The 108,464-nt window shown below is 40.7% G+C and overlaps 2 protein-coding genes across 5 annotated transcripts; one reads left to right on the top strand and one right to left on the bottom strand.

The window, feature by feature from the left end:
* Positions 1 to 726: 726 nt before the first annotated feature.
* On the top strand, positions 727 to 14,016 carry c1qtnf9 (C1q and TNF related 9). 2 transcript variants are annotated; one of them, XM_073043738.1, is made up of 5 exons: positions 732 to 769; positions 3,353 to 3,491; positions 4,417 to 4,605; positions 5,527 to 5,589; positions 7,938 to 14,016. In XM_073043738.1, the coding sequence occupies exons 3-5, from the start codon at positions 4,440 to 4,442 to the stop codon at positions 8,705 to 8,707; spliced, it is 999 nt and encodes a 332-aa protein (XP_072899839.1). In that variant the 5' UTR covers positions 732 to 769; positions 3,353 to 3,491; positions 4,417 to 4,439; the 3' UTR covers positions 8,708 to 14,016. The 2 variants fall into 2 exon arrangements, with proteins under 2 accessions (XP_072899838.1, XP_072899839.1); XM_073043737.1 differs by lacking the exon at positions 3,353 to 3,491 and having other exon boundaries at positions 727 to 769.
* A 2-nt stretch (positions 14,017 to 14,018) lies between these two features.
* LOC140726842 (anoctamin-5-like) lies at positions 14,019 to 74,617 on the bottom strand. Of its 3 annotated transcripts, none has more exons than XM_073043735.1 (21): positions 73,731 to 74,617; positions 60,830 to 61,021; positions 58,918 to 58,972; positions 58,744 to 58,803; positions 55,724 to 55,873; positions 52,383 to 52,575; positions 49,809 to 49,931; positions 48,778 to 48,873; positions 46,585 to 46,673; positions 45,649 to 45,764; positions 41,390 to 41,479; positions 39,454 to 39,606; positions 35,292 to 35,328; positions 29,229 to 29,338; positions 28,989 to 29,140; positions 27,492 to 27,660; positions 26,229 to 26,358; positions 21,585 to 21,718; positions 20,866 to 20,946; positions 16,950 to 16,999; positions 14,019 to 14,694 (listed from the first exon to the last, which is right to left on the bottom strand). In XM_073043735.1, exons 1-20 carry the CDS (start codon positions 74,034 to 74,036, stop codon positions 16,955 to 16,957), a joined length of 2,481 nt encoding a protein of 826 aa, XP_072899836.1. In that variant the 5' UTR covers positions 74,037 to 74,617; the 3' UTR covers positions 14,019 to 14,694; positions 16,950 to 16,954. The 3 variants fall into 3 exon arrangements, 2 of the variants coding, with proteins under 2 accessions (XP_072899836.1, XP_072899837.1); XM_073043736.1 differs by having other exon boundaries at positions 60,845 to 61,021; XR_012098738.1 differs by lacking the exons at positions 14,019 to 14,694; positions 16,950 to 16,999; positions 26,229 to 26,358.
* Positions 74,618 to 108,464: the final 33,847 nt, after the last annotated feature.

Below are 108,464 nucleotides of genomic sequence, written 5' to 3'. Positions count from 1 at the left end.
TCTCTGCCTTTATAATCTAAATGAGCTCTAGAATTTCATTGTCCTGATATAACCTTGGAGAAAGGTTGAGGTTTGCCTGTTGATTCTGAATTTTACCTGTGAACCAAGCTGGAAAATGAGGACATGTTGGGTGGGCTGTCGTACTTTCCTTGCAACTTTGTTCTTACTGATGTTCACCAGAGAGACATACAACTAGAAAAGGTCCAGGTAATTCCTGGAAGTGGATTTGTAGGAAAATCATCTAAATTAGAAGACCAAGCTGAAAGAAAAACTATAAGAAAGTATTGGTTGTTTCTACTAAAGCTAAAAATAAAACGTATTTCAGATCTATTAATATCAGAAGAGTTGGAAAATAGAGGAGACTACAACAGTTGATGTGAGTTGTGATCTCTCTTGGTCAGAAAAGACCCTTTGAACAAAATGACCTTTCTCAATCCACAACTTTTTACAGCCTGCTCTGGGCCCAGTAAGTATAGAACTTTGATAACTTTTTCACAGTTACACCAGAGAAACAGCATCTGGTGAACCAAGAAATAATTTGTTTTCCTAAAACTAGGAATTTGCCAATGTAATTATTAATCATTAATTAAAATTGAAGCTGTTTAACTCAAGTGGAGGGATACTGTTGGAACTCTTTTTTCTAGTTTGTCTTTGATAGATTGCATTTATTAATAATTAATATGGTTTACTAATTATACTTGGAAATTTTGATTTTTATTCGGAATGGTGCATTTGGAAGTGTGTCCACACAGAGGTGGCAGCTGATACAGTAAGTTGGTAGTGCTTTATTTAATTAAGTATACTTCGTGAATTACAATTTATTTTCACTTTTTCAATTATTCTCATTTAAAGCCTATCTATACAAATTGAAATTATATTCAACATAACTTTAAATGATACTTAAGTACTATAGTACTTGGATTAAGGTCTGTGTTTAGGTGAGATGCAGTGTGCTGAAGAACCTCAGTGATCCACCTGCAATGTTGACTTCAGGGGCTGCCTATATTGAGTTTGCAGATTTTCCTTGAGTGTGCTGGTTTCCTCCAACATCCTGAAGACATACAGGTAGATTAATTGGAAAATATAAGTTGTCCTTAGTGTAGATAGTGACAAGAGAATCACAGGGAAGTTGATGGGTATAATAGGTTGCAGTGAAATGATTGAAGGACTCTTTGAACCAGCATAGACTCAATACACAGAATGTCCTTTTCTAAGTCTTAAAACACGAAACATAGTTTGGTGATCAAATTGCTCAGACATTAATACAGCAACAAGATTATTAAGGAAGTAATGTAGTTGTAGTGTTTTGTGCATGGAGACATCTGTAAATTGTGATCATGTTGCATGTTGTGCAAAGGTCTCAGCCTTAACTATAGTGCTCTCTCGTCCACAAATGCAGTGCAGAACTTTGAGTGCAAGTCGTGTGCGAAGTTACAAGCTTTTTTGATTATTGTTAATACAATTCAAGTAAAGGATTTGTGTCTTCTGCGGGTTTAAGATATTCCAAATTTCTTTAGAGCTAATGTTATATTTCTAGAGGTTGAGCTATTCTGATTTTGTACTATTCGCTAGTGTCTAATTTAGAGCACTTGTTTGAGGGATAAATGGGCACTAGCACCAAGGTATCTTTTGCATCCACCTGTGAAGATGAATGGGTCAGTCAATAGTCCGAATTTTCAGTAGTGGTACACTCTTTGTGCTGCACTGAAGCATCTGCATGATATACTGATGTCTAGACTCTGGAGTGGGTCTTGTTATGCAACCTCCACCTTGTAGGAGAGCTCCATCAGGGACCTAAAGTTACAACTTGTAAAGTTGTTTTGCTGCTGGTTTTGTAAAACTCTGCGATAAGTATTCCCTTAAAACTTGAGATAATTAGACTCATATTTAACCTACTTTACTTGAATTTGTAAATAACTCATACAACAAAATACATATCAATGTTCAAATATAATTCACCACTGTGTTTTTGTATTAGATGCAGCACAGAACTAGACCTTTTGACCCAGCTGGTCCACGACAACCAAGGTTTCCATCTAAGCTTGTCCCACTTGCCTACATTTGGCCCATATTCCTCTTAACTTTTCCTATCCATCTACCTTTCTGAGTGTCCTTTAATATCGTTATTGTACCTCCCTTAATCACTTCCTCCGGTGGCTTATTCCATATGTGGACCACCTCTGGCTGAAAATGTTGCCCTTCAGATTCTTAATAAATCGCTTCTCTTTCACCATAGACCTATGTCGTCTAGTTCTTGATTCTCCAACCTTGGGAAAAGAATGTGTGCATTCACCTATATGCAGTACTGTGCAAAAGTCTTTCATACACGCAGTATGTAAAGCTAGGGTGCAGTACTTTGGCACAGTACTGCATTTGCCAATGTGGAATGGAGAGCGACTTTGTAAATCTTGTGGGAGCAAAGGATGGTGAGCAATGAAAGAGGGGGGAGCACTGTGGGAGCATTACTGAATGTCTCTCTGGTGCTTCCTGCTCCCTCCCCTCTCCTTTCCCTTTTTCCAACCATGATTCCTCACTCCCTGTCCCCTTCCCACTCTCAGTCCACAATAGAGAACCAATCAGAAACAGGATTATCATCACTCAAATACGTCATTAATTTTTTTTTGGTGGCAGCAGTACAGCACAATACATAAAATTCACTTATTTATACATATAACTTGTCGTGAATTATGTAAATGAACAAAAATTATTAATCAAATATATATATTTATATATACAAAGATTACTCAAATATTATTGAAATATTAAATACACAACAGTCATCACCCCTTCATTATTACAGGGAACTTCGACAAGCCCTGAAACTTCAAATCTAACATCCTTGTGGGAGACTTTCATAGTCTGCAGCTGTTCAGGAAGGTGGCTCCCTATCCTTCTCGTGGACAATAAATGTTGGTTCTACCATTCATTGTATCATCTTCCAAACAAATGATAAAATGTATAGACTCTGATCCTGAAGATCCCCAGGGCCTGCTGCCAGACCCCATGTCATGCAGGGGAGTGGTGGGTTGGGAAGGTGCACACAGAAGGAGAAAGACCAAGAAGAGTTGAGGCCAAGGAAACATAAATGAGCTTAAAAGTCCTCCTCCAGAAAGTAGCAATCAGCTATTGTGCGAGTTACACATACAACATTATCAGTTGACATTCACTACACATGATATTGGTCTTTTGAAGGCAACTGAGAAGCAATGCTGGGAATTGGAATGTTGGAATTAAGCCTAACAGCTCACATTTCAGTGCTCGTGTAATTATGTAAGCATTGCCTCGAGAAGTCTGCAAGTTATTATTAGATTATAAAGGTGCTTTACATATATCACTTCTCTCTATTTTCCAGCAGAGGTCAGTAGACTTCTATCCATTGTCTCTATCAGAACAAGTTTATTAACGATCACGACGTGGTCTCCTCTACATCAGATGAACTAAACACTGATTGGATGATTACTTTGGAAGACTCCAGTATTTAATCCACAACTGTAAGCTTCCTATAGCCTTCCAGTTTAGTTCACCATCCCGCTCCTCCAGATCTTTTTGTCTGTAATCTCCTGCCTGCACTGTCACAGCAAAGCCCAACATGAACTTGAGGACCAGCTCCTCATTTGGACATATTGCATCCTACAAGACCCAATATTATATATTCCAATGATAGCTCTCTCACTTTCTCTGGTTTAGAACTGTCATTTCTGCTTCAGGTCATTTGCCTGTTTTCTCTCTCCAGCAGAGTAAATAACTCACTTGATGTGTCTCCCAGCTCTGGCATAAGCAATCTGTAACACCTTCAAAGAAATATCATCAAACTTGAACTGTCCTCATTGATCATTTAACCAGAAGACTCAAACCCTGCAATCCCACTCTTACCCCATCATGGATATCCCTTTTGTCCCATTCATCCTTCCTGACACTTTCCTTAAAAGTGTATCTATTTTTATCTGTCTGTCTCTGATCTAATGAAGTGTCTTCAACCTGAAATGCTAACTCAATTTGTTTGACATACTAAATGTTTTTAGCATCGTCTTTTTTTCTCAGCTGTAGTTATTTCTTCAATAAATCATTTACAAACGTACTTTCAGATTCCCATTTGTTTGGTCTTCAGCCAATAATCATTGCAATAGTTCTGAACCCATTCAACTGAGCACTCTGCATGCTTACCAAAGTCTTTAATTCCTTAGGTTTCACTTGATCTGCCTTTTTCATCTAATTTAGCTATCCATCTTCCACTTACTCTGTTAAATGTGTTTGCATATAGTATACAGTATTACCATACCACCCACAACAAATTTCCTTTCCATCATCCAAGAATTTCAAAATAATTTTGCAGTAATAACTTTCTTTAAACCAACATCATTGCTTGTTTTTCGGTTCCACAGCCTGCAGTGAAATTCTTTTGATTACTGTCTTTAGATTTGCGGTGTTGAAGCTCTGAGATGCAGATTTGGTTGTTTTTTGTACCAATTGCTCTGGTGAAAGTTGAGATGATCGGAACGGAGTTGTGTAGAGCTGGACATCCTGGAGTTCCTGGAAACCCTGGTCATAATGGCATTCCTGGGAGAGATGGGCGGGATGGCTCCAAGGGTGACAAAGGAGACTCAGGTAGAGTGATGTGACAATAGGGTTGTATTGCTTTTCATAGCTGGAGCCTTACATGGTCTACCATGTGAACACTTCTTTTATCAAGTTGTTAATTCTGGTCAGGACCTGTGCTCTTTTAATTTGCTGACATTAGGTTCCAAATGTCAGAATTTCCTTCAAAATCTTAAGCAACTTCATACAGTTGCAGTTTGAGTACAGCTCAAACTGTCATTGTAAATCAGCGAAGAAACATGAACTTAGAAAACCAAGACTCAGAATTTTTAAACCCTTGTCAATCATGAAGATATTTGAGATACAAGTTTGCTTTGCCAATAATTGCTGTAATGAAAGTGTTTATTTTCAAACTGTGGGGCTGAAGCAGGGGTAAATGTGACAGGGGTAAAAGTGCTCTATTCACAATAATCCACTGAATGTCAAATGTTAATCAATTAATGTTTCTACATCCAGTTTAGCTTGCTGTTAAAATGTTATTATGGTGCTTATCTGAAGAAATTTCAAGATTATAATGTGTGCTATAAGCCCTAATTAAAGGACACTAAACTATACAATAATCAATCTGCACACGATGTGTGTTAGATTTAAGTGACATGTTCTCTGGCCATTGTATGGTGTATCGAATCATTTATCTCTTAAATGGAGGCCTGCCTTATACTTTCTTGATTTCCACAGAAGATAATTTATTTATTATTGGCAAATGCCATACAGAATGTTCTACTCAACCATTGCCAAACTGTAGGTTAATTCTGAGTAAATTCTAAATGAGTTTTAATAAACTATTCTATTAATTTCTACATCAGTATGCTCCAGATCTAGATATTAACATTGCCTTTGAAGCTGTATTAGGCCACAAAGAATTCTACATATTTTGACTTGCATGAAGATATTGTGGTAAAATAATTCTCACATAACTTCTTTAAATAGGTGAAGTTGGGAAATCTGGACCCACAGGACCTCAGGGGCCTAAAGGTGAACCTGGAGAGTCAGGTAGGAACCATTATGCATGAAGTTCATGCTTCAAGTTTCATCTGGCCTGGAACCATTCTATAGTGTGGGCAGAGGTGGCCTTTTTACCCCATAAGACACAGAAGCAGAATTAGGCAATTCGGCCCATCAAGTCTGCTCCACCATTCCATCATGGCTGATTTATTATCCTATTCAACCCCATTCTCCTGCCTTCTCCCCACAACCCTTGACACCCTTACCAATCAAGAACTTACACCCTCTACTTTAAATATACCTAATGATTTGGCCTCCACACCCATCTGTAGCAATGTGTTCCACAAATTCACCATCCTCTGGCAAAAACAATTCCTCATCATCGCTGTTCTAATGGGACGTCCTTCCATTCTGAGGTTATGCCCTCTGGACCTGGACTCCCCCACTATTGGAAACATCCTCTCCATTTCCACTTTATCTAGACCTTTCAACATTTGATAGATTTCAGTGAGATTCCACCCCCCCCACCTTATTCTTCTAAACTCCAGTGAGTACAGGCCCAGAGCTGTCAAACGTTCCTCAACCATCAACCCTTTCATTGCTGGGATCTCGTGAACCTCCATTGGACCCTCTCCAGGGCCAGCACGTCCTTTCTTAGATGAAATCCCCCCTCAATCTTCTAAACTCCTGTGAGTACACGCCCATTGCCTCACATGTTAACACTTTCATTCCTGGAATCATTCTTGTGAACCTCCTCAGGACCCTCTCCAATGCCAGCACATCTTTTCTTAGATAAGGTGCCCAAAACTGTTCACAATACTCCAAGTGTGGTCTGTCCAATGCCTTATAAAGACTTAGCATTATATCCTGATGAAGGGTCTCGGCCCGAAACGTTGGCTACTCTTTTCTCACGGATGCTGCCTGACCTGCTGCGTTCTTCCAGCGTTGTGTACGTATCCTTTGATCCACAGCATCTGCAGTTGTATTTTTGTTGTTAGCATTATATCCTTGCTTTTATATTCTAGTCCTCTCAAAATTAATGCTGACATTGCATTTGCCTTCCTCACCACTGACTCAACTTGCAAGTTAACCTTTAGTGAATCTTGCACTAAGATTCCCAAGTCTCTTTGTACCTCTGATTTCTGAATTTTCTCCCCATTCAAAAAAATATTCATTTAGTTTCATAGGTCTTATTCATTAATGTATTATCTATATTCATTTAGAAAGCTTTTATTACTTCAACCAAAGTGCCTGACCATATTCTTCCATACACAATTCCGTCTGCCACTTATTTGCCTATTCTCCTAATCTATCTAAATCATAGGACCATTGGATGCAGGTGCCGAATTAGACCATTTGGCCCATCAAGTCTGGTCTGCCATTTCATCATGGCTGATCCATTTTCTTCTCAGTCCCAATCTCCTGCCTTCTCTCCATATCCATTCATGCCCTGACTAATCCAGAATCTATAATCCTATGCCTTAAATATATCCAAGACCTCATCTCCACAGCTGTCTGCAGCAATGAATTCCACAGATTCACCACACTCTGGCTAAAGAAATTCATCTTCATCTCCATTCTAAAAGTATGTCCCTCTATTCTGAGGCAATATTCCATGGTCTGAAGCTCCTCCGCCAAGGGAAACATACTCTCCACATCTACTCTATCAAGGCCTTTAGCATTTGATAGGTTACAACAAGGTTCCACCTCATTCTTCTGAATTGCAAGATGGTGTTACTGTAATCATATAACCATATAACAATTACAGCACGGAAACAGGCCATCTCGGCCCTTCTGGTCCATGCTGAATGCTTACTCTCACCTAGTCCCACCTACCTGCACTCAGCCCATAACCTTACATTCCTTTCCTGTCCATATACTTATCCAATTTTTATAAAAATGACAAAATTGAACCTGCCTCTATCACTTCTATTGGAAGCTCGTTCCACACAGCTACACTCAAGAAACAAGATGAACTGTGCCTTAGTAATCTTGCATTTACTGTGTTCAAAGGTTTTAAAGTAACCTTCTGAGTTGTGCATAAATAGCAATAAGCACTGACCAGCTATTTTCTACTAAGACTTAAAACAAATTGATTGGAGGCAACAGGAAAGTATAAGTTTGAAGCACACATATAATTCATGAACCAAAATAGAAAAACTTTCGCACTTCACACAAAATGCTGGAGGAACTCAGCAGACCAGGCAGCATCTATGGAAAAGTGTCCCTCCAGCATTTTGTGTGTGTTGCTTGGATTTCCAACATCTGCAGATTTTCTTGTTTGTGATTGGAAACTTTAGCGCTTATTTTTTAAATAAAGGATTGCTTCCAATCTGTGCCTCCAGATCAATGATCCTATAGGAATATAGAATTATTGTAATGTCTTATGATTCCAGGGCCCCCTGGCGGACCAGGTATAAAAGGAAGAAGAGGAGAACAAGGAACTAAAGGAATACCAGGAAAAATGGGACCAAAAGGAATTGCTGGGCCACTTGGACTTAAAGGACAAAAGGGGGAAATTGGGCTTCAAGGGAAGCAGGGCATCAAAGGGGATTTGGGACCTAGAGGTCCAAAAGGAGAAGAAGGACCTATTGGAGCTCAGGGAGACATTGGACCACCAGGTCCTGTAGGACCTAAAGGTTTGCCAGGTCCAAAAGGAGAGGTGGGCCCCAAAGGATCACATGGGAATCCTGGAATTCAAGGTGTAAAGGGAAGTAAAGGGGAAAGTGGTGAAAAGGGAAACACTGGTGAAAATGCACTGATAAGGAATAGTGCTTTCAGTGTTGGATTGACAGAATTTTCCAAGCTGCCACGTTCAGGTGCCCCAATTAAATTTGAAAAAATCTTTTACAACAACCAAAATCACTATGACCCTACCACAGGGAAATTTACATGTGAATTTTCTGGGGTTTATTACTTTGTCTATCACATCACCGTCTATGTTAAGCATGTAAGGGTTTCCCTGTACAAAAATGGTGTTCAGACCCTGAATACATTTGATAGTTATCAGAGCAGTGAGGATCAGGCTTCAGGGGGCACACTGCTGCAGTTACAACGCGGTGATCAAGTGTGGCTTCAAGTAATAGGCGGTGATTTTTTTAACGGGCTGTATGCAGATACCAATGATGACACGGTTTTTACAGGGTTTCTGCTATTTACTGAATGAAGAGGTTCAGTAAACCTTTCACTGGAAATGTAAATTCAACCGACAACCCAGAAGAAACAAAATGTCTGGACGTTTTAGCCAAAACCCCACAAATGCTGGAAATCTGAAATAAAAACAGAAAATGTCAGAAACACTCAACAGTCAGCATCAGTGAAGATCTCATCAAAGACCCTTCATCAGAACTCTGAGAATGAGAAGAGGTTGCAGAGCAAATCGCTAAGTGGGAGAGGGATGAGAGAATGCCTAATCAGTTGTTGGCGAAAAAGCAATAATGTTCACTAACTTCTGTAATGGACACATGAAAAAGGGGTTATTCACAGGGTTACTGTGAATTATTTCACTTCAAATATTAACTCTGCCTTGTCCCTGGAAGTTTTGTTAGATGATCTGCCACGTGGACCGATAGTCCCCTCTCCCTTCTCAAATATTTATGATGCACAAGTAGTTTTTTTAACATTGAAATTTAATGTTAAGATGATTTTTCACATGCAATTTTATGTGCAGGTAGCATGAGAACTGTGTTAATATGGACCACGTAACTAGAAAACTATTACCTCAGTGTGTGCACAATCTTAAGATGCCAGCAACTTGATAAAGGTCTGGTGCCACCCGATTGGCTATACTATTCACCTAATTATCACTTCCAGGACCTTTGAAGGAGTCAATTCTGAAGCAGAACAGCTGTGACTGGGATTTAAAGGTTAACAGTGGTGGGGGGGGGGGGCGGTGTGGGGGAAAGGGTAGGCTGAATTGGGTGACACTGGAAACTGTACCGTGGGACCTGGAAGGAAATGTGATTAATCCCCATGATTAACCTGACCTGGTGTAGACTGTCACACAAAACTTATGCCAACTTCCATTATCCCAATTTTAGCAATCAGTTATGGCTAACCACACCTCTCAGTCTTTGCTTCTTGCCAAGAGGGGAAGTGCTTCATAAACATCTTGCTGGCTACCTGCAGACACTCTTCCTCCACATTCTGGTCAAGTCAAAGAACACTGCAGCACAGAAAGAGCTCCTTCATCCCTTCTAGACCACGCTGAACTGTCAATTTGCCTAGTCCCATCGACCCGCTCTCCATTCCCCTCCCACCTGTGTACCTGTCCGAATTTCTCTTAAACGTTTAAATCGTACCCACTACTTCTGCTGGCAGCGTGTTCCACACTCTCACCGACTACTGAGTAAAGAAATTCTCCCGCACGTTCCCCTTGAATATTTCATCTTTCACCCTTAACTCATGACCTCTAGTTCTAGTTTCACCCAACCTCAGTGGGAAAAGCCTGTTTGCATTAGTCCAATCTATACCCCTCAAAATTTTATATACCTCTCTCAAATCTCCCCTCATTCAAAGTTTCAAAAGGTTTCAAAGGTACATTGAAAGTCAGAGAAATGTATACAATATACATCCTGAAATGTTTTTTCTTCGCAACCATCCACGAAAACAGAGGAGTGCCCCCAAAGAATGAAAGACAGTTTAAATGTTAGAACCCCACAGCCCCCCCAGCTTCCCCCCGCGCGTAAGCAGCAGCAAAGCAATGATCCCCCTCCCCCACCAGCAAAACAAAAGCATCAGCACCCACCACCGAGCTCTCAAGCGTGCAGCAAAGCAACAGCAAAGACACAGACTTGCAGTACCCCAAAGTCTACTTGTTCACCCGGTGTTCAACATACCACAGGCTCTCTCTCTCCCCCTAATAAGGGAGAAAGAGGTGTCTCCATTTCGCTTACACTACAAGGAATAATAACTAACGTATTCAACCTTTCCGTATAACTCAGGTCCTCAAGTCCTGGCAACATCTTTGTAAATTTTCTCTACATTCTTTCAACCTTATTTACATTCTTTCCTGTAGGTAAGCGACCAAAGCTACACACAATACTCCAAATTAGGCCTCACCAATGTCTTATACAACTTCAACATAACATTCTAACTCCTGTATTCAATACTTTGATTTATGAAGGTCAATGTGCCAAGAGTTCTCTTTAGGACTTCCAAAGAATTATGGATCTGTGTTTCTAGCTCCCTCTGTTATACCACACTCCTCTGTGCCCTACCACTCATCGTGTAAGCCCCACCCTGGTTTGTCCTCTCAAAATGCAACACCTCACACTTGTCTGTATTAAACTCAATGGTAGCTTGCTCTGTTCTACTGCAGCAGTGACGGTCTGCTAAAGCTTGAAATGTTTAAAAGAACTTCTTCTCCAGCTCAGATTTTAAAAACTATTGGCCTGACTCTAGTCCTTTCCTCACAAGTGTTGCCTGACCTGCTGGGTATTTCTAGCATTTTCTGTTGTTATCTATTCCCTAAGCTCAATGACCTTACTGGGGGGAGGGGGAAGAAACTTATCATTAATCCATTCTGTAAATATGAACTTAAATCTAATTTACATCAAACTATTTCATCGTATTTGGAAATTTGGAGAGATGGTGAGTGGACTGAGTATTACTCTGCTTTGTCTTTTTTTAATCATCATTTTGGGCTTTTATAATCTCCTTCCACTTCTATTTTACCATTAATTTATTAACTGAGTGGCCCTGTAGACTCTGATCCTTTTCAGTTTCTTTGTGCTTTGCAGAATTAATCTAAGTCATGTAATGAAATTTGCATTTTGCAAACGCATTCAACAAATAATGATACAGCTGGTGTCCACAGGACCAGAATCAGATTTGGACTTTGTAAGAGTGCAAATGATCGAAAGTGAAAGCGATCAAACCCAGAGGAGATCATTGTCTTACTGACAGTATTTTGCTAGCTGTTAAAATGAATACCTCTATATATAACATACAGTGTGCACAATAGTGACATCCCAGTCCCACTATTACACCAAGCATATGCAGGAATTCCATAATAAATATCAGTTTCCTGGAGTAACAATGGTGAACGCTGATATTCACAATTTTACATTGTAACTTCTGTGAAATTTGGCTTGATATTTCAGAAGACTAAATCTGTCAGTGCATGAGATTATGTATGCCATTAAGAAAGTGGAATACCAGACTAAATAACCGTTTCTTGCAGAAGCTTCTACTCCTCCCTGCATGGAATTCATTGTTATTCAGACCCTCTTCTCTGAACCTGGAGCCCCTTTCCTCACACAGCTTTAGTCCTTTCTTTAATCGACACAATTTTAAAATCATCTTCTCCTTTTTTGATCTGGTTCATTATTATTCTAACATTCCAATATGCAATGCAACTATTCTTTCTTTTAAAGGAGAGTTTGCCTTAAGCATGATAATAATAATCTTGAAGACATTTTTAGTAGATTATTGACCATTATTTCCAAATTGCACAATAAACATGAGCAATAATTACAATAGTTTTCCATTTCAGTGATAGCACAAGCAGCTACATCTGACCTCAGCATCCTTTTTTTTAATAATAAGTAATTCATTAAACTTTTACTTAATTCTATTAGAAAATTTAAACATTAAACTTTGGCTTTACTAGAAACACTGAGCCGAGAACAATTCTGCCAATCACTGACTGCTGCATTTCTCTACAACTAAAACAAAGAAAATAAATATTTTTTGGGGGCTGTGAATTTAGTTAATGCAAACAAATAGTAGTGGACTGGTGTTCCATAGGTTGAATGAAGTCATAATTTTAATTGGCCCAGGCCAACAGGCAATGGAAACAAATTTCATTTATAAATGTAATTCTAACTTCAGGTATTGGTTCTGTACTAGGATAATAAAAATATCAGAGATATTTGCATTATCAATTTAATTAATTTGTATTTTAACAACCTTTTCAGCTATTAGATGATATCTGGGATCCCTAAAGATACATTAGCTTCAGCTGAGTGTATGTGTAGCTGATATAGAATTTCTTTAATATTAAGTTCCATCCTAACACTTAACAATTAATCCTAATTGCTCCAATTTTGAATTTAGAAAACCTGCATTTGTCATTAACATTATGACATATGAACCTATACCAAGGATAATGAAATATTTCCTTCAAGGAAGCACAATAATCTGGTGGGTTATTCTATGTCCTTTTAGCTCAGATACTTTATTTTCAAATTCTACAGTGGAAGTTTTCTTACAGGATAAGATTGTGCAGAGTCTCCTATTTATTGCTCACTTTTTGTCTTCCCTATGGATCAACAGATATAGTATTGGCTGTGTACTGTTTCTTCTGATGTGTACTAACCAGTGTGCGCTAAAATCTTGTGCTGGGCAAGTTTTTGCTCAGTGACAACAATGTGTACGCACTGAATTTTATATTTCAAAGTATTTATCCTAACAGCTAGCAAAACACTGTTAGTAAGATAGTGATCTCCTCTAGGTTCGATCATTTTCACTTTCATTCTTCTGCACTCTCACAAAACATGCGTAGCATGTCTGCAGCGGGTAATGAAGGATTTTCACACATTTTATGTATGTGTGTTTTGCTTGTTAAATGATGCCAAATTTCCAGATGTCACTCCACTTCTTCCCACATACAAGTTCTCCAGCAACTTTTGCATCGCGACAATACACACAGGTAACACCAGTTTCTGTGCTGTACATAAACATTTCTTGTTCCTGACTTCATGAGCTTTTGGTGTAGCAGTTTCTACTGTTTCATTAAGCCATACCTCTTTAAATGAACCAGCAGTACTTTTGCACTTCCTGTCAGTTGCTTCTTTGGAATTCGACATGGTGAATCAATAATTGCTTCGATTGAAAAACACCATGAATAAGCCAACTCTAAAATCTGCAAAGAAATCATTGCAAACTCCACACTGTCAATGCCGTCCACATCAGAAACTGGAAAAGGAAATATAATTGTGTATGATGGCGAAATATACTTAACATGCCATTGAGGCAGAGGGTGACAACCTTTTGTGTGCAGTTTAAATTCCTTTGTGCACTAGTAGCAAAAGCTGTGTGCGAGCACGTACGCATACACCTTAGAGGGAACACAGCAGCTGCGGAGTGTCCGCACTTATTTCATTTCTCATTCTTGGGCATCCAAATTATTGATCTGTTTCACATGAGTCCCAGATAAATCATAACTCTATCTGTCGTAAAGCTTCAAATATCCTTTGAATGCTTCAATTAATGATGTATCCCAGCAGCTTCTGGAGGCTATTTCCTCCTCCCAGTCAGTAGAGAAAGGTTTTGACAGAATAACATGCTAAGACATTGCAGAGAAAGTTTTACATCACAGGTATTCATAAGAGCTTTGTAATAATCAGACTTGTACGGTACTTTACATATGTTGTTCTCTTTGGAATGAACCAATCACCAAATACGTATGTTAGATCTCTGCGAAAAGAATACTTTGTTCAACATGTAATAAATAAAGGCATTTTAAAGCTATATTTGATACAAAATCACAGATTTATTCTGAAGTAGTAGAACTACAAACATTAATTTAAGACATCCACAGTATCAAAATGATTTATCTTTTATATCCAAGGTCATTGGCACAGTTACAAATGTACAATAGTGCAACACTGGTCAAATACTACATGCAGAAAAGTGCTGTACTGATAGCAGTGTACAGAGAAAGAGCATCTCTTGCCCCAGCCTCAGAATCTTTATAACTGCAGTGTATGTCGTTAATCAATAATTTATTGTAGCAACTACAGAAATTTAACAAACATCTTCATTCACAAGGAAATCTGCAGATGCTGGAAATTCAAGCAACACACACAAAATGCTGGAGGAACACAGCAGGCCAGGCAGCATCTGTAGGTAGAAGCGCTGTCGACGTTTCGGGCCAAGACCCTTTGTCAGGACAAACACCTTCATTCTGTGGTTTTAACCATAAACATTTAATTCACATTGAAAGATTTGTGGAAGTACTCATTTAACAACAAAATGGTACCTTACCACTCAACAGGTCAGTGCTGTGGGTGAAAAAGCTGAGGGAGAGTTGGGGGAGAAGGGGTCAAGAGAGGTTGCAGGAGTGAGTTTGCAGACAGTCACATCAAGGTGTCACTCTCAAAGGAGGGAGTCTGTTCCTTTAGCTCCTACTCTGTTTATTATTGTTGTCTATGGATGAAACAAAAGGACAAAGTAAAATTTGAATGATCTGACAAGAGTAAGTGACACAAAGAACAGACTCAACAAAATGTAAACTTTTAAAAATACAAAAAATAGAATTACAGAGCCATTGCTTTGTAAAAGAAGTTCACGAGCAAACGTCACAATGTCAGGTTTACATCCAGAAGCAAACTATCAACGCCATAATTTTCTGTGACATTTACTGAAAATCTATTAGATGGAACTTTCTTAATCTCACGCACCCACAGAGCTAAAAGTAGCACAAATACTTAACCAATAATAACATCTGCTGCCTATAGTTTATATCCACGTCCCTCTGGATGGTGAACACCACTGTGGCATCTGTTTGAGACCTCATCATGTTCTCTAGGACAAGGTACAGACTATGACTTTAGTCCTAACTCAGTTGCCATGGTTACTCTCTTAGAATACAGGACTTTGGAATTGCCAATTAATGCTAGTTTTTGTCCCTCTTTTGCCCTCCTATTTACTTGTTTTTTTAAAAAGTTTTCCTACAACACCTCCCAGCTTTTAACACTCTGTATACCTTCTCCTGATTTCAATCATCTACACCCATCACCAACTACCCTTGTCAGGCTCTTCACATCAAGTGCACCTTACATTTCACCATTATGACAAAACCATTACTACATTTTTTAATGACTCCCTCGTCATGCATTTATCTGCAAGTAGCTATCTCAGTCCTTTTTTGCCAGGTCCTATCCTATCATATTGAAAATAGCCTTCCCCAAATGCAGCACCTAGATGTCTGCTCCATAGCCACCTTTACTTCTTCATATTTGAACTTCTTGTACTTCCCCATAACCACCTTTAAATTTAGAGTTATGGTCACCACTTACCACTCACAATCCCTCCCCACGCCCACCTAAATTAGGACTATCAAAAAGTAGGGCTGCTTCAGAAAGGTCTCCTAGTCACACAGTTAAAAATTCTGTCCCTTAAGCAAGAGATGACTAATTTGTTATGCGATAACTCGTTGCAGAGTAAGATCCCATACTGAAATGAGTGGCATGGTTGTGGTTAATAAAGATACCAGGGGAACTTGTTTGCTCTTAGAATACAGCCATGGGCAAGAGGCACAGGGTCTGAACACAATTCCTTATTTCAAATAAGACAGCTTAGCACTGGAGTTTCAGCCTGGTTTACAGATTCTTGTACCTGTGAGGCTCCAATCCAAGACACCAAATTGGAGGAAAGCCAGCATTAAGTAGCTGATGAATCTTAATATTCACTTTAATAACTATTTGCAATTTTTGTAGTAATCAATAATTGTAATAACACTATTAACATCAATGTCAATTTAGGGGATGCTGGGTTTAACCACTGAACAGCTGTTACAATTCTGCTTCCAGTAAGATGGCGACACACTTGGACTCAGTGGCCTCTATAGGTCCAACCAAAGGTCTCATGGACTTCTAAAAAAAAAGCATTTGTTGCGATCACAAGACCCTGCTGGACTTTCAGAACTTAAAGCACTGTAGTCTATCCCATCAGCAAGTTGCTCTTTGCTGGAGGAAGTGAAGGAGCTGGGGATAGTGCTGCTGCCTGCGTCAGTGCAGAAAGGCAGTATGCAGCCTCGTAGCGAGTCAGTGTCTGAGTCGCTTTTTCTCCTATTGCAAGACCCTGTTGACTATTGGTGACATGGGTAGCTGCAAGGCCAATCCACTGTTTCATTGGTGAATGGCAGGTGAACTGCGTGGCCTCAGTCATCGCAAGGACTAAGTCTAAACTTTCAGTATAGCTTGTTTGCAGGAGAGTGGTGTTGGACTCCACTGGAGTGATGGAGGTAGGGTAGCACGCCTTCCATGTTGGAATTGGTGCTGTACTCCAGTGCTTGCTTGGCTAAAGAAAAGATGTATTGCATTTGACTGCAGACTGCTGCAATATTCATGGACTCAGGAACTTGGACTATATTTTTGTGAGTGTGTGACTGTATTTTACTGTTGTCTGTGCCTGTGCTTTGTATGACTGTTGGTATTGTGTTTTGCACCTTGGCCCTGGAGTTATGCTGTTTCATTTGGCTGTGTTCATGGATATGCATGTATGGTTGAATGACATTTAAACTTGAATTTGAATAGTTTTCCATTGGTTACCATATATTGCTTCAATTTGCTCCTACTTTGTTCAACATTTTCATGCTTTATAAAGGGATGGTAAAATATTAAATTGTGTTCATTGCAATTTGAGACTCAGAATACAAGGCAATTAGATCAGCTACTTACAGGATTTATTGTGTTTTAGCTTCCATTATCTTTTGTGCTTCGAATTTTTCCTAGAGTAACAAATACAATTGAGTCCCATTACATACTGATCACTTGCATAAAAATCAGATATTTACAGCAACAGTAACAATTATAAATTTAGAAGTTTAAAAAAAACTCACCAGAGTTTTGCTCTAATCTGACAAGCGTGATTACTGATGTGACTGTATAACAATTACTAAGCTAATGCACTGTCCAGCATCTTCATTCCCAACCCCCACCTCTGCAGTAGTAATGTGCATAACACTGCACATTCAGAAGGCAAGAGGCAAGGGCACGTGACCAGCCCCGCCCTTAATGACATTAACTCCTTCATCTCACAGATGGCCCTCATTAACTTCCCCATCATTGCACTCCATCCCACCAGGCTCCAGGCTCAATGTATCCTTTGCAGTTTCTGTCCCCTTTAAGAAAATTCTACCACTAAACATACATTCTTTCCCCTTCATTCCTCATCTACTCTCCTGTTCTTGCCTACCACTCCCCACTCAAATGCCACCTCAGGAGGTGTTTTCACCACTTCCCTTTCCACCATCTCGGGACTAAACAGGTAAAGTTGTGGTTCACCTGCACTTCTTCCAGTCAAGTGAACTGCATTTGGTGTTCAGAACATGACCCCCTCTACACTGAAGAAACCAAATACTAATTGGGAGATTGCTTCTCAGTGTGGTGAACTACATATACCTGTCTGGACTGGCCCCCCCCCCCCCACTGACTGCTCCTGTGGCTCCTCCCACAGACCCCTGTGTCCACTTGCATTCCATCTACAGGACCTGCAGTTGCCTGCCACATTGATATATCCCACTTCCACTCTGATCTGTCTATCTGTAGCCTCTTGCACTGTTAGAACTTGACTCTACATCAAGCAACAAAACCATATCATCTGTCTGGGCACATAGCCGCCTTCCAGACAACATTAAGTCCTCTAACATGCATCCCTCTGGTCTATATCAAAAACATTTCCATCTGCCATCCTTCCTACTGTGTATAGACTAACCTGTCAAATATAATCCAGAATCCCAAATAATACATCAGTCATAAGTTACACAAACTTGGCATCTTATCCTCTCTATCAGGTGCTCAGTCCATCAGAGGCATTCTCGTAATTTCACTACAATTTGTGGGTACCCTGGCTAATGCAATTTTCTTTCTCAATTCTGATGAAGACTGAAACATTGGCTCTTTTCACAGATGCTGGCGAGTTTTTCCAGCATTTCTCATGGTCTGTTTCTCATCCCCTTTCTTGCATTGGTCTAGCCTGTTGGACAGCTCCCACTATTAACAACACATTAGACAGACCTAGTTGCTCATTAAGCCAACTCAACTCATCCCATCACCAAAGCATCCTGTGTTACACCACCAAAACTGGAAAAGGGTAGGAGGGAAGTGTCACAGACCTATAGTGACTCCCTGGCTTGCTGACCCATTTTCCCCAGCACTTCCTGCTTTAGTTTCAGTTTCCAGTATCTGCAGTTTTATTTTGAATTACATTGATTGATATCCCTTGGTGACATTCTTTGTCCATTCCTTTGTAGGTAGGGAGTGGACTCATACCCATCCCCATCCTCCAACAAAGACTGCACCTTAGAAATGTCACTGGGCAACGTCACACCACAATCAACTGTAAAATGGAAGCATCATCACTGCCAGTGTGGCTGGGTCACGATCTCCCACACACCAATGAACCCTGATTGATGGCTGGTGTCTGTGGCAATTAACTGCAAGGAAAGAGCATGAGATACAAATACTGTACTCTGCTTTGTATTCATTTAATGGTCTGCTCCTGACATCTAGTACTTTGAGAAAGTTTATCAGAAGCATGTTCACCGTTGTATCTCGGCTGGAGGCTACTCATGACAAAACCCCAGTACGGACAGACTGCTGACTGATGCAGACCTCACATTGACCTGCGGGAGATTCCAGCTCTCAGATACCTGGCAGGGCAGGGGACTGGTTTTATCAGCGAAAGGGCTAATGGTTCAGCCACCTTCTATCTGGAATCTAATGGTTTCCCAGTGGTTGGCTGTCAGTGGGTCATTATCCAACTCAACACCTAAAAGTTGATTCCTGTATGTCACACCATCCAATCCCAATGACAAAATACTAATGAAAAGGAACATAATGTGAATCACATAAAGCCCTCAACAATCTTCCCCGGTGCTCTCTACATCCAATGTACTAGTAAAGACTGTAGCCTGTGGCATTCAGTGGTGCACAGAGTAGAAATCACTTCTATAACTTCCACATTCCACACGTGGACCACTCGTGTCGAATTGCACTTTCACCAGGTTTGTGTTGTCTGCTTGTCTGTGCCACAAGGCTAGAGCTACCCAAGACCCTATCCCCTTACCTGGCTCTCCTTTGGGCAATGCTCAGAGAAATCACCTTCCCGTGCCCACTCCGCACAGCTCTCACAGGCCTTGTGCTTACCTGACCCACAAACCCAGCCCGTGCCTCCACATGATAGCTCTATTACTATAGATAACACTAGAAGGACTCTAGATCATAGTCTCCGGGATTGCTTTTGCTTGCATGGTGGGAGGGGAGCGGTTGATGCTTTTGGTGGAGCAAGTGGAGGGGAGAAGGAAGGGTTGATGCTGCTTCTGTGTGGGGGGGGAGGGGGGCTTTGTGATTCTAACATTTTTCTGTCATTCATTCTTTGCTTTTCTTTCCCCTCTCTGTTCCGTAGATGTTTGTCCAGAGTAAGAATTTCAGGTTGTACACTGTATACATTCTCTGAATGCACCCTGCACCCAATGATCATACCAAGCGAGACAGTCCCCACCCCTATGTAAGCAATTCAGCCCAATAACTAGCAAGTCTGATATCCCTCAATGATGAAAGTTTAAATTTGTTTTCTTCAGTATAGACACTGCTTAGCTGCTGAGCATTTCCAGCGCCCAACAAAATCTTCTATTCATCCTCTTACTAGTGAGATAAACTGCTGTCTACCAGGTCTGATCTCCATTTCCCTACCACCAGCTCAGGCAAGCTATCCTTCACCATTACCACCTCACCCTTCCCTCCCATTAACCAAGAAGCCTACCTCCCAACTACCTGATCCCCCATGATGCTTAGCAGCCACTCCTTGATCAATGCCAAAATGTCTCACATTTCCTGACCCTTTAACCCCAAGCCAGTTTCCCTGCAAAGCCCCGGAACTATCTACAGCATTGTCCAATTTGGTCTGGACTGTGAATGGGAAAAGCCACCAAATAAGCAAGGCTCTTTCAGTAGCATGTGATGCCACAGACCTTGCCCTCTGCTCATATGACACATGTGAACAACCAAAAAAACCCGTTGGCACATTTCAATCTTCAGAGGATTCACTAATTCCATTATTTTTGTAAACTTTATTGGTCCCAACAGCCATGTGCAATTTCACAGAGCTATAGACATTAACACCAAAAACTGCACATATCTTGAATGTTCAAGCAACACACACACACACACACACACACACACACACACACACACACACACACACACACACACACACACACACACACACACACAAAATGCTGGAGGATCTCAGCAGGTCAGGCAGCATCTATGGAAAAAGAGTACAGTGGGCATTTTGGACCAAGACCCTTCATCAGAACTGAAAAAAGAGATGAGGAGTCAGAGTTAGAAGGTGTGGGGAAGAGAGGAAGAAACACAAGGTGATAGGTAAAAATGGCAGGAGGGTTTGAGAAGTAAAGGAAAGAGCTGGGAAGTTGATTGGTGAAAGAGATACATGGCTGGAGAAGGGGGAATCTGATATCTTTAAAGTTGTCAATGACTAAATATTTCCTATGCACAATGAACATAGTTAAATATGGCATTATTATTGGTAATTGCACATTTTATGTTGATATTCTGCAATTTAAAAACTTACCCTTCTTATTGCTTCTTTTATTCTTTTGGAAACGCCTGGTAGGAATGTTGACAGCAGAAATTTCACTATAAACAAAGCATGCTAAAAAGATAGTTTTTAGGAATGTTATTAAATAGTTAGAACACAAATTGTTTCAATATATTGCATGAATGATAAATTTTAATACACAAGTTCTAATTCAATGTAACATTTAAGAGAAGCTTGGGTAGGAACGTAGATGAGATAGGTAAGGTGGACCAGGTGCAGGTAGGTGGAACTAGGCAGAAGACCAGGCTGGCATTGACAAGATGGGCTGAAGGGCCTGTTCCTGTACTGTAGTGCTGTATGAGATATACAGTAGATTGTTGAGCAATTTGTAACTGGTATTATAAACTGGAATTATCAGTTTATTCCACCTAATTAACTGATACAAATCAGGTTCATTTAAATTTAAAAAATAGTTGCAACAAAAGGAATCTTTTGCCTAAATGCTGTTAGAATTCAGCTGCTAAAGTTGGTGATTTACCTATTATACCACCTAGTGTCACAATACATTTCTCATTAAGGCACAAGAGCCTGTTTTCTCTCCATCACCGAATTTTAAAGATTAATTAAAATGCAGAAGTTGTGCATTATGAATTATAACACACAAGTACAGTAATAGGAGTTAGTTTGAATATCGTAGCAGCGTTTTACAGGAGACTATTAAGAACCAATAATTATCAATACTGATTGCATACCTCAAATACAATCAGACAGCGAAGTTTTTCATAAAAAGGCTTCTCCCTTCCAGATTCTGAAGTGAATACAATGAGGCAGCCATTGGTCACCACCGCCATACAATTAATTACATCCAAAATTGTGAACCAGTGACCTGACAAAACAGAATTCACAAGATGGTGAGGGAAAAAAACAGTGCAGTACCAAATATGAACAGTAGGGGGACCACAGCGCCTAGATACAAGAAACAGCGAAGTGAACTGGAAAGATTGGTAAACTGGACAGAGAGCAAGAAATTTATTTCTACCATTATTATTACTGTTTAAAATTTACAGTACTCTGTTATTACTTTCTCCTTTACAACCTCAAGTGTCGTGAAATGATCTACATAAAACTAAGTTTTTCTATTGTACCTCAGTACATGGAAAATGTCTTTCCACTCTTCAAGAAGGAAGGGAGGCAGAAAAAAGGAAATTATAGGCCGGGTAATCTGATGTTGCAGTCCATTATGAAGGGTGAGGCTTCGGGGTACTTGGATAAAGACAGCCAAAGTCAGCATGGTTCTCAAGGGGAAATTTTGCCTGACAAATCTGTTGGAATTCTTTGAGGAATTATCAGGCAGGATAGAATCAGAATCAGGTTTAATATCACTGGTATAAGTCATGAAATTTGTTAACTTTGTTGTAGCAATACATGATAAACAAAAAAAACAGAATTACAGTATTTATATGAAATAGATTGATAAGTAGTGCAAAAACATAAATATAAAAGGGAGAGTCAGTGGACACTGTTTACTTGGATTTTCAGAAGGACTTCAACAAGGTGCTGCACATGAGGCTGCCTAATACAATAACAGCCCACGGTATTACAAGAAAGATACTAACACGGGTGGAAGATTGGCTGACTAGCAAGAGGCAAAGTGGGAATAAAGGGAGCCTTTTCTGGTTGACTGCCAGTGACTAATGGTGTTCCACAGGAGTCTGTGTTGGGGCCACTTCTTTCATATTATACAGTATGTCAACAATTTTGTATAAAGAATTTGATGGCTTTGTGGCCAAGTTTGTAGATGATACAAGGATACGTAGAGGGGCAGGTGGTGTTGAGGAAGGGTGGTTACCGCAGAGGGACTTAAACAGATTGGGAGAATGGGCAAAGAAGAGGCTGATGGAATATAGTGTAGGGAAGTGTATGATCATGCACTTTGGTAGAAGGAATAAAGGCATAGACTATTTTCTAAACTGGGAGAAAATTCAATAATCAGAGGTGCAAGCAGGCTTGGGAGTCCTTGTGCAGAATTCCCTAAAGTTAACACCAGTGGTGAGGAAGGCAAATGAAATGTTAGCATTCATTTCAAGAGGACTAGAATATAAAAACAGGGATGTAATGCTGAGGCTTTATATATGACCATATAACAATTACAGCACGGAAACAGGCCATCTCGGCCCTTCTAGTCCGTGCCGAACGCTTACTCTCACCTAGTCCCACTGACCTGCACTCAGCCCATAACCCTCCATTCCTTTCCTGACCATATACCTATCCAATTTTTTTTTAATGACAATACCGAACCTGCCTCTATCACTTCTACTGGAAGCTCATTCCACACAGCTACCACTCTCTGAGTAAAGAAGTTCCCCCTCGTGTTACCCCTAAACTTTTGCCCCTTAACTCTCAACTCATGTCCTCTTGTCTGAATCTCCCCTACTCTCAATGGAAAAAGCCTATCCAGATCAACTCTATCTATCCCCCTCATAATTTTAAATACCTCTATCAAGTCCCCCCTCAACCTTCTACGCTCCAAAGAATAAAGACCTGACTTGTTCAACCTTTCTCTGTAACTTAGGTGCTGAAACCCAGGTAACATTCTAGTAAATCTCCTCTGAACTTTCTCTATGGCATTGGTCAGACCACACTTGGAGTGTTGTGAGCAGTTTTGGGCCCCATATTTAAGTGGTTCTGGGACTGGAGAGGGTCCAGAGGGAGGTACATGAGAATGATTCCAGGAATGCAAGGGTTACATGCGAGAAGCATTTGACAGCTCTGGGCCTGTACTCACTGGCGTTTAGAAGAATGTCGGGAATCTCATTGAAACCTATCGATTTTTAAAAGGCCCAGAGAGCGTGGATGTGAAGAGGATGTTTCCTATAGTGAGGAAGACTAGGTCCAGAGGGTACAGCATCAGAATAGAGGGACGTCCATTTAGAATAGAGATGGCGAGGAACTTCTTTAGCCAGAGGGTGGTGAGCCTGTGGAATCCATTGCCAAGGACAGCTGTGAGGTCCAAGTCATTGAGTATGGCTAAAGTGGAGGGGGGTAGGTTTTTGATTAGTCAGGGCCTCAAAGGTCATGGACAGAAGGCAGGAGAATGGGGTTGAGAGGGATAATAAATCAACCATTGGAATGGTGGAGCAGAATCAATGGGAAACATGGCTTAATTCTGCTCTTATGTCTTATGGTCTTACATATGACCTGATTCCCATACTCAAGATGCTTCCGTTATGCTGATGGGTAGCAAATTCCAGGATTTTGACCCAGGACAATGAAGGAATAGGGATTACACAGAGGATTCCAGTTAATCGGGACACATCAGGACCAATACGTTTCAGAATCAGAATCAATATCACCAGCATATGTCGTGAAATTTGTTGACTTTTCAGCAGCAGTACAATGCAATACTCGATAAATATAGAAAAAAAACTGGATTACAGCATGTAATATATATATATATATATTAAAATAGTTAAATTAAAATAAGTAGTGCAAAAACAGAAATAAAAAATGGTAGTATGCATGGGTTCAATGTCCATTTAGGAATCGAATGGTGGAGGGGAAGAAGCTGTTCCTGAATCACTGAGTGTGCACCTTCAGGCTTCTGTACCTCCTACCTGATGGTAACAATGAAAAGAGGGCATGTGTTGGGTCATGGGGATCCTTAATGATGGGCTCCGCCTTCGTAAGGCACTGGTCCTTGCAGATGTCTTGGATACTATGCAGGCTAGTACCCATGATGGAACAGACTGATTTTACAACTCTCTGCAGCCTACTTCGATCCTGTGCAGTAGCCCCCACCTACCCGCCATACCAGACAGTGATGCAGCCTGTCAGATTGCTCGCCACTGTATACTCACTCCTGTACGCCCTCTCATCACCATCTGAGATTCTGCCCAACAATGGTTGTATCATCAGCAAATTTATAGATGGCTTTTGAGCTATACCTAGCCACACAGTCATGGTACAGAGAGAGTAGAGCAGTGGGCTAAGCTCACATCCCTGAGGGGCGCCAGTGTTAATTGTGATTGAGGTGGAGATGTTAATATCAATCTGCACAGATTGTGGTCTTCCAGTTAGGAAGTCAAGGATCCAGTTACTGAGGGAGGTACGGAGTCTCAGATTCTGTAGCTTTTCAATCAGGACCATAAGAATGATGATGTTAATTGCTGAACTATAGTTAATGAACAGCATCCTGACTTAGGTATTTATATTGTCCAGGTGATCCAAGGCTGTATGGAGAGTCATTAAGATCACGTCCACTGTAGACCTATTGTGGTGATAGGTAAAGTGCAGTGGGTTCAGGTCCTTGCTGAGGCAGGAGTTCATTCCAGCCATGACCGACCTCTCAAAGCAGTTCATCACTGAATGCTTGAAACCACAATGACCAAAACAGTTCTGAATTGTCTTCCTGCCCATTGCTCACCAAAAATCAGTGGCAAAATCATTGTTTTTTGAATACAAGCACATACAACTGAAGTTATTTAAAAACTGTTTGCTTTAAGCACAACATAGTGTCTAACAGCCACACAAGTGCGCACGTCTGATGCTGATTAGAAACCGTTTGGCAATGGTCCTGTCCCAGTTAAATGCCATAGTGTCTCAAATAAATGAAGGGAATCCTGGCTAGTTTCTCGATTAGATTTTGTCCTTTAAGAATCATCCCAAATAAGAGACTTCCCTGATTTATCGATGGCCAAATTAACTGGAATCGTCTGTGTTGTCAGTTCGGGCTGGTGTATGATTTGGAGGGAAAAAGAGATATTTTTCTGACCTAATAAAGGCACAAGGACAGGAACCAGTGAAGTCTGGTAGTTTAAAATTCAATAATGGCACTTTGACATATTTAAGGATGATCCACAATTCTGCACCTGTGCAAATACCTGCATGTTTGGCTACAATCAAGACACAAGCGAAACTCGAGGGATATTTGAGAAGTGACTGAGGAGATAAATAAAAAGGTGTGGAGCTTGTCAGTTAGGTTGTAACCTGTTACACGATTCAGCTTGCGGCAGAACCATGCTCAGGGATCACAGCTGGAGCCCGGAGCTCTGAGAATGGGACTGGTGGTCGGGCCTGTGGTCAGAGTGAGCGAGCCACGAGCCGGTGTGCAGCCGTCGGGAGTGCCGAGCAAGTGTGCACACACCAGCAGCACCAACACATGAACATTAGCTCCCATGCAGCGGAGCCTGGGGTTAAGTCACGAAGCCCATGTTGTAGCTGGTGTGCAACTGCTATCCCTCATAAACCACAGAGAAGCAACTTCCACTCCACTGTATAAAGTCTGGGACCTGAACATCAGGACCTTAACTAACACACCCAACAGCAACAACTCTGCTTTCTTCTGCAACAACGATGTAGCACTTCCTTCTCTGAAGTATGAAAATCAATATCTTTACCAATGTCTTGAGCCATATGAGCAATGGGGCGTTTGTATATCCGCAGCAGTCGTTTGGCGTCCAAATGCATGTCTAACCAGATGGTTAGTAAGAAAACCAAAGGTCCCAGTGGGAAACAAGCAGCAAAAAGCTGTAAAACGAACAGTGCAAGAATCACATAAGCAAGTTCAGTTATTCCTTGTGGCCTTTTGTATCTAGGTGATCAATATTTTGAGTGCTGCGATTGAAAAGTTATTTCTTGTTTGTTTCAAATTACGGATCGGTATTATTTCAAAATATTAAATTAAGTCTTGTTAACATGGCTGCATTATGCAATTATTAATACAGGAAAGGTCTTTGGAACACAAATTTAACAATACACCTTGCAATCAAAATCAGAGACAAAAGAATCAAAATGATTAATTCTGGTTTCACAGGGAAGCATATACTGATTCCCTGTTCCTGCATCACTTGCGTGTTGATTTTAAAATTCTGATTGGTAGCTGTGACTGCAAATTAGGGTGGGTTTCTTGGGGAAGTGGTTGGAGGGGTCTGCAGCGATGCTGCAAGGTTGCACATCTTTCTGCAGAAGCTGCAGTTTTAAAGGGGGAGGGTGCAGAGAATCTCCCTCGCTCTCACTCTCCAGCTAACACTGATTTGTAAAAAGCACCCGGATGTTTTGGCAGAGTATCATTTAAGGATGCTTTTTTTTTTAAAAAGTGTGAATTATACTGTATTGCTGTGCAACATTAATTGCTTGCACTATTTCCTCCTCTTTCCATTAGCAGCTAATCTGGACACAAATCTACGTTTACCTACAAAAACAGTAGCTGCAGTTCATCTAATAATGGGGTTTCTTGAAGATATGAAAGCTGTTTAACAAATGCAATCTATTTTTCTTCTTTATCCAAATGTAAAGGCTGGAACAGCACAGCTGGAGATAATAAATCATTTTTTTTTTTACAATTTAAGTTCCACACATTGTTGAAGTAGGCATGCACGTCAGGAAAGTGCTCAAATGGAAGTTCTAATTTCTATTCATCTGAATTTCCCCACATGCAACTTTAATAGTTGTAACGGTTTTCTTCTGGGAATTTTGTTTGTTAGGTGTATTGACAAGGGTTTTGTGTACGAAAATCATCCAGCTGCTGGGTACATTGTTAGTTAAACTCGAGGAAGGAATCTACATACCAAGTGATCACATCAATAGCTAGCTCACCTACATATACACACGTACATACACATACAGATATAGGTCATGTAGTAACAGCTGTTCTATCTTACCATCATGTAGCCATACTGGATGACCTTTACAGTGTACTCCTCCAAAGTGAAATCTCCAAGGTCTGGTTTCCTGTCTTCCAGCAAAATATACTCATCTATATTGTTACAGTCTTTCACAGACAGTATTTCGCTTTTGCCACACCATCTGTTCATCATGCCTTTAAACAATCTTCAAAAAATGCTCAAATGTTAAAATAATAATTATAGAAGAATAAAAACAGAAATTATTCAAATATTTGACACACATTCCTTTGAATCTTACAACCTATGAAGTATTAATATTAAATGTTCTTAACATTTGCCCCAAATTCTCTGTCTGCTATTGATAGACATTTCCATTAAACTAGTAATTAGTAAAATTCATTGATACACAGATACAAGACTGATGTTCCTGCAATAGTGCAACCGCAGAATGAATTTAAGACCTTATGCATATATTATGAAAAGCAAGAAAATATGAAGTTTAACAAAATATGAAAAGTTTCAGACGTAATGAGTGAAGTGGAGCATTAACCTGTTTGATGCAATGTTCTTGGTGGAACTGACAAATGCGGAATATTGCCCAGGTACATACAGTCCACAGAGTGGCACAAATCCAACCTAGCTATTAGTTGTCCAACCTGCCCCATTAGTCATCAGCAGAGTGGTGAAGGAGATCATCAAGATGTAACTATTCCTGGGCCTTCGGACCACCCTTCCATTGTAAGAGCAGTATTTGGGAGATTCACAGTTGATTGCACTAAGTTGAATTTAATTGAGCAAACATGGTAGTTGATACCTGCACACAGCAAGACTAATTTAGGCAGTGATTATTGGCAAGTAACATTCATGGCACAAAAGCATCAGGCAATGATCATCACCAATAAGATAGTCTAATAATATGACCCTGCCAAATCGCCCAGCTTCAACCAGAACTGCAACTGGACCCACCACTTCCGCACTGCAGCTACAAGAGAAGGTCAGAAATTAGGGATCACATGGCAGCTGACTCATTTCCTGACAGCCCAAACCCTTTTGTTGTACACTGGGCAGTGAATTCTCTCAGCCTGTCTGCATGTGACTAACTCTAAAAGCTTCAAGGAGCCTGACTCCACATGGAACAAAGCAGTCCACACAGAACATAGATGAGTGCAGCTTAGGAACAGGGCCCTTTTACTCAAACTAACTAAACCAGTAATTAAATGCCTAAATAATCCCTTCTGCCTGCACAATTTCCACATCCCTCCTTTGTTTGCTCATTCACCAAACACAGCTCACTACCACTTTATCATGGGCAATTAATGTTGGCCATGCCACCAATGGCCAAAGGATAAAATAAATAAGTAACAAAATGTTTTTTTATGTGCTCACCTAAGGCATATTAATGCCAGCTGTAACCATACTGGACAGTCAAGAACACAGATCATTTTAAATGCACAATAATACTGCATTTCCCCCAGGGGCTGCATTATACCACAGTTTAAAATGTACAGTTTAGATTTACAAAAACAGACTTACGGTACAATATTATCGTTTACAAATTTTGGAAGTGTTTCTGTGATTATTAATGTAAGTACTTGAAAACTAAGTTCCACCATGCAATTGTTCAGCTGTCCACAGTTATCCTCCAATCCAGGCAAATTAATTGATGTGAATATCTGCTCGTTGTTCTAAAATTAAAATAGAATAATGGTTTGTGTTTTGCAATGCCTATCCATCAGACAGTATTTTGATAAACTGTTCGGTGCATTAACCTACCGGTCTCAGAAATGCAATGTAAAACAGAGGTGAGTAACTATTGGCAAACTGGAAGGCAAATAACTTTAATATCAGCGCATCATTATATTCAGTCTGAGTCCTGTGGTTTTCTGGGGAAAAAAGAAAGTATGAATGAAAAAATTGCATTAAATTTCAATTTTTTATGACTTATGTGTATCAATTACTGTAAATCCAGTATGCTGCTCAAGTTCTTTCCCATGGCTGTGGAGGAGGCTACACAGAGGTCGGGGCGAAACAATTAAAAAGTATTCACAGGTTTTTGGCTTTTTTTCTGGCAGCCAAATCGAATCTTGATCCACTACCATGGACAAATAAAAATAAGGTAGGGGTAAGTGGAGTGGCCATTGTGTGAGTGGACCAGTGTTAGAGTGGGGAGGCTTTGGCTCAACAGGCTTGGGCAAGGCAAGTTTCTTCTTCATTCTTCATCTGTTAGTTCATAATTAGAGCAGTGAGAATGGCTGCAGGGGTTGTGCTTCGTTCTTTGTGTGAGATGTGGGAATTCTGGGAGACCCCCAGCCTCCCAGGTAACTACATCTGCACCAGGTGCATCGACGACCTTCAGCTCATACAGGAAACTGAGGTGGTGATAAGTAGGAGCTACAGAGAGGTAGTCACCCATAAGCTGCAGGAGGCAGGTACCTGGGTGACTGTCAGGAGGTGGAAGGGAAATAGGCAGCAGGTGCAGAGTACCCTCGTGGCCATTCCCCTCAGTAGTAAGCATACCACTTTGGATTATGTTGAGGGGACAACCTACTACAGGAGAGCCACAGTGAACGGGTCTCTGTCACTGAGTTTGGTGCCGTAGCTCAGAAGGGAAGTGGGGAGAAGAGGACTGCAGTAGTGATAAGGAATTCCACAGTTAGAGACACAAAATTCTCTGGACATGAAAGCGACACCCTGTGCCTCCCAGGTGACAGGGTCAGGGGCATCTTGGATCAGGTCCATTTCGTTCTAAAGGACACGAGCAGCCAGAAGTCTTGCTACATGTTGGCACCAATGACATAGGTAGGAAAAGGGAAGAGGTCCTGTAGAGAATATTGAGGGTGTTAGGTAGAAAGCCGAGAAGCAGGACCTCCATGGTAGTCATCCCTGGATTGCTGCCTGTGCCACACACCAGTGAGGGTAAGAATAGGAAGATTTTTCAGATAAATGTGTGGCTGAGGAACTGGTGCAGGGGGTAGGGCTTCAGACTTCTGGATCATTGGGATCTCTTCTGGGGAAGGTATGGCGGGTACAAAAGGGACAAGCTATGCTTGAACCAGAGGGGGACCAATATCCTTGCAGGCAGGTTTGCTCAAGCTGTTGGGGAGGGTATAAACTAAATTTGGTTAATTGAGGAATGGGAATCAGAGTGATAGGGCTGAGGAAGGGACAGTTGGTATACAACAAAATGCAGTGTGCAGTGCGACCATCAGGAAGGACAGGCTGATGATAGGGCAGGACTGCAGTCAGTGGGATGATTTGCAAAGAAACTTGGGGCCAAAATCTAAAAGGGTGGTGAATACAGGACAAAATATGTTATATTTGAATGCACACAGAATACAGAATAAGGTAGATGATCTTGTAGCACAAGTAGAGATTGACAGACACCATGTTGTGAGTATCACTGAGTTGTGGCTGAAAGAAGATCATAACTGGGAGCTTAACATCCAAGGATACACCTTGTATTGAAAGGAAAGGCAGGTGTCCAGATGTGGTAGAATGGCTCTGTTGGTAAAAATGAATTCAAATCCTTAGAAAGAGGTGATTTATGACTGGAAGATGTAGAATTCTTGTGGGTAGTTAAGAAACTGCAAGCGTAAAAGGATCCTAATGGGAGATATATACAGGCCTTCGAACAGTAGCAAGGATGTGGGCTACCAATTACAACAGGAGGTAGAAAATGCATGTTAAAAGGGCAATGTTAAGATGGTCATGGGAGATTTCAAAATGTAGGCAGATTGGGAAAATCAGATCAGTGCATTATCCCAAAAGAGAGAATTTGTAGAATGCCTAAGAGATGGCTTTTTAAAGTAGTTTATGGTTGAGTCCACTAGGATTAAGGCTGTTCTGGATTGGGTGTAGTGTAATGAATTGGATTTGGTTAGGGAGCTTAAAGTAAAGGAACCATTAGGAGATAGTAATCATGATAGACTTCACCCTGGAATCTGAGAGGGATGAGCTAAAGTCACATGTATCAGTATTACAGTGGAGTAAAGAGAATTACAGACACAGGGAGAGGATTGACAGAGGACACCAGCAGGATGACAGCAGAACAACAATGTCTGGAGTTTTTTGGGGCAATTTGGAAAGCACAGGATAGATTAGGCCAATTAGTCTGACCTCAATGGTTGGGAAGATGTTGGATTCGATTGTTAAGGATGAGGTCTCAGGGTAGTTGGAGGCACTTGATAAAATAGGTCAAAAGCAGCATGGTTTCCTCAAGGGAAAATCTTGCCTGACAAACCTGTTGGAATTCCTTGATGAAATAACAAGCAGGGTTGACAACGAAAAAATTGGTGGATGTTGTATACTTGGATTTTCAGAAGGCCTTTGACAAGGTGCCACAGATGAGGCTGCTTAACAAGTTAAGAGCTCATGGTATTACAGGAAAGATACTAGCATGGATAGAGGATTGGCAGGAGGCAAAGAGTGGGAATAAATGGAGACTTTTCAGGTTGGCTACTGTGACTGGTGGTGTTCTGCAGGGATTGGCATTAGGACCACTTCATTTTACATTATTGCCAATGATTTGGATGACAGAATTGATGGCTTTGTGGCCAAGTTTATGGACGATACAGAGACAGGTGGAAGAGCAGGTAGTGTTAAGGAAATAGGAGGCTGCATAACGACTGACAGTGCATAGGAAAATGGGCAAAGAAGTATCGGGATGTGTATGGTCATGCACTTTAGTAGAAAACTATTTTCTAAAGGCAGAAAATTCAAAAATCTAAGATGCAAAGGGACTCGGGAGTTCTCATGCAGGATTTCCTAAAGGTTAACTTGCAGATTGGGTTGGTGGTGAAGAAAGCAAATGCAATGTTAGATTTCATTTTGAGAGGACTAACATATAAAAGCAAATTCTGTAGTATTGAGGCTGGATAGAGCACTGGTGAGGATTCACTTGGAGTACTGTGAGCAGTTTTGTTCCCTAAAAGCATATGCTGACACTGGAGAGGGTTCAGAGGAGGTTCATGAGAATGATTCCAGGAATGAAAGGCTTATCATATGTAACGTTCTGTAAGGTTTCACTGATAAGGTAATGGTTTATCAATGCTGATAAGGTAGCAGCAATGTTTGTGTTACGACTAGAGATAACGGGGTTTGGAATGCTGTTGTTTTTTCTTGTGAGTCTGGAAGAGAGATTTTCGCGGTCTTTGGTCGGCAAGAGGAGAAGGAAGGAAGGTGTGTGGAGAGAGCTGGTAGACCACTGGATGGAGTGGACCGGGAGTGAGGGTCTGAACGTCAGTGATGCTTGGAGGAGGTTGATGGTTGATGAATGGCCACATTTGCGAGCTCCAACGTGCACTTTTGACATTACTCTTAAAATGGGTCCTTTTTTACTTTCTTTACTTAACTCTACATTCAGATTAAGATTTATAAAGTTCAATCAGATAATCGCATCTGGTGTACTGTCTGATATTTTGCGGTGTGGATTTGTAACCGGTCAACACATCACACAGCATCCAGACAAATGAGATTTCTCACTTTGATGGGGCCAGAAGTTGTCTTCCCCGAGATGAACACGTGCTGGCCGAGCCTGAGGGTCACACGTATGAGGAGCGTTTGATTCTTCTGGGTCTGTACTCGCTGGAATTTAGAAGAATGCGGGTGGTGGGGGAGGGGAGGATCTCAATGAAACTTATCAAATGTTGAAAGGCCAAGATAGAGAGTATAGTGGGGGAGACCAGGATCAGAGGACACAACCTCAGAAAGGAGGGATGCCCTGCAAGAATGGGGATGAGCTGGAATTTCTTTAGCCAGAGGATGGTGAATCTGTGTAATTCATTGCCACAGACAGCTATGTGTATTTAAGGTGGAGGCTGATAGGTTCTTGATTAGTCAGAGCATGAAAGATTATGGGCAAAGTCAGAAGAGCACAGCTGAGAGGGAAAATGAATCAGCCATGATGAAATGGTGGAGCGGACTCGATAAATCAAATAGCCTAACTCTGCTCCTCTATTATATGGTTTATGAGTATGCCTCTGTAAAGTAACTGTCCAATTTGACTGAAGGGAAGAGCGTTATGTTGTGTATAATGGATTACAGTTACCACAGTGTGGTGAACTACATATACCTGTCTGGACACGCCCCCCCCCCCCCCCCCCCTCCGCTGACTGCTCCTGTGGCTCCTCCCACAGACCCCGGTATAAAGGCAATTGGATCCACAGACCCTTCCTCAGTCTTCAGGATGTCGTGTGATGGTCACTTGCTGCTTGTGCTTTCTTCCAGCCAATAAAAGCCTACCTTAACCCACGTCTCAGAGTTATTGATGGTGCATCACACAGACATTATTCACAGGCATTTCTAATATGCTATTTTTACATGAAATTTCTGGAAAAGCAGAAACCCATTTGCAGACTATATTTACAGTATAGGCATTAATTCACTGGGTAGGTTAATATCAGAAGGCTTTACCACTAGATCAGAGGTTAGATCGTTGTTCATTCTTTCTGCCTATTTCACTATCATGCAGTGAAATGGGTTCGGCACACATCATTTAAAGTTACAGGGCCAAAGTTTTGAGTTGGGAGATTTATTGATGAATTATTGGGTGCAAGTGTTGTTTGCAAGGCCAGCACTACTTGCCCAAGGAGGGAGTGGTGAGCCACATTCTTCAGCTCCTGTAATCCTTTCAGTGCAGATATTCCCGCTGTGGTAGATAGTTTGACGAATTAGACCCAACAACAATGAGGGACCAGCAATACATTTGCAAATGATAATGTGCAAACTGGAGGAAAAACTCAAGAGTTGTGGCACCTGCAGGATTGTAGGATTGGGAAGTGCTGTCAGAGTTGGCTGGGCAAGGAAATTTGGAGTATTTTCAAATTCTTCATGACGTAGCTATGTATGCCAGGATAGAGTAACATCAAAATTCTTGGGCATTTATTCCATCTATGGAGGGGGTAATTTGACTCATGTATAATACCTCTACGTAGCTTTGTCATTGTGAATATTTAAATCAGCAAAATTGGCCAGCACTGGCACCTGTTACACTGATAAAGTTTATGGAATGTCAGTGATAAAATAAGTCGTAGAATTTAGCTAGACATCTACGCTATTGGAATTAGTTTTAACAGCCCAGTTGAAAATATATTGGGGTAGACAGGAAAATGTAGTTTTAATGTTTTCCCTGGCTGGATTACCTAGAATCAGAAGTCAGAGTTTCAAAATATTCACCGGTCAGGTATTCAGGACTGGGATGATAATATTTTCAACCCAGGAGAAATAAATCTGTGGAATTCTCTATCCATGATGGTTGGAGGCTCAGTCACTAAGTACTGTAAATTTAAGGCAGAGGCTGATAGATTCTCTGTTGATCGAGGAATCACTGGACATAGGTTGAGCGGAAGAAAGTTGCACTGAGTTAAAGATGGCAAAGCAGACATGAGGGGACGAAATAGACGACTTCTGGTTCTTATACAGGTACACAGTACATCAGTGGCAGTGATTTATGTAAGGTGATCATTCAGGAAATTTCTAAGGAACTTGTTAGGTGTTGTAGAAGTGACAAATTCCTCTTTGTACATTAGTAATCCTCTATTGCTTTACTATTGTACCACTGATATCTTTAGAATAAAATTACATCATAAGACCTGGAATATCGATACTCCAAATTGCATCAGTTGTCTGTGAATTGGTTCTGATCGAATTGAGTTATTCTAATATTGTTTTAGCTTTCCTCATAAGATTTTCTTCTTTCTCATTGCATTTCTGTTGGTGTTTGTTGTTCCCTGTTATTTACAATATCCATTAATCTATCTTACACAATAAGGTTAAATTGACTGAAGGAATGACATCCCATAGACGCACATTGAAACACTTTAATATATAATTACTTACCCCATTTGGTCATTTTAACTGCGATCAACTGATATATCTAAAATAAATCAAATACCTTAATTCATTTTCCTGTATGAGAACACAAAAGTTTCATTCTTTTCAAATTTAAAGATAAAATATCAAAGAGAAGGAAGATTAATATTCACCCCAGCAACATCTTTGCTCTATAATCTATACAATATTGATAGTCTACTTTATTATACATGGGTTTGAAGCCCAGAATGTTGTTTATGATAAAATAATAGTGTGTACAATACAATATGTGCAGGCTGTGTCTGGTTCTTCTTCAGGAAAGCCATGGGTTAAGATTCACAAGTCCTCTTATCTCTAGGGATTTGCTTTACAGAATTAATGGGAAAGGTCCTGAAACAACACACACAAAATGCTGGAGGAACTCAGCAGGCCAGGCACAATTATGGAAAAGAGCAGTCGACGTTTCGGACCAAGACCCTTCTTCACGACTGGAAAAAAAATGAGGTCAGAGTAACAAGGTGGGGGAAGGGGTAGAAGATGTACAAGGTGGCAGGAGATAGGTAAAAAACTGGAGAGGGGGAGAGGATTAAATAAAGAGCTGGGAAGTTGACTGGTGAAAGGGATAAAGTGCTAGAGCGGGGGGAATCTGAGAGGAGAGGACAGAAGAACATGGAAGAAAGGGAAGGGGGAAGAGCACCAGAAGGATGTGATGGGCAGGTAAGGAGATAAGGTTAGAGGGGGAAATGGGAATAGGGAATGGAGAAGGGGGATGGCAGTTACCTGAAGTTGGAGAAATCAAAATTCCTGTCATCAGGTTGGAAGCTACCCTAACCGAATACAAGATCTTGCTCCTCCAACCTGAGTGTGACCTCATCATGGCAGTAGAGGAGGCCATGGATTGACATATTGGAATAGGAATGGGAAGTAGAATTGAAATGGGTGGCCACCAGGAGATCCCACTTTTTGTGACACAGACAGAGCAAAGGTGCTTGCCAGAGCAATCTCCCAATCTGCATCGGTTCTCACCGAAATTTAGGAGGCCACACCAGGAACACTGGTTACAGTAGATGACTCCAAAAGACTCGCAGCAGAAATGTCACCTCACCTAGAAGGACAGTTTGGGGCCCTGAACGGTAATGAGCGAGGAGGTATAGGGGGACTTGTTCCACTTGCAAGGATAAGTAACAGGAGGGAGACCAATGGGAAGGGACAAATGGACACGGGGGTCACATAGAGAGCGATCTCCGCAGAAAGCAGAAAGTGGGAAGGGAGGGAAAGATGTGCATGGTGGTGGGATCCCATGGAAGATGGTGGAAGTTACATGGAATTGTATGCTTGATGTGGAGGCTGGTAGGGTGATAGGTGAGGACAAGAGGAATCTTATCCCTGGTGAGGCAGTGGGATGATGGGGTGAGGGCAGATGTGTGCAAAATGGAAAAGATGCAGTTGAGGGCAGTGTTGATGGTGGAGGAAGAGGTATAGTCCAGGTAGCTGTGAGAATCAGTGGGCTTATAAAGGATTTCAGTAGATAGACTGTTCCCAGAGATGGAGCAAGGGGAGGGAGGTATTGGAAATGAACCAGGTAAATTTGAAGGCAGGGTGGGAGTTGGAGGCAAAGTTGATGAAGTCAACAAGTTCAGCGTGGGTGCAGGAAGTAGCACCAATGCAGTCATCGATGTAGTGTAGGAAGAGTTGGGGAGCGATGCCAGTGTAGGCTTGGAACATGGACTGTTCCACGTAGCTGACAAACAGGCAGGCACAGCTGGGAATCATGCAAATACCCACGGTTACACCTTTGGTTTGAAGGAAGAGGGATTAGCTGAAGGAGGATGAGGACCAGTTCTGCCAGATGGAGGAGTGAAGTGGTAGAGAGGGACTGGTTGGGTCTATTGTCCAGAAGGAAGCTCCCAGTGTGGCCTCCTGCTGGGGGATGGAGGTGTAGGGGGATGGACATCCAGTCCTGAAACTTCCCTCATGTTATTTTGTATAAGACCACATTGACATAGGAGCAGAAATAGGCTGTTTGGCCCATCAAATATACTCCACCATTCCAACATAGCTGATTTACATTCCCCCCTCCTGCCAATTCACTTCAACTGTTACTAATCAAGAAGCTACAACCTCCACTTTAAATACACCCAATGACTTGACCTCCAGAGCCATCCATTGTAAAGAATGTAATAGATTTACCATTCTATGGCTAAAGAAATTCCTTCTCATTGCTATTCTAAAGGGATGCCCTTCTACTCTGAGGCTATGCCCTCAGGTCCTAGACTCTATCGGAAACATCCTCTCCATGTCCACTATCTAGGCCTTTCAATATTTGATATTTTTAAATGAGATCCCCCCTCATTCTTCTAAATGTCAAGTGCAAGACAAAATTAATTTATTTTTCCAATCCTTACAAAATAACATTTGATTTAATATCAATAAATCACTTAAAGTAATGTTCTCTTTGCTACTTCCTTAGGCAATGTATGCAGTGACATACTGTAAATTTAATAGAAAATTGCTTATATTTTCTTTATTTCCAGTTTGTTAGAGTCATTTCCTAGATCAGTCCAGAATTTTAGTTAAGACCAACTAACAGCCTCTCTATAATCAGCCATTGGGAGAAGAATTTATCCTATTGATGACTTCTCTCCCACCTCATCTTAAACTACCCTTCTTGCCAATGAAATATTAGTATGAAAAACAAAAACAGCTCATGGTGTTCTACTAAATTTTACGCATTTTGTAGGACCTCTCCAGACGGTTGCTGCCATATTAGATTCACAAGCGCAGATAGATGGTACTGTAGGACAAAGGTGAAAGCGCATGGCATTGAGAGAACTGATGAAGGGTCTCGGCTCGAAACGTTGACTGTTTCCATGGCCCACTGACTTCCTCCAGGCTTTTCTGTGTGTTGTTTGGGTTTCCAGCATCTGCAGATTTTCTCTTGTTTGTCATTGGCCTCTCCCATCCATTCCACTATCAGAATCTGAATAAATCAGTTATTTTCAGTTTAGCAGTCAGCAACTAGTGGTGTGACACGGGGATCAACTGTGTATAATCTACATTAATGACTTGAATGGAGTAAATATGCTTATGAATCAAAGATACTTAGGCTGACAATTTATGAGATCGGCAAAGCCTATAAAGGGATTATAGATGGGTTAGGTGAGGGGCCAGAAGTTGGCAGAATAAAGTGGGAAGAGATTAGGTTATTTACTTGAAAGAATGAAGACAAAAAGTTATATAAACCGAGTGAGAGAACAATATAGGTTACAAAATGAATATAAGGTTCTGGTAAATGAAACGCAAATGGTACGCAAGTACAGCAAAAATCAGGAAAGCTAATGGAAGGTTGGTTTTTAGTGGAAAGGAGACAAGGAACTTCACAGGATGGTATTTGGACTACATCTGAAGTATTGTGTGTAGCTATACTTTCCATATTTAAAGAAAGATTACACTGGAAGCAGTTCATCTGTCCTTTAATATGGAATCTTTCCTTAAATATGCAATGTATAACTTTGCACTTGATTGTTTTCTGGATATAGGAATTGACACATACTGGACATTGCAGTATGGAAGAATGGGAGGTGGACTTGTTGAAATATACAAGATGCTAAGTGGATTGATAGGGTGCATGATTCCTCTAGTGTTCTTCTCTCAGTGAATCTTCGGATTTCTCTACCCCCAGAGGTTAGTGGAAGTAAGGTTAGTGAATGGAGTCAAGGCAGAGACTGACACGTGGGTGGAGAGAGAGCGAGAGAAAGCCCTTAGTTTCTGATCCTCTGCCACTGAAATCAGTTTATTTTTATTTGTTCTATTAAAACCCGTTATGATTAATGTTTGCAATTGAAATACAAAATTTCGACATTTACCAAACAAGCAGAAAAATGGCCAAAACAATTCCCATTGACATAGACAGATAAAAGCAAATATGGTTTTGTAGGTACCATATCAGATATTTTAATGCTTTGAATTGGCACAATAAGCCAAATACTATGTTTTGAAGGTTTTCAAATATGAGAGCAATAACAGAAAAAATGATTGAAATTTACTATAGTTATCGATCTTCCCTGGTTTACTCATCATACAAAGCTTTGTTATTTCATGTTTTTAATCTTAAATATCACAATCTAGTTCCTTCCAAAAAAAAATATTAGGACTGCATTGTGAACCTAAAATAATCAACTATACTTACTTTTCCCATTACTGAAATGGATAATGCATTAAGTAACGAACTAACAACAGTAGTTAAGAGAAAATATTCCAACGAGTTGGACTCTGTCACTCGAAATCTAGCCCAGGTTTTATAAATGACCACTGCCAAGACGCTGATGAATACCCAGCCCACCTACGCATAACACAAAAGAAAAAGAAAAGGTGATGTTTCTCACAAAAAAATTCTCATTCATTTTTAATACTAGTTTGGTTAAGAAATATCAGTTTACAAAGTGTTAGTGCAGTTGTAATAACTTAACAGAATCCAACCACATTGACATTGCAAAAGGAGTTTGAAGAATATGGTTTGTGTACAAAATAACTTAATACATTACAGGGGACTTCAAATAATGCATTTTCATAGTCAAGTCATGTACATATGAGTATCCCACAATGAAGGTCTGATTCGTCATTCAATATGGTTGAATGTTTCATTTCCGCTGGCAGTGCCACGTTGCCTACCTCTATCCCCACAGCTCTACTAGAGTAATACAGTTTGCTTCTTGCAGGCTGGTGACCTCACTTCACCACTCAGTGATCTAAACCTGCAGTTCCCTTTATTGATATGTATACGGTTTTGTCTTGTACCCCTCCTCCCCACCTTCCTTCTCAAATTTTGGAACAGACAGAGAGCCGATGTTTAATGCCTTCACTCAAACTACAGACATTGCAGTACTTGCAAAGCAATAGAGAGCGCGAGAGAGATCTACCATGTATGTTTATTCATTCATTGAGATGAAGCGCAGAACTAGGCCTTTCTGATCCTTTGAGCCACATTACCAGATAACCCTAATCTAACCCTAGCCTGATGACAGGACAAACTACAATGACCAACTAAACTACCGGCCAGCCTGTATTAGGACTGTGGGAGTAAGTATAGCTAAATGACTATTCAGAGTCCCAGGGGCCAATCTTACACTAATATTGCTGATAATCACGGTAAGACCATCCCCAAGAACTCTGCTTGTTTCTGCTTCAGTCTCAGATAATGTATGAAGGATTCCAGTGACTTTGGGAAGGACCTTGCTAGAGCCAGTGTTTCCCAATGTAGGGGAGAGAGATCCTTGGGTATCCACAAAGATGTTACATGGGATCCTGGGAATTTACCTGTGCTTCCCTGGCTCATTTCTATCTATCTATCTATATTATTATTATATTATATTATATTATATTATATTATATTATATTATATTATTATTATATTATTATTTATTATTATAAATAATTAAGATATTTAAAAGCTATTATTAATGCTTTTTGAGATTTAGATGCATATCATATTTTTTACTGAGTTAAGTATTGTATGTAATTAGTTTTGCTACAACAAGTGTATGGGACATTGGAAAAAAAAGTTGAATTTCCCCATGGGGATGAATAAAGTATCTATCTATCTATCATGATCTCTGGTTTGCAGATTATTTTGCATTTGAAAACATTAATGAGAAGCACATTTATCTTCCATTCTGCTTCATAACCTGGATGAGGAACTTGTCTCATTAGTGCAGTTTGAAAAGGGGTCTGTCAACAAAAAAAAAAGAGCTGTGTAACCTCTGTTACACGTTCCTTTGTGCCTGGAAGATTACCGAATGAGCTGCCATATTACCACACTAACAACATTCCTGATCACAAAAGTTGACTTCACAAAAAAAAACGTAGCAGATCACCCAGTGAGCAAGTGTCAAGGCTGACTGGTTACACTAATTATCCATGTTCTTCTGCGTGTTGTATCTGGGGACTTGGTCATTTGCCCTTAAGTCACCATTCTGAGAGTCACGTGCAGCGTTAGTCCCACCCTAATAATGTTCTCATTCAGGTGTGCCACGTGCCAAGGAAATGGCACATTTTGAAGGGTTAAGTTAAGAGGGAATTAAAAACAAACAGAAAGATATGAAAGGGAATTCATTGAAAGTCCTTACCATTAGAATTCCCACTGAAAATGAAAGCACATATTTTAGGTGTTGTCTGTAAGGTGAGTAGAAGGCTTCAGGTTCACCTGTGATTGGGTCCTGAAAGATTTGAGAATATTAGGACAATTTAGAAATGATGCTTTTAAACAATGACAGTCAAGATTGACTTCCCTCAGATAAAAGAAAACAATGTCTTCAATTACTGTGTTAGGAAATGGCAGGATGAACAAGAGATAGGAAAAAAATTAATACTATTACCGTAGATTCCGGATTTTAAGCCGCTACTTTTTTCCCACATTTTGAACAGCTTTGAACTCTGCGGCCTTTAATACAGAGCGGCTAATACATGGTTTTTTTTCATGCCGCCAAAAACATTTTGCCTCGTAACAGTAGACCAATAAAATTGATGAGTAGTTCACAGAGGTCCAATGAAATTGTACGATAAATCAAGCGCACTTTCACAATTAAATTATTGTACATCAGTCATTTGTACTCACCCTCATCAACATGGAAAACACTCGAAGAAAAGCATTGTGCTGCCTTTATGGCAGTTATTTAGTTTATAATATTTTCGCATAGTAATTCATTTTCTAGTTAAAGTTAGAAGAGTTTTAACTATATTTGTTTTCTGTACTACATCGCGGGATGCTATGACGTCACACCCGGTTTCGCCGCGTCTTGTGGGATACCAGTTTGCGATAAACGGGACGGCGGGGGGGAGCGGCGGAGCGAAAACGCTGCTTTTAAGTTAAAGGCGATCAATAACTTTTCCTGGTAGGCTGCAGTATATATATTTTTTACCAGTCGTTAGGAGATATTGGAATGTTGTTCAGTAAAGAAGTATACGCAACGTATATTTAAAAGTAGCTGCGTTACAGGCACGGTTCGAAAAAAAGCATTTGCAATATGTATTTGTTTTTGTTACCATATGGATTTAATTAAAAGTTAAAAAATCCTCACGTGTAATATCTTTCTGTGTAAATATCTCATATTACAACGTGGGACACCTGCGGCCGAAAATCCGGTGCGGCCTAAAATCCGGTGCGGCCTTTACAAGTAAAAAATTGATTTTATTTCTAAAATTAGAGCCAGCGGCTTTTAATCAGGTGCGCTCTGTAGTCCGGAATCTACGGTAATTGACTCCAGGTAAAAAAAAACAACACAAAACCTTCAGCATGCCAGGTATCAGCTGCAGAGAGACCAGACAACGCCTGCACTCCAAACGTAAAGTCCATACTCCTCCCAGAACCTGTCTGACCTGCTAAATACCTCATGAATTTTTGGTATTGGGGATTAAAAATTGAACTGTTGCACTGCACACTTTGTTCCTCTTAAATATTAAATATTAATATTTGATATTTGTACAACAGAGCTTATCATCATGCGAGTGATCTGGTTGATGTGGAAAGACCATCCCCTCAACAGTTCCCAATTTGATATTCCGATTTGGGAAGGGAGCTTCTGCACTGCCTGCTCACCCATCCTGACGATCCCATGTACAACTGACACAACCCTCCCTGAGGTCCTGTTGCTGACACTTCTAGCCTTTTGTATGCTGCTCAGCGAGTCTATCAACTGCTCCAAATGATCCATGTGGTTTGAGGGGAGGTGCAGCCGGTCATCAGGGACCCTTGAACTCTCCAGGATCACACGCAACTCGCCGTAGCCAGAAGATTGCCCAAGCTCACAAACTGACGATGGCAGCAGTAGTTCAACCCTTCTCAGAACAGCTGCTCCAAAATGGGTACCCTAGGGATTGTGCCTTCCACCATTTTTGATGCCAGACTCCACTGTAAGCAATTGAACAGCCCCTCACCCGACAGAAGCATTTCCTTTCTTTTCAAATCCTTTTATTATTATCCAAAATACAAGAGTACATCAAAGTAAGTAACACTTACAATGTCTCAAAAGAGAAAAAGAAAATATTAAGGATTGAAAAATATGGCGACACAGAAAAAAAGGAAAAAACCCTACTAAAACAAGAAAAAAGTGAGGGAAAAAAGGACCCATTAGTTGTTCAACCCTGGAGCCGTGCATCATACAAAAAGCTTCTAAAGATAAACATCAAACCGCCAGCAAAAAAAATTATACCAAAATTTACAATTAGATCATGGAGACAATCTATCAATTAACTCAAATGGTAATAACGAGCGAATGAACCCCGTCTTTTCTCAAAATCAAACATAGGTTCGAAGGTTCGACCTAATTTTCTCCAAACTAAGACATAACATCACTTGAGAGAACCACTGTGACAGAGTGGGAGCCGACGGACAGAAGCATTTCCAATGGTCACTGAAGCACCTCCCCCTTTCTAAGCCTCTGATTAAGCAATCCTAAATCTCGCATGCCTCAATCTGCTTTATAAGCCTCAAATCCCTCTTTTGTTTACTATTCCTAAAGCCCAGGTGTATGCATCATATCTTTCTACACCCGGTTTCCATCCTCCAGCACGTCCCCTTTCTCTGTGTCTCCCAGTGAAGCTTTCCTCAGCCAGCCTTTCAGCTTCCCATCATTCGGTGAGTGAAAATGGGGAAGACCCGCAGATACTGAAGGTATAAAACAATAAGTACTGGAAATAGGCGGCAGGTCAGAGCACATTTGTTGGAAGTGGAATAAAATAAATGTTCCATATGGAACATTTGTGGATAGTCTGGAAGGTTGTCAGAGGTTACAGCGGGACATTGATAGGTACAGAACTTGGCTGAGAAGTGGCAGGTGGAGTTCAACCCAGATAAGCGTGAAGTGGTTCATTTTGGCAGATCAAATTTGAAGACAAAATATAGTATTAATGGTAAGACTCTTGGCAGTGTGAAGGATCAGAGATATCTTGGGGTCTGTGTCCTTAGGACACTCAAAGCTGCTGCACAGGTTGACAGTGTTGTTAAGAAGGCATATGGTGTGTTGGCCTTCATCAACCGTGGGATTGAATTTAAGAGCCATCAGGTAATGTTACAACTATATAAGACCTTAGTTAGACCCCACTTGGTGTACTGTGCTCAGTTCTGGTCACCTCACTACAGGAAGGATATGGATACTATAGAAAGAGTGGGGAGGGGATTTACAAGGATGTTGCCTGGATTGGAGAGCATAACTTATGAGAATAGGTTGAGAGAACTTGGCCTTTTTTTCTTGGAGTAACGGAGGATGAGAGGTGACCTGATATAACATGATGAGAGGCTGTGGTAAACCATGTATACCTGTCTGGACACGCCCCTCTGCTGACTGCTCCTGTGGCTCCTCCCACAGACCCCTGTATAAAGGCGATTGGAGGCACTGCTCCTCCCTCAGTCCAGGGTGGTCATCCAACTTGGACGTGGTCCATTTTACTGCTAATAAAAGCCTTTCAGTATTTACTCTACTTCCAGTCTTTTGGAGTTATTGATAGTGCATCAGAGGCATTGATTGTGTGGATAGCCAGAGGCTTTTTCCCCAGGAATGAAATGGATAACACAAGGGGGCATAGCTTTAAGGTGTTTGGAAGTAGGTACAGATGGGATGTCAGGGGTAAATTTTTCATGCAGAGTTTTTGGGTGTGTGGAATGCACTGCCGGCAGTGGTGGTGGAAGCAAATACAATAGGGTATTTTAAGAGACTCTTAGATAGGCACATGGAGCTTAGAAAATTAGAGGGCTATGCAGTAGGGAAATACTAGGCAGTTTCTAGAGTAGGTTACATGGTCGGCACAACATTGCGGGCCGAAGGGCCTGTAATGTGCTGTAGATTTCTATGTTCTATGAAAAAGGCTGGCGACTATAATTCCTCTTCCCACGGAGGTGGTTGGATTACTGAAAAGTGTCAGCATTTTCTTCTGTTTTATATCACTCCAAAGATTTTCTATCACATATTCTGCAGGAAGATCTTAATGGCTTTACTCGTTCTCATCAGAAGCTGAGGTTGGTGAGAAGACAGCTAGGTTGATAATGGACACGTTGCTGTTGTTGGCTCTTTGGCACTGAACACTAGACAGCTGGACACATCTGTGCTTGGCTTGTGTAGTGCCTATCTGTGGTTGTCATGGGCATTCAATTTACATATCCACAACAATAATATTGTAAACTACTTTCTTTGTCAGCATGCTAGCTACTTCCACTTGGTACAGGAATCTTCAGTTTTGGTCTCCATGTTAGTGACCTAGGAGGATCTGTGCTTTACGGGGCAAGGCAGGTAATTTCACCAGGTGCACTAGCGTCTTGGGCCCTTATGCAGCCGCTCCACCGAACAGGTAGCAAGGCCGAAGGAAAGAGCCCCGAATATTCTGAAATACTCACCGGCTCTGTTCCGTAAAATTCAGGTCTCACTAGTTCATCACTTTCATAGTCTTCAACATCCCACTCGTACACAAGTTCTGCATTCTTCATCTTCCAGAATTCCAAAAATACTGTCCCTGGAAATTGAAGCAGAGAGTAAATATTTGACCCACGTGCAGGACTCACTACAAGGAGATCAGTACTTATACACACATTTAGCATAAGCAACCAATGATAAATCCATCCCTCCAAATGTTGTTAATCATCCACCTCAGAATTTTACGATGTAATGCACTGCATTGCTGCGTCAGTGCAATACTCATGATTTTCCATATGGTTTCTCCCCAGTCACTGTCGGCCATCAGTAGAAGATGAATGATATAGGAGTACACTTGCATTGTTCTATCCAGGACCCTCAGGCAGTGAACAAACATTACTCTTAAAATCAATGCCACCCTCCGATCTCTTGCCCTGGGATTGCTGGCTCAGTGGAGAAGTGCGGGATGCCACTCTTCGCTTTTCACTGTCGCACTGCACAAGAAAACCACACAATTCATCTGCATAATGCTCTCCCTTTTGGATGCTACGCAAACACATTTTTAATGGGAGGAGACCGATATTAGGAGTGGACTGGGAGGGAGTTTTTGTGTCATTGTGATACCTGTTTAATTATTTGATATATTCCTAGCCACGTGAACATACACAGAAATATTTGAAAAGAGAAAGTTTTGTCTCGGTTTTAGCCAAAGTACCAATTCTCATGCTGCGACAATGAGAACTTGTTTTACCTTCATAGAAAATGTCCCATGGGGACCAGAGAAACATCATGCATCACTGAGCGATCACCAGAATACCTATTCGACTTAATATGCAAATATTTGAAATGAATTTCCCTTCCAACGTGATGTGTGTTTATTTCAGTATTGTATTTCATGATTTCTTACTGAGGTTTCTCACCCCAAAAACAAATGAAAAATCCAAATGCTGGAGAAGCATAATTGTCAAAAGAAGAGTTGAACACAGTGAAGATATCATCTGGCAGCACCCTGTGAAAAAAAGCAAATCGGTGACAGAAGGAAAATAAACACGAGCAAAGTGGCACATTTTAAGTGAGACATTATTTGCTTCAATCTTGACCTCAAGTTTGGAATAAATTAATCATGTGCAATTAAGAAAAAGACTACTACCCATAATAAGCCACCAATACCATCCTGAGACCAGTCAAGTTGACCTTTTCCCAATTGAAGCCTTCTGAAACCTCCATTATCAACTCTAACATCCAGTTAAAAATGGTACAAAGGCAGAGGCAGCCACTGTAACCTTCCATCTCATGTCTCATTAATTTCAGTCTGGGTCTCAATCAAATATAACAAACAGAATACAAATAACAAAAACAGACATATTAAACAGCAAATTGCTTCAAGCGGTGTGTCAGATTCACTGACAGAATGAGATGAAACCATATGACAAGTTTAATTTTGTTTCATGACACCACTCTGAACTTCAGCAGAACTAAATACAACGTTCATTGTCAGGCAGCATGGTAGCGTAATGGCTAGGAAAACGCTTTACAAAGCCAACAATCGGGTTCAATTCCTTCTGCTGTCTGTATGTTCTCTGCATGGCTGAGTGGGTTTGCACCAAGCACTCCGGTCTCCTCCCAAATTCCAAGATACGTGGGTTAGTGTCAGTGAGTTGTAGGCACGCTATGTTGATGGCGTAAGTGTGCCGATACCTGTGGGCAGCCCACCCTTGGACTGTGTTGGTCCTTGACACAAGCAGCGCATTTCACTGAATGTTTCAATGTGCACCTGTCAAATAAAGTTAATCTTTATTGTTCTCTTTTTCAGGTTCTTTGCCAAGGCCAAGCAGCAGCCTGTAGGTAGAGTACCTGAGAGCCAGATGCCTTGCAGTGATGTATACCAAGTACAGAACAAAAGAAGAATTGGGAATTATCAAACATGTCTCCGAATGCCCAGGAGTTGTAGGGATATTGTAAAAGAAGAAAGCATTAGGACAATTAAGCACAGAGTTAGAAATTATTTGCCAGTATAATGTTTGAAGTGATCACATCCACAGTACTGTATCCAGTTTTGGTCCTTTCATTTGTTGAAAATTAGAGGTTCTGGAAAAGCTTCAACTGATATCCAGTTTAAAAGGGCCTTATTTTGAAAACAATTGGTACATTTTCTCCTGAAATAATTTACAATAATGATTTGATTGGAGCATGTTCTGCATTGGTTCCACCAGCTGGAGAGTGCAGAAGGACTTTTGGCTTTCAGCAGAAATTATGAAATTGGGAAGCAGGAAGCCACTGTCTTATGAAGGATGTTGATGTACAAATCTGAGTATCAATTAATTGGTGCAGCAAAGGGAGCTAGGCAAGTTTCTGACATTCAGTGGTTACTTAGTATCAATGGATTAATTGGGTAGGACTGCAGTGGCACTCAATGAATCATTCACAGACTAGGGCAGGAATTTGAGAGCTAGTTTCCCAGTTTTGAAAAAATACATTTTGTTTGCGCTAGAAAGAGCAACATTGATACATACAGGCAGTCCTTGGGCTATACGCGTTTTCTGGCCCTGACAACTGTCCGTATGTCAGAAATGTCTGTTGGCCTATACTTCCTGTGATTCTTCCATTGCAAAGTTTTACCCCAACATTACCAATCATCAAATGCACAGTGTACTGCATCCAGTCGTTCATGAATACTACAAAAATGTTGTTACTGCCTTGAAAATGCATGATGAATTTGTGTAAAGTCATATTTCCATAAATCAGGTTACCTGCAGCTTGGGGATCCCTGAAAGCTGTTTTCTCAGCTAGGAAGTCTGACTCCAGGTCATATGGGGAAGGTGGGGGATGGGATAACAAAAACCGTATTTAATGGTTGATTAGACTGCATCATGTCAAGATGCATTTAATGAGGAATTGGACTTTGCCTGTTCTACTCATTGTGTTAAGTCAACTCAGGTCGAGAACAATGAAGGGTGAGATCATTGTGGAGAATGGAGTATGCCTTAATGAAGATGTACTCCTTAAGTCAGATCCATCTTCCTTCTCAGATGACGGGAAAAGTAGGTATTTTCATTAAACCGAATGCAAACACAGTACAGCCATTAATACCTCATCTACAACTTCATACTTACTGAAAAGTACAATTATAGTGGTTCTCAAAAGCACATGTCCCGTTTATTATTTGTTCAATATTCCTCTTCCTTTGAGCAATATTGTCACATACAGACCTAATAAAAGGAATACAAGAGTTTATATGTTCTAACTCTACTAACGTGTTAATGCAAACTTAAAACTAGCTGGTACAAAAAGGGAATCAGTGCAAGTTATTTTGATAAGGAATACACACACAGCTATAGGCTAATCAGTCTTACAGTTAGGCCATGATAGTCAGCACCTCCGTTTACTTGTAATGGGTCCTCATATTTTGAGGAACTTAATTTAACTTGCTCAAGTAATTTGAGGACAAAATTTTATTCATAATGAAGAAAGGAGAGATATAACACCGTTTACTCTGACATATATCAAAACACGAAGGAAGCCATTTGCACCCCGTTCTACCCCTACCTGCCTCCATAACCAGAAAGCAATCTGTACCCATCTGCACTTGGTCTCTAGGCCGGTGAGAGTCCGGCAGCATTGATAACCATTCTGTGAGTTCACCCACCCATATAAAAGGATTACTGGCCTCTCCCAAGTCATTAAAAAAAAATGCCTGCTGACTGCTCCCCCTGACCCTTGTGGAGAGAGGCAGAGTGCAAGACAACCCACAGAAATGGGCAGTGGACTGGCAAACTGATTGGGCTAACAAGGTGGCAGGGTATGCAATGCTCCTTTGGATGGTTATACCAAGGTTATATCAGAAAGTAGCTTATCGCAGGGTTGCTGAACAGCAATAAAACGAGCTGTCAGGCAGGCCTAGGCTCCATTTTGTCTCTACGCACCTGCTAACAGGTGTTGAATGGCAGGCGCTCTTGTTTTTTACACCTGTGAACATCCTCTGTGGTAGTGGGACAGTTAAGTTCATATAATGAAACATTACCCAAATTCCAACAAATAGTCAACCTCTAACTTATTTTGTTATCTTACACTAAAAATCTATTCATGTATTACACAAATATTCAGAAGCAGGACATAAACATTCAAAGTGCTACTGAACAACTACCTGATCTGATTCACTGCTCTTTCGGCAACTTCTGGGACCATACTTGGAGTTGAACAGACCAAGTTACAACTAAATCCATGCAAGAATGTGTTAACATTACTGATGGCCTTGTTACAGGAAACACTGAAGAGAAAACATAAAGCATAAAACATTGGTTAATTCAGAGGGTTAAGTATGGAAGTGGTACTTAATTTAAATCCTTCATTATTTTACTCAACGCAGTAGCAGAATATGTATTGAGAAATTTGACCAAGGAAGTCAACTTGTTCAGAAAGTGAGTGCATTAGGGGACAGGGCACAAAGGATTCGTTAGAGTTTGTCCAAACAACATAGAATGGTCTTTCTGTGTGGTTAGGACAATGACTTGTGTGTGCAACCAGCTGCATTCATTGCCTGCAAACCTGTCTGGGGCACACTGGAAATCCTGCCTTGGATGTTTTTATTTAAGTACAAGCAGTAGTTCTTAAAATGGAAGGTGCATTACTGGCTGATCCACATGATCTATAGATCATATCATGTAACTTGGATGCTGCTTTCAAGATCTTGTCCATGACTCAGGTGACGGACAAGAGGGAGACAATGCCGTGTGGGAACCAGGGAGGCATGAAGATTTGCACAGATAATGGAGAGGCACAAAGAAAAGATTAAGGGCAAGCTTTTGGTTTTCAGGCAACAGTTTACAGTTCTCTCAATATTCCTCCCCGACTTCCTTCAATCAATGCATCAGGATTTCATTTATCTTGCTTCTGAAAAGTGTGAATTTTTCTCTGCCCATATACCTTGTGTGACGAGCTACATACTAAGTTTTGGTATTAGTTTATTACTGTAACATGTACCAAGATACAGTGAAAAGCTTGTTTTGCAATCAGTTTATACATATCAAATCATTACACAGTATATTGTGCTACAACAGGGATTCCTAACCTTTCTTTTAGGTCAATAAGCACAACCATTAAGCAAGTGGTCCCGTGTACCCCAGGTTGGGGACCCCTGCACTAAAATAAGGTAAAACAATAACAATATAGAATAAAATGTTAAAGCTACCAAAAGAGTACAGTGCAGGAAAACAATAAAGTGTAAGATTGTAGCAAGGTAGATTGTGGGGCCAAGAGTCCCTTTTATTGTACAAGAGTCTGATAACAGTGGGATTTAAGCTGCTGAGCCTGGTGGTATGTGCTTTCAGGCTTTTGTATCTTCTGCCCAATGGTAGAAAGGAAAAAGAATGTCTGTGGTGAGAGGGGTCTTTGACTATGCTGGCTGATTTACTGAGGCAGAGTCCACAGAGGGAAGCTCATTCCTGTTATGTTCTGAACTGTGTACGTAACTCTGCAGTTGTTTTTTTTGTGTTCACGTGTAGAGCAATTGGCATGTCAAACCGTTATGCATCCAGACAAAATGCTTTTTATGATGCATCAGTAAAAACTGATAAGAGTCAACAAGGATATGCTGAATGTCTTTAGCCTCCTGAGGCATCAGTGAGCAATTCATGGTCATGACATCGTGTTTGGGCCAGGACAGGCTATTGGTGATGTTCACATCTTGAAGCTTTCAACCTTTTCAACCTTAACACTGTTGATGTAGACACAAGAATGTGCACCACCCTCTTTTCTCTGGTCAATGACTAGCTCGTTTGTTGACATTGAGGGAAAGATTGTTGATATGACACCACCTCACTGAACTCCCTATCTCCTTCCTGCATTGTGACTCAATTATTTGAGATGTAACCTACTACAGTAGTATCACCTGCCTAATGAAGTTAGCAGAATCAGGGCATGCTGTCGTGAGTGTACAGAAGAGGGCTGAGGATGTAACCTTGTGGAGTATCAACGGTGAGAATAATTGTAGGAGGGGTGTTGCTGTCCATCCTTACTGACTGTGCCTGTTGGTCAGAATGTCTAGGTTCCAGTTACAGGGGGAGGAAGTAACTCCCAGGGACTGGAGTTTGGTCATGAGTTTGCTTGGAATAATATTATTGAAGGCAGAACTGAAGTCAATAAACGGTAAGTATGCCACCAGAGCAAACAACTTCTACAAGTTCTTTACAAGCTGTCACTAACGCATTCTCTTTATTTCCACTAAACAGCCCATGACTGCAAAGAGCAGGGAAGGAAGACAAGCTCAGCTGCACATTCTCCTCAAGTTAGCCATCACCGCCAGATACAAAGTCATAGTCATAACCAATAGCATGTGAGGCATAATGCAAGATTTCTTCACTCCTTATCTTTTTCCTCTTTAGTACTTCTACTTCGCACTCTAAGCTTTGCATATCAAGTTGCAATTAATTCCATCAGCAAGCCCTCTCTCTTTCTGGAGAAAAATTATTTGTTTTTTTTTCCTCTTTAACTTTAGTTGTTGAAGATGTGAAGACACTTTGTCACCTCAGGGAGTGAATGTCAGACTAATTGGCCCCATGTAACTCAGTCTCATCACCTCAGATACCATCATCACAAATACTTTACAGTTTTGGCTAAACTGATCTCCCCAATGAATCAAACTAAGCAGATCAAAACACAGAATACATCTTACCACTAGTTTCAGCGCACAAATTCTTTCAGAAAATAAACAGAACAGTACCTGTAATAAAGGCCATAACCGAAAATAGCCAAGCCAACGAGTGCAGGTACAATTAAGAGGAGTAAAAGCACTTCCATCACAGCAAAATAAAATGCAATCTTTTCACCAAAATAGTTTCTAATCTTCCATAATGGTTGAAATCTGTAAGCATTAGCCCACAGATTATTAAGATCCGTCCAGCTGTTGTGATGACCTGTGGAAAATTAACAATTCATTATATTTAATAAAGACTTGCAAATTGAATGTGAAATTTGAGTTATAGCCACTAAAACAAGTGTTATTTTGATACTTTTCACTTTCAAAGGCTGTAGGAATATTCCAAGAAACAGTATAAAATTATTGGGGAGTCAGTGTGGAAGCAATGATTAAATTTGTTCTTGTTTTATACTTAATATGCAGTAGGTTTTACCATAAATCTTACCTCTGAAATTTAATTACAATTTAAGTAGAAGATGAGAACATGCCCAATTCTCAGAATCAGATTTTATTATCACTGACTTACTTGACATGAAACTTGGTATTCACAGGATATTCAGCCAGATCACACAATACATAGAGGAAGAATTACACTTCCTCTCAAGGAATGAGGCTGACCAAATAACTTTAGTGGCAGTTGGTGGGGGGGTACTAAATAATCCTATCAAAAGTTCAGGGATAACACATTCCTGTTACAGTGAAGGATAGACACAGGTTCTGTGAAACTTAGTCAATGAGAGATGGAGGTTCTTGAAAGAAAATAAGAAAACATTCATTATTGTTAGGCAGCTGGTACAAATGAATCTTGAATGAATATAAAAAGCTGAAGTGCAGGCTTAAAAGGGTAAACGGGGGGGCAAAAAGAGGGCATGAGATTGATTTGGCTGGCAAAGTTAAAGAAATGCCTAAGAGTTTCTTCAGTTGTAGTAACAATAAAGGGTGACTAAGGAGAGACTAGGTCCTCTTAAAGACCATCAGGGCCACCGCAGGAGCTGGTCGAAATTTTTTAAATCCATTAAATATATCTCATAGTTTAGTAAGAAGAATATCACAGACACCAAATAAATGAAGGCAATAAGTAGTGAGGTCTTGGAACATATGCATATTATGAGGAAGGAGGTACTTATGGCCTTGAAGTGCATTAAGGTGGGAAATCCTCAGGGCCTGGCCAAGTGCATCTCTGGAACTTATAGAAGGCCAGGGAAGAAAGAAATCGCAAAGGCCCTTGTGGAGATATTTGTTTCATAGTTAGCCACTGGTGAAGGTCCAGAACACTAGAGGGTGGCTAATGTTGTTCAAGAAGGGTAGCAAGGACAAGTCAGGGAACTCCAAGTTGGTGAGTTTGACTTCAGTTGTAGGACAATATTTTGGGGGGAGGAAAGAATTTCTGACGGACAAGATCTACTACCATCAGCTGGATAATCAAGGCCAGATCAGGAGTAATCAGCATGTTTTTTTTGCATAGGAGGTCATATTTGACACAACTTTAGGAGTTTTTTGAAAGGGTAACGAAGCAGATAGATGAAGGTAAGGCAGTGGATGTTGTCTACATGGGCTTCACTAAGACTTGACAAGGTCCCACGTGGCAGACTGATCTGGAAGGTTAGCTTGCATGGGATTTGGGGTGAGGGGGATATTTGTGAGGAGGATTCAGAATTGGTTCAATGATAGGAAGAAAGTGCATAATGATTGAATGTCAATTCTCTAACTGGAGGCTTGTAACTAGTGAGGTAGCCAGAGGGTGGTGTTGAGACCTCTATTAGTCACATATGTAAACGATTTGGATGTGAATGTACATTGGTGTGATTAGCAACTTTTCTGATGATACTAAATTAGGGGTCTTGTTAATACTAAAGAAGGTTACAATGAATTTCAAAGAGATCTTATTCAGATAGGGGTGGGCTGAGGAATGGCACATGGATTTCAACTTAGCTAAGTATGAGTGATGCATTTTGGACATTCTGGCCAGGGTAGGACCTACACACTGAATGGCAGGGCACAGACAAGTGTTGTAGAGCAAAGGGACCTGGGAGAAGTTGGCCAAGCTGAAACTTTATTCCATGGAGCACTGGAGAATGAGACGTGACTTCTCAGAAGTCTATAAAATCATGTGGCTCATGAATAAGGAGGGAACAGTCATAGACTTTTCTCCAAGCTTTGAGAGCTCAAAATGAGAGGCAGTGGACGCAAGAGGGATTTAAAGGAGCACTGAGAGGAAAATTGTTTACGCAAAGGGTAGTGGGTACCTGGAATGAGCTGCTAGACAAAGTGGTCGAGGTGGGTACAATTGCAACAACTAAGGGGCATTTGGAGGAGAGATACATGGAGGGAAAGGACTCGGAGAGTAATGAGCCAAAGGTGGGCAATTAGAGCTAGCAGGGAAGATGCTGTGGTCAACATACACCAGTTGGGCTGAAGGGCTTGTTTCCATCTTGGATAACTCTGTGGACAGAGTCCAGATGCCAAATGTCCAGGATTCATGATTGCTCTGCAGTTTAAAAAAAAGTGTAGAACACCTTATGGACTTTCTCTTTGTGTTTCCTCTCAGAAATCCAGAGGTCAACCAACCTATTGAATATAGCCCATTGGAACAGGGTTGCCCTGCGTGTTTCCAGAGACCAATGTGGGATGAAAAAAAAAAAAAATCACTTAAAATCAAGGTACACAGCTTCATTAAACATGGTTCAACCTTAAATGCAGGTTGCATCTACCCCTCACCCTTACCTCATGACCTCTGACCCATGCTCACCAGTTCAAATCAAAAGTGGGCAAGGCTCAACTTCATAAAATGAGTAAAAGATGGCATTTTGTGATCGGTTACAAAATGTACTTTAACTACAAGTGGATGAGGGAGAGGCAGAAAAATATTGCTGCTTTCCAGCAGACTCCAAATATCTTGAAGTTGACAAGCTCAAGGTCAAGCCATACACCCTATGCATAGTCTATGTGCAGGAAATGCATATACTCAGAGGTAATTCATGGATTTACTGTACTTAATGAGTTGATAATATTAGAAAATGAATAAATTTTGTACATCTCAGTTTTGGAATTGCTGAGTCTCAAATTTAAAGGCTAAAGTAACAACTCCCATTGATAATGCATAGAAGTAGCATATACGAAAACATTCTACTGTGTGTCACAAGGACAATGCCAAACAAAAATATGACAAAACTAATTTGTTCAGCTGCCATACAAGATCCCAAGTTATTATCAGCCTTAAAAGAGTTTAAGTGATAAAAAGGGACCAATAGGAAAGGCAGAAGTCATGATCTTAGCTTTACTATTGAAGTTAGTATCTGAAATATTATCTGCAGCCAGAATTTATTTGTTGTCAGTCACACTGGCATAGAACCTTTTCTACCCACCAGCACTTCCTTGTGTTGAAGATGCACTGATATTCATTTGAAAGTTAGGTTCAGGTCCTTCATGCAGTGTGAATGCAGATGTAAATGCTTTCTTCATCAACAAATATGGTAGACTGCAAATCAATTTTGTTTTTCCATCAGTCACAAGATCTATTTATCAAAAAAGAACAAGTTGCATTAACAAGTCTTTCAGTGAATGTTCCTCTTAGCGTTGAAAATTGAGTTCAGGATTATATGATAGATGACAGCCTTGACTGAAGTGCTCAGTCCTCTAAACCTGGAGTTTTGGATTAAATCACTTCAGAGTCGGTTTCACAAATTCTAGACAGAAATTCTGAAGGGTGTGCTTACTTTTGGATCAGGTCTAAACTGCCTCATCTGTTCTCTCAGATGGAAATAGAACATACCATTTGAAGGCAACAAATTGCCAACATCCATTCCTCAAATATAGACTTAGCACTGGGCTATTTGCAGGACACTAACTCTTGACTAACTTTTGTAACTGAAGATTTCAAAAATATTGGCCTAGATCTTGCTGACCCATGTCCACTTCTGCTGCCCTCCATCAGCTCATCCGAAACTTATCTGGTCCTGATGCATGAATGAGGAGCATGGGGAAATACCTTTCTTGCTCAAAATATTCCGCACTCTAATGGTTAGGGCTTCAAATAGACGAAAGAGAAGCACTGCTCCATAACTTCCTCTTGAGCTTTGAAAACTGATAAAACTTGAACACATCCACAATCAATAGGCAGACAGATTCTACCAATATCCAAACACTCGTACAAAAGCCAGGGAATTTCAAGATTAGGCTGACTGATGTTTGGGTAAACTCAGAATATGTACACTTGCTTGTGCATACTTGCTTGATCCCAGGCTTGCTGCTACTCATTAGGAAATTCCATATTGCCTCAAAGTAGCCTCAAGGATATTGTGCAAGATGCTGTACACGTATGTTTTTTAGTGGATCTATAAACTAAACTACTTGAGTAAAGTCATTGAGTTATGCAGTATATAATAGTTATTCAGAAGGTTAATCTTTTCATTTCCGTACACAAAAACACAATTTAAAAAATATTTTTGTCAGATTTTATTATTTGGTCTAATGTATAGATCTTTAGCTTTCAGTTTAAATGGAGTTTATCTCAAAGGAAGTTTCCTGAACAAAAACAGAAAACGATGGAAATGACTCAGCAAGTCAGGCAGCATCTGTGGAAGGGGGAACAGACAATGTTTGGACCTGTTTTCAGAACTTTTTTTGTGGGGGGGGGGAGGAGTAAAAAGAAATAAAATTGGTTTTCAGTGGGAAAGAAAAGTTACATAAGGTGGTGTCTGATGGGACAAGTTGAAATGGCTTAATGGGGGTAGTTATCAGCAGTTTATAAAGACAGATTCTGCAGATACTGGAAATCCAGAGTAACACACACAGAATACTGCAGGAATTCAGCAGGTCAGGCACCATCTATGGAATTAAATAAACAGTCAATGGTTCAGGCCAAGACCCTTCATCAAGGCATTAGCATATTATACCAGAATTGTTAATGGTCAGAATTGCAGTAGGCCAGACTTAAGCAGGTTGAAGAAGAAAAAATGGAAAATACAAGAGGTCAGGCAGCATCTGTGGGAAGAGAAACAACCAATGTTTTAGATGAGGAGTCCTTCATTTGACTTGAGAAAGGGGAAAAGAAAATAGCTGGGGTTATGCCAAAACATGAGTGAAACAACAGAGTATCTCTGATAGAGTGAACAAGTGGCAGGTGCTAAAGTTGTGTAACTGGAGGTTGTACGTTCTGGGACAGAGTCATGAAGCACAGAAATGGGCTCTTTGACCCAACTTGTCCATGCAGAACACAACGCCTAATTTGAACTCATCCCATTTACCACATACTCCAGGGATCTGCCATTAGTTGTACCAGTCCTGCACTAATTTAACTTCAGAAAATGCAATGCTTCACACGTGACTGAGTTAAATTCCAGTTGTTATTCCTAAGCCCACTTTCCAAGTTGATCTAGATACTGTGACAACCCTAGACATTTTTTCCACTGCCAATGTTGATGTCATCTGTAAACTTACTAACCATGCCACCTACATTCTCATCCATATACATGACAAATGGTGAACACAGTACTGTCCCTGTGGCAAACTAATAGTCACAGGCCTCCAATCATAAAAATAACCCTCCATTTCCAACCCCTGACTCCTTCCACCAAGCCAAGTTGTATCCATCACGAGCTCACCCTTGATCCCTTGTGATCCAATCTTCAGGACATGTCTGGCAGGCTAGACTATACACAGTGGACAGTGGAAATGGTTAGAGAATTTGATGTTAAGCCAGGAAGGCAGTAACATGCCAGACAGAACCATCACAGGTAAAGCACACCCCCCTCCCACCACTGTTGGGGGTAAAGCACACCCCCCTCCCACCACTGTTGAGCACCTCTACAGGGAGAACTGCCACAAGAAGCAGCTTCCGTCATGAAGGGCCCTTAACATCCAGGTAATGCTCTCTTATCGCTACTACCATCAGGCAGGAGATGCAGAAACCTTAGATCCCATACCACGAGGTTCAGGAACAGCTATCACGCTTCAACAATCGGACTCAGAATCAGGATCAGGTTTACTATCACCGGCATGTGTCATGAGATTTGTTAACCTGAACCAGCATGGATAACATCACTCACCTTAACTCTGAACTGATTCCACAACCTAAGGAATCACTTTCAAGGATTCTACGACCCATCTTCTCAGTATTATATATTTATTTATTTTTAAATTAAAATTTGCATATTTTGCCTGATCACCACACTAGATGGGAAAATTGATTATTTTCAGATTCCTTTTTGTAGTCCTAAGTGTCACAGACTGAAAATATTGGCCATTACTCCTTCCACAGTTGCTGCCTAATTTGCTGAGTTTTTTCAGTAATTTTTATTTTTGCTTCAGGTTTCCAACATCTGCAATTTTATTTAAATTCTTAAAGACCATTTTCTATCTTCCACTTACCCCTTGAAATTCATACCTTTCCTTATGTTCCTTGTCTGGACAAAACACTGCATTTCTACATCTTCATTAAGTTCCGCTGAGACAAACAATAACACATAATTAAAAGGATGGTAACTGAATACAAAAAGTTTAATTACTTGTATATATTATTATCCCAGTGAGGTCACCTGTGATGGCTCCCAAAAGTTACCTTTAACTTTGTGGCATTCTCGGGGCATTTGGATCCCATTTAGAATATAATTAACCTACAAAATAAACACAATGTGATACGATCACTCAGATGAAAAAGATTGTTGTACGTTTTATGATAGTTATACTGTATTCTACAGAATACCTCCCGAGTCATAACAGAGTACATATTTGCAGTGAAACCTTAATCAATTTTGTGATGAAATAAAGGAAATAACATGGATATAAGAGTTCAAGATACTCACGGATTCACTTATCACTTAAGTATATAATAGTATCTCAAAGGCACGAGAAGTGTCAATGTTTCATCTGAATGAAACATTGGGAGGAGTCATCAGGAAGAAGGTACAAGAACCTCAGGGCTCACACCATCAAGTTCAAAAACAATTATTACCCCTCAACCATCAGGCTGTTGAACCAAAGGGGATAACTTCACTTGCCCGATCATTGAAATGTTCCCACAACCTATGGACTCACTGTCAAGGACTCCATCTCATATTCTCATTAATTATTGTTTATTTATTTATTAATATTCATTTATTTTTGTACTTGCACAGATTATCATCTTTTGCACACTGGTTGAACACCCAAGTTGGTGTGGCCATTCATTGACTCTGTCATGGTTATTATTCTATTATGAATTTACTGAGAATGCCCACAAGAAAATGAAACTAAGGGCTGTATAAGGTGACACATATATACTTTGATAATAAAGTTACTTTAATCTTTGAATAATGTTAATTGCTCATAAAACATGTCTATTCCATGTATGGTTTCATCAATAGCTGGTGAATTTGTAACAATTTTTATATGCAATTTCCCTTCCTAAATACTTGCAAACATGCTGTTTTTTGTCTTTCATGCACAAGGATATTTGTAATGCAGCATTCTGTGCTCATCATCTAGTTAAACATATTTCTTGCTACTGTAGTAGCCAGCCTCTTTTCCCCAACATCATAATCGAAATGTCATCTTTTAATCCACTCATTTAACCTTCCTGTATCATTTTGCACACTCCATGCTCTCCTCACTAGTTTCTCAATTTATTACTATCTTTCATTACAACACACTTGTCACTTCATTTAAAGTACTAACACGTTACAAATAGTTGAGGTTGAGTCTTCCACATTGATCCCTGTCCAAACTATTAGCTGGAAACTGCAAACTGAAAATAAAATGACCCACTTATACCAACTCTTCTGGTGGTTAGACAGATAAAAGTACACTATATTTCACGGGGTCCTTTTGCCTCAAACTGCTTAGGATCTTGATCCAAACATTTAAGATTATGATGGCAAATTAATATCAGGGCATTTGCAAATTGGTACTTTTTCTTCTTGCTAGTAACTAGTCCATTTGAAGGCAAGGTCAGGACCAGAAGATCATTATAAATTGCCTTGCATTTAAACATAGAAAAAACTAAGCACAATACAGGCCCTTCAGCCCACAATGCTGTGCCAAACATATCCTTACCTTAGAAATTATCTAAGGTTACCCATAGCTCTCTATTTTTCTAAGCTCCATGTACCAGGAGTCTCTTAAAGGATCCTATCGTATCTGCCTCCACCACTGTGACCAGCAGCCCATTCCACACACTCACCACTCTCTGTGCTTACCACTGACATCTGCTCTGTACCTACTTCCAAGCACCTTAAAACTGTGCCCTCTCATGATCGCCATTTCAGCCCTGGGAAAAAGCCTCTGACTATCGACACAATTTTTTAAAAAGATATTCAGGGTTTGAGCTTATTGTACTACGATGCAGCAAATTATGCTATTCTGCAAGTTACTCATGCTGTCAAATATGCATGAAATACCTCAATTCTGATAAATGTGGGAAATATGCTTTTATTTCATTAATAGATACAACTCAAATTAGAACCATGATTACCAAAACAAGAAGTGTAATTTACAATTAGAGATCTCACAGCTGGTCGAAAAAATGTGGTCTCGTCATCAACTCCTTTGAATAGGTTTCGCTTGTCATGTTTATAAGGCGCACTAAAATAGTCGTCTTCATCATCCGTCTCCAAATACTTCAGCATTGTTTTTAGGATAGCTGTTGATCTTTTTGTAACCCTGTTCATTGCTGATCTCTCTGTATCCTGAAAGAGCCAATAAGCCAAATTTCAAAACAATAATAACATACTTTTTAAGTATTTGTAATTAACACAGAAACATAGAAAACCTACAGCACATTACAGGCCCTTCGGCCCACAAAGCTGTGCTGAACATGTCCTTACCTTAGAACTAACTAGGCTTACCCATAGCCCTCTATTTTTCTAAGCTCCATGTACCTATCCAGGACTCTCTTAAAAGACCCTATCGTATCTGCCTCTGCCGCCGGCAGCCCATTCCACACGCTCACCACTCTCTGAATAAAAACCTTACCCCTGACATCTCCTCTTACTTACTTCCAAGCACCTTAAAACTGTGCCCTCTCATGCTAGCCATTTCAGCCCTGGGAAAAAGCTCCTGACTAGCCACAGGATCAATGCTTCTCATAATCTTATACACCTCTATCAGGCCGTCTCTCATCCTCCGTCGCTCCAAGGAAAAAAGGCCGAGTTCACTCAATTTATTCTCATAAGGCATGCTCCTCAATCCAGGCAACATCCTTGTAAATCTCCTCTGCACCCTTTCTATGGTTTCCACACCCTTCCTATAGTGAGGTGACCAGAACTGAGCACAGTACTCCAAGTGGGATCTGACCAGGGTCCTATATAGCTGCAACATTACCTCTCGGCTCCTAAACTTAATCTCACGGCTAACGAAGGCCAGTGCACTGTATGCCTTCTTAACCACAGAGTCAACCTGCGTAGCAACTTTGAGTGTCCTATGGACTTGGAGCTCAAGATCCCTCTGAACCTCCACTCTGCCATGAATCTTAACATTAATACTATGTACTGCCATATTATTTGACCTATGAAAATGAACCACCTCACACTTGAGTTGAACTCCATCTGCCACTTCTCAGCCCATTTTTGCATCCTATTGATGTCCCATTGTAACCTCTGACAGCTCTCCACACTATCCACAACACCCTCAACCTTTGTGTCATCAGCAAACTTACTAACCCATCCCTCCACTTCCTCATCCAAGTCATTTATAAAAATCATGAAGGGGTCCCAGAACAGATCCCTGAGGCACACCACTGGTCACCGACCTCCATGCAGAATACGACCCGTCTACAACCACTCTTTGCCCTCTGTGGGCAAGCCAGTTCTGAATCCACAAAGCAATGTCCCCTTGGATCCCATGCCTCCTTGGTTTCTCAATAAGCCTTGCATGGGATACCTTATCAAATGCCTTGCTGAAATCCATATGCACTACATCTACTGCTCTACCTTCATCAATGTGTTTAGACACATCCTCAAAAAATTGAATCAGGTTCATAAGGCACGACCTGCCTTTGACAAAGCCATGCTGACTATTCCTAATCATATTATGCCTCTCTAAATGTTCATAAATCCTGCCTCTCAGGATCTTTTCCATCAACTTACCAACCACAGGTCTATAATTTCCTGGGCAATCTCTACTCCCTTCCTTGAATAAAGGAACAACATCCACAACCCTCCAATCCTCCATAACCTCTCCCGTCCCCATCGATGATGCAAAGATCATCGCCAGAGGCTCAGCAATCTCCTCCCTCGCCTCCCACAGTAGCCTGGGGTACATCTCGTCCGGCCCCAGACACTTATCCAAAAGCTCCAGCACATCCTCCTTCTTAATGTCTATATGTTCAAGCTTTTCAGTCCACTGTAAGTCATCCCTACAATCACCAAGATCCTTCTCCATAGTGAATACTGAAGCAAAGTATTCATTAAGTACCTCTCCTATCTCCTCCGGTTCCATACACACTTTTCCACTGTCATTTTTCATTTTCATTTTTAGAATCTTTTTATTGGTACATAATCTTCTACAGCTATAAAATGATACAAAACTTCAACAGATTACTATGTATACAATTAATAAAGCTGAAGAAAAAAAGCTGATTGTAATATATAAAAATGGGGAAAAAAATTATATATAGGGAAAAAAAGAACCCCGTCTAACTAGGAAAAAAAACCCACTGACTACAAACAAAAAGGAAAAAACCCATTAGGAATCAACCCCCCCCGGAGCAATACGCTTAACCATCATCTAAATATATAAAGAAAAAGAGTCAACAACCGTCAATTCATATTTATAAAAAAAATAAAATTGGAAGGAAACCATATAGAATAATTCAAATTAAATGGTAATATTTGGCAAAAGAACCCCATCTTCTCTCAAAATCGAATCAGGGATCAAAAGTTCTACTTCTAATTTTTTCCAAACTGAGACATAACATTACTTGGGAAAATCATCCAATTAATGTAGGGGAAGAGATATCTTTCCATTTTAATAAAACACCCTTCTTGCCAATAATGTAACAAATGCAATTACATGTTGATCTGAAGATGAAATACCCTGAATATGATGTGGAACTATTCCAAATAGAACAGCCAGTCTATTAGGTTGTAAATTAATTTTCAGAGCTTTAGAAATTGTAGAAAATAATGATTTCCAAAACAATTTTAATGAAGAACATGACCAGAACATATGTGACAAAGTAGCTACTTCAGTTTTACATCTATCACAGTAGTCGTCTATACTAGGAAATATTTTAGATAGTCTCTCCTTTGTTAAATAATAACGGTGAACAATTTTAAATTGAATTAAACAGTGGTTAAACATATAGAAGAAGAATTTACATTTTTCAAAACTCGAAGCCAATCTTCATTAACAAAGGTCATATTAAGTTCTCTCTCCCAATCTTGTTTAGTCTTTAGTGGTAGGTTCTCTTTTAGTAACAAAAATAAATTATAAATTCTGCTAATGGAACCTCTCACTAAAGGATTCAACTTCAAAATGGTATCCAACAAATCAGATTCTTGTAAATATGGAAACTTTGGTAAATATTGTTGTAAAAAACATCTAACCTGAAAATATTGCAAAAAATGTGTATGAGCGAGAGAATATTTATTAGTTAACTCTTCAAGAGTCATCAATCGATCATCCCAAAATAAATCTGTAAAAGAACGGATCCTTATATTTCTCCATAGGAGAAAAATGGGGTCGGTTATTGACAGACAGACAGACATACTTTATTAATCCCGAGGGAAATTGGGTTTCATTACAGCCGCACCAACCGAGAATAGTGAACCAACATAGCAATATAAAACAATAATTAAATAATAATAATTTAATCATGCCAAGTGGAAATAAGTCCAGGACTAGCCTATTGGCTCAGGGTGTCTGACACTCCTAGGGAGGAGTTGTAAAGTTTGATGGCCACAGGTAGGAATGACTTCCTATGATGCTCAGTGTTACATCTTGGTGGAATGAGTCTCTGGCTGAATGTACTCCTGTGCCTAACCAGTACATTATGGAGTGGATGGGAGACATTTTCCAAGATGGCATGCAACTTGGAGAGCATCCTCTTTTCAGACACCACCATCAGAGAGTCCAGTTCCACCCCCACAACATCACTGGCCTTACGAATGAGTTTGTTGATTGAAGGTTTAAATGAAAAGTTTCGATATAAAAAAACTAGACAACTTAAATTGTTTAAAATTTTAAAAATTGCGAAACTGAACCCAAATCCGTAGGGATTGTTTAATAACTGGGTAAGGATTTAAATTTGGAATTTTAGAGAGCTGTAAAGGCAATGGAGCTCCTAATATTGAAGTTAAATAAAATTGTTTAACAGCTTTTAATTCCAAATCAACCCATAGTGGTTTTTGGCTCTTATCAAGCCAGTATAACCAAAAACATAATTGTCTAATATTCACAGCCCAATAATAGTCTTAAATTAGTAAGTGCAAGTCCACCATCTTTTTTGGATTTTTGTAAATAATACTTGTTAATTCTTGGTCTCTTATTGTTCCAAATAAAGGACAAAATAAGAGAGTCAATTTGATGGAAAAATTTTTTAGTTAAAAAGATAGGCATATTTTCGAAAATATATAAAAATCTAGGTAAAATCCTCATTTTCACAGCACGGATATGACCTATTAAAGAAAGAGTAAGTGGATTCCATCTAGAAAATAGTTGTTTCATGGAGTCCATTAAAGGAACTATATTAGCTTTATAAAGATCTTTATATTTTTTAGTAATTATAATACCTAAATATCTAAGTGTATTAACAATTCTAAAAAGGAATATCATTATATATACTAACAGGGGCATTTAATGGAAACAATTCACTTTTATTCAAGTTTATATCCTGAAAATTTACCAAAATCTTTAAGTGTTTCCAAAAGATTAGGAATTGATTCCTCAAGATTCGAAATAAAAATCAAAAGATCATCTGCATAAAGAGAAATCTTATGTATGGTTCCATTCATAGAGATACCATGAATATTTTTAGCTTCACGTAATGTTATAGCTAAAGGCTCCAATACAAGATTAAATAATAAAGGGCTTAATGGACATCCCTGTCTAGTACCACGAGAAAGTGTAAAAAAGACCTGTAATTATTAGTATTGACCGTGGCAATAGGGTTCTTATAAATCATTTAAATCCACCTATTAAAATTATTACCAAAACCAAATTTTTCTAATACTTTAAACAAATATGGCCACTCAACTCTATCAAATGCCTTTTCTGCATCGAGAGAGATAACACATTGAGGTTGCTTAGATAATGGTGAATATATAATGTTCATCAATCTCCGAACGTTAGAGAAAGAGTAACGGCCTTTAATAAAGCCTGTTTGATCCATAGAGATGATTTTAGTTCAAATATTTTCCAAGCGATTAGCCATTATTTTAGAGAGAATTTTTGCATCCACATTTAATAGTGAAATAGGTCTATATGATAAACATTCAACAGGATCTTTATCCTTTTTAAGAATTAAGGAAATCGATGCTTCATAAAAAGATGGTAAATTACCCTTCTCAAAGGATTCATGAAATAGTTCCAAAAGATATGGAGAAAGTAATCTTTCAAATTTTTTGTAAAATCCCACCGAATAATCATCAAGTCCAGGAGCTTTACCTGATTGCATTAATAAAATAACTTTCTGAATTTCATGCTCGGTAATTGGAGCATCAAGCATCTGTTGATCTTCAACAGAAATTTGTGGAAATTTAATCTTATGTAAAAAAGCCTTCATTTTGGAGGAATCTGCAGGAAATTGATATCTATAAAGATCAGAGTAAAAATCTTGAAAAGTATTAATATCCTCATGGTTACTTGTTACATCTCCATTATTTTTACGAATCTTTAATATTTGTCTTTTAGCTCTAGCTACTCTTAATTGGGAAGCTAAGAGCTTATTATTTTTATCCCCAAAATTATAAAATTGACTTTTCAATTTAAGCAAATATCTTTCAATAGGATATTTTAGTAATAAATTATACTGTGATTGTAATTCTACTCTTCTTTTAAATGAAACATTTGGAGAGATTGCAGTGACGTTAGCTAATTCTTTAATTTGTTTAGAGATTTTATCTAATTCCATTCTTGTTTGTTTCTTCAACTTAGCTATATACGAAATAATTTGACCAGGTAAATAAGCTTTTAATGTATCTGAAATTACTAACTTTGAGACGTTTCCTGTATTATTAAAGAGAAAAAACTTATCTGAGTTTCAATAAACTCAACATATTCTGAGCTTTGTAATAAATGTTCTGTAAAATGCCAAAATGGTCTGGATGAAACAATATCTTTCAGTTCAAATATTAAATTTAAAGGAGCATGATCAGAAAGAGCAATCGCATCATACTTACATTTCTGAACATTAAATAAAAGTCGAGGGTCGACTATAAAATAGTCGATTCTCGAATATTTATTATGAACATGTGAGAAAAATGAGTATTCTCTATCACTAGGGTACATATGCCTCCAGACCTCAATTAAACCATAATCAATTAAAAAGGAATTAATAAGTGATGCAGAATGATTAGGGAGTTGATGTTTGGATGATGACTTATCCATTAAAGGATTTAAACAAGTAATAAAATCACCACCCATTAATAACATATATTCATTTAAATCAGGTAATAGAGCAAAAACAGCTTTAAAAAATGAGGGATCATCAACATTTGGTCCATAAATATTAAATAAAACCATTTTCCTATTACAAATTATTCCTTTAACAATCAAAAATCCACCATTAATATCGGCTATAATATCCTCCTGATTAAAAAGGATATTGGAATCAATAAAAATAGAGACACCTCTAGTTTTACTCTGGGAGTTTGCATGAAATTGAGGATCCTTCCAAAATTTAAAAAATCGATTTTTATCACATAACCTGATACGAGTCTCTTGAGCAAAGATTATATCAGGCTGGAATTGGTTAATAATTTTAAATGTTTTCTTATGCTTAATAGGATGATTCCAACCGCGAACATTCCAAGTTAAAACATTTAACTGTTTAGATATCATCATGAAACTTTGTATCTAAAAAGAGTAGTTAGATGCATGTCAGGATAATGTAGTCGAAAATGGTGGTGATGAACAACAATAAAAATAATTAGCGTATGCTCTGGGATTCCATAACGGGGTTAAAAAAGAAGAAAAAAACGCCCAAACTACAAAGCCCAGAAAAAGTCGATGTCAATCGACGCGAGCCCCAAGAAAAGCATAGATGCAGATACAAACTCCACCTACCTAAGTAATAAAAGTGAAAAAAGTCATCTCTGTCTCCTTGTACCGAACATAAAACTCATTACAGTCGACATATATCGCAATATAATTAACTTGGAAGGAAAGTGTTTTTCTTGTAAAACAAAACGACCTTCAACTTGAAAGTAACCTTCATAATATTAAATAAGGGAAGAAAAACACATCCAAAACAAATCTTGAAATATTTGTACAAAAGAAAAACAATTGCCATCTTTAAATTGACCAATCTATCTTTAAAACATACAATCCAAATAATTACTTAAAAGATCTTTACTAAAGCATATGGAACAAAAAAAACCCAATTAATTCATTTAAATGGTGCAGAAAAAAATTCTAAATGTTTCAAACTTATCTACAGTCTATCAACAGTTCTCCCACTATGTCTTCTGAGGTTAAAACCATCCAAACCAGTCTTTTTCAGAGATAAAAATGCATTTTAAGGTAAAGACTTACTGTAACCATCAAATCTTCCAATCTCATCACTCTATACACCGCGAGACAATCAAGCCATTATAAATCATTCAAGCTTAAGACTCGTCAACAGATTCATCAGGTAAAGAGTTAATAAAACGCAATGCTTCGGCTGGGTCATTAAAAATATGAGCGCCAAACTTTTTGACCAAAAGCCTTAATTTAGCTGGATACTGGAGCAGTGGAAAAAGCTTTTTTGATATGCTAATTTTATAACTGATGCAAATCCAGCATGCTTCTTAACAATTTCACGTGGAATATCTTCAAAAAAGCGAATCTCTGAATCTTGATACTGAAACGGCCTTTTTTTTTCTCGCAAGCTTAATAATACGGTCTTTGTGTCAGCCGATTCTGATTTCTCTTTTAATCCAACAATTCGAATATTATTCCGACGTGATTGAGCTTCGAGATCGACGATCCGTTGTTGGGCCTTTTCCAAACGAGAAGAAAGGTCAGCAGCATTTCGACTAACTTCTTTAAGATCAAGGCTCAGAGAGTCAATTTTTCCTTCAAATTTCTCTTTTAATTGAGTTATTTCAATGCCGATACTGCTGATTTGAGACTCTAGTCTCTTCACCCAGGGGGGTTCCTCTGCGAATTCGTCAGTTTTTTTGGGCTTCCCATTGCCCGGGCCTGGATTTCTTTTGGCGCTTCTGAGAGTAGCCATAATTAAAACTGTTACTCTATAGATCCGACTGAGTATAATTGAAATTTCAAAGTTTAAGTCGGAAAAGGGAGAGATTAAAGGTGGACATAAAGAAACTGTGTCCTACATTTCCATGTGTGGAGGGCGGAGTCCGTAACCCACTGTCACACTTGATTGGTCCAATTCTCTTACGTCTCCTCCTCTCGCTCTTCACATACTTGTAGAATGCCTTGTGGTTTTCCTTAATCCTGTCTGCCAAGGCCTTGTCATGGCCCCTTCTGGCTCTCCTAATTCCATTCTTAAACTCCTTTCTGCTAAGCCTTGTAATCTTCTAGATCGCTATCATTACCTAGTTTTTTTGAACCTTTTGTAAGCTTTTCTTTTCTTCTTGACTAGATTTACAACAGCCTTTGTACACCATAGTTCCTGTATCCTACCATCCTTTCCGTCTCATTGGAATGTACCTATGCAGAATTCCACACAAGTATCCCCAGAACATTTGCTACATTTCTGCTGTACATTTCCCGGAGAACATCTCTTCCCAAATTATGCTTCCAAGTTCCTGCCTGATAGCTTCATATTTCCCCTTACTCCAATTAAATGTTTTCCTAACTTGTCTGTTCCTATCCCTCTCCAATGCTATGGTAAAGGAGAAGAATTGTGATCACTATCTCCAAAATGCTCTCCCACTGAGAGACCTGACACCTGACCAGATTCATTTCTCAATACCAGATCAAGTAGAGCCTTTCCTCTTGTATGCTTACTTACATATTGTGTCAAGAAACCTTCCTGAACACACCTAACAAATTCTACCCCATCTAAACCCCTCACTCTTGGGAGATGCCAATCGATATTTGGGAAATTAAAATCTCCCACCATGACAACCCTGTTATTATTACACTTTTCCAGAATCTGTCTTCTTATTTGCTCCTCAATGTCCCTGTTACTATTGTGTGGTCTATAAAAAACATCCAATAGAGTTATTGACCCCTTCCTGTTTCTAACTTCTACCCACAGAGACTCTGTAGACAATCCCTCCATGACTTCCTCCTTTTCTGCAGCCGTGACACTATCTCTGATCAGCAGTGCCACACCCCCACCTCTTTTGCCTCCCTCCCTGTCCTTCCTGAAACATCTAAAGCCTAGAACTCTTCAAACTAGAATGAGAATTTTATCTGTTGTAATTGTTATGGATAAAACAGTTGCAGGGATCCTGTCACGGGAAGGTGGAAAGAGGTGGATACGTACTGACACCAGTGAGTTACCGGTATATTATTTTCCACAGATTTTGAGTTCCAATGTTGTCTAACCTTAATCCTTACTTTTGCCCATATTTAATCAGATTTTTTAAATTTATCACAGGTTCATTGAAACACATAGTGAAATAGGCCATTTGCATTAACAGCCAATACAACTTCAGGACGTGCTGGAGGCAGTTCGCAAATGCCTTAGACAGTTGTGCAGGTCAAGTCATTGGTAGATTTAAAATGGAGATTGATAGATTCTTGATTAGTCAGGACATCAATGCTTATGGAGACAAGTCAAGAAAATCGGGTAAAGAGGGATAATAAATCGGCCTTGTTGGGATGGCACAGCAGAGTCAAAGGACCAAATAACTTATTTCTGCCTCTATTCCTTATGGTTCAATAGGAGTGCTGGGCCCCATTTGTGCTTGTTTGCATTAACGATGTGGATGAAGGACTAAGCACAATATATTCAGCTTTGCTGATTACACAAATCTATAACGCAGTGTGGGCTGTGAAGAACATATAGGGGGCTTTGGGGAAATAATAGATAAGGTACGTGAATGGGCAAGGGGCGATTGAAGAAACATAATGTGAACAAATGTGATGTCATCCCACTTTGTTGGAAAAGCAAAAAAGTGAGAGAATGAGAGATGTTGTTCTGAGGGAATTTGGGTATTCTTGCACACAAATTAGTTCTTAACATACAGATTCAACAGGCAATTAGAACGAGTTTGAGTAGAAGAGCAGAAAAGTCTTTCCTCAATAATGCAAGACCTTGGTAAATCCAAGTCTGGCCTTCCTACTCATGGAAGGATTTACTTTTGATAGGGGGGCCATGACAAATAGATCGCATTGATTCCTGGAATGACAGGTTTGTTGCATCATGAGAGATCAAACAATTTCTAAGAGATTTCTATTCCTCAGAAATTATCACATCCAAACTTAAGCCTGTTGCAACTGAAAAGGTTGCTGGTAAAAAGCCTGAAGTTCAATAATGTGCAGAAGCACTAAACAACACCACTTTAAACAATTTCTGAATTGCATTACCACTACAATTTGCATAATGCTGTACAGGTCTGTACAGTGGGTACAATCTCAATGACACTCCATTCTACTTTGAAGCATCTAGACAACAGCAAAACATACATCAGGCAGCTAACAGCTTGCCATTCTGTACTATTATCCCCTCAGTATTACTCACAAGCCTTCTAAGCTTAGGCCTCTGTACCTTCCTCTGCAACTGTGCCCTTGACTTTTTCACAAACAAGAGAACATTTGCAGATGCTGGATATCCAAGCAGCACCCACAAAACGCTGGAGGAACTCAGCAGGCCAGGCAGCATCTATGGAAAAGAGTAAATAGTTGATGTTTCAGGTCAAGACCCTTCATCAAAACCCTTTTTCTGATGAAGGGTCTCAGCCCAAAAATCGACTATTTACTCTTTTCCATAGATACTGCCTGACCTGCTGAGCTCCTCTAGCATTTTGTGTGTGTTCCTTCGGGAGACCGCAGTCAATACGGATCAATGATAACATTTTTACCTCATTGACAATCAACAGGGACATCTCATAGATGCGTGCTTAGCTCACTAATCTTGAGCACTCACAACTGGGTGGCTAAGCACAGCTCAAACACCATCTATAACTTCACATATGACACCAATATTGTTGGTAAAATCTCAAATGGCAATGGGGAGGGTGTACAGGATAGATCAGCTCACCCTCACATTCAAAGTCAGCAAGAGCAAGTAAATGATTGTGGACTCTAGGAAGGGAAGTCCAGAGAACGCAGACGAGTCCTCACTAAGGGTCAGTGTTGGAGAAGGTGAGCAGCTTTAAGTTTCAGGGTGTCAGCATCTCAGAAGATCTATCCTGGGCCCAACACATTGACGGAATTAGGCAAAGGAACATCAGTGGCTCTACTTAATTAGGATTTTGAAAAGATTTGCTATGTCACCAAAGATCTTTGCGAAGTTCTACGGATGTATGGCAAAGAGCATTCTGACAGGTTGCATCACAGCCTGATACAGAGTCTCCAATGTATAGGATTGAAAGAGGCTGGGGTGGGGTTGTGGTTACAGGCTCAGCCAGCTCCATCAAGAGCATCTTCAAAAGGCAATGTAGCATCCATCACTAAGGAGCCGGTAACCATAAGGACATGCCCTCTTCTAGTTACTACCGAAGGGAGGGGGTGTGGGAGCAAGACCCACACTCAATGATTCAGAAACAGCTTCTTCCCCTCCATCATCAGATTTCTTTCTTTTTACAATATTTTTATTCAGAAGAAAAAAAACAAGATTTACAGAGTGCAACACATAGATACATCTCAACATAACTTGTGTACATTCATATATTGTAATAAAATTGATCAAAATGTTATAGCATAACACATAAAAGTATACCACTATGTAATCAAAAATTTGAAGATAAGTCATACATCATATAAGAATTTTTTTTAATAAAAAAAGTCAACCCCCTACCAACTACCAAAGAAAAAAGCTGATGGATGACAATGGATAATTAGAAAAAAAACATATTCACTTAAGAGAAGATAAAAGTATACATAAAAGTCTGTGCACTGTTAAACTTTTTAAAATTGGAAAAGTAATTTAGGAAAGGTCCCCAAATATCATAAAAAGATTGTTTTGAATTTAAGACTGAGCAGCGGATCTTTTCTAAATTTAAATAAGACATAATATCACGTAGCCATTGAAGATGTGTAGGAGGGGTAGACTCCTTCCATTTAAGCAAGATTGCTCTTCTTGCTAAAAGTGAGGTAAAAACTAAAACTGTAGGTTAGGAGTATTTAAAGTTATATCTTCATTTGCAATAATACCAAACAAGGCAGTAAGGGGATTTGGGTCAAATTGGACCCTAAAAAGTTGTGAGAAGGTAAAACTTTTCAATTATCCTGTTTATCTCAGGATCTCTTGCTTCATTTGACCAATCGTCAAATAAATTTGCACTCCCAAAAACACATTTTTTACAGATTCCTTCAAATTAGAGATTTTCTACGTTTCCAATTAGCTACTTTTCCTATAGGTCCTGATAAAAATTTACTGGACGATCTTTTAAATTTAAAACCTTTTGTTAATGGTTCTATTACCGGTATCTATAACTTGTTGATTGATTCTAGACAAGACTTTTTACATAAAATAAAAAAAGCTTGGGAGATGACCTAAATTGTCAGATTTCTGATGATAGATGGAATAAAATTCTTAAACGGGTTAATAAACCATCTTTCTGTGCTCGTCATTCTCTTTCAATTTAAAGTGGTTCATAGAGCTTACATTTCTAAACAGAAGCTGTCCAGTTTTTACCCGAACGTTTCTCCACTTTGTAATAAATGCAACTCTGCTGATACCTCTTTAATTCATATGTTTTGGTTTTGCCCATCATCAGATTTCTGAACAGTCCACCAGCACCAGCTTATTATTTTTTGCACTATTGAGTTTGTAATTTACAGTAAACGTTATGTCTTTGCTCCCTAGTGCTATAACAAAAACACAAATTCACGTCATGTAAGACAATGATAATAAAACTGGATTCTGATCCTGAAGTGTAATGCAGGAATATATTCTATGCAAGGTTATAATATTTTAATTAATTGTTAATTGAACATGGTTATAAGCACAAGAGACTCTCAGATGCTGTAAATACATAGCATCACACAAAATGCTGAAGGAATTCAGCAGGTCGACTATTTTATTTCCTTTCATAGACTATGCCTGACCTGCTGTTTTTTTCCCTTTCCAGTATTTTGTGTGTGTTAAACATGGTAATGATTCTTTACCTCTATATCCAAGGGCATTTTTAATCTCATTTTTTCAGCTACTTGGCTCAGTACGTTAAACGGGGCGAAGATCTTAATAATCTGTTTTGAGTGTCTCCGTTCTTCCCGCCTGTTTGCGTTGTCTTCTACCTCTGTGTTTCCTCCACTCTGCTCCCCGGTCCGCTCGGTCACGTCGGGGACCAGGCAGAGCCCAGTCTTCTTAACTTCGCGCAGAAACTCCATTCGCTCCCTAGCGAACAAGTGATCATCGTTGTCCTCGTAAATGAGCACGTAGTCGATCACCCGGAGCTGCTCTGTTCCGTCCATTGCCCTTCACGCAAGCCTTCGGCTCTACACAGCTCTTCGATTGCTAGCAAAGTAAACACACGCCAGCCCGTTCGGCCGCAACCCGAACCTGTTCTAGGCTGCTTCCTCGTTTGTCCTATTTATAGACAGGGAACTGCCACCGTCTCGTTGAAGTTCATGGGACTCTGACCCGTAAGTTGTGGGGCTAAGGTGAAATGGGAGGGGCTGAAGCCCTTCTCAGCAGCTGGTAGCTGGGATTTTAACCTTGGGTCTTCTGAAAGTCACTCCTTAATGTCAATGTTAGATTCTGGCTGTGGGGTCTGTTTTATCCATAAACATAATCAGGGAGATTGACTGGTAGCAGTCCAGCGCCACAGTGACGAGCGGTGTCGGATCGGCTGGATATTTTTAATGAAGTGTGCAATTCCTTTAAAAACTCCCGGGGCGACAGTAGGTAAAACTGAATAATTTCTAAATACTGCGCTCCTTTTCCCTTGCATATGTTAGAACCAGAGAGCTCAAACCTCTAAACGAACGGCCACCTGGCGTGGACGAGCAAATAGATGTACAACATCCCTTTGTACATTGCGCAGGACGGAAGAACAAAGGACGAGTCAGCCCAGTATTGCCTTCAATATAAACAGAGAAAGACAGATTCTACAGGTGCTAGAAATCCAGAGAAACAAACACAAAATGCAGAAAGAACTCAGCAGGTCAAGGGACCTCTATGGAGAGGAATAAACAGTTGACGTTTCGGGCAGAGACCATTCATCAAGACACGATTTAACAGGTGATGCAACATCCGTAGATAATTAATAAATGAATGGGGCGGTGTAGTTGTGGCCACGTCATCTGGGAATGATTAGACTTCCATCACCCTAGCTGCCTTGGAAAAAAATCAGAATAAATATCTTACTTGGTGTGTGTATACCATTCTTTTACAGCATAGGAGTTCATTGGGCCCATTTAGTCTATGCTGGTTCTTGGAGCAATCTCATCAGTCCCATTCCTGGTAACCTATTCTCTCTCACGTGCCAATTAATTTCTACCTATTTACACAATGGGTAGTTTATTGAAGCCAGTTAACCTACCAATCTGACTGACAACAAGGTCAAGGAACTGGAGCTGGTGCTGAACTTACGCAGAACTATCTGGGAGATTGAAGATTTCCCAGAAGGGACTTTTACTGAGGCAGTCACATTCAGAGCCCAGGCTTTGGATAATAGATGGGTGACCACCAGGAGAGGTGGGTGGTAAGCAGTTAGTACAGGGTTTCCCTGTGCCCATTCCCCTCTGCCATAACTATACCCCCTTTGGATTCTGCCTGGGGGAATGGCCTATCAGGGTACAGCAGCAGCTAAGTCAGAGGCACTGTGGCTGGCTCTGAGGCTCAGCAGGGAAGGGTAAAGTCAAATAGTGATAGCAGACTCAATAGTTAGGGGGACGGACAGGAGATTCCATGGCTACAAAAGCAACTCCAGGTTGTTATGTTGTTTTTCAGATGTTAGGATCGAGGATGTTTCAGAGTGGCTGCTGAAGATTCTCAAGAGGAAGGGTGAGCAGCCAGAGGTCATTGTGATCATTGGCACAAATGACGTAGGTAAAAGGGGGTGGGGATCCTGCACAGTGTGTACAGAAAGTTAGTGAAGAGACTGAAGAGTAGGATCTCCAAAGTAGTCGTCTCTTGATTACTCCCGGAACCCTAGGCTGGTCAAAAAGGCAGGCAGGTAGGCAGAGGGGATGGAGTGGCTTTGTTGGTAAAAATTAAAATCAGATCCTTAGAGGTGATATAGGATCAGCAGATGTAGAATTCTTGTGGGTACAGTTAAAGAACTGCAAGGGTAGAAAGACCCTGATGGGAATAACATACAAGCCTCTGAGCAGTAGTCATGATGAGGGATACCAATTGCCATAGGAGATAGAAAAGACATGTAAAAGGGGCACTGTTATGTCAGTCATGGTGGATGTCAATATGCAGATAGATTGGAAAAATCATGTTGGTGCAGGATACCAAGAGAGGGAATCTGCAGAATGCCTAAGTGATGGCTTTTTAGAGCAGCTTGTGGTTGAGTCCACAAGAGGAAAGTCAATTCTGGATTGGATGTTGTTTGATGAAACATATTTGATTTGTGAGCTTAAGGTAAAGGAGCCCTTAGGAGACAGTGACCGTAATATGATAGAATTTACCCTGTAGTTTGAGAAGAAGATAAAGTCAGGTATATCAGATTTACAGTGGAGTAAAGGGAATTACAGAGGCATGAGAGAGGAGCTGGCTAAAGGTTGATTGGAAGAGGACACTAGCAGGGATGATGGTAGAACACCAATGTCTGGAATTTCTGGAGGCAATTGGGAAGGCATGGGATAGATGCATCCCAAAGGTGGAGTACTATTCTAATGGGAGAATGAGGCAACAGTGGTTACAAGGGAAGTCAAAGATGGGATAAAAGCAAAAGAAAGAGCTCATAACATAGCAAAAATTAGTGGTAAGTTAGAGGATTGGGAAGTTTTTAAAAACCAGCAGAAGGCAACTAAAAAGCCACATGGAGAGAAAAGATGAAATATAAAGGTAAGCTACCCAATAATATAAAAGGCGATAGATATCAAAGGGTTTTTTCAGACATACTTTATAAAGAATAAAAAGGAGGTGAGGATGGATATTGCACCACTGCAAAAAGATGTTGGGAAGGTAGTAATGGGGGACCAAGAAATGGCAGATGAACTTAAGAAGTATTTTGCATTAATCTTCACTGTGGAAGGCCCTAGCAGTATGCCAGAAATTTGAGAGTATCAGAGGGCAGAAGTGAGTGTAATTGTTATTACTAAGGAGAAATCGTTTGGCAAGGTGTAAAGTCTTAAGGTAGATAAGCCAGATGGACTACACTCCAGGGTGCTGAAAGAGGTGGCTGAAGACATTGTGGAGGCATTAGTGATGATCCTTCAAAAATCACTAGATTCTGGAATGGTTCCGGAGGACTGGAAAATTGCAAATGTCACTCCACTCTTTACGAAGGGAGGGAGGCAGAAGAAAGAATATTATAGGCCATTTAGGCTGACTTCCGTGGTTGGAAAAATGTTGGAGTCCATTATTAAGGATGTGCTTTCGGGGTACTTGGATGCACATGATAAAGTAGGCTGAAGTCAGTATGGTTTCCTTAAGGGGAAATCTTGCCTGGCGGATCAGTTGGATTTTTTGAGGCAATAATAGACAGGATAGGCAACAGAGAGTTGCCTACTTGGATGTCGCTTACTTGGATATTCAGAAGGCTTTTGACAAGGTGCCACATGTGAGGCTGCTTAGCCAGATAAGATGGTATTACAGGAAAGAAACTAGCATGGATGGAAGTTTTACTGACTGGCAGGAGGGAAAGACTGGGAATAAAGGGAGTCTTTTCTGGTTGGCTACTAGTGACTAGTAGTGTTCTGCATGGATTGGAATTGGGGCCGCTTATTTTCACATAATGTGAAAATAATTCTCATGATTTTCACATGTAAATGATTTAGATTATGGAATTGATGGCTTTGTGACCATGTTTGCAGATGATACAATAATAAGTGGAGGGGCAGATGATGTTGAAGAGATGGGGAGTCTGCAAAAGGATTTAGACAGGTTGGAAGAATGGACAAAGAAGTAGCAGATGGAATATGCGTAGTGCAGGGAAGTGTATGGTCATGCACTTTGGTAGAACAATCAAAGGCTTAGACTATTTTCTAAATGGGGAGAAATTCAAAAATCAGAGATGATTGTATACTCTTGGGAGTCCTTGTACAGGATTACCTAAAGGTTAATTTGTATGTTGAGTCAGTGGTAAGGAAGGATATCCAGTTAGAACTGAGATAAGGAGGAATTTCATTAGCCAGAGGGTGGTGAATCTGTGGAATTCATTGTCACGGATGGCTGTGGAGGCCAAATCATTGAGTATAGATAAAGCAGAGGATGATATGTTCTTGATTAGTCAGGGCATCAATGGTTATGGGGGGAAGGCAGGAGAATAGTGTTGAGAGGGATAATAATTCAGCCATGATGGAATAGAGGAACAGACTCAATGAGCCAAGATACCTTTCTCTTCTCCTGTTTCTTATGGTCTTATGGTCAAGTAACATATTTTTGCAATATGGGAGAAAACCACAGCAGCTCAGGGAAATCTCATGTGAACTTTGTCGTGGTTTCTCGTGCCCCACAAACGACCAGGAGACGCAGAAGATTCTTCAAGAAGGGTTAAACTTTAATTTGCAAATCAAAGCTGAGACAGTCATTGAGCTAGTCGCTGATTGCCCACCGATCCTTGTACATAGCATTTTTTGTAGCCATCTCCTGGTTTAGTTGCATTAGCATATCCAATCGGTCTACAGTTGCGTATCACAAGTACATCGGCCACTATTGTTTCTACCCATTGACTTAATCCTGTTCTAATCTACATCTCTTAGCTACCTCTCATTAACACACCATTGTCTTCTACATTCTTAAGATTTCATTCTCCTACTAAATTGGATACATGCATAGCAAATAGCAAGTTCAAAGCTGACTACATAGTTTTGGTTACACAGTAAAAAATGCAACTTTTATACTCCAATAAGTTCACACATCAGGCTCTGGAGGTCAGAGCCAACTCTGGGTTAGAACCCAATCTGTGAGGCAGGAGCACTACCTGCTGCCATGCCTTCTCCAGTAGAAAGATCACCAGGCATGCTCAGTGATGTCTGAATATTCAGATGGTGTGGATTTTCACACCAACGCTGGCCATAATTTGGGAGATGAGCCTGCCTTATCTTCAGTTCAAGGAGATCAAACTTTCCTGGGCCACTCATGAAGATCTCAAGGGGTTAACAATCTTACACATTTGCAAAACTGCTGAAATTGGCAGAGGAGCATCCGACGGGTCTCCTGTCCTGTGGCGACCAATGGAGCAGTTGCAGCATGCAATATCTCATCTACCTCATCAACCACCCAATCTGTGGCAGAGCCCATGGAAAAGACCTGCTTTAGTCCTGCCATTCTATGTTGGCCATGGATGGAGGTAAAACAGGGTGGGTAGGTGGCCACAGAGGTCAAGGAGGATCCTGTGACTTCAGATCACAGTGATGGACAACACAAGGTGATTAGGCTGTTATGAGGAAGAGGCATTAGAGTTGGATGGACCAGATTCATGATTAAGTCATAAGGGTGTGATTGATTCACAACCTGTAAATGTGGCTGGGAAGGGTAAACATTCAATTGGGCCAGCATCACAAGAGTGGGTTGGCCAAAGAGGTGAGAAGAAGCCTTATCAACATCAGCTGAAGTGAAGAGGTGGTGTGTTAGTGCTGGCCTGCACAAGATGGGAATGGACACCAAAATAAAATAAACCCAGACATCATCTTTTGTCACGACTTGCTTAGGGCAAAGGCTAGCTTGCTTCCACTTTATTTCTGTGGGCTTTAAAAGCGAGGACTTTATCCTTCAAAGTGCAGGAGACTGAGAGGTGATCTTATTATACAGCCATCTTAACTGAAAGGATAATTTTGGTTCATATCAACTCCATACATTGATGTACGAGGCAGTGCATCTTAACAACTGGGTGACTTTTTTAAAAAATGTGACATAACTTCATTTGAGCCTAGCTTTTTTCACAATGTTTAGTAAAGGACTGAAAGGACACAGCTGAAAGGCATTAAATAGGGTGAGCATTCAGAACATTAACAGCATTGTGGAAAAATGAAATATTGGGATAGTTGCTGTGCATATTTATTGAAAATCAAGTAATTGCAACAGATACACAATTCTGGATTTCTGCCTCATTAGCACGTTTATTATTCAAATACACTTTTGTACCGACATCAAACGTGCTGGTCATCTTGCCGTTAACTATATTAAAATGAAGCTTTGATCCAAATTTCTGGATGAAAATATCTCTTAGCAGGAGTTACATGGAAAGGCGTTTCACCAAAAGAGTATGGGGGAGGGGTGGGCTGTGATGGAGAGCTCCTTATGCTGAAAATCGGTGAGGAGTGAAGTCTTGTTCATTGCACATTGGGGAGTGCAGGGATTGAGTGTTGGTAGATGGTATCAAGGTGGGGGAGATTCAGCATCATGTTATATCAAAGTACTATTTCAATAGACTTGGAGATGAACTGCTGTGTCCAGCATGGAATCTAAATGGGGGAGGCAGTGCTAAGTTGGGATGTCTTGAGGTAGCTTTGCCAAATCAGAGATTGCAGGCATCACAAACAAGAGAAAATCTGCAGATGCTGGAGATCCAAAGCAAGACACACAAAGTGCTGGAGGAATTCAGCAGGCCAGGCAGCATCTATGGAAAAGAGTAAACAGTCGATATTTTTTTAGGCTGTGACTCTTCTTCAGGACTGGAAAGGGAGAGGAGAAGTCAGTAAAAAAAGTGGGGGGAGGGGAGGAAGAAGTACAAGATGGTAAGTGATAGGTGAAAATGGGAGAGAGCCAGGTGGTGAAATAAAGAGCTGAGAAGTTGATTGGTGAAAAAGTGAGAAGGCTGGAGGATGGAGAATCTGATAGAAGAGGATAGAAAGCCATGGAAGAAAGGGAGGGAGGAGGAGCACCAGAGGGAGGTAATGGACAGGTAAGGAGATTAGGCGAGAGAAATAAATGTTCATACCATCAGATTGGAGGCTACTCAGACAGAATATAAGGTGTTGCTCCTCCAACCTGAGCATGACCTCATTGTGGCAGTGCAGAAGGCCATGGACAGACATGTTGGAATGGGAATGGGAAGTAGAATTAAAATGGGTGGCCATTGGGAGATCGCACTTTTTCTGGCAGATGGAGCATAGCTGCTCAGCAAAGCGGTCTTCCAACCTATGTTGGGTCTAGCCGATATACAGGAGGCCACATCAGAAGCACCCGATACAGTAGATGACCCTAACAGACTCACAGGTGAAGGGTTGCCTCACCTGGAAGGACCATTTGGGGCCCTGAATTGTAGTGAGGGAGGAGGTGTAGGGGTAGCAGTGGCACTTGTTCCGTTTGCTGAGTAAGTACCATGACGGAGGTCAGTGGGGAAGGACATTTGGACAAGGTAGTTGCATAGGGAGTGATCCCTGCAGAAAGTGGAGGGGAGGGAAAGATGTGCTTGGTGGTGGGATCCTGCTGGAGATGGCAGAAGTTATGAGGAATTACGTGCTGGACGCAGAGACCAATGGGGTGGTAGCGGAGGACAAGAGGAACCCTGTCTCAAGTGTGGCGGCAGGAAGTTGGCGTGAGGGCAGACGTGTGTGAAATGGAAGAGTTGCAGATGAGGGCAGCGATAATGGTGGAGGAAGGGAAGCCCCATTCTTTGAAGAAGGAGGACATCTCATTAGTTCTGGAATGAAAATTCTCATCCTGAGAGCAGATGCAGTGGAGATGGAGGAACTGAGAAAAGGGGATGGCATTTTTACAGTTGAAAAGGTGGGAAGGAGTATAGTCCAAGGAGTTGCGAGAATCAGTAGGTTTATAAAAAATATCAGTAGATAGACTGGCATCCTGAACTTTCATGGACAAAGAAAATTAATGTTACTGAGGTGCAGGTCTTTAAGCCCCAGTGGTAGACTAGTGCCTGTGTAAAATGTCCATCTATTGACTCTCCATGCCTTTTGTACATTTGTTGAATATGGTCTATATTCTTTGTAAATGAAGCAGTTATTACCAGCAATTGTACTACACATAAATTCATTGACAAATAAGGTAAGTAAATACAGACATGAATTACAAATAGCGCATAAAAAGTGTCAGTAAATTTTATACCTTTAAGATTCAGACCAACACGAGGGTTCCAAATAGACCCTACTATACTCAGACTATCACTGTTGAAAGAATGAACAGATAACAAAGAGGGATTTGTTTAGCATGACATAAGATAATTCAATTATCTTAATCTGCAGGCAAACTGATTAAGATCACTGCGCTGAAGCAGACCTTTATGAAGCTTGTTTATTTACTGAATTGGGGCTAAAGTCTCATGTTGAGAATTGTTGAAACTTGTTTATCTAAGGCAGGGTTTTTGGAAAATTTGACATCTGTCCCACAATGTGAGGGATTAAAAATCTTCGTCATATGACTCCACTGCAATGTACAGGCATGTAAATGTATGTCCAATGGCTTGTAGAAAGAAGCTGTCCCGTAGCCTGTTGGTTCCGGCTTTAATGCTGCAGTACTGTTTGCCAGATGGAAGCAACTGGAGCAGTTTATGGTTCGGGTGACTGGTGTCCCCAATGATCTTCCCAGCCTTCTTTATGCATTCGCTGCTGTAAATGTCCTCAAAGGAGGGACGTTCACATCTACCAATGCACTGGGCTGGCGGTCCTGCTCTCTGCAGTGCCCAGCAATCAAGGTTGGTGTAGTTCCTGTACCAGGTGGTGATACAGCCAGTCAGGATGTTCTCAATTGTGCCTCTGTAGAGGGTCTTGAGGATTTGGGGGCTCATGCTGAACTTCTTCAGTCGCCTGAGGTAGAAGAGACGCTGTGAACTTTGAATTCTGAAATAATCAGTTTCCTGATTGTGTAATAAAGGGGATGGGACAATGATGCAACCCCATTCTGCATGCTTCTGTGCTTCATTGAGATAGTGAGACACAGTGCTATCGCTTGTGGAGTGAAGGTTTTCAGGGTGTAGACAAGGCTGTTAATGATTTGCATATGTGTGGGCAGCAGTGAGGTCTGTGTCCCAGCTTCCCTATTACACAGCTTCTCCTGGTCAAAGGAAGGGTGTGAATATTTTTGAGGCGATTTACTTGTGGTCTTTCCAGGTGCAAGATGAAGAAACATATTCCTTTTTTCTCCTCTACAACTGTTGAAAATGTATTAGGTTTCCAGATACAAATGCTAACCCACCTGTTTTCATTTCTAACCAGATTATTAGTTATACTGTAGTCTAAACCACAAAATGAGAAATTTGCTCTAGTAGTCTTGACAACTTCTTGTTCTCTTCCCTGTAACACTTGTACTTGATTGGACAAAGTTATGAAATTTGCACACATGCCACAGTATCACTATATCATACCATGCACATTATCTGAAGGAAAACATCCTTTGACATTGAGGTGATTTTCCAAACAACGCAAGAAGTCTAGAGATCTAGGCATAAAATAACAGAGCCACAGAGCCCAGAAACAAACCTTTCCACATCAACTATCAAGCACACATATGCTTGATTCCTAATTTAATCCTGTAATATTTCTTTAGATTCTCCCCATATTCCTATCAATTCCCAGTTGCTAATTACCCTACCAACTAATTGGGACATGTGAGGAAACTTGGAGCACCTGGACGAAATAAACATAGTCACATCAAATGTACAAACTATAGACATGCAGAACGGGAAGTTAACCTTGAACTTGGGTCACTGTGGCTACAAGCTGCAGCTCTACTCTAATTGCTGTGTCACTTGGCTAGCCCCATTAAGGGAGTGGTTAGTTCGTCTATTGAGTTCTGAGAAAGTGTTCATAGATAACGACACAAACTGGTGCAAGAGGGAATAACTAACAATTTTTAAAGCTATTGTAATCTGTTTAAAAAGATGAAAGAATCCATTATAGTTCTATTTAAGAGCCCTTTGGTCTAATTTGTCACTGTAGGAAAGCATTCTTTATAATTGACCAAGTCCCATCTGTTTTTACCAATCAAAAATTAGATTTAAAAAATCCTCTGTAATGCCTCAAAATGACAAATCAAAATATTTATCATTTGCCAATTTGTAATATAGGGTAACATTATGCCCAGAACTAAAGATTTTCACATAACTCACAACATTAATGGGATTTGTGGTTAGTCTTGTGGAATTTGGTTCCTTATTTTTTCTGATATTAAACTATATTAGCTCTTATTAGGGGTTAAATCAATTATGAACTAAAGATATATAGACACGCATATTGAGTAAGTACTTGTGAACAAACTCAAAATAATATTATGCTGTTCATTTTCATGCAGCCTTGGATTTCTTAGGTTTAGAAAAATAAAATTTTAAAATATTAATGTCATATTAACATAATCTTATACCTTCATATAGAGGAGTAGAGCTTCACACAGATTATAGACTTTTTTATGGAATGGAAACCTTTTAAAGAAATCTACTTTTAATATATTAAAAACAACATCTTAAACATATCTTTGAAAAGGTATAGGATCTTCTTTTCACTTTTTTTTGGTTAGTCAGTAATATTAAATGTTTTCTTTATCAAGTTCAGATCGGCAACAACATGTTCTCCACGGTCACTATCAGCATAGGCACACAACAAAGCTGTGTGCTTAGCCCCTGCTCCAATTGCTTTATACTTATGACTGTGAGGCACAATCCAATGTCATACTTAACACCACTGCCTTTGGCCAAATGAAAGGTGGTGACGAATCAGTATAGAAAGAAGTTTGAAAATCTGTCTGAGTGATGCCATAACAACAACCTCTCACTCCATGTTCAGCAAGGCCAAGGAGCTGATTATTGATTACCGGGTGAGGAAACCAGAGGTCTGTAAGCCAGTCCTTATTGTGGGATCAGCAACTTTAAATTTCTTGGTGTTATCATTTCAGAGTATCTGTCTGGGTCCCACATGCCATTACAAAGAAAGCATGACAGCACCTCTACTTTCTTAGAAGTTTGCATAGATTCGGCGTGACATCTAATACTTTGACAAACGTCTCGAGCTGTGTGGTGGACGGTATATCGACTGGTTGCATGATGGCCTGGTACGGGAACACTAATGCCCTTCAATGGAAATGCCTAAAAAAAAATTAGTGGAAATAGCCCAGTCCATCATCGGTAAAACCCGACCCACCATTGAACACATTGACAAGGAGTCCTGTTGCAGGAAAGCAGCATCCATTATCAAGGACCCCCACATTCAGGCAATGCTCTCTTCTCACTGCTGCCATCAGGAAGGAGGTACAGGAGCCTCATGACACACACCATCAGATTCAGGAACAGTTATTACCCCTCAACTATCAGGCTCTTGAACCAGAGGAGATAACTTCACTCACCCCAGCACTGAACTGTTCCCACATTCTGTGGATTCACTTTCATAGAACAAACAGGATAATGTAAATTATTTCCTGTAACTGAATTTTAGATCCTAGGGCACCTTATCTCTCATTCTGCACAGTTTTATTGCCAAGTTTTTATTGCTTAGAAGACTATATTCTCCACCCTTCCAAATATTAGCAAACCACACTTTAAACTTTAGACTTTAGTTCAAATTTCTTTTCAAGAATGGGTGAACATGCATGAAAATCAAGTTAACATACAACTTAGAAGCATCAATATATGTAATGTGTTAGAAGTCCAAAGCTGTGCCAATGTTTAGGGAAAGCAATGCATTCAGATCATTTATGTTGGTGAGAAACCAGAAGTATGGTACAAGTATCTTCGACAATTAAATGTACAAAAGAGTGACTGATACTGAATACAAGCTGCAGCACATTTTAAATTCATGCCATCACAAGGAATTCCAGGTGAACTTTAAGTTAATATGTGTTTAGAGCAGAGGTTCCCAACGTTGCTTATGCCATGGACTCTATCATTAACAGAGGAGTCTATGGACCCCAGGTTGGGAACACCTTGTTTAGACCCTTTGCCACACTGATAGATCCAGCATTTGTTGCCATTCTAGTATCATAATGTATATTGGATCACATTATCAATTTCTGATAAGAAACTCTTCCCGAGTCATGGATGAGATCACCCACATCATCATTGTACTCAGGTGGTGTCAATGCTATTGTTGTAACTACCTCCTGATGTTTTCCCAACTCCTTTTGTTGCTAAGTTCCTGTGGTGACACAAGTGATGGCCGATCTCTTGTTAAGCTTTGTTGTTGGTCTCCCTATGTGCCACACTCCATTTCTCTAACTCTTGTGTAGGGATCGGATTTTCCAGCCTGGTTCTGCTTCAATGCATCTTTTACTTTTCCAATTCATAAAAAGCACCAGCAACTGAGACAGAGTTCCCCCTTCCTCACTTCCAATTCCAGTATAGGATTCTTTGATATGTTGGCAGATGGAGTACATTGGTAAATGGATGGTCATCAACTTTGGAATGGAAAATGATAGATAGATACTTCATTAATCCCAAAGGAAATTACAGTGTCACTGTAGCATTACAAGTGCACAGATATAGAAATATTAGAAGAGAAGTAAGAAAGAATAAAAAATAAGTTACATTTAACAGTCAAACAACTTCCCTGGCTACAGGTTGACTCATTATAGAGCCTGATGGCTATGGGTAAGAATGACTTCATATAGCGCTCTTTGAAGCAACACAGTTGTCTTAGTCTATTACTAAAAGTGCTCCTCTGTTCAGATAAGGTGGCATGCAGAGGGTGAGAAACATTGTCCCAAATTGCCAGGATTTTCTGCAGCGTCCTTTGTTCTACCACAGCCTCCAGTGTGTCCAGTTTGACTCCTATAACAGAGCCAGCCTTTCTAATCAGTTTATTGAGCCTGTTGGCATCACCCATGTTGATGCCATTGCCCCAGCATCACCATCATCATCATCAGGTGCCATGCCCAGTTTGAGCTTTGACTGCCATGGCCCACACACTTCTGTTTCGGTCCAAGTGGATCAATTCACTGGTATTTCCCCAGCACACCACTGTGTACAAGATTGTACTGGTGACAGCAGGCTAGTAGAACATGTGAAGGAGAGGCCTGCATACTCCAAAGGACCTCAGTCTCCTCAGGAAGTAGAGGCGATTCTGGCCTTTATTGTACACAGCCTCTCAAATTTTCCAGTTCTTGGGATGGTCCCAAGCTCAGCTACAAAAGGAGGAGGGTTGCAACCCCATCCTGTAAAAACCCAGAGCTACAGAAATGCTAACAGGGTCTCCAAAGAGGTCATCCCTGGGAGAGGAAGGATCCTTGCCTGGAAGAAGAATGAAGTTGTGTAATGAAAACAGAAATCACAGGGCTGATCAACCTTGTATTGACATCGGACAAAGGACTCTGATAAGCTGCTGTTTGTGGCCTATGTACAAATAAGGGTGATGGACTTAAAGAGAAGAAGATTATTGAAATATTGCAGCATGCTGTTGTGCAGAGGGACTTGGAAGTGCTTGTACATGAATTGAAAAAGGTTGGTTTGCAGGTAATCATGAAGGTAAAATGAAACATTGGCCATCATTGCTAAAGGGATTGAATTTAAGAGCTGTGAGGTTATACTGTAACTCTATAGGGCACTGGTGAGGTCAAACTTAAAGTACTAAGTGCAGTTCTGGTCTCCTTACCTGAGGAAAGGTATGTGGCTTTGGGGGTGGTGCAGAGGAAGTTCACCAGGTTGATTCTGAAGATGAGGTGGTTAACCAATGAGAGATTGAATTGCCTAGGACTATACTCATTGGAATTCATAAGAATGCGAGGGGATCTTATAGAAATATACAAAATTATGAAAGGGATAGATAAAACGGTGGCAAAGAAGTTGTTTCCACTAGCAAGTGAGATGAGAACTAGGGCATTGCCTTAAGATTCAGGTGAATAGATTTAGGATGGAGATGATGAGAAATTGCTTTTCCCAGATATAGTAACTCTGTGGAACTCTCCAGCCAGGGAAGCAGTAGACCTTACATCATTAACTATATTTAAGATATAGTTAGATTTTTGCATAGCAGGGGAATTAAGGGAAAAGGTGATAGGTGGAGTTGAATCCGTGGCCAGATCAGCACGATCTAATTGACTGTTGGAGCAGACTCATTGGGACAGATGGCCAACTCCTGCTCTTAGATTCTTATGTTCTTATTTCTGTTAGCTTCAATGACATTCCACCACTAGCCATGACTCTCCTCTTTTCTGCCTTCCACAAGTTTCACTATCCAGGGACTTAAGAAGCCCTTCTAAGTGGATCCACGTGCACCAACTTCAACTTCACCTACCACGTTCAGTGCTCCCTCTGTGGTCTCTTCTGTAACGGTGAGATCAAATGTAGACTAGTGATGCAGAGCAACTACATTCTATTTGCAGTAGTCATCCCAGTTGCAAACAATTTCAACTCCCCTTTCCATTCTCACATTGAACAGTCCATCCAGTGCCTTCTCCATGACCAGGATAATGCAAAAGACAATGTCCTATACTCTTCCTGGATAGTCAATCTTCACTTGGTCTCACTGATGTAGAGGAGATCACATCAAGATTTACAACTTATGCAGTAGATAAGTTTGAAGGAGGAGCTTGTGGATCTTCTCCTCACTTGGAAGTTTATGTGTCTCGATGGTGGTGAGGGAATTGGTATAAGAAAAAGTCCTGACATTGCTCAAAAAAGTGCTAGAGGTCAGGGCGGTGTGGGTCTGAAGGGAGTCATGGAAGGAGTGACACCCTGCGGAAGGAAAACTGGGTTGGAAAAAGATGTAGCTAGTGGTGGTACCTCATTGCAGTTGGTGGAAATGCCTTTTAATACGCATTTGAAAGGGAGAATAAAACTACATCTGTGAAAACCTCTGCAGCATCTGGTGACTCTGTAATTTTTATCTTGGCTGACAACAGAACAGTTTTCATGAGGGTTAACACTCAGAAGGCATTGGGCTCTGATGGTGTACATCAGGGGTCACCAACCTTTTTTGCACCGCAGACCGGTTTAATACTGACAATATTCTTGCAGACCGGCTGACGGGGGGTGGGTGTGGGTGTTAATCACGACCGGAATATAGGTGAAAAGTCAATTATAAGTCACTTATAAATGGCTAATACACTCAATTTTGTTTCTAAAAGGGATTATCTAACGAATTTAATATTAAACACTCAGTGCATATTTTCCTCACATGACCACAGTGATAAGTTAATTATAACTCACTTATAAGTCAATAGCATCATAACATTTTAAGTAACGTTTGGATATTAACACACAGCGCATATTTTCCTCGTACGAATATATAAAATTATTGAAACACACCAGTGAGAGGACAAGGTAAGGGCCAGAGGTCCCCGTACTGGGGCCGCGGTGGCTGCAGTCCGGAGAGAGCGACCAACCCAGTGAGGCATGCAAAAGGGAGCGTGTCCACCTCCTTTGTAGGTAGGTAGGATCTATCAGCTGACAAAATTTTGGCTCGAGGGATGACTTTCAGTAGATTGCAGTAAGGTAGCTGTTCTGCTAGTTATGAAACCCTGAGCCCGAATTAGGTCATCTGCGAATACTTTAGCAGCGGTTTCTCCACGAACATTCAGTGTGCTAAAAAAAGGTTTAGAGGCGGTGCCCATCTGTCCACGCTCCAGGCCAGCAGCAACGGCACTTCTCGCCAGCCGTGCGAGACGACCGGTTACCCGAGGCCAACCAGTGATCCCTGGCGCGAGGGTATCACTGCGCTTAGGTTCAACAGTGGGCATGACAGGGAATGAGGAAAGGTGCAGCTGACTCATATTGTTTCATATTGTTTCCTTGTGGCCCGGTAGCACACGCTTTGTGGCCTGGTGGTTGGGGACCACTGATGTACATGGTAGGGCACTGAAAAACTGGCGCCAACTAACTGGCAGGAGCATTCAAGGACATCTTCAATCTCTCACTGCCGCTGTTACAGGTCCCTACCCACTTCAAAATGGTGACAATCACACCAGTACCCAAGAAAAACAGGGTGAGCTGCCTCAAGGACTATCACCTAGCTGCATTTACATCTACTGTGCTGAAGTGCTTTGAGAGGTTGGTCATGGCCAGAATCAACTCTTGCTTAAGGAAGGACCTGTATCTGCTGCAGTTTGCCTATCAGCACAATAGTTCTAGAGCAGATGCAATCCCAATGGCTCTCTACTGGTCCTTGGATCACTTGGACAAGAGTAATACCTATATCAGGGTGCTGTTTATTGACTACAGCTCGGCTCATACCCTCAGTTCTAATCAATAAGCTTCAAAACCCGGGTCTCTGTACCTCCCTCTGCAAATGCATCTTGGACTTCCTCATCAGGAGACCACAGTCAGTGCAGATCGGAAATAACACTTCCTCCTTGCTGACAATCAACACAAGTGCAGCTTAAGGATGAGTGCTTAGCCCACTGCTCTACTCTCTCTACACCCACGACGGTATGGCTAGGCACAGCTCAAACGCTATCTATAAATTTGCTGATGACAACCGTTGTTGGCAGAATTTAAGATGGCGATGAGGAGGCATACAGGAGCAGGATAGATCAGCTGGTTGAGTGATATAACAACAACAACCTTGTACTCATTGTCAACAAAACCTAGGAATTTATTGTGGACTTCAGGAAGGGGAAGGGGAAGCCAAGGGAATATGCAACAGTCCTCATCAAGGGACCAACAGTGGAGAGGGTGAACAATTTTAAGTTCCTGGGGGGTCAACATCTCTGAGGATCTGTCCTGGCTCCAACATACTGGTGCAATTACACAGAGACATGACAGCAGCTATATTTCATTAGGTGTTTGAGGAGACTTGGTATGTCACCTAAGGCTCTCACAAATTTCAACAGATGTACCATGGACAGCATTCTAGTTGGTTGCATCTCCATCTGGTATGGAGGGGCCTCCGCACATGATCAGAAAGTGCAATATAAAGTTGTAAACACAGCCAGCTCTAACATGAGCACAAACCTCCCCAGCATCAAGGACAACTTCAAAAGGCGATGCCTCAAAAAGGTGGCATCCATCATTAAGGACCCCAGGATATGCTGTCTTCTCATTGCTGCCATCAAGGAGGTGGTACAGGAGCCTGAAGGCACACACTCAACATTTTGAGAACAGCTTCTTCCCCACCGCATCAGATTTCTGAATGGACAATCCATCCGTGTACACTACCTCACTTGTTTTTTTACTTCTTTTTGTTCTCTTTTTGCATGACTTATGTATATTTCTTCTTGTAATTTATAGATTTTTATTATTTTGTACTGCTGCCACAGAACAACAGATTTCATGACATATGCCAATGATATTAAATGTAATTCTGATTCTGAAATGACAAAGGATTGTGTGCTAGATACAGGTAATAGCAGGGTAGAAGGTGAGGACGAAGGGAAATCTGCTTTGTTGGAGGGAAGTGGGGTGAGAGCAGAAGTCAGAGAAATGGAAATATGTTTACACTTTACTGTCTTCTTATGCTGCACACTATATGCCTTTTGAGTTATATTTTATTAGCTTATTTTTGGTTTAGGTGCTGTTTGTGATATATGTTTTGTGGACCATGTATCACTGTGGGCTAGGAGAACATAGTTTTGTTTGGTTGTATATATGTAGTCAGGTGATAATGAACTTGAACTTGAAATGTGATAGAGGGCTCATTCAACTGTATTGTTCAACAGCCACAATAGAAGGGAAGGCACATACTCTTGGGCTTCATCTGCTCTCAAAATGAACCCTGCTATACCAGAATGTCTGAAATGTCCTACCCTTTTGTTTAGGAGGAGTGGTTGATGGAGCGACCAGTTTCCAGAGAACCTGTGCTCGGTCTGCAGTGGTCATCCTGAGCTACATGTCATTTCAATGCCTCTTTTCATTCCCAAACTGACCTGTCCATCTTCAGCCTTCTCACTCCCAGGGACTTGGCAAATAGATACTATTGGGCCATATTCGTTCTTGGTAATTTACAACCAATAGTATGGATTTTGAATTTTCCACTTTAGGTAATTCCGTGTTTTTTCTCCCATCCTCAGCATTCCCCCCAACTCTCTTTCCAGTCTGGGTCCTCTTATTTATGTTAATTTCCTCTTACCCTATTCCAGGCCCTTATTGTCCATTTTTTCCCTTCCCCTACTACTACCCATGCATTTCACCCACTGTATCCTCTCCACCTTCTGGTTCCATCCGCCTTTTGCCTCATCCTTAATTTTCATTTTTGTTGTCCGCCTCTCTCTTTCATCCACCTGTTCTGTCTCCCAACTCCTTCTCCCACCCCCAGCTGGCCTCATCTGCCCATCATCCTTCACCATTCCAGTAGTTGGCATGGTCTTGTTGGGCCAAATAGTCTGTATCTATGCTGTATGGCTGTTCAGTCCACCAATCATCTACTGGCCTTTGACTCACCCCTCCCCCTCTTTCTATTGGGTATCTTCTCTCTCCACTCTCAGTCCTGGTGACAGCTTTTAATCTGAAACATCCCTCCAACTTCCACTCCCATGACCTTGGATGTTAGTCGGCCTGCTGAATTCCTCCAGTAGGTTGTTTGTTAATTGGAAAGAGACCATGTTGTCCTGGAAATAGACACTTCCCACCCTGATACCTCAAGCAAACCCAAGCCATTCCCTTCCTCTTGCCTAATATTGTCTGAGTCCCTGAAATGGACGTCTCATATTCCCTGAAACGTCACTTCAGCCCCCACCCCCCAGTATCACTGATCTGCCCACTTCTAGATCAACTCTCTGATCATGCCAGGACCCTGGCCAAGTGATTCTACCACAGAATGACCCAGTATGTTAATGGATCTGTTAATGCAGTTTAATGTGGATAAATGTGAGGTTATCCACTTTGGTGGCAAGAACAGGAAGGCAGATTACTATCTAAATGGAGTCAAGTTAGGGAAAGGGGAAGTACAACGAGATCTAGGTGTTCTTGTACATCAGTCAATGAAAGCAAGCACGCAGTGAAGAAAGCTAATGGCATGCTGGCTTTTATAACAAGAGGAATTGAGTATAGGAGTAAAGAGGTCCTTCTGCAGCTGTACAGGGCCCTGGTGAGACCCCACCAGGAAGGACATTCTTGCTATTGAGGGAGTGCAGCGTAGGTTCACAAGGTTAATTCCCGGAATGGCGGGACTGTCATATGTTGAAAGATTGGAGCAACTGGGCTTGTATACACTGGAATTTAGAAGGATGAGAGGGGATCTGATTGAAACATATAAGATTATTAAGAGATTGAACACACTGGAGGCAGGAAGCATGTTCCCGCTGATGGGTGAGTCCAGAATTAGAGGCCACAGTTTAAGAATAAGGGGTAGGCCATTTAGAACAGAGATGCGGAAAAATTTTTTCACCCAGAGAGTGGTGGATATGTGGAATGCTCTGTCCCAGAAGGCAGTGGAGGCCAAGTCTCTGGATGCTTTCAAGAGAGAGTTAGATAGAGCTCTTATAGATAGCGGGGTCAAGGGATATGGGGAGAGGGCAGGAACGGGGTACTGATTGTGTATGATCAGCCATGATCACAGTGAATGGCAGTGCTGGCTAGAAGGGCTGAATGGCCTACTCCTGCACCTACTGTCTATTGTCTATTGAGATTAAGCATTAATCCAATCATTAATAAACAAAGAGACATACGTCCCCAGTTTACTGTGGGACATTTTTTTTCAAATTATTTCAATTGCATAAAACTAAATAGCTCAGGTAGTCCTTCCAATAATGATTTCCAATGCGGATAGATTCTATTAATCACTTCTTAAATCTGAACGTAGAAGTTATGAAGTATGTTTTATCATGTCATGTAGCGCATTGGATGGTTGAGTGCTCAGCTTTACAGATATCTTAGAAAGTAATTTGATCAACTGTGACACCTACATTATGTGTGCAGCTTCATCACCATAGTGATATTGTGAATGCAGCTGAAGTGTACTTACCATGTCTGATCTTGCAAAGTATCACACGCTTTCAGTATTGGAGCTGAATAATTACCGAAGAATCTCCAACGTGAATATTTCAGCAATCAGTTCCTTGAGAAAACATCTTGGCCCAAAATGTTGACTGTTTACTCTTTTCCATAGATGCTGCCTGGCCTGCTGAGTTCCTCCAGCATTTTGTGTGTGTTTCCCATCTTAGCTGTGGTTCACTCAAAAGACTTGGGGCAATATCTGGGCATCTTGCAGTGACTTCTGAGACTGAGTAGTCGGTGCCCTATGTCAGCAGAGTTCCTTTTACATAGGAAGCAAGGTAACAAACTGGCTCAGGGTGCTACATCTAGAATTGTTTGCTAAGTCTTCCTGGCTAATGCATTATATTTGGTATTTCTGCTGTAGATGCAAATGACATGGAATGGCTTGATGACACTCTAATCACTGTCACCACAAATTCAAGACTGGCACCTACCAACGAACTGGATAATTGCTGGATGAACTGGATAAGTGGCTAAGGAAGTAATGTTGCATTTGCTTGCATATAAGATACAAGGATCCAAAGGAGAAAATAGAGAGTGGGCCTAGTGATCCCACAGAACAAAGTCCAGGTGGATGTTTTTTTCAGTGTGAATAAATGTGACATTTTGCACTTGGGGAGAGGCATGCATGTATAGAGAGTTTCATTCTTATGGCTGCAAAGTGGGGGAAAGACACAGGAGTTAGAGTGAAGCAGTGGTGCTATGTAAGCAGGAGCAAATATTCCTTCTAGCTCCATATCAGGAGCTGTTTAAACAGACTCGGGTCACCTGACAAGACTGGAGTATTTGTGTAAACACCAAAAGTGTATGCTTCATCTCTTTTTTTTAATGAATGTGGAGTTAGGGTTGTAAGATCATTGGACAACACTAGGGATATTTAGGAAGGTATGTGGGGAGTGGGAGATTACAGGTAGAAATTAGTTTGAACTTAAAGGTGTGTAGCTTTGCTCTGAACTTTAAGGAGTGGATGCATAAGCTTTGGTCTGCAGCCACATCTCACCCATATCTGTCATTCTCACATCCTGCTCTTTCTAGTCATTCGCCATGGTAGTGCTCCCACACAAATTTGCCAGCAGTTCCCCAGAACTGCAGGGCAGCTCCAAACCAAGAAGCAATATCTGCAGATACCAGAATCTGAAATTAAAAATCGGACGTCCTGGAAGTAATTAGCATGTCAGGCAGAATCAGTGGAGAAAGATGGTGTCAACTTTCCGGCTGATGACAGAGTTATTGATTTAAAACATTGATTCTGTTTTTGTATCCCCAGATGCTGCATAATTTGCTGAGTATTTTCAGCATTTTCTGTTTATATTACAGGACGATGCCAGTTTCTTAAAAAGTGCACAGGGATCAGGAGGACTGTGAGGACAAATCTTGTACCATATTAGAGATGTACTCTTTTCCCTCTCTGCCACTGAAAACTAACTTGTTTTGCCTTTTCCCCAGGTCTGATGTAGAGTCTTGGGTCAAAATATTGCCAAACAAACAAATTGTGCAGAATCCTTGTTTAAAGGTATATGTTTGGTATCTCCAAAAATATCAGAAAGTAAGGTTTAGTAAGTGTCCATTATTTTGAAGATCTTAATCATATACTATTTAAATCAGTTTTTGTACAAGTTATCTGTTTGTAAGGTTAGAGTTACAATCCATTCTAAGGCCCACTCACAAGAAACATACTTCGGTTCAACACAGCAAAATTCAGCCTGCCCTGCTATTTTAGACAGCATTTTCTGTTTTTGTTTCAGATATACAGCATCTGCAGTTTTTTGATCTTCATATTGTTGTTAGTTTATCCATCGCCCTTTTGATGCCAGTCTCTGGTTCCTAGGTCCACCTCACACCAGGCCTTGCAACCCATCCATTGCTAGCTCTGGAGACAAGTTCCCAGTTTGACCCAGGATCAGGATGAGAAAAGCAGGGAACATGTTGTGCTGAGCTGAACTGGAAACTAGCTTCATTGCCACTTTAAACCCAGATGTACTATTCCAGTAATGCGGGTTTGTCACTCTTTCACACTGTGCTAAGCTTAAGTGGGCACAGTTCTGTCACTCTTTAACAGAGAGATACGGCATTAGTGGACATGCACTTAGTGGCCACTTTATTAGGGACCTCCTGTACTTCATAAAGTGGCCACTGTGTGTATGTTCGTGATCTTCTACTGCTGTAGCTCATCCACTTCAAGGCTCTTCTGCACATCACTGTTGTAACACCTGGTTATTTGAGTTACCTTCCTGTCAGCTTAAACCAGTCTGCCTATTTTCCTCTGACCTCTTTCATTAATAAGGCAATTTTGCCCACAGAGCTGTCACTCACTGGATTTTTTTAGTTCTTTGCACCATTCTCTGTCAACTCTAGAGACTGTTGTGTGTGAAAATCCCAGGAGATCAGCAGTTTCTGAGATACTCAAACCACCGTCAGGAACCAACTATCATTCCACGGTCAAAATCACTTTGGTCACATTTCATGCCCATTCTAATGTTTGGTCTGAACAACAATGAACCTCTTGAACATGTCTGCATGCCGTTATGCATTGAGTTGCTGCCACGTAATGGGCTGATTAGATATTTGCTTTAGTGAGCAGGTTTACAAGTGTATATAATAAAGTGGTGTAATTCAGTCGCAGTATATCAGAAGCTGGAAAGGGGCATTGAAGGTGTGGGGAATGTAGCAGTAATGGTGGCAGTAACTGAGTTAGTGAGAAGTCGTCATTATCTTGTTAGCAAATGTACAGTCACTGGAGAATGAGATAGAGGACCTAAGGGCAAGATTACAGTATTGGAGGGAAATGTGGAATTGCTGCATTCTCTGTTTCATGGAGACATGGCTCACTCTGGACATGCTGGATACAACAATCATACCCGTGGGCTTCTTGATATACCTGATGGATCAAACTCCTGATTCTAAGAGGACAAAAGGTGGGGTTTTGTTATAAACTCTTTGTGGTGCTCAGAAATAGTGGTCTTGTTCTCACCACCTGGAACATCTAATGATTAAGTGCTGTCCGTTCTACCTATCAAGAGAGTTCTCATTGATCCTGACTGCAGTTTACATACCACCAAAGGCCAATGTTCAGCAATGGTCATGTTTGACAAATCTTATTGAATTTTTTGAAGAGGTTACGAGGAAAGTTGACGAGGGTAAAGCAGCAGATGCTGTCTATATGGACTTCAGTAAGGCCTTTGACAAGGTTCCGCATGGAAGGTTAGTTAGGAAGGTTCAATTGTTAGGTATTAATATTGAAGTAGTAAAATGGATTCAACAGTAGCTGGATGGGAGATGCCAGAGAGTAGTGGTGGATAACTGTTTGTCAGGTTGGAGGCTGGTGACTAGTGGTGTGCCTCAGGGATCTGTACTGGGTCCAATGTTGTTTGTCATATACATTAATGATCTGGATGATGGGGTGGTAAATTGGATTAGTAAGTATGCAGATGATACTCAGGTAGGTGGCGTTGTGGATAACGAAGTAGGTTTTCAAAGTTTGCAGAGAGATTTAGGCCAGTTAGAAGAGTGGGCTGAATGATGGCAGATGGAGTTTAATGCTGATAAGTGTGAGGTGCTACGTTTTGGTAGGAATAATCCAAATAGGACATACATGGTAAATGGTAGGGCATTGAAGAATACAGTAGAACAGAGTGATCTAGGAATAATGGTACATAGTTCCCTGAAGGTGGAATCTCATGTGGAGAGGGTGGTGAAGAAAGCTTTTGGTATGTTGGCCTTTATAAATCAGAGCATTGAGTATAGGAGTTGGGATGTAATGTTAAAATTGTACAAGGCATTGGTAAGGCCGAATTTGGAGTATTGTGTACAGTTCTGGTCACCGAATTATAGGAAAGATGTCAACAAAATAGAGAGAGTACAGACAAGATTTACTAGAATGTTACCTGGGTTTCAGCACCTAAGATACAGGGAAAGATTGAACAAGTTAGGTCTTTATTCTTTGGAGTGTAGAAGGTTGAGGGGGGACTTGATAGAGGTATTTAAAATTATGAGAGGGATAGATAGAGTTGACGTGGGTAGGCTTTTTCCATTGAGAGTAGGGGAGATTCAAACAAGAGGACATGAGTTGAGAGTTAGGGGGCAAAAGTTTAAGGGTAACACGAGGGGGAATTTCTTTACTCAGAGAGTGGTAGCTGTGTGGAATGAGCTTCCAGTAGAAGTGGTAGAGGCAGGTTCGGTATTGTCATTTAAAGTAAAATTGGATAGGTATATGGACAGGAAAGGAGTGGAGGGTTATGGGCTGAGTGTGGGTCAGTGGGACTAGATGAGAGTAAGCGTTCGGCATGGACTAGAAGGGCTGAGATGGCCTGTTTCCGTGCTGTAATTGTTATATGGTTATATGGTTAAACACTCAATTTATTGAGTGCCACAATTAGCAATCAAAAAAGTGCCTTTCAAATCATTGCTGGGAATATCAATCAAGCTTGCTTGAAGAAATCTCTGCACAACTATCATCAACAAATTACCTGCAGCACCAGGAGTCTGGACACTCTCGACCAGTACTGCACTATCATAAGAAGTGCTTACTGTTACATTCCTAGACCACATTTTAGGAATTCTGATCACCTGGCTGTCTTCCTCCTACCTGCATACAGGCAGAGGCTAAAGAGCAAGGCTCCAGAAGTAAGGACAATGAATAGCTGGTCGCAGGCGGCAGAGAAGTGCCTATGGACTTACTCTGAGTCAGTGGACTGGGCTGTATTCATGACCCATCAGAGGATATGAATGAATTGGCTATGGTTGACATGGACTTTATAAAGTCAGTTATGGACGAGTGTGTCCCCACAAAATCATTCAAAGTTTTCCCCAACCAGAAGCCATGGATGAACCAAGAGATTTGCAATTTGCTCAGGGCCAGTTCAGTGGCAGTTGGGTCTGGCAACCAAGTAAAATACAGGACATATGGATATGACTTCAAGAAAGTCACTTCTGATACAAAGTGACAATGCTGGAGCAAATTGGAATCACAGAATGATACTCAACTGTTGGGGCCTGAATGCTTTCACCGCCTACAAAATAAAATCATGTGGCATATGTGACACTCCCAGTTAAGCTCAATGCCTATTAAGCTCGCTTTGATGGACAAAATATGGAGGCACCTTCACAAACTCCCACTGCCCCCAATGACACTATGATTTCAGTTTCCGAGGCCGCCGTGAGAGCATTAGAAGGGCAAACCCATAGGATACCTGGCTGAGTGCTGAAGGCCTGTGGTGATCTGGAGTGTTCACCGATATCTTTAACCTTTTGCTGTGGCAGTCTGAGCTACTCTCCTGCTTTAAGCAGGCTTCGATTGTGCCGGCGCCCAAGAAGAACGTGGCAGCCTGCTTCAATGACTATTGTCCAGTAGCACTTACATCCACAGTGACCAAGTGCTTTGAGAAGTTGTTGATGAACCAACCCCTGCCTGGGGTAGGCAACTTGGATCCACTCCAATTTGCCTACCGTCACAACAGGTCAACAGCAGATGCCATTTCATTCATTCTTCACTCAGCCCTGGAACATCTGGGCAGTGAAGATGCACGCGTCAGAAATCTTTTCATTGACTACAGCTCTGCATTCAAGACAGTCATCTTCTCAAAACTAATCAATCAGCTCCACCAGTTAAGTCTCAATACCTCCTTGAGCAACTGGATCCTCGATTTCTCCACTTGCAGACCTTGGTCTGTTTGGATTGGCAACATCTCCTTCACAATCTCCATTAGCACAGGTGCACGACAAGGCTGTGTGCTGAGCCCCTACTCTACTCACTTTATTATTATGACTGTGAGACTAAGCACAGCTCCAATGCCATATTTAAGTTTGCTGGCAACAGCGCCGTTGGCCAAATCAAAAGTGGTAATGAATCAACATATAGGAGGGAGATTGAAAATCCAGCTAAATGATGCCACAATAATAATGTCTCATTCAATGTCAGCAAAACCAAACAGCTGATTATTGACTACAGGAAGAGGAAACATGAGGTCCATGAGCCAGTTCTCATCAGAAGATCAGAGGTGTCATCAACTTTACATTCTTCAGCATTATCATTTCAGAGGATCTGTCCTGGAATCAGCACTAAGTGCCATTACAAAGAAGATATGGCAGCGCCTATAATTTCTTAGCAGTTTGTGAACATTTGGCATGTCATCTAAAACATTAATAAACTTCTATAGATGTACAGTGGAGAGTATACTGACCGGTTGCATCACAGCATAGTATGGAAGCTCCAATGCCCTTGAATGGAAAAGCCTACAAAAATAGTGGATACAGCCCTGTCTAGCATGGGTAAAGCCCTCACCACCATTGAGCATATCAACAAGGAGCCTGTCGCTGGAAAGCTGCATTCATTATCAAGGACGCCTACCTTGCAGGCCATGCCGTCTTACCATTGCGGCCATTAGGAAGGAGGTTTAGGAGCCTGAGGGCCCACACCAACAATTTTTACCCCTCAACCATGGGCTCCGATGTCCTGAAAAGGAAAGCCTCTTTCTGGGAAGAGGTATTGCAGAGACAAAGGGTTTCAATAGGTACATTTAATGTCAGAGAAATGTATACAATATACATCCTGAAATTCTTTTTTGTTGCAAAATCCATGAAAACAGGAGTGACACAAAGAATGAATGACAGTTAAATGTTAGAACCCTAAAGTCCCTCCCAACTCCCCCCTCCCATGCATAAGCAGCAGCAAAACAACGACCCCCATCCTCCTCCACCAGTAAAAAAGCAATGGCACACCCTCACCGAGCACCCAAGCATGCAGCAAGGAATCACTAAAGACACAGACTTGCAGAACCCCAAAGACTACTCGTTCACCTGGTAATTTGACATACCTCAGGCTCTCTCTCTCTCTCTCTCTCTCTCTCTCTCTCTCTCTCTAATAAGGGAAAAAGAAATGTCCCCATTTCACAGCGAGAGGGGACACATAACAAAGCAACTCACTGATTTATGGTGTTAAAAGTCCATTGCTTCATTTTTCCGAGCTTTTGAGAAAACAAATGGTGTTTTTACAGGAAACAGCGTGGAAAAAGGTATAGTCAATGTAGCCATGCAAATCAGTAGGTTTATGAAAGCTATTGGTAGAAAGTTTGTCTCCAGAGTTGGAGACAGAAAGATTGAGAAAGGGGAAAGAGTCAGAAATAGACCAGGTGAATTTAAAGGCAGAGTGGAAGTTGGAGGCAAAGTTGATGAAATTGATGAGCTCAGCATGAGTACATGAAGCAGCAGCAATACAGTTTGCAATGTAGCACAGAAAAAGCTTTTCTTACCACCCCTTTCAAGTCTGGTTCCAACTACTTTTATCCATTTGTTCCTCCCCACTGATCTCCTTCCAGGCATGTAACCCTGCAAGTGACAGAATGCTTACCCTGCCTATTTACCTCCTCCTCAACTATATACAGGACCATAAACAGTCCTTCTAGGTGAAGTAGCACTTCACCTGTGAATCTGTTGGGGTCATCTACTGCAGCCTCCTGTACACTGGTGAATCCCAAAGTAAATTGGGGGACAGCTTTGTCAGACTCCTGTGCTCCATCTGCAAAAAGGGGAATTTCCTGGTAGCCAACCAATTTTTCTTATCCCTATTCTAATTCCAATGTGGCAGTCCATGGTCTCTTCTTCTGCCATGATGAGGCCACTCTCAGGTTGGAGGAGAAACCTCATATTCTGTCTGGGTATGAATATCAATTTCTCCAACTTCCAGTAATTTTTCCCCTCCCCTTCCCTCTTCTTCTATTCCCACTTTGGTCTCTTACTCCTTCTCCTAACTTGCATATCAGCTCCCCCTGGTGCCCCTCCTCCTTTCCTTTCACCCATGATCCTCTCCTATCAGATTCCTTCTTTTCTAGCCCTTTGCCTTTTCTACCCATCACCTCCCAGCTTCTTACTTCAATCCCCGCCCTCACCCACCTGACTTCAATTATCACCTTCTAGCTTACCCCCACACTCTCCTTGTTCTGGCCTCTTACCCCTTCCTTACCGGCCCAAAATGTCAAATATTTACTGTATTCATTTCCATAGATGCTGCCTGACCTGCAGAGTTCTTCCAGCATTTTATATATGTTACTCTGGATTTCCAGCATCTACAGAATCTCTTGTGTTTAAGAAAAGCTTTAAAAAATCATCCTTCTGTGGTAAATATAAAACCAGGAGAACAGGGGCAACAACTCAAGTTTTTCTTCAAAGCCTCTTTGAAAAAGTGTACAGCTTCATGGATGTGGGAATCCACAGACATTCCAGCTCTAAATGGAGATTTGCTGAGAACCACAAAGCCCTGCACAGAAGGTGGGAAGAATGCACCACCACCCAAGTTATCCATCCACCCACCCAGACAGGCACCTCCTGTCCCATCTGTGGCAGAGCCTGCGCACCTCAGGTTAGAGCTCATTTGCCACCTCAGACTCACAAACCCAGGATGTTCAACAAGGATCTGCCTATGAAGAAGAGGGTGTGAATTTTTATCTGCAGTGTACCACCCTGTGCTAGTTTGCTCAATGTGCAGTGACGGTACCATTCCTGGTTTCTCATTTCTTGATAAGACTATTAAAACGGAAGAATGCTTCCCACTTCAAGAGTCACAGAGTCATATGGCATGGAGCCAGGCTCTTGAGACCATCCTCAAGTATTTTTTTGTGCTAATCCATTTTCAGCACCATCGAGTTACTTCGCCATCCGTGCCATGGTGTTTCGAGTGCTCCTTCAGGTTGTGCAGCATTCACCTCCACCATTCCCTCAGCTAGTGCGTTCTTGACTTCAACTACCTTCTGGGTTAAAGAAATACCTCCTCCAAGTCACCTACCCCTTTACCCTAAACCCTTGTTTCCCGGTAGGATACTCATGACAATAAGAAAAGTTTCTCATTGTCTACTCTATTTTCTTCTCATCATAGTTTTGTATATCTTAATACATTTCCATCTCAGGTTCTCCATCACAAGAAAAACAAAAGCAATCTCAGCTAAAAAGCTCTATCCATTTAAATATTTCCAATAAAATAAATACTTACAGGAACAAGCTTGATCACAGGTCCTAAACATTTGAGAGAAATAAGTGCAACTTTTGAAAATCATTGACATTTTTGAACTATTTTACTATTTCAAGTGGAAAGGATTTAAAACACAAAAAGGAGAGACATTTCCCATTGTCAAATTAAAGTCTTTTAATACTTTAACAAAAATAAGTAGGATTTGGCCTCCGTTGTTTACAAGTTTGCACAGATACTTCTGCCAGGGCAGAGAATATTTTAGAACATTCTTATACAACTGCTTTAAAATTTCAAAATTTAAAATTGACTAGAATGTAATCATGCAACAAGAAACAGTTACTTTGAACTAAACAGAAAGTTAAAACTTCGTCAAGAACAAGAGTAGAGAAGGCAATCAACTGAATTAAAATTCAGACTCTAATGGCAGTGAAAACGCTTGGGTTTGAGTATTAAGTACAAAAGGGAACACGAACGGTAACTGTGAATAGATTAGTCAAAAACAACCACAGATTACATCAAAGAAACAGAAATAAAATTTATATGCAAAGTGAGTACCAACTAAGAAGTAAGTTTTTACTATTGTAAGTTTTATTGGACAAGGCCATCATCTCATAGCATCAGACCAGTTCACCACATGTATAGTATATAGTTTATCTAGACAATGAAAAGGTTCCAGAAAAATCAAATGAGTGTTCCTTCAGAAACAGATGAATTCAGTCTGATGATTTTGAAATATACAATCAGAGCTGTTAAATAACTTAGCCTATGTTGGCTATCTGATTGACATAGTGGGCTATTAAACAAGTTTCAGGATGCAGGTGTGTACTTGAAGGTAATATGGAACAGATAAAACGGAAAACTGCAATATTTTTATTTTGGAGTACTTTGGAGAGTATTGGTTAAGAGTTTAATGGTGATGCATCTATAGGTTTCTTCTGTGTTAAAAGTCCATTGACCATTGTGATACAAGGGATAATAGCAATATTACGTTCCATTGCAATCTCACCTCCTCAATCATTGAAGGCAAGATACTGTGGATTCAGCAAGATTTAGGGACAGCTATTGACATTTGATGTGAGCCCTTGGTTTTAGAATGAATGAATCTGCTCCCTGGTGTTGACCCTTATGAACAAAACTTTCTGAGCTCTTTTAGTACCATGGAGTGAAAAGAACACACGTGAGTTTTATTTATTTATTCTATTTATTGAGATTAGGTGCGGAAGAGACCCTCCCAGCCCTTTGGGCTGTGCTGCCCAACAACCCCCAACTTAACTCTAGCCTAACCATAGGACAATTTACAGTGGCCAGTTAACCTACTAACCAGTATGCATTTGGACTGCAGCAGAAAACCAGAGCACCCGAAGAAAATCCACACATTCCATGGGGAGGACAAACAGAATCCTGACAGATGATGTCAGATTTGAACTCCGGACACCAGTGCCCTGACGCGCTAACCACTATGTTACCATGGCTCCAAATTTTTACTGGAGCTCCAACATATCATCACTACTTTTGTCTATGTCACACAATGTTTCATGCTGCAGACAGCTCATATTTAATCCCAGCTGCATCATGATAATGAGTTTAGGTAGTTCTGGGGTTCCATTGTTATGAATAAACTAAAGCAGACAAAGTCCTCAGTTTGTGAGAAGTTTTACATTGTGAAGAGACAAATCGTCGCCACATAGATATTAACGAGCAGTGGTTCCCCAAACTTTGACACACCAAAACTACCAAGTTCATTTGATCTCTAATAGCACAGAATCAAGATGAAGTTAAATAGTTATAAAGAAAAATGTACAGTATATGGCACTGAACAAAAGCTGACCTTAATTTCTATTTTTACTAAAGTGGTTTTGTTTTAGGGCAATTAAGGAGATTCTACCAGAGCGGGGCAAAATTCTCACTTCTGTGTTCCAAATAACCAGAATCCAGGAAGACAACCCTGCAAGATGACATTTCACCAAAAGATTTACTAAGTTGTGAAAGGTTAAATTGCAGATTGCACACCTCTTGTGCTTTACACAGTCCTTTTATTCCTTCTAACAGTGCAAAGTAAACCCAGATTTCAAAAACCTGCTGAATAGGCACGTTAAACACAATAATACAGAATTACAACTTTGAGATAAGACTATCTTAATTACAATGGGATTTACCAGTAGTGATATGCCAAAATGAACATTTTGCCCATAATTTGTATAAATGTTGTGGGTTGGTGAAACAGGACTGCCTTTGTAAACAGCAAGCCCCCTGATAAAAGGACTGTGTTCTGTTTTATTGGTGACTTTGTTTTCATCAGCTGTGCATACAATAACAGCATCATTTCAACGTGTTAAAGCTTTACGGGTACAATCTTTCACTGAAAAGGACAATGTATTGTTAACTGAATGAATTACCATTTCAAAGCACATTCATCATGAATCTGTTGCTATTTAGTGGTGTCTCCTCTGTACATGTGGTTCTTGGGAATTCCAGGGATAAGTTGTGCTTTAGATCCTACCTTTGAACCAGAAGCTATATATGAAAAGAAATTCACAGGAAATTGACCATATAATTTCAAATATGCATCAATCTTTAAGTAAAGATATTCATGCTCTACAACATACAACACTCTAGCACTTTGGAATTATACACACACACACACACACACACACACACACACACACACACACACACACACACACACACACACACACACACACACACACACACACACACACACACACACACACACACACAGTGATTGATAAGTTCGTGGCCTAAGGTAGAAGGAGTCAATTTTAGAAAACCTAGCACATTTATTTTTCAACATAGTCCCCTCCTACATTTACACACTTAGTCCATACGGATCCCTTCTTTGTATAAGTGGTCCACAGCAGGGGTGATTGATAAGTTTGTAGCTTGAGGTAGAAGGTGATGAGTTATATAGCTCTTGTTACATGCATGTGCAGTTCAACTCTTTGATTATGCGGAAAGTTTGAAGTTAATAATTCACCCCCTTCTACCTTAGGCCACAAACTTATCAATCACCCCAAGCTGTGGACCACTACCGGAAGTTCAAGACACTGACTTCTACAAAGAAGGGATCCATCCGTATGCTCCACGACTGCTGGACTAAGTGTGTAAATGTAGGAAAAATAAATGTGCTAGGTTTTCTAAAATTGACTTCTTCTACCCTAGGCCATGAATTTATCGGGGGGGGGGGGGGGGGGTTTGTGTGTGTGTGTGTGTGTGTGTGTGTGTGTGTGTGTGTGTGTGTGTGTGTGTGTGTGTGTGTGTGTGTGTGTGTGTGTACACACACACATATACATATAGGACATGAGAAACAGCTTCAGAGTGTGGAAAAGATTAGAAGCAAGTGCATTTTCTGTCCAAAGATAAGGGCAGTATGTGGGGTAGGAAGAGTTCCATAGGAACTAAGGAGGAACTGGAGCAACATCGGGAAAAGAAGACTTGGTGACAGTTGGGTGAAGAGACATAGTGGCGAATTGCATTTATATTGCATCACCATCCCCATTTCCCACAAACTCAATTGTAACACACATTTCATCTGCAGTACAGTGTTATGCCCGCAGCCCCCTCCTTTGTGAGAATTGCAAGAGCACTCTTGGGTTGGGTCAGGGGACCCAGGAAATGAGAGAGAGACGTGCAAAAATGCCTCGTTCCCCGGCGATGTAAAATCACGGGACATATCCATTGTTTCTTGGAGACACATTTGTGGATTGCGATCCTATGCTACGTGACAGCCTTCGGGCAAAGTGGGCTGGGTGACGGGGAGAGATTGCATCATCACCTCAACCTGATTGACATCTACAACCCTGCAAGTCAGGATAAAAGAGGGGCTGTAGGAACAGCCCCCTCAGACGCACCAGGAGAAATGCTAGCGATCCCGTAATAGCGGGAAGCCATTTGAAGGAAGCCACATGCGTTCGGTTCCCTTGCCTGGGAGCCGGTGGCTGGTACCACGGAAAATGATTTTGAACTAACAACGGGGAACCAACTCCCCCGACTCAACGGATTGGCCTCATAAAAGACACGGGCAAGTTTAAGACTGTCTCTCTCTAAAAATCCAACGAGCTGTATCTTGAATGGCAATTAACTTTTATCTTTCCATCGGACAATACAGTATCCCCTAGACAAACGATAGAGCTATTTCTTATTGATGATTATGATTATACCCGCGCTTTTAGATTGAGTATTGACGACGTATATTACCTGAATGTTTGTATTAATCTTATTTTTGTGCCCCTTTATAAATAAAGACTTTTAAAAATAGTACCACCAGACTTCAACGGACCTCTCTATCTTTGCTGGTAAGTGACCCTGTTACAGGGTACGTAACAACAGCAACAATTGCAATGATTTACATTCAATGTTAAGGAAACCTATATATTACTCAGTGCCTCAGCATGATCAGTTCTTCCATCCCATGGTAGGTCAGAAGTCAATATGGCGGATCTCATTGTGTCATCTCTCACATTAACACTCTCAAAGCCTGTGCCACTTTCAAGTATTTCACACTTTTGTCATAGAAATGTATTGCCTTCAGTAAAGTGTATTAGGAATTGTTGTGTGCCTTGGCACAGTGATATCCAGCAGTATCTGAGGCCCTGGGCACCTCAAAACAGTGTGAGTGACCTAATTTCCCAAGCAACACTTTAAAAGATCTTTGTTTAGAGATGGAGATAGATCCCTCTTCATTTGCCATTGAAATTCCTCATTGGCACAAGTGTGGTACGAAATCAGAAGTAGCTGGTCTAATTTACTGCACAATACAATTTGCTCCAGAAATTCTTTCTTTTCAGAGAAGGTTGCTCTCATTATACTGAGGCTCGCTGTTATATATTTAAGGGTGACGAAGCACTTCAGAAAATGTGGACCTCAACCAGAAGACAAAATCTGTTTGCATGCAAATTAAAGAATTCAAACTTATTCAAACCCTGGTACTAAAGTTTACCATGAAAATCATCTGTAATGGATCAGACACTCAGGAGTTTTGAGCTAAGTACCTCCATATGATAATTCTCCTGGGTGCTGATCTCAGACACCATGATGCCTCCTCATCCTGCACCATAAGGCAAAGCTAAAGCTTTTCCACACCTGATTTGAAAGGTTACATTCCAATGAAAGCTGATACTTTTAAGAACATCTGTCCTGACTTGGGACTGCAGCCTAGGAAATAATGGATTCATGAAGCTTATACAGGCAGTCCCCGGGTTACGAACGAGTTCCGTTCCTGTGTCTGTCTTTAAGTCAGATTTGTATGTAAGTCAGAACAAGTACATCCGGTATTATTTAGCGTCAGTTAGTCAAACGTTTGTCTTAGTATATAGTATATATTTTACCTTTCTATGCATATAAAACACTTAAGAAACGTATGTATTCCAATAATTAAACCACTGCGTTGCTTAGTAATAATTGTAGCTTTCATCAGGGCAGGGCCTTTCACATGCTCCATTATTCTCACTTTATCCTTTACTCTTTAAAATTGTTCCGATCGTTGACCGACTGTAGCCTAACACTTTTCTAATGACCAGTGGTGTTTCACCTCTTTCGGATTGCTTTATTATTTCCACTTTATTTTCAATCGCGATCGCTTCCCATCAACGGAACAGAAACACTGCAGGCGGCAGGTCCCGAGCTCCGCCGGCTCCCAAGGTCCACTGGGTCCTAAGGACTACCGCACTGAATTCCCCGGGTCCTAAAGTCCACCGCACTGAGCCAGGTTAAAAGGGACAAGTGGGGGATGTGCCGGGTTTGGGTATTTGATCCTCCTCAATATTCCGCGTGGAATTTAAACTGGAGGTGGCAGTGTTATTTTTTAACGAGGTCGAGTTGCGAGCTCGACATCAACCCGGCACGGATGGTACGGGAGTCACTGGATCAACATCAACCCGGCATGGGAGCAGTCTGTCACTGGATCGAATTCGGGAACCTCCGTTCTCCAGCCCAGTGCTGATCTCACCAGCTGACTGGAATGTGGGGGTGGGGGGGGGGGGTGCAGGGTCAGGGTGA

Source organism: Hemitrygon akajei, chromosome 4, assembly GCF_048418815.1.
Source record: "Hemitrygon akajei chromosome 4, sHemAka1.3, whole genome shotgun sequence".
Taxonomy (NCBI): domain Eukaryota; kingdom Metazoa; phylum Chordata; class Chondrichthyes; order Myliobatiformes; family Dasyatidae; genus Hemitrygon; species Hemitrygon akajei.
This window is presented reverse-complemented; position numbering and strand designations above follow the sequence as displayed.

Excerpts from the sequence above, each read along its gene's own strand:
- LOC140726842 (XM_073043735.1), bottom strand. The coding sequence starts at position 74,036 with ATGGACGGAACAGAGCAGCTCCGGGTGATCGACTACGTGCTCATTTAC. Across the intron at positions 45,765-46,584 it reads ATTTTTCATTTGTTTTTGGG|GGACAGTATTTTTGGAATTC; the intron begins GTGAGAAACCTC and ends TTCAATTTCCAG. Across the intron at positions 39,607-41,389 it reads TTTCAGTGGGAATTCTAATG|GTGGGCTGGGTATTCATCAG; the intron begins GTAAGGACTTTC and ends TGTTATGCGTAG.
- c1qtnf9 (XM_073043737.1), top strand. The coding sequence starts at position 4,440 with ATGCAGATTTGGTTGTTTTTTGTACCAATTGCTCTGGTGAAAGTTGAG. Across the intron at positions 4,606-5,526 it reads GGGTGACAAAGGAGACTCAG|GTGAAGTTGGGAAATCTGGA; the intron begins GTAGAGTGATGT and ends TTCTTTAAATAG. Across the intron at positions 5,590-7,937 it reads AGGTGAACCTGGAGAGTCAG|GGCCCCCTGGCGGACCAGGT; the intron begins GTAGGAACCATT and ends TTATGATTCCAG.